The sequence below is a fragment of the Rhamphochromis sp. 'chilingali' genome (assembly GCF_963969265.1).
Source record: "Rhamphochromis sp. 'chilingali' genome assembly, chromosome: 15".
Lineage (NCBI taxonomy): Eukaryota > Metazoa > Chordata > Actinopteri > Cichliformes > Cichlidae > Rhamphochromis > Rhamphochromis sp. 'chilingali'.
The window spans coordinates 8,500,392-8,618,826 of NC_137942.1; the positions used below are offsets into that span (position 1 = coordinate 8,500,392).

The following is a 118,435-nucleotide window of genomic DNA, read 5'->3' on the forward strand; positions in this document are numbered from 1 at the left end:
CATGCAGTATTTTTTTTCTTTTGGCAATTCTGCTATGTGCTTCAAAAGAAAAAGCTGTACTTTTTATCCATCATAGGCACAAGACAAGAACCTCTTAAGACAGATTATTGAAAATGTGGATATGGATACAGGTTCTGAAGAGAACATCCTATATACATCAACAGCATGCATGCCAGGAGTGAATCAGACATCAGTGTACCAGGATCTTCAGAAATGGTATTCAGACAGGAAAAGGGCATGCTAACAGTAGCAAAGAAGTGAAGGTGACAGGGATGGAAGGGGCGGGATTACCAGAAGATAGGTTACCAAATATACAGGACACCTAAAAATACCTGAATATCCCACAGGCCAATGGGAGCCATTATTTAGATGCAAAAAGATCTTTTGCACTATGACCATATTTGTATGTGAAAAGAAGCCAGCTCAGTGCTATGAATAAGACCCCAGCCATCAACACGTACACCTTTCCAGTGAAAAGATATCAGTCTGCATGAATAAGCTTTGTTAATAATCTACACTTTTTCAATTGAAATTTAGCAACAAGCACTGGCCGTTTTCTGATCCTGTGGACTCTGCTGACATCTAGTGGTGGCTCTTTATTTTGGTTCATAAAAGTTAGAATAAAGATAGAGATATTAAAGTACAGAATATGGCTAACAGCTGCTTCTTTGAAAAGTTTCTAGTTTTGTTTAATTTTAGCTGACTGTCCTCAAATGATTTGCTGTTAAAATCATGAATTCATGCTTTTTATTATATGTGTCATGAAATTTGTCATCCTCATGTTAGGCTCACTTAGGACATCACAGAAAGGAGACACAGTGACAATTTACAAGGTCAAGATATATATATATATATATATATATATATATATATATATATATATATATATATATATATATATATTATGTCCTTAACTCAGAAAGTGTGCTAACTTATACCTATGTGTATAGTTACACAACTATAGATGGAAAATAAACTATCATCCTTTCATGAGCAGAGCAGAATCAACTTTTTGGGATTTCCTCACCTGGATGACTGAGCACACATCGAAGCATCAGGAGATAACCACACCTTAAAAGTATATTATTTTTCGGTTGACCTACAAAACAGTCTGCGCCCTCAAAACTGACATATCATATATATTTTATTACTTTCATTGCAAATGGACACAGCATAATTACTGTAGCCTAATTATAAAAGCATAATTTCATATATCTCACTTTCTCTATCTTCAGTATTTATTAATTTATTTAATTGTATCATTTTGGGGGGAATTCTTCTTCTGTACACCGCTACAGTGAATTTGAAATCAAACAATATTGCATTATGCAGCCATTATAATGCCTAATTCCCTTAACTACGAGGTTCAGTACTAATTGGGTAAAATATAGTTTTTAAATAAGGATTGTTTTTTTCAATATTTGATAAAAAATCCTTTACAATTAATGACTGCCTGAAGACCACGATCAATGGTTATCATCAAATGCCGTGTCTTCTTTAACATGTTCTGCCGGGCCTTTGCTGCAGACGCCTCCAGTCAACGTTCAGTTTTGTCTACAGTAACTAAGCATGCTTCACTGGGTTGTGACTTCAAATAATATCCAATTTCTATCAATATCTGTCGGTTTTGCAGGATTTGGAAAACTAATCAGAAAGTAAAGCCCTGTACATTAAACTTATGGACCTACCTGCAGTTGTTCTATAGTCCCTTCTGTACTGTAAATTATTTTAGGCCCAATTTCTACAGGAAAACTTCTACTTGAGTCTGTTGAGTCTTCATATGCAAAATCAAGCCTTTGCGCTATAATAATAGTTTGTTTGTTTATTTGTTTAAATAAAAAGCAATAGAAAAAAATGGGCAGAATGTGGTTAAGTTTTACTGAATTCCATGGAAAATAATGTATCTCTTATCTAGGCATGACACAAACCAGATAAGTGACAATTTAGCAAAAAACCACACAAAGCCACGTTTCCTGCCTCCACCAGATGGCAGAAACGAGCTGATATATAGATTCCCAGCATGTGAAATAATTTCCTTTCAAATAGAGGAAGACACCAGGGTGGATCTAGAGATATTTTCTTAGGGTGGCATGGAAATGAGATGGGGTGGCCAACTCAAAGCCATTTCTTTACACATTGGTGTTACATTCTGTAATATGTATCAAATACGGTTTAAATACAAATGCAGCAAGTATGCACATCATTCATATAGACATAGTCTATAACTTTCTTACTGGCTTTGGCCCAAATAATATTTCAGTTACATAAAAATGCCAAATTTGATTTTATGTACTGTATAGCCTATATAATAAATAAGCATGTAGCCAAATAAGTGTGAAATCCAGAAAGCTACACGTGAGATGGATCAGTAAAAAGTCTTTAGTAATAATCAAATTGTTACACCAAATGTCAGAAATCTGCACTTTCATGAAGAAACGGGTGTATTTTTCCAACAGAAATTTAAACCTCATTTTTCATGATTTACTGGGTTACGTAAGACTCACCTTCATAGCATTTCCAGTGTAACAATCAACCACCTGTGTTGAAATCTCAAATGTTATTGATTCAAATTGTGCTCAGGGACAATTAGAGGTGTCAGTTGCTGCTAAAAGCAAGAAAATAAAGCAATTTTGGTTGCTATGCAAATTATATTATGCAACATATTCAGTTTTAGTATCTATAAGTCAACGTTAATTGCAGCTAGGCTCAAAGTATTAATTCTAGCTTATTTTAATAACCAGTATTGTCATATGCAAAACTATGGTGGCACTGGGGATGGGACATTCTAGGCCTGCCCCAGATCAGGGGTGATCTGACTTTTGACAAATGGTCTATTATTTTTCCAATAAGCTTTCCGTTTCTATACTATTTAGAGTTGATCATTCAAAATAACTGAATGTGAATCTCATGTTTTTAATTGTATTTATCGTTGGCCCAATGCCACGTATTTTTTCATTGTGCAATATGAAAAGCATTTTGAATTCTCCATGCTCCAGTTTGCAAGCCTGTTAACACCGTTGGAAAACAGCTTAACATCATTCAAAAGCTTCACAGGCAGTGTGGGTGAATTATAATTTATGGTAGGAAACAACTGCCTGGCGGAGAAACGTGTAAAACTTTAAATCACAGTGGTATGCTTCGTGCAATAGTCAATATATTCATGCAAATAGCTAGGCATGTACTTTTAAAGTACAGTTTTTTAGTCGTTTAATTCAATGTCAAGAATCAAGATTCTTTGGCGATGACTTCAGCTCACATTCTTAATCTGGCATAAATTACTTTGATTTGTTTTCTCCATATGGAAGGCCTCATCGAATATCGATTAGTCCATCACTTTGATATCATGTTGTACTGCATATTATTACATATTACTTGTTTTACTCTGTATATTTGCACATACAAAACATATTTAGCACAAGACATTTAAAATTCAAAGTATTCCTACAGATTGAATTCAAATTATTTATAAAACTTTATTTCCTTCTTTTCAACCCAACAGCTTTTTCGCTTGGAAAACTTCCAAGTCATAAACCCAAACCACAAACAGGGTACGTACATAAAACAGCACACAGCGCCATCTATATCGTTAAAAAATACACAGACTACAGTGAAACAAAGCTCAGAAGTGATGATAATGAGAGACATAGCACAAGACTGTCCATGTAGCTTGAGATTTCTAAAACAGGAAAGAAAGTGAGGCAAAAGAAAAAGTTTTGTTTTTTTTAAAAAAAGGAAAAGAAATATTTCAAATACTGTTGTGTTTACTGGACAAACACAGAACTACACCTTTAATTTCCAGTTGCCGTGCATCCTTTTTCAGTTGCTACTTATGGTCAACGGGGGACTTCTTATCTGACGGAGAGAGTATTGTACGGTCATGCAAAAGGTTACATTCAATTTGGGAGTGCCAGTGAAACAACAATAATAATAATAATAATAAAATACAATTAAGATAGAGAAAATAAATTCATATATTTCGTATACATAGATCTCTTCTTTTTGGCTTATACATCAGTTAAGCAAAGTGATTCATTCCTGAGATGCAAGACAATTATTTTTTATGTGTGTGTGGACGGGTGGGGGAAATCAAAAGTCAGGTAAAGAAACAGACTGACACAGTTCAACATCCTAGAATCCTAAACATGACCCAGCAGCTTGTGAGTATGTGCAAGCATTCGAAGTCTGCACTCGTTCATAGATGCAAAGAAAAAAAATTATATATATATATATATATATATGCACTGAAAGGCAGAAAAGTCACAAGGGAGCAGAACAGCCTCAAATATTCAGGCATTAACAATCAGACGTGACACTTCATGATTCCGGTGTTTTCCAGGTGAGCAGTTTCAAGCATAAAAACAGCCAACAGAGTTAGCCTGTGCAGCAAGGGATCGTCTTCACAAAAAATAATGCAGATTAAAAGAAGAAAAACTTCTGACCGTACCTACTGGTGAGAATGTGGTGCAGAAAACAACAAGAGAATCATTAACAGAGACTGTCAGTGGAATAATGCGAGGTAGCACTGATGAGGGGCACAGAGGGACCTGAGAGGACAAGCAGGCAGCACTGGGTAGATGCTCAGATTTGCATTTCAGGTACAAACAGAAGAAAAAGTAGCCCTGTGAGAGCAAGGGAGGTACATAATTCTCCCCTCCTTTCAGCTGGTGAACAAATCAGAAACAAATACACCTTAAATTTGTGCATGTGTATCTTTGAAGCGTGTGTGCTGTCAGTGAGCAAAGAGTCACTCTGCCTTTAGGTTAGTGTATATGGGTTTGAAAAAAAAACTCTCCAGAGCAGTGACTCGGATTATGTTGTTGGGAGCAAAATCAAAACTTTTCATCAAAGTTTCTCTTTTTTCTTTCTTTTTTTTGTCAAAGGGCAAGTTCAATGTCACTAATAAAATACTAATAACCCATTTACAAAGAAGAAAATATAAAATAAAAACATTCAACTTCTAAAATAACTTCATACAGTAGCATATTTAAAAAAAAAAATCAGTTTAAAATTAATTGAAAATGCATGCACTATGTGAGTGACCATTACTTCTTTTTCATAACATTGTAACATTAGAGGTTTTGCATTATACTTTCTTTTACAAACACTGATTACACAAATAAAAACAATATGAAGTCACTGGCATGCATGTTTTCATGCTGGAAAGCAAAAAAAAAAAAAAAAAAAAAATCGCAACCATTATGAACATTTCACATTATAGCAATCTGAAAAAAAATGAGAGAGACCAATGGAATTAAACCATGTCGATGTGAGTAGGGCAAGTTGCTGGGCAGGGCTCATTTGGTTTTGTTGCGAGTTAAACGGTCAAAGGTCACGACTGCTGGCCACTCCACTGGCTCTCTACAGGCCGCCGGAGAAGCTCTTCTACATGCCTCGCTACGTCCATGGTGTCATCTAGGTCAAAGTCTCCATCTGCATCCAACATAGAGTCAGCCCTGCCACAGGAAATAGATAGAGGCCACTCACACAAGCTTTCGGCATAACGGCAATCAAACAGCAGGAGATACAAGAAACTCCTTGCACGCACAAAATTGGGACACGGAAAAATGTTGTAAACTCACATAGCTGGATATATGCCATAGGCGTGAGGGTGACTGACAGGTGCTGGAGAGGCACCTTGATCCATGTAAGTTGGATTCCCACTTGCTGGGTCTGGATTGGCTGTGGCAAACCTGAAAACAACCAAAACACCACATTTTGGTAATGAACAAAGTACATATACATCTCTGAATGTATCTACACATAGACACAAGGAAAAAAAAGAAGAAAAGAAAACAACAACCCCCCATGAGCCTGTGTTCAGTAGTTGCCTAAGCAACGATCCTCAGCATGATTTTCAGGCCTTCTTGTATCATTATGGCCGTTTTCCATATCTGCAGGTGAACCAACTGTGGAGAAAGGCAGGGAGCGTGCCTTGCTAACTAACAAGCCTAACTCTTATGATCAGCGGAAGACGAGCTCGCGCAGGAACCCAGGCCGCGCTTAATTGGCCTCCTCCAACTGTAACAGCTAGCTAATAGCTGATCTGAATTCATGGCCCAGTATTTTGTGATTAACTCTAAATTGTGCTTTACAGAATAAAATGCTGGGTGGATGACAACGAGAAAAGAATGGAGAGGAAACGGTGATGGAAGGACACGAGAAAAAGAGAGAACAGGAAGCCGGACACTTACTCAGGCACAACTTGTTTGATCTGTGGTTTCACGTAACCGTCAACTGCTTTAGCTTTGAAACAGACAAGCACAGGCAGACAGAATAAGTAATGGCTCGATGTGATCATCATTCAGTAATGAAGGCTTCGCAGCTGTGAGATTCAAATTTGAAAGTAACAGTGTGCTCAGAAGGACGCTTACAGAGAGGCGGAGTGTAGTATTTGGAGAAAACCTCATCCTTGGGTCTGTCAGGGTAGAGGAATAGAAGGTGGTTGAGATCACTAATGCGGTCAGCCAGAGAGCGAATGGTAAAGTCTTTGGTTGTGTAGGGCATAAGGTTCCAAACCATTCTTTCACCTGCGAAAAAAAACAGCAACAAAAGAAAAACTGAATGGGATTCCTTTATTTCTCTGTGGCTTCTGTGCTTGTTAGAAAGAGGCCCGTCTGATGAACGGTGTGGTTTAAAAAACAAAAATGGAGAAATTTTGTGTTTTGCATGCTTTACCTGCTTTGTTAGGATTTTCTGCCACCCAGGCAATTGTAATTCCTCCAATTTCAGAATCACTAAAGCGCAGGAGGAAGGTACCGTTGGGTTTAGACATGAGCATATCCTGAGCTTGCTGCTTGTTCACAAAGCCCAGGATGGCTCTAAAAATAGAGGAAGAGAGACATTAATAAAAAAAAAATTAAAAAAATAAAATAAAAATTGTGCCTCGTTCTTGTCCCTCCTCATTTTGAATCTTTTGAAACTGAACAAAAACCCTCAGCAGTTTCCTTACCCATCATTCCAGTGTGGTTTCAGATGCTTTTTTGTGAGTTCCATCACACCATCAAACCACTGCCAAAATGTGAAGTTCCTCCCTGGCAAGCTTTCCTGTAAAGGGGCATAGTTTGGGGAAATTTTTTTTTAAAAACACATGAAAAACAAACAAACAAAAAAAAAACCCCAGACTGAACTGACAACTGTTAAAATGTTTTTAGATGACCCAATTCAGTCTATAATAATGAAAATCTCCTCAACCGCTGACAGTAATCACAGTTCTCTTTATGATTTTAAAATTTGTGCAGCTGTACACGTCTCTGGGTAAAGTTCTGCATATTTCTATAACCTATACTTACATCTCTGGAGTGATTAAAACTTAATGTTCCTGTAATCTAATAAGACCCGTGGCCTGTGGTGAATCTGAGTGCATTTTCTGAATCACAAGCTACTTAGAAGCAGAAAATGAGGCTTTCAGCATTTTTTTTTCCTGTGCGGATAAACAAGCCCATTAAACCGACCTACACTTAGGTGGGTAAGTATTTGGACAATGACACAATTTTTGTCATATTACCACTGTGCACCAGCACAGTAGGTTTTAGATAAAACAATCAAGATTTGACTGAAGTCTTTCATGTTGAATTAAAGGAGTTTAACAAAACATATTGCATTAACTAATTAGGAAGTACAGCAATTTTGATATATAGTTGCTCATTTTCAGAGGTTCAGTTATATCAGAGATAAATTTATTAAACCCCTTGAACTGCTGCAAATGGAGCAAGAAATATTTCTATATATGAATAACAGCGCAATAGTAAATCCTTTCATGAAGAACAAGTATGTGGTTCAAATGACTAACTGAACTTTGCCTGCAGGCGTTTTAAAAATGCATGAAGTGCAGCACGACAGAAATCTATACTTTCAAGCTAAAACAGATATATGGAATACTCTTCATAAAAGCTGTGTGCATGTATAGAGACGAACAGGATCATGAGTAAGAAAGAGGCCGTTTCTAACCCTGTTAAACTGTGACCAGGTCATAGTCATGCTCCGGTAGTCATCAGGGTTGTTGCTGGAGCTGCTGAAGGCTTTTTGAGCCAGAAATACCAAGTTCTCCTCCGACAGACCTCGATTACTTTGCACCTCTGCCTTGTACTTCATGTTGATGACCTCACACAGCTGAGGCCAAAGCACCTTATCTGGCACGAGGAAAGGCACCCGGCCCTGCAACACACGAAGAAAACAGCAAAGAATTTTCACTCACATCACACAGACACAAAACATAAGTGACACACACGTTATGCCTTTGCATAAACATTTTTTTTTTTAAAGAAAAAAAAATTTAATATTTAATAATTGCATTAAAAACCTAAATTTAAAACAGATTTAAACATGCATTTGTGTTTCAGTTCCGGGCTGCACGTGTTACATTACATCTAAAGAACTATCAATTATTTTGTAAGAGCTAAACTATTTAAACATGTGCACACTTCAGAAATATTTGATTCAAGGCCTTTCCCAGTTAACGCAGTACTTCTGCATTAGGATACAAAAATATCACTAAGCTGAATAATTATTTAATGCTTGTTCCAGGAAGGTTTGCATTGCATGCAATATCTCTGAAACATTTACGTACCGGCTCTGCAAAAGCGTTGTCCCACAATACAGTTGCAGTGGCATTATTGTCTTGGCTACCATGAACAATCACCACTACAGGAAGTGATAATGTCTGTTCAGAGAAAGAAAGGAGGAAATTGCAAAAGTAAATAATGCACTTACAGCACAATAAAACATTTCTTGCATTTCATACATTTTTTTTTAAACATGATAAAAACAACAGGGAAAAAGACAGAAGGAACAAGTGGGAGTACTCGAGCCAGATTCTTACTTGCAGCATGTGCATGCACGCACACACATGCATATATATATATATATATATATATATATATATATATATATATATATATATATATATATAGATATAGATAGATAGATAGATAGATAGATATATAGATAGATATAGTTCTTTTTTTTAAGTGTGATTTAAAGTATAGTGTTTTTTATTCATTAATTTGCCTACATCCTCTTACCTTCACTTGAAAGACAAGCTCATTGCTTCCAACACTAAACTGGGACTCAAACAGAATGGTGAATTTCTCTTCTGTGACAGATTCTGCTCCTCGTCTGTCCGATCGCTTGATCCTCTTTAAAGACTGCATGATAAATGATGTGCAAGAACAAATGGTATGTATTAACTACGCAGTTAGGCTTATAAGCGTCACACACAGTCAGTACATGCATGCAGATTATCGGGATCATATGTGAATAATCCTTGGAGGGCTCTGGAGATTGTTGCTAACAACATTAGTGACGAAGAGAACTTCACTGAAGCTGCAGGCCGATCCTCCAAAGGACTACTGTTCACAATTTTAATCCAAGGGAAAAAATGCTATATGGGACATAATGATTGGCAATTACTTCCCTTATATAAGCGGCTGAGCAACTCTCCTGTATAGACCCAAGACAATCACATATTTACCTGTTTCGGGTATAGTGCAGCAAAAGAAGGCAAATAGCAAGGCGCTATTATTTTAGATTAAATGTTAAGAGACTTTTTGTATAGAAGGAACAATGGCAATACTACTTCAGCTTTATGGGTTTTTTTTATTTTTATTTTTTACATGGAAATAATAATCTTCACTAATAGCTCATACTTACCATGTTCCTGAAGTGGGCGCTCAGAGTGCCCGTAGTCTGGTGGTACTCCATCACACAGTTATTGTTAAGAATTTCACCACTGCTATCACTGAAACACAGAGACAATAAAGTTAGATGTTATCTACAAATGCATGTTTACACAGCAGGAGCTTTTTGTTTTGTATGGAGGGAGTGGTTGGTAGGTGTGTGTGTGTAGGGGGGGTATTGCGTGCATAATTGGCAGGTTTAACTACCACCATTAGTCTTCTCTAAACACTAAACACAAGTATGGCAGGTTCAGGGCTGTTTTCTTGTTGTCTTTCCTTGTAGCCTGCATGTTTTTATTTCTTCCTGGAAATTAGTGGGTGGAGACAACCTGGATAGAAACCACACCTGAGCAAGTTGGGCTCAGGAGACTATTAAGCTGCCTAGCAAGACCATCTTGCTCACTTTCTATCTCTTCGATTTCCTCACTAACCGGCGGAGCTATGTCGTGCTTTTTGGTTTTACATTCATTCACTACTCACTTCCTCAGACACTGCCTACATACTAAATTACTGACATGCGCACACTGCTGGTTTGTTGAATTGGTTTGTTAAATGCAGTTACGGTACAAAACGCTTAGCATTACTAGACTACACTTCATGTGGCGTCCCTCTTTAGTCACATGCTTTTGAGCGAGACGTTGTGGCAGAAGTCTCTCGACAAGTGGTTTAGATGAGACGCAGCAGATGTATGTAGATTTGCTCTGTAGATTTTGCTAAGATGTAGCCGCTCAGCCACTTTCCCACTAGCTGCCTGGCAGACCTACAGTCTTGTAAGGTTTCTATTAGTTAGGAGGAATGTGGAACGAGGCTGTGGAACAGGCTAAATGCGGATTCTGTGTCCACACCATAGATTCCTCTTAGACATTGTTCAAGTTCCAGCCATGTTTCTGTGGTGAGGTCTCGGAACACACTAGGCCAGAGTTCACCATGGGATCTCGTAATCTCGGAAGAAAACCAAACCGCTTATCTTAATTGCGCTATGGTAACTTATTGCAGTGTTATCTCTCTCTCTGTCAAGGAAGATGGAATGCGAAAAGTTGAGCGTTTAAAAAAAAAGGGGATGTATGTATATGCTGTATGAATGGGTGAATGAAGCATGTTGTATAAAGCTCTTTGAGTGACCAGCAGAAAAGCACTAGTCCATTTGCACCAATGCACCAAACTTACTTTCTTGTGTTTTCATTTTTCAAGAGGGCCTTGGCTTGCTGTTCACTGATGATGGTAGCTTTGACTTGTGGGGGATTCATGTGTACGTTCAGCTTGCCTCCCACTAGAAGGCGCACTGTAGCGGCAAACTTAGTTTGGGTTTTAAGGACCTGTGGAGGTTGTTTCTCAATGATGAATGTGCTGTGGATAGAAGAGTGACAGTTAGAGTGTGACATATGTCTTTATCATCAGATACCTACTGCCACTATATGCACATCTTAAAGCGACATCCAACCACCCGTCCATTTAATTAACGGGTTGTCAAATAACAGCTCTGGTAGTATGTATCAGTGTCACATGAACAACCAACAGTGTACGTGAGGAAATCTTGGGGTTTGCAAATATGTCAGTGTCAAATTCCATCTGTTCCAAGCAAAAGCAAAATAGATCAGTATCATTGTTGTTTAGTGAACTTTAGTACAGCTGCACAGGTTATTGCAGATTATAAGCTCTACTTCGGTCTTAAATTGTTGCTGAGTATTTGCAGCTTCAACTGAAACAATTGTTTAGGAAACAGTTAACTTTCCATTCCAGTTGTGCAGGTTATGTACACAATTTTCAACTGTGGATTTTTTTAAGCTTTTTGCTTTCGTTCTGTAGAAAGAAGACTGACAACTTTGAGAATGTGCACTAAAAAGTCACTTGTCCTATAACTAAGCTTATAGTCTACTCACTGAAACTGTTTCAATAAAAGATAAAACAGGCTTAAAGCATAAAAAAAGACAGCATGAATGATTTATGATGTAAAACATGTTAAAAGTATTTGGTGTTGAATGTTGCAAACTCTGTCCTAAAAATGAAACTTCACAAGGTGAAAATGACCTTATTTGTAACTGTTCCCACTAATAGAGGTCAACAACAGGTCTCTTATGAAATTATTCTTTTGCTTTTACTGTCTGTTGTGTGATTGGCCCAATAACACAACCTAATGATTACTTTGAGCTGAGAAGCAACTTAAAAGCAAACGCACCCTACTTAAGCTGCATGACCATGAACTTGTAATATGTTTTTAATAGCCAAGACAGCGTATTTTGACACATGCGAGGAAGTAGTGTAGGCCTTGGAAAGGTTGCCAGTCCATCACAGGGTTAACAGAGAGACCGGTAAGCATTAAGAGTCACATCCACACCTGCTGCCAGTTAACCTACAAGCATAGGGCTGTTCGATATAACGATATATATCGGATGATGATATAAAAACATCTATCGTTTCATTTTACGCTATCGTTTGTTTCGTGGTGTCGCAAAATAAACTGTTTACGGCAATATTTTTTCATCGTTCTGATGGTCACTGCAGTGGTTATATTAATTTCTTAAAGTTCTCTCTTTCTCTTATATGTAAATAACCACACTACTGACGGACAAGCGCCTGTTTTATGCGTTGTCGTTAGCAACAACGACGGGAACACCTTCGCGTGTCCGCTTGTTTATGTTCCACGTAAACCTTTCACAATAAAGCTCAAGATCCTGTTGAGACTTTTCAAAATAAACTGAATCACGTGAAAGAGCAGATTATTTATGGATGAGAAGTAAAGAAGAGCCGCCAGGTGCTAAAAAATAAACCTTAGACTCAAACGTTAGAACAGGCAACCCGCAGCACGCCGTGTAATAAATACAAAGAAAACAGCATTACAACTTATGTCTAAAAATGTATAGTTTCGTGCATCGGTTAAAACACTTGACTCCGGGTAAAGGACGTGCAGCTGGAAACACTTCACGCAAGTCGAGCTGCCCGAGATTCACAGAATTTACAGAAAATGTTAAATATTATTTTTTTGTGATTTATATCGTTATTATCGTTTATATCGGACGATAGAATTCTTATATCGGGATATGAGATTTTGGTCATATCGCACAGCCCTATACAAGCATATCTTTAGACTGTGGGAAACTGTGAGAAACACTTAAGCATGCAGAGAAAAGAAGGGACGAAGAACATGCGAACTATGCAAACGAGTCAATGATCTAAAGCTAGAAAGACTGGTATCGCTGTAGTTTAGTGAACTTTAGTGAAAGGCAGAGTTGAACAAATATTAGGAGATCAGTAACCTCACTGCAGCAGAACCTGTTATGTATGTGCACTCTACGGCATTAATTGTTTAAGGAAAAAGTTTTAAGCATATAAAGCATGGAGCATGTTTTATGATAGGGTAATGATGGGGTAATGTTCAGCGAACTGTTTTGTTTTGTTAATAAAAACTCCAAACTCTTTATGCTCTAATGACCTGCAGGCTTGAGAACATTAACCTTTCAAAATGACCTTTATTGCTGCCTTGCGCACTATTTGAAGGTCATGTAAGTAATCGCTTTCAAGTTAACCGACAGGGTTAACAATTACTTTCTTCTTAAAGAGTTGGTGCTTCTTTTGTATGGCGGTGTAGCCGTTTTCTGATTTCCACATTAACATTAAAGAGACCAAGAAGTGAGATAACAGCAGAATCAGCGTAATGATTAATCCTGCAGGCTCAGAGGAAGCTTGAAAGCAAACAAATACTGCTGAACTAAGTGGTTATGAGAAGACCGCACTTTGCAATTGCCAGTGTGAAACCTCCCGGGGCTCCTAGGGAGTAAAGATAGGAGGAAACATAATCTGCATTTATATTGTGCTTGATAGCTGTGCATTACTGTCTTGTTTCAGACTTGTCTGTGGCCAGTCAAAAATCGTTGTGACAATGACATGACTTCTTAGTGGGTTATGGGTCCCTGCAGGGAATCTACTAGGAAAGCGAGAGAGGACACTGTCACAAACTTCAGAATACTTCTTGTTCAGAGATGCTGGATGACTAAAAGATACTGGCATATGTGCATTTGGGGCTTAAACTAATGGACTAAAACAAGTTCCCTGTGCACTTCCTTCCCTTTAAGCTCTCGAACACTGTATGCTTTTTGTTTCTGCATATCTGTATAGTTGCATTCTTTGTCTCTGGGTTCGTACGTATTTCATGAAATCTAAAACGCAAATGCTCAGTGCATTGCTTTCACACTCATTATTCTGTATTACATAAAGTCAAATCCTAAATTTAATCTAACTTTTAAGGTATAATCCCCATAGGTTACAGTAACTGAAACCCCACTTTTTGACTTTTGTTTATGCAGTTTAATACAGTGTACAGTGTACTTGTCTATGTGGGAGTGTGGGAGTCATTATTGGGGGCAGTTAGCCAAAGTCCATAATGGAAAATTCCCTTTACCACCCAGACTCTAGCACTATGGATCGAGGTTATTGTAATATCTGATATTGGTAACAGCTATGCAGCTTAAATTGTGCAAGGGCTACCCTGAGAAAAGAGGTATTGATGGTGGATTATTGATGTCTACAGTTACCAGTGCTATGTGTATTAATGTACCTCCACACTATCGCATTATCGGATACCATAGAACAGTCCATCCACCTATTCACTTTTCACTATTTAACTGGTTGCAGTAATCTAATCTAAGCAGAGATGCTGAGACACCCCTCCCTTCAGCCACCGCCTCCTCCTCTTCAGAGACATTTATGTTCCAGCTCTCTACAGCATGTTTTGTGTTTGCCCTGGGATCCCCTCCTAGTGGGGCATGCCCAAAATACCTCAAAAAGAGGGTATCTAGAAGACATGTCTGACGTATCTAAGGGCAGCCCAAACACCCCTTGAAGGAAGGTTATGTGTGTCACTACCAATAGCTTGTGGCCATAGGTCAGGGAAGGAAAGCAGACTGTCCAGCAAAGCTTTGCCTTCTGCTCAGCTCTCTTTACCACAACAGGCTGCGGCAGCATCAGGATTATAGCTTAAGTACAAGGTAAAGAGCTCTCATGTTTCCTTTAACACTCACACAATAAGTGTAAGAGAGAGACAAGAAAACCCAAACTTTAACAAAATTTTTGCATGTGGATTGAATTACATTATTTGATGGATAATTTTGAATGTGGGAGTAATTTCATTTTACAAATAGATGACATCTCTCACTCCATTGACCACAATACCAGTTGCACAAGTAGACCTGCCCTTTCATTGCCCTTTTTGCACTCAGTAACCTGAGTGCATAAAAGGCAATTCCTCAATGTGCAAAAAAGATCCACCCACCGCCTACACTGGCCTACACTGGCCTACACTCACAAAATAAATTAAAGTTGTAGATAAGATTAATGTGCCATTTATGACCCCTCATTGATGTTCCCTCAGTGTTCGTATTTGAGTATGCAGAGTGGAGATTTATGGGTATTCAACAAATGCAGACGTGATTGCATAAAGTCCAAAAAATATCACATAGCCTGAGTGTAAACATGCCGTGTAGTCGTTTAATGCTGCCTGGTTAAAAATCCGACTTGAGCAGACAGAGATCATATGTATGGTTTTTAACACTTCAGAGCTCTGTAATGGCTACTGTCTTCTTCACGGCTGGAGTTAAGGACCAACAGCAAGACAAACACGAACAAGAGCTGCGCACATTAGTGGTTCCACATATTTCTAACATATTCCGCCCCAACCCCCCGACTCCTAGTGAGCTGCACAGCTCTACATAAAACCTGCAGACAACACATAAGCATGCCAGGTGCTGCAGCCTTTGATGTGTAGAAAAACTTGAAACACACAAACACACCTGGTGACCAGTGTTGAAATGATATCTGTGATAGTACTGTTGAGTTCGTTGAGGAGCTCTTCAATAGGTCCAGGGATAGGCAGCTGCTGTCTGAGATGCTCGGCCCTCCGAATCTGTTGCCTGTTTTGCCAAATCGTTTCCGCGAGCTTCTCACACCTGGCACCAATCCAGCCACGCATCCACAAGAAAGACACACAAGTAAGAATAACACTTGAAGATCAACACGACCAGTGCCAGAAATATTATATTTCACCATTACTTATTTTAATTTGAGCTCCTGAAAGCTGAGCTCAGCTATATTAGACAGAATTTAAGTAGCTGACACTACTAAAACTTTCAGATCTGGCTGAATAAGTGAGGCCTTTAAAAATGTAAAGGGCTCACAGCCAGGGATCCCTGACGGTGGGTTAAAGCAAAAAATAGAAAATATGTAAGACAGCCTATGCCTGCCAATAACCTTTGAAAAACCCCCACACAGGACCACTCCAAAGCAAGCTTTTAAACCTGTGACCTTTTGCCTTGTGAGAGAGTCTAGTTACTGTGATCTTGGTGGGAGGTAGAGCGAAAAAAAAGCAACTCACCAGGACTGAAGGATGTCCAGGCCTCCCTCCGGCGGTCCCCCATTGCCTGCCAGTTGTTGCCGTCTCTTCCACTGGATCAGCTCGTCATCCAGAATGATGGTCTGCTGCTTCCTCAACAGCTGCAGTGTTTTCTGGTGCTTCTCTGCCAGGTCCTGCACACAAGCAAGCAAGACACATGTACTTCACCAGAACCAAGTTTTGGTCAAATGTTTCTGTGAATCTGTGTGTGGGCTACAAATTTGTGCGTCATTGAAGTAAACCGTGGTTATGGAGAGACTCTTTTCCTCATTTGGTGACCTCTACCTCACTCTTACTTTTGCCACCTCAGTATATATGTCAATAAAAATGTGGTTTGACGACTATTAAAAGAGTTTCTAAGTTTTTCCAAGTATACCTGCATATGCAGAGACCATGCTCACTTAATTCTGATGCAAACTGAGTCATTTTATGCTATAAACAGGCCCGAAATATGAGAGAAATGGCTCAGTTCAGAAAAAAGCATCAAGGGTTACTCCTATTACGCTTTTAAAAGGGGTAAAGACTTAACTTAGGGAGTGTAATGTTTGCAACTACCACAAAAGCTGCAGAGAACAGTTGCTCATTCTGCATGTCCGTCTGGATGTGACTGCCTCGAAACAAGGTGGGGTCACAAAACTTTACAGGGTTGTAACTAAAATCAAAGTGATGGCCGATTTCACTGCGGGTGTAGTGTTACCTACATATACCATACTTTATTTACTTAAAGTCAAAAAGCAAACGCGGGACCAGCTTTGTGTGTGTATGTGTGTGACAGTCATCATGATAAAATGTCTGGGAGACAACAGCTGTAGCAGCAACTACCACAAAGTTGGCTTCAACCTCTTTGCCAGGTGTTTATATGTCTGTCTGTGGAGAGATTTTATCAGGTGTCCAAGATTTTCTGTACAGTTTAAAATCAAAACCAAGGCCCAGTTCAAGGATGGGTGTAATCTGGCAACTGCACTGGCACTGCAGTGATATGATCTCATTCCACAATGTGGTCTAGTTAATTTTATCTTTATGGAGTGTAATTTACACATTGATACACACACACACACACACACACACACACACACACACACACACACACACACACACACACACACATGAACGAAATAAGTAAGTGCAAGTATGTCTCACCAGTCTGTATTTCTGTAGTGTGTTGGCCTCTCTCGTCAGCCATGCCTCCACAGTGTTTTTCTTGCTCAGAAGGGCAGGCTCTCGTAGCTGGCGGTCAGCAGGGGGCAGTGTGGCCAGGCTGGCCAGTTGAGCTGAAGATGGGAGACAAGTTAAAGACAGAGGGAGTAGAAGAGAAGCAGTAACAATTTCTAACCTGTGCACATGCAATATTCATGTCCCATCCGAGGAATAATGATTTACTCAGGAAAACCCCCTCCTCCCCCTCCTGCATAGCTCAGATATTAAAAAAGATCGATGCTTTCTGTCTGACACATGGAGCACTCGTGAAAAATCTGTAGTGTTACAGAAGCTGTCAGTTTCCCGCTGTTAATCTACATGTCTCAACACAAAATTCAGATAGCTGTATGAAGAATTATCTTTTATATTTAATTTGAACAGTGACATGTGGCACACAACAGACTAAGTGAGACTGATTAACCAAAAAGGGAGCAGCATAATTGGAAAAAAAAAAAAGATCTATTTTAAGCAAGTTGCTCACCAAACAAACAGAGTAGATAAACTAGAGTTTGTTTCTTGATTCAACAAGGAATTAAAATGGTACAGCAGCAAATCTAAATGACTAACAACAGTTAGAAACATTAATTATATGTTTTTTGGTATTTGCAGTAGGTATAAGTTAAGTTTGTGAAAACTGCATTAGTACAAACACTGATTCTGTCATTATGGTCGTGCAGCGCTAAGGAGATGCAAGCCCTCTGGTCTCACCCTGAATGCGCATGCTTTCTTGGTACTGGATGATGAAGTACTCCTGGTTGTGCTGGAGCTTGCGGAGATCGTTCTCAGTGTCTTGGGTCAGCAGGCGAAGCTCCTCAAAAGCCTGGTTGATCTGTTGGTATTTCTGAGACATGCTGTCCATCATTCCACCCACTGGAGAGTTTGACTGTCAATTACAAAATATGAGATTGAGAGACCAGCAAACAGAGACAGACAGCTACTGAACCAAAACTAACATGATGCACTGACTGATGGCTAGACCCCAGCACCTGCACTATTTAACTGTAAAAATTCTCTGGGAACACAAGGATAGTGTCAACGGTGCAGGTTGATAAGGAAAAAATGTATTTGCATCCTCAGGAAGAGTGCAAGGTCACCACAATTTGAAAAAGTGCATTACTGTACCTAAAGGTTCAGACTGAACGGGCCAAAATTAACTCCACTAACAGAAAAAGCATGTTGTGACTGAAAATCAATTCACCACAGGAGTTCAAGGAAGATGTCTTACGCACGGCTGGCTTTATGGTTTTATAACTCACTGCAAGTTATAAAAGTGAGAAATATCTGACTTTCCTGTATATTGCATTGTTAAAGTAGGAAAATAGAAATGGTTTGGTTTTACAAGGCCATTTTAAAGCATGACTGTATTGGCTGTGGTACGATATCACATTTATAATGTTCGAATACAATGAACTCAGGAGATCCTCTAGGATAAACAAATACAGGAAACAGAATAGTTATCCACTTTCCGAATCAGCCACCATTATGTAGTTTGTGTTTTGCGGGCTATGAAGCCACAGGTGTGTTTGTGTGTCTGCTGTTCTGATTTCTTTGGTTTTTCCATACTTTTCACACTTACATATTTCAGATCATTAAACAAATTTTAATATTAGTCAAAGACAACCTGAGTAAATTAAAAAACACATCCCTTTGAAAGAATTCTGGACCACTCATCTTTGCAGAATTGTTTTAATTCAGCCACATTAGAGGGTTTTAAAGCATGAATGGTTTGCTCGCTTTGAACTGAAGCCTTTAAGCATAAATCTAAATGGATTTAAGTCAGCAAAGCTTCCCTAGACCATCACACTACCACCACCATGTTTTACTGTCGGTATGACGGTTCAACTTTTGTCTCGTCAGTCCCAAAAGTCTTGAGGATCATCAAAGTGTGTTTTGGCAAATGTGAGATGAGCCTTTGTGTTCTTTCTGGTCAACAGTAATTTTTCTCTTTCTAACTCTCCCATGGATGCCACTTTTGCACAGTCTCTTTCTTATTGTTGAATCATGAACGCTGACCCTGAGGCAAGCGAGGCCTGCAGCTCTTTAGTTGTTGTACTTGGTTCTTTTGTGAGCTCCTGGCCCTATATGAACCCTATGGATGAGTCCCAAAGCGCTCTTCGAGTAACTTTGTTAGGTCGGCCTTTCCCATGAAGGTTCACCACTGTTCCAATTTTTCTCCATTTGTGGATAATGGGTCTCACTGTGGTTCGCTGGAATCCCAAAGCCTCAGAAATGGCTTTGCGACCCTTTCCAGGCTGATAGATTTCAATGACTTTGTTTCTCAGCTGTTCTCATGTTTCTTGAGATTGTGGCAAGATGTGTCAGCTTTCCAAAGAAAAAAAAGCAGTTAATCACAGTTAAATCGTGATTTTACAAGCTGGGGGTGGGGTTATTTTGCCATAGGGTCACGAAGAGTTTGGTTAACTCCCTTGATAAATAAAATCTTCATTTAAAAAACTGGATTTTGTATTTTTCTTTGTCTAATATTAAAATAGGCTTGACGATCTGAAAATATAAGTGTAACAAACTGGAATGTGGCAAATACTTTTTCACATATACACTCAGAAATTATTTATTTTTATACATGTTCGATGCACAAACACGAATCCCACTTACATTTGTAGCCTCTCGGACGAGCCTCTGCTCTGTGTAAAGGATGTGTTTGATACATCGGACCAGCTCCAGAGGACAGCGGTCATACGTGCTCTGAAAGACAAGGAGCACATGAGCTGTGTTAAGGCCTGTTAGCTCTTGACGAGTAGAGCGGCTTCTGCACACAGGGCTCGCCAATTTAGTAGAATCAAAGGTTCTGGAGCTAACACTGCAGACACACCAAAACCTATTAAGTTAATGAGCACACTTCATATAGGTCCATGACTCATTAGTATACGCCTAGTTAAGTGGTTTGTCTGTTACAGTGTAACAAAATCTTGTTTCAGTTTAAAACTGCGGGTGATACTCTTGTTGTTTCCTGTTTTAAGTGAAGGAATTAAGTTTCAAGTTGAATTGCTTTCACTTCATACCGCACAGAAAGAGAGAAATCATTCACAGTAGCTATATATCTGCATTTTTTTGACTTTTGCAGGAAAGAGAGGAACCCAAGTGACACATTTAACATGTCACTCTCAACTACACGAATACACGTGTGGTCAGCGCCATAAACTGGGAAACAGTGTGGTAGGAATTCAGGACTGCAGTGTGATGTGCGCAGCCTGCCCCATTCTCCCTGTTTTTCCTCGTGGTCTCAGGGAGGGGAGAAAACAAACAGAAGAACAGATCTGTGAAGAGGGAGTTCGATCATAAATAGCAGAGCTGGCTAGCTACTGAGGCCCTCGCTCGAGCCGTCCTGTTGTTTTCCTCTCAGTGGATACAACCTGTTCTTAAAACATTTTGTGCAACATGTGCTCTTTCTGAGAACTACAGTAAGGGAGGCAGTTAAGCTGAACAGCTGTGACTTCTAATCACATCATTTTGTGACATTGTAAACAATTTTATGCTCTTCTTAAAACAGTGCTACAGTCTGGGTAGGTGTAATACTGAGATTTAGTACGTTTTGTTTTTATTATTCATTCAGAGTTGCTTTTGAATGCCTTGTTTTTGACATTTCCAGTACTTGGAGTACCAGTACTTTCCATTCCTTATTTCTGTAGCCACAGATGATCAAATCAGGGTCTGACAAACAAGCCACAGCTGATACACATGTACCCGCTGCAAATCAAAGCCAAGCAACTCTAAATAAAACACAACAGCTATTGCTTAATAGCTATTGCCAGCTAACCAAGCACTAAATGGGAACTATATTAAGAATGCAGCGGCGTTCGAATAAAAGCCTCACCTTGAGCTGGTTGGCATAGTGTCCCAGTTTGATTTTAAGAAGGAAACCATCCTCCCCAACCTGGTGCTCAGCCTTGTTCTGCAACTCTTGTATAAGACTGTCCAGTAAGCGTTTGGCCTTAAACTCCTCCTGTGGGTTCTCCAGGTCTATGGCATCCCTAACACACACGCACACACACACAAACACACACAATAAATTGTAAGATGTTGAACAGAACAAATCAAAATGTTACAAAAATAGGATTAGGATTTTTTTTTTAACATCCTTTACATTCTCTGGTCACACGTGCATCAAATAAACTCACCAGAGCTGGCTCTCTATCCACTGGGACAGATAATGTCGCACCTCAATTGGAAAGTGCTGACCGTACAGAGATTGCATCTGGTGGAGGGCATCTCCTTGCAGTTGTTGGGCCTGGATCCACACCGCCATCTTCAACACCCTTAAGCTGAAAAAGGGGAGAATTCTTAATTAGAGTGCAGGGAACATATGTTACACATAAACTGAAAACAGTAACTAAAGGGATGTAAAGTGGTGAGAAAAAGATCATTTCAGGTCACTTCGGATCAACTTATGAAACTTTCGCTTTCATTTTACTATTTGCCAAGTGTCTCACCTTTACAAAGACTGCAGAAATCAGCACAACAACCATAGCTTGTCAAGAATATGAAGGGTGGTGAGTTTTGGGGGTTTTTTTGTTTTTGTTTTGTTTTTAAAAAAGGAAGAAAAAAAACCAGCTAAAGTATGAGGAATGATACAAACAACATGTTTATTTGGCATAAACCTAAAAACCTTTCATTAACTAGCATGACACAATTAAAAGGAATAAAAGCCACTTTATGAAGCCATTTAAAGTATAGTGTAATATTACACAGATAGAAAGTTACAAACATTTATGGCAAAAATTCATCTTTCAATTCAGGTGTTTAATCCCAGCTGGTAATGTTCTGCAAAAGCACAGAAGACATCCCAGACACCACATGTAAAATAACTTGTTATAACTTAATATTTATAATTTTTTCCACCGAGTGGTAATTGGATTCAGCTGCAGTAGTAATTAGTCCAGGCTATTTTACATGGATTTTACTCTGCACATCTTTTCCCATCTTCTGCCACACACATGAAAACACGCCACAAACACTTGTAACCTGCTGTAAAATTGTGCACGAGAAGAATGCCTCCAGAAGTGTTGTTCTGATCATTTTAATCCTTGAGAAAGATATTTTTTAATATCGGGGATACAAGCTGCGTTTGTCGGACGTAAGCTGGGATACAATGTGGGTTTAGCAGCTTTACAAAGGTTTTAAATGTACTGGGGAAAGAACATCACTTAAGTGAAGTATTTAACATTTTCCCAAAAGAGTCAGTCATACAGATAAAAATAGTTTTAATGGTAAATAAATGACTAAAACACTTCTATCTTCTTATACCTTGATTAAGTCCGCTTTACGAAGTGACTAATACACATGTCTCTGTTTTCCTTCTATGACTGAAGATCCAGGTCACTTGCCCGGCCCGCTTGGGTCGCTTTCTCCTTCACTGAACATGTTGAGGACTTAAACATGCTCCTCTGTGGAGCCAACAACTCCACACTGAGGGTTATGGCTTGGTTGAGAGGGCTTTGTATTGGGTCACTGCTGCTTGTTTCCAGTCAGCACACCCACTCACCCTTCTCAAAACTGGCACAGTCACTGTCAGTAAAAGACTGAGAGATATGAGTACGCGGGAAGTTTGTGGTGTATGTGTGTGAGTGTTTGCGTGTGCATGTGTGTATTTGTAGGTGCCTGTGGTGTCAGTGGTTCTGCTTGACAGTACATGTATAGTTTTTATATCCACGTACATGTAATTGATACTACACATTGCATCAAAAAACAAAAAAACAAAAACAAAAGGAAAAAATGTTCATCCTCTTCTTTGTCATTGCTCTTTTTTGTTCCATTGTAGCTTATGTCTCTGTCACATATCTTGTCCACGTTATACCGATTGAAGAGCTTTTTTTTTTACCTTGTTAGTCTGCACTCCCTCATAAAGAACATGTGAAAACATGCGTTTTGCTACAGATAAAGCATAATAACGGTAGCCATTTCCCTGCACAAAAATATCCCATGACTTCCACAAGTGACCTCTTGTCATCTGTACAAGAAAACATGTGTCAATTAGACAATGAATTAACTTGATTAAAAAACAAAACAAAACAAAAACCCGACTCAAAAGCCTTTTCCTGTGCATGTGGATGTCATAAATGCCTAATAGCTGGGCTCACATGCATGCTTGCTAACTGACTATATGTCTTTGTAGACCAAGGTGAAATAGGGTCAAAAAGGTAATTCCACTCAATCTGTCGACACAATCTGGCGACACAAAGCCTATTCTACTGTTCCTGTGCTCTTATGGTTCTCATTGTGTCCTAGAGTTCACCTGCTGACCTTTACAGCTATATTTTCAAAATAAGCAAAATTTATAAAAAAATAAATAAAATAAAAGCATTATAAGCATTTTTTGCATGTTAAATGTCAAGAAACTATTCTCCGATTGCCTGTGTGAAAGAAAACTACAAGCACACAAAAGGCATAAAGACTGATTTTTGAAAAGACAGTCAAGTGCTTTTTAAATGAATAACCTACACATGTTATCTGTAAAGGAATCAGCAGAGAGCATCAGCCCAAAACTGCAAATCAGCTGATTGGAGGAGGAGCCGACAGGAAGAGCACAAAACTTTTCTACCACCTCTTTCTGTGACACCCATCGTGGGTGTAGGACTTTCTTTCTACACCAACCTGTATTTCACAAACATATAAATAGACCAATGCTGAACATAATGGGAGCTGCAGCTTAAAAGAGTGTTTGCTGTGCTGTCAGAAGACAGTGGGACAAACTGGTGTTTTAGTGTGTTCAACAGATCTTTAAAGACATGGCTGCAAACAGGGTTTGACAACCAGTAGCACCTCAGTTCTCATCTCCAAGAAAAAGTGAAATGCTCCCAAGCAACAGCTTTACTTTGACCTCAATATACAAACATCCTGGCGTGAACCTTAAATATACTGTAAAAGCAAGTCAGCCGTTCTGCCTTTGCCATTTTCTTCCATGTACAGGAAGCTCACTGTAACATGTCACTGCTATTTCATCACCAACCTCACTTTGGCTTCAAGTAATTAAATAAATAAAATCCACCTTACCTTCAGCTCTGTGTTACCATGTAAGAGCAGGAAACTCTAAAAAGGAGCACCACAAACCTGAGACAGACAGAAAGAGAGAGAGAGACAGAGAATGAAAGAAAGAAAGAGACAGAGACCAAAAGGAGGAAGTGAGTCAAACTTGGGCGCTTCTGAGGAAGCTCTCTTTTTTTCACAAGGACAAGAGCTTTAACAAAAAGCATGAAAAAGGGAAAGTCCACTGAACAGATTTGACTTTATTCCAGATGAACTGGACATGTCAACATAATAGCATAATTTTTGAACATTCTTCCCAAGCCTGAAAGGTTCTTTCACTATGTGGGGATTTTGAAGCTGATGCATTTAAAAAGACAAAAAACAACAGTGTTGCCAGAAATCAGATTTAGAGAGAATTAAGAGAGGTTCAATTCCCTAAATGATTACTACAAAAAAAGAAGAAGAAGAAGAAAACTAGAGTTCATTGCAACTTTATAACCACAGCAGTACATAAAGGCGCTAAAAAATACTACGTTTGTAAAACACGACAAAATGCAGAGCATAAATTAGCATCACCTGCTAACAGAAGAGCGTCATTCAACGGGTGCTGCGTGTAAACAACAACACAGCTTGTTTGGCACGGTTGTCACTACAGGGATACGGCTGAATCCAGTCTACTTGAATATCTGAAAGATTTTGGTGAGCAAAACACATTTGGCTCACATTCTAAAACAAATTGTCAGAATATGAACCACATCCTTAATGAATTTGAAAAATTATATACAGTATAATTTACTAAAACATCCAGTCTGCAAGTTATTGATAACAATAATTAACAATAATAGTTACCACAGAGTAAAACCACAGTCGAAACAGCTCTTTTAAAGTAAGATTTTGAGTAGTCATGCTTCAAACCTGAACCAATGGGAGGCTCTATAAATGTTCACTCAGGTTTCATTTAAATGGCTGAAAAATGTCAGTTGCTTTATCTAAACTACCACCTAAAGGCCATGCCTTTCATCCATTAATATGTAAAAACACATCAAATCATGACGACTGAGACAACTACCACTGGTTGTACCCTGAAGAAGCAAAACATCAGGACGCCACATGTTGGCTCTAGACAAAAATGTGACATCTTTATTTTACAGTCTGGATAAGTCTTCTTCTTAGCTCCTCTGCACTCCTGCCTTTCTTTCTTCAAGCTCACTGCCATTAATGCCTTAAAAAGTTGCTTCCACTTGAGGCGTGTGGCTTGACGTCATAAATTACCCACAGCCATAACGGACAAAAATCACTATGCAGCAAGAGAGACTAAAGTCCTGTTTATACCACCAGGGAGGTTTACTGAAGCAGTTACTGCAGATTATTATCGTAGCTCAAAATGATCCTTATACTTAATGTCCTCTAATGTGTTTCTCTTCCCATAACAGAAACTATGAAGCACTTTTGGCTTGGTTTTCTGGAAACAGTAGTACTAATTGAGAGAAAAAGCCTTTGGAATTGATACAAAAGGATAATATCTCAGTTGGATGACTCACACGTTTTTATATCGTTTCAGAAAACAAGGAAGGGCAAAATATAATCCAGATAAATAGGAAAAAAGTTCTGACAAACACAGCATTTGCAAAATAAAATGTTTTAGTTCCTTGTGCCTGTTGGCTGGTCTAAAACTTAATTTGCAGTTTTTATTTGAACTGCAAAAGTGTTCCTGCTGCTTATCTGTAGTCTTTGTTTATGAGAATAAAGAAGCAAACGCACAAATGCACTTGACTTTTGCCTTCGCTCATCCATCAAAGATTATCAGTTGCCAGTCTCTTTTATTTGTACTGTCATTCTTTTGGAAAAGAAGGATAACCTTTGCTCCATCTTCAAAGCCATTCTCACAGTCACTCAAGCTTTTTGCTGTCCAATATAAATTTACTGCAAACTGTACTGCCAGTAAATTTTTTCCTGTGCTTCTCTCATATTCGCTCTCTGACGCACACGCAAAACGGAAAAAAAAGAAAAGCAGTTCGACTAATTCAATCCAACGCCACACCAACACCAGCCTCTCATTTCACTGATTAATTGGAAATTAAATACATTAGTTATTTCCGACATCCACGGTTTGCTTCTGCTCTCTAAGATACCAAACAAAATGCAACTGGACGGCAAGTTAAGTAAAAACCCCCCCAACTATATTCACACATTACTGGCAAACACACAATGAACAACTTCACCCGCTGTGCAGATTCAATGCAAATTTATGAGCTCAGAACGCCTGGATACAAATCCAAGCGAAGAGGTTCCAGCTAGCATTGCACAACGGCTAAAAACAAATAAATCAAATCCCTTTCTTAAACCAGCTGCACAAGGTTCTCGATAATGCCCCACAAAGGGCAAAAACAACATAATGAGGAGGACTGCTTTATTCCCACTTCTTCTGATTACAGGTGAATTGAAACAGCCACTGAACATTTGTTGTCTTAAAAGCAAATTAGCAGGCTCTGTCCAGCCAATATATGTCACAGATATTAATGCCAGTCACACAAAGTGCTAAAGTGGACTGCTAAATCCTTGGAGGAGACTGACTTCTAAGCAGGGGGAAGCTTCAAAGTATCCCTACCACTCAACGAGCTCTTAAAAAAGTCTCGATTATAGGACAAATCAACAAAAAAGAAATACAGCTAAACCCTCACAGAGTGTTCTCCCAGGGATATGCAGCGCCCAGAAAGCTCTGAGCTTCAAAATAGAGAAAAGCTCTGCGTGTACTCTCTGCGTATGTGTGAAAAGAGACCAAACAATCCAAATAACAGACATCCTTCTCTGCTGACACGGTCCGATTAATTTCGCTTGTGAGCCAAGGTGCACTAGATTCCAGCTTTCAGGGAACATAAACAACACTACAACTCCCGCTTGCACTGGCCCTGAAACATCATCTGTGTGTTTGATGTCCTCTTTCAGCCCGTCACAGTCACACCAGGGTTTTACAGAGTTACAAACGGGTGGGTTTAAAGCTCTGCTCAGAGGTTTTGGGGTCTCGAAATAAACTGGCACGTTAATTCAATGAACTCGTGTCACCCACTCTTTCCTCTGAGGAAAAATTACCATTCATTAACGTCAGCACTTCCTGTAAGGAAACCGAAGTGCCACCCACCATTCAGAGCAGTCTTACCTTGAGAATACAAAACAGAAAGGAAACACGGCAACAACATGTCATGTAACACTGCGAGTACTTTGAATGTCTTTTGGGGGACACGAGTGTTAATCCGGCATGAATACTGCTAACCGCTATTTGACAAAATATGCAGAGGCTTTTCTCATTGATAGATGCATTTCTTATAAGCAGAAGCAGCTCCTATTCACTTAACGCAGTGTAAAATGATGAAAACAACCTGTTTGAAGACAAGTTATAGATTCAAATCCAGCACTTTTTGCATTACCAAAATATTCCACATAGTTTATATATTATTTAAATGATAATAAATAGCTGTTAGAACACGAGGAAAGGCTGATTTGTCTCATCACTAAAGAAAAATATCCAAGCTGCCTTTAAATATGGCTTTAAAAGTGTAAACACTGTTTGTGAAGGTCGTGAATGCTCAGAATAAAATACTCTTTAAGGATTAAGGAACAAAGAAATCTGTCAAAAGCATTTGCTCGCACTTTCTGCGTGTTTACCCAGCATTCCTTCTGCACGTCTTATTTATTTATTTATTTATCTATCGTTTCACTGCATCTCCTTTATTTTTTTTAACTTTATGCTAAATTAAAAGCTTTTGTAGTTCACAGTACAGACTTTACAGACATGTGTGAAGCACTATCACTGACTGGTTCAACCGACCAGCTGCCTCGTGATAACCTTTCTAATGCGATTATCAACAATACTCACATGATGTTTATTTACTTATTTTTCATTTTACACATGCTAATTTCATAAAGTGAGTTATGAGATCAATGCTTCTTGAAAGCTGGTATTCAGATCTTAATCTTAGTGGTAAAACTGGTCGCTAAGGTCTGGATGAACTTTCAGAAAGAATTAGCAATTATTCAACAAACAAACCATGATCTGAACTGAATATCTGTTTGTACTAAAGCATGACTGCTGGGCCGCTTACCAGTTGTTTAATACTTAAACCAGATCATATTTATTAGTTTCAACTGAGTTCATGAGTCTGAACCAGCTGCTGTTGACAGTCAGGAGATTAAATATATAGATTTTTCCCTTATTCTCATGCAAACTGTTAGTTTGACGTATATTCTACCCTTCAGGCTTTAAATGCTGTGTTCTACTAGAAAGAGTTCTGGAAAGTATTTAGTATGGCAGTAACATGGCACTCTCCTTTAAAACATCTATTGGCACAAAAGGTATATATATATTTTAAGTCTTGAACCATCCCTCATTTCTTAATATTTTACTTTCAAGGAGCAAAAGTAATTATTACTTTCTTGTAATTATTTAAAGTGGTGCTGAACAAAAAAGTTATCCAGCATTTTTGAAGGTCTTTCAAAGGTTTCCTTAAGACACTGGCTGCTTTATTTTCATTTTTCATACTTGCCCTTGTACTTGACCATTTTCAGAGGAATTTTTTTTTCTTGTTGTTGTTTGTTAAGCCACTAGCCTGTGAATCAAGCATACAAAAAAGCACCTGATTCAAGGGATGAATCAGTGTTGTGTCCACACATGACAGACAACTGGGCAAAGAACCAACTTTGATTTTTTTTTTTAAATTGGATCTTTAGGCTATTAACATAGTTTAAATGTTTTAGTTGAATCTATAAAAAAAAGCATCAAAGACAACACAGTTTGACAGGCATAAAATAGTATTTTTGGACAAACAAGGTGGTAGCCAAAGGGTTATTAGCTACAAACCTGGCATATCTTGGCATGGTATGAATGTGTCCTTAAAAATTTAAGGAAACAAGTGGAGGCTAAAAAAAAAGGCCTGGCATGCCTATAAAAACACTATCTGCAGCAGATGAGAAATATCTAAAAGTCATATCCTTAAGAAACGGAAAAAGAAAGAGCTGACACAAGACCTGAGAGATTCATCTGGCCCTTCAGTTAATCTGTCTACTGTTTACTAAGTCTCATCAAAAATGGTATCAGTGGAAGGCTGGACGTCATCCTTAAGGAAGGGAAACAGTAGAAAAGGCTGAGTTAAGCCAAATTACACAGAAACTGCATTGGAAATCACTGGCAACAAGTCTTACGGAGATTTGAAATTTTTGGGTCAAATTATTGTCAGTGTGTACAGAGAATGGTGGAGAGAGGAAAAGCTGAGTTCCTAGAGCCAAATGTAAAACATGGTGGAGGCTCTGTCATGGTTTAGTACTGCGTTTCAGTCAGTGGCGCTGGGGATCTTTTCAAAACTGATGGAAATATGACCACAAAAAATTACTGTCAGGATGTGATCAATCATGCATTATTATCTGGAGAACATTTGATTGACAGTGTCGATGCAATGCAGGAAAATAGGTGTAAATACCTGCACATATTCCCCATTTTCCTGCAATATCATAACGATAAAGAAAGAAGAGGTGGGTTAAGACTCTTGCACAGAACTGTAGATGTACAAATTTGTGATGTCTAAAATTAATACATAGCACAAATGCAGTCACAGTTGTGAAGAAGAAAAAAATAGTTTACAGCTCAGTTTAAAAATAATGATTTAACCCTCGGAGGCTTTAAGTCAAAAAAGGGTCCCTTTTTTGACTTAAAGCCTCCGAGGGTTAAAAATCATTTCTATCCTCGCTGGAACTGTTTTGTAGTTTTTAAGTTGTCAATTGTGCTGCTGAAACTGTCAAAAGTCAAAGTCTGAAGCATACCTGTTAAATACCTGTTCATAGAGGAGTACTTTTATTCTTTTACTTAGAAATTCTTTTTTAAATGCAGTTTTCAAAGAAACACGAAACAGAATAAAGACACACTTGATTCTAGAGGCTGCCCAAGGAGGAGAGCTATACAACAGCACTGCATACACATAACTTTATTTGTCAGGGTAAATAATAGAGGCCCCAAATAAACAACCAGCTTTAATGTTTGCTCTCTCCACCGTCTCTCGGCTATGCTTCCCATCCTCCATCCTTCTCCCTCCTTCTCCCCCACAGTCCAGCTGCTCCATCATAGAGACTCTGCGTTATAACACCCACTCTTAGCCAGCGGTTATAAATAACACGTCACAGTAAAACCGCATTGCCCATAACTGCGATCCAGTATTACATCCAGAAACACACGGCGGTATACATTTCCACAACTACTGTGGCCCAATATAAGAACTAAATCACCTTAACCAAACACGTCACCTGCAATAAAAAAGACAACAACAAAAAAGATCCTTCATGTCATCAGAGCAATGCTTTTGTGAAGCGGGGCAGGGCAAGAAGCAGGGCAGAAACATGGATCTATAAAGCAGCAAAAACTTGAAATGTGGCAGAGTGTAGAGCAGGAGTCAAGATGAAATCCATTATCTCAGCCAGACCAAACATCCTTATTACATTATTATCATGGATCTTGCCAGTTGTTCTCCTCCACGCAAACCCTTTAAGCCAGCCAAAGTACAGCTCATCGGCATTTTCAGCTGACACACGACACGAATGCAGTCAAAGCTGTGAAGCACTTACAAGTCTCAAACATGTGACCACTTGAATTAATTCATAGGTAGTTTTTTAAAAACTGCAAATATTAATGCAGTGACCAGAAAGTGTGACCCATGTTATTATTTATTTTGATAGCTAGAATTTACATCAAATGCAAGCAATGAAAGTTTCTGTTTTGAAAAGAGGACAACACACACGTGTGTAGACACACACACAAACAGACATAGCCATATAGTGTAACGATTGCCTTAAAAATTGGTTTGGGGGTTGGGTCTGGGACCAATTTGTGGATGTGTAAAACATTTATCAAACACTTAAAAGGGACTTTGCTGAGAGTAAAACAAATCTTTCTACTAATTCACAATGAAGACACAAAGTCAAAGAATAGAAAAGAAGACATGGGAAACTTATTGTCACAGAGAAGCGCATGACAAACAAATGTGCCAGCGGCTCACAGAGAGGGAATGGCGACTACAAGAGGATCCTTGTGCCGTCCAACCTGCCCTGAGGTACTGTTGCTATGCTCCAACCCACATCTCATCACGCTGTCAGCATAAGGGAGATCATTTATTAGCTCAGTCACGTGTTTTAGTTTGCAAGCGCTTGGATACTTTTGTCGGCTGATGACAGGACTCACGTTTGAATGCGGATAACTCTAATTAAATGCACCTCACATGACTCAATTAACCCTAAAAAAAGGATCACATTTGATGGCTAAATCACATTAGAAACTGAACATTTCTGCCCTGCAGGCCTTTCCATCAACCACTACGTCAGAAGATCTTGTTGTTACTTCTTCGTGCGACAAGACCAGAGCTGAGCGTGTCTGCCACCCTCACTGGCATGAAGGCCAAAATAACCTAACGCCCTGCTAGCAACTATTCAAAACGTCCAGCAGAATAAGCTCATAAGAGTTCATCTGTGTGTATTTGTAAGCTTGTAAAGTCTCTAAGCTAATTAAGTTATCATGGTCTTGATTTTCTCCACTCTTAGCCAATAATCTGTTGTCACTCCTTCGCAGAAGCAACACAAAAACAAAGTTGTCAGGAACTGCTTTGGAACACACAGCACTACCTCGGAATTCACACAGACACTGAATGGTCTCAAATTTAAGAATTATAAGAGGTTAATTGAGAGAATTTTAGAATTTAAGTAAAACATTTTAATGGCACAGAATTGACTAATCAGACAAAGAAAACTGTGGTCCACTGACCGTTTCACAGTCATGTAGAAAAGATAATCTGAAAGCATGTATATTGAAGATTAGCACAAACATCAACTACTCGGGGCAAGTTAGAAGATGATGTGTACAAGTCTGCACAGCAGATGGACAGAAAAACCAAGAGAAATAAAGGATGCTGTGGTTTGGAAAAATGATAATATAGAAAATAAAAAATGTGCATTTAAAGAGCCACAACAGCTGTCTGCAGCTGCAGCATAATCTTTGGACTATATTAAAATATTGATAAAGAAGGAATTCAGGCTACATGCAGCATACCCTAATTATAATGCTCAGAATTTGAAACATAAAAAAATCCCACTAGTAACATTGCAAATGCCAAAACACAAACTAAAATTTGCACTGAAGCTCTACACAAAACCCGATCATCAACAATTTTTACGGATTTGTTGACTGTGAAGCGTCAGTCTCATGACGCAAATCTTAAAATACACACTTTCGTACTGAGCGGAAATATTTTCTTTTCTATTACAATCTAAAGAACACAGACACGCCCAGACATATTTTAATCTATGAGATCAAACGTAATTGCGTAGAGATAAAAGAGAAGCTTGCAAAAGCCCCCAGGTAGCAAGTTGCCCGTGGTGCTGAACTGGAGGCCTCGGGATGCCGCTGTGATGATGAGCCGCTACAACGAAAAAGAGAAGATAATCTCTGACAGGCATCATATAGCCATTTCACACAGGTGATCAATGCCCTACAGGGTGTATTGTGTAGATGTTGTCAACACTCTGCAAACAGGATCAAGCAACCAGAAATCATTTGCTTCTTCAAAGTCTGGCAGTTTGAGCCCACCTCAGCCCTGCTTTATGAGGCCTTTGTTCTTTGACATTTTGGCAAACTGGGAAAAAAAACATTAAAACTATGCTGAAAATCACTAGATTATACTTGTATTTACTCCTATTGACTACTTACAATGCGATTTTTTTTTCATGGCTTACAGTTCAAACATCTCAGTTCTAAGTAATAAGGGATGAAACACATTTCTCCACATACATGACTGCACATGACTACAATTTTCAAAGCTTTAGGAAAATCCCCCCAATGATGCTCGTCCTTAAAGCAGACAAGGGCTCACTATTTTAAGTAACTAGAAGGTCATCTGCTGAGGCAGAAATGAAAAGTGAAAACTGTCATTCCCCCCACCCCCATATGGGGAGACCCACAGGGAGTCAGATCAAAGAAAACATGCTGGTGGTCTGAGATAACAACGTGCCCCAGAACTTTGAAGATGTTATCTTGTTTGAAGATAAACTTTCAATAGTTGACCTTTGTTAAGGATGGGCTGCCTTGGGACAGACATGATACATGGAAATAATGACATAGATTTTCAGAAATCCTCTCCAGTAAGAAAAAGATTTTTAATCCAATCCTAAAGCTATAATGGGATTTTCTGTTGCATAGTATATATCTTGCTCAAAAGCAAAGCAATAATGCTTTACAACTAGATATAAGACCGCATGTCTTGGTATGATGAAGAGGCTTGCAGTAGAGGTTTGCTCTTATGAAAAGTGCTACAGACATGTTTTTAGAAAGACTGCTTGTTAGAAAGAGGAGTACAATGGTTTGCTTGTCTGCAGACAGCTGGCATTGTGGGATTCAGAAAGGTAGAGATAAGGTACAGACAAGTTTGATGTCTGCATCGATCACCTTCCTGTTTTTGTCTAGGAATTTTCTCATTCTGTAGCGACACAGAAATTCCCTCAGAGAATTCTCTGTTCTTGTTCAGTGCATGAATGTGCATTTGAAAGAAAAGAAATCTAAAATAAAACAGCCATTAGTAAAGGATAATGGTGTGATGCTAAAGGTGCTGAGAAAATCATAGTGCATTTACTGAAACGTGATTAATGGCAGAAGTCAACTTTCCAGTAGGAAATCTTGCTAAAACACATGAAATTTCTGCTTGTTTGCCTGTAACCACGGTCAAGTTGAGCACCAAAACAGCCACATAGGTACATCTAAAGGTCTGAAAGATCTTGTCAATATCAGATATTATGACATCAGCATGTTGCCTAACAACTGCCAACCAAAGCATTAACATGACCTATTTGTAGCATTTATTAACCTATAGCAGCTTAGAAAAGCAGTGTAACACTTTAATTTTGCTGCAATAACATGTCATTTAAATCCAAACCTTTTTTTAGCCACGATAAATTATGACTTTATCACGTTGCTTAGCAACCACCTAACAATGGACCAAAATCCCAGACCAAACAATACTGTAGCATGAGCATGTATAAATAAAGAGTATACGTAATAAAAAGACGCCTCAGTGCTATAACCAAATAATGATTAGTGACAACTACTTTCAACCGCTGCCTTATTCACAAGGGGTCACTGCAGCACAGAGCTCCACATGTTTGATTTGGTTTTGTCGATTTTTATACCAGATGAACCAGGGAGGATCGAACCAGGGCAATCTGTAAACCACTACAATATAGAGCCACTAAAATAAAATTTAACTGTGAAAATATTATTTTTTGGTGATGTATTACATGAATTATCTTAATATATGTGAACGCTGTGGTACAGCTATTTCCTGTCCCCCATTTTAGCATGTTTATTTCTTTATCAGCAAAAAATGATCCTTATAGGGACAATATTTATCACCAAACAAACATAGGGAAAAATCTGGTCTACATAAGGGGATCGGAAAATAACTGGCATGGGAGTGAAGGTGCTTGCTCAGCTTAAACTGGAAAATGGCACAGCATATATATTTCCAATGGTCTCAGTTACAGGAGACCCACTGCAGCGTCTGTGCTTGGTACCTACCTTTCTTTTCTGATTAAAATCCAGACCTTAGCAATCTGTTACTTCTGCATTACTGACATAAGCTGTGCAGCCTGCAGTCTGATTGATGAAGCAATAGTCAGTGTGAAGTGAAATGAATCGGGGAGACATAGTACACCACAGCCAACCGATCCTGCTGGACTGCGCTGTCATGCCTCTAAAATAACGCTGTGTGTCATTGACCTGCCCCAAACTAACAAGCAAATGGTACTTAGGGTTTGGGAACAGACTCTACTAGATTTAGCAAGTCAAAGATACTTTCTTTATGGAGCTTTTCGCAGACGCGTCTCTTGTGAGCCGTGTTTCGACAGCAGAGAAGGCTTACTTTACATGCAGCCTTTGAGGCCTTTTGCTACCTTGCAAAAGCAAGAGACTATTTAATGTAAATGACCTGCTACAGAAGCTGCAATATCTTTTCAAGTTATTTTGATCATTAGTTCAAACAAAGCAGCTTTTCGAGCACACAGCAAGTACACTTTACCTCAAAATATGTTTATAATTTACAAAGGTATATATAAAGAAATCATCAAGGAAATATGTTGACACTTATTAGCGGCTGAGTAATTTTAGAATTAATCTGAAAAACAAAATTGCAACAAAACATACACAGCGTCATCCAGCACTTCAGTGGGAGACGATGAATGCTCCTTGCAAAAAATTTGCAGCTGTAAGTGCTGATTCCCTAGCAGCGCGACCTCACCGTGCTTTGCCCTAAAATCCTTCCAGAGTTTGACCAGCTAACGTTCTACTTTGTTCTGCAGCCTCACACTTTCCAACCATGTGAAAAGGCATCTAAGATCAAGTCCAGGTATCTGAGGTGACAAGGTTGAAACCTGTGTGAAAAGGAAATAGCTTTGTAATAGCTTCAAGTGAGAGACTGAATCTCTCTTTTGTTCGAGTGCAAGATAAGCTTCATCTTGTCAATTGGGTGCAAAGCTGAGCTCTGACAGAATAAAGTGTCACAAAGCACAAAAATATTCACAATGAAAGCTGGTCACGTGGAATACTCCCTTTCATAACAAGAATGAATGCAGTTCCGGTCTCTCTACATCAACTCAGTATAGGATTTGTTGGAGCATTTGCTTTTTTCCTTTGTGTATATAACCGCTCAGCATGCACATGTGAAACAACGGTATGTGCTTGTTTGTGTGCATTTTATTTTACGATGTAGGAAAAGATACAGGAAATATTTAAACAGATGGGGTAGCTTCCAATCCTTTCTGCACAGAATTCAGCACAGCCAACACAAAACCCTGTCAAGACAGTAGATAACAATGTTACATTTACATATTTTCATTAGTAAATACAAATGTCTTGTACTGAAAACAACAGTTGTATGTTCTTCAAAGAACTGTAAGAGTTTAGGCAACTTCCACACTTGCTAAAAATGACTACAGACACACTAATTCTTCCCTTTCAGTGGCGGTTTTGAACATCAGCTGTCAGTGCTCTGCTCACATAACTTGACAGTTATGTTGTTGCTTGCATATGCTATGAGCGTTTTAAAAGCCCCACCTCCATCCTTGCAGACACTGTCACTGATCCCCACCCGCTGCTGAGCTGAGGCCAATGTTTCCTTATGGGCAGTGACAAAGTGGGAGCTTAGAGATAAGACATAATTCATATTCTATGTGAACATAAGATAAATTGACAGTAATATACCTATGCATCTAGTGAGAAAACAACAAGTTACAAATCTTGTTGTTATCCAAGTATTTCAAAGTGTGAAAAGCAAATAACAGAACAATGCAATGCATAGAATAAAATAGAGAAGTGACTTCTTTAGTTTATTAAAAGCTGTTACTTCTGTATTTGTCTTATCTGTCACTACTTTGCCCACTACAGTGACGATCCAATTTTTCCTCTTCTGAATGATGAATGTGGCCTATGCTACATGTCAATATTCACACAGAGTGAATGTGGGTGTTTATGTCAGCACATATGGGTGCACTGATGCATTTGGGTCTCAGCTACAAAGCACCAGTGGATTACATTATATAATATCAAGCCCAGAGGGAGAGTTAAATGTGGACACAGCCTCACACTTTTGCAAGGGGAAGTAGGAATGCCAGTTTGTTGGAGTGGAGCCACTTTTGGTGCAGTACCAAGCAGCAGAAAATCACTGAGCAGAGCCACACAGCAGGGGCAACCAGCTAGTCAGTTGTCACTGTCCAGCAGCCTGCTGTAACGAGACATCAGAGCAGGGTAGTGGCAGTTGACTTAGAAAAACAGACACCGGTCATAGACTCAAACTGTCGCCCTTTACATTCAGAGCCAATCAGCAGCCACAACCCATGCCTAGATGTAGGGGGTGTTGGGATGAACTATAGTGACTGAATGAGACCTGATTACAGAAACACCACACAACTTTATGCAAGCCTGTGATTTTAGCCATATTATCTAAAAAAGGTTTGAGAAATAAGAAGTCCAAAATGGAAAAATAAAATATCTAATATTAATCATTAAGATAATCATTGTAGTAGGAATAAAAGAGTGCATTTCTAGCATCCATTGCATTACAGAAATAATTGGTAATGTCACATTTTTCAGTGTAATGAGTGTTTATAATAGTAACAGTAGCAAAATGGGTCCATTTTAATAAACTCACTGAGGAATTTTCTTCTAGGTTTAAGACTAACTATACAATAATAACCTACTTAGGTATTGTTATTACTCTCTTCTCCCAACCACATACCAAATAAGTAAATGAATTAAATAAAATGGAAAGGAATGAAAGAATCACATGTTTAGAATAAAAATGACAAAAATGATAAGTGTCCAAGTGTCCAAGATGAAAACATCATGTTTTTCTAAAAAAGAAAAAATAAACATCTGTTTACAATTAAGTAGATCACAAAGCAGCAAATTCTCAAGTATGAGACCTGAGACCAAGGTCTAACTAAAGTATTTTAAAATCTCTCTCCAGAGTTTTTAAATCACAAAAGAGACAGAAAACAAAACATGATTACGATCTAGACTATGACAGACTACGTCTTGGGTTCGCAAACATACAAACTACCATGATTCTCTTCCGATAAGCAACACTTATCAGCAGGATGCATTAGCTTTGCTAAGCCAGCCCACAAATTGTATTTTGCTCACTCTGGTCTGGCAGGTAAAATTGGCAGGTAAAAAACAACGGAGAGCACGTCGGGGATGACGAGAAAGTGACTGGATAAAATCCGTCGCGGTCAACCACCCAAACATCAATAACGGCAACCTTATACAGCGCTTCCCTATACCCGTCGAACTCCCGCAGGCACAAAGAAATTACGGAGGCTATTACTTATCACCTGACCAAAGATATGGCTCCCATCAACACTGTGCAAAATGTGAGACATTTGTTATTTTTATGTTTATTTATTGTTTTTATGTTCAGTCTCAACTGTTACGAAGTTGATGTGCAGTTAATAAGTGCAATAAATATTTATACTGGAAAAGAAAATCGTGAGAGAATCGTGATCTCAATTCTAAGCAAAAAAAATCGTGATTCTCATTTTATGCAAAATCGTGCAGCCCTACTGGTCCGTATGTTAGCTGAGGGCATTTAGGGTATTTGTCATAATGTCCCATCCCTTCGAGTTCTTTATCAAGCACATTCAGTGGGAACTTTAATCTGCTTTTGGCAACATGGTGGTTTTTAAATCTCAGCTGCTGTGTCATTGCCATTGCATGAATTGACAATAAAGTGCATTCTGTCTCATAGACATGTCGCAATTAATCTTGCGGTCTATACATTTTCCAAGATAACACTTTTATTAAAGATTTTATCTTTGTTTTTTACTTCTGACAGTTGTTCCAGATAGTTATTTGCCCAAGACAAAACAGAATTCCTGAAAATTAATACTGTTCAACTGTAAATCTCTAATTAGACTCCAATTATTTATTTCAGCTAGTGTAGCAGAGCGGCACATTGGCACTGAAACTATTCTTCGTATGGAGGACCTGTCAGGGGAGGCCTTGTCACGACTCATTTTCCAGATCTGCTAACAGGGACACTGGAGAGAAACCTAAGCCAAATTGGTACCTGGCCATACATAGAGAAATGCTTAAAATTCAGTTCAGCTGACGTCTACAAAAATACAGTAAAAATAAATGAATTTGAAAGGCAAATAAAGAATATATCAATAAAAAATAATGATAGGTTAAAAAAATGTCATTGACAAAGGATAACATTATAGTTACACTGGTTAGTCACGCAGGGTAGTCCAAATGAGTTTTTTACAAAAAGCTTCCATTTGTCGTAAAACGGTAATATACTCATCATTTAAAATCATGTTTGTCATCAGCAGCACAGATATAGATGCCATATAGAAAACATGCTTTAAAAAAATGCAGAAAAACTTCTGGTGCTTCTTTTGCTTTCCTACATAACAGGGTACAAATATCTCCCACACTTTGATCCTGCTTATCAGGCTTCCCCTGTGCACCCATCAGCCAACTGACCCCCTCTGGCACCATTCTTATTGTCTTCCCACATAGCATGTTAAATAAAACTGACAAGTGGACAAACATCGTAAAGGCCTACTATGTCTCTAAATAGGACCGGGTGGTGCAGATTCCCCACAAAAAGGGCTGTTTGGCCCCTGAATAGCTGCAATAAGACCTCAGATGACTGTATCTGTAAACCCTCCAGACTTACCAGAGGATGAGAATAGATGTTCAGAAGCTATTTGATTGTAAGAGAGCAAAGGAAATGAAACCTAGTGAGTTAAATCTCACAAAATAGAAAACTCTATTTTATCGTTATTGGATAAACTGACAGTATTCATCTCAAATGGCTGAACTGAGGATTTCTAATGTAAATACCCACTTATATACTTACATATGCATACATACATGAACATACATACATTCATCTTGTTTACTTCTTAGCTTGTTTGTTGTGAAACTGACATTCCCGTTTCTCAGTTTGAGTTAAGAACGATGCTCTCATTCGCATCCTTGTGGTGACAGTTTTCTAAGTGAATTAACATTTTTCACAGGTATTATGTTATGTGTTGGTTATACTGTGAGCTCTCCTTCAAAACAAAGATAAATAGTTTACATGAATCCTCTTATCAAGATTGAATGCATATACACATATGCAATGATTTGTGTACTACTGTCTAGTTTTCTCTTTATTTTCATGAATTGCAGACTACCCCATAAAAGCAGCACATTTTGTAGTAGTTTTATGAGAAAACAGGAGTGGGTCAGTAGAGACGGGGGATAAAAGTAGGAGCCAGAGCGGATTTCAGCGCTAGGCATATCCTGCCCTTTGGTGGAGGTAATAAAACACAACCAAAAAAAAAAAAAAGAAAATTAAAAAAACAAAACAAAACACATCACAGCTCAAAAGAAACTGCAAACATAAGCTATGCACTCTGCCATTGCTATCTGTAAAGATGAAATATAGAACCTTATTGATCTGACATTTGACCAAACACAACACTGCATTTCCAATGACACTGATGTTTCCATTGTTTGCCTGTCCATTCTTTCCTATGTTGATAAGGCAGCTCCTTCCTAATTTCATTCATGCAGTTTATCATGCAGGCTATTTCTGTTCCGTCTAATTGAATAAATAACACTTCTCTCTAGCCCAGCCTGACTGACTATGAGTAACCAAGTAATTTCCCTGTAGAAAGACGTATGGTGGGGGGCCTTGCTTCATAACCCTCATTGGCATGAACATAGGCTTCCTGTTGTGTGGGGAGCTGTTAGGAGTCGACTATGCACTGCATGAGTTTGCATCCATGAGGAAAATGATCAGATTAAGGTTGTTCAATCAATGCTTTTCATCAGCAAGAAAAAAACAAATAAAAAATAGGCAGCTAAATTGGTTTAATACAGTCTATCACGGGGAAGTAATCACATTAGTTAGCCTCTATAACTATAACAAAATTACCTGAGAAATTCAAATCACACCAAATTCATCTGTATTTAAACATCCTAACTCTACAGCATTTGTCTTTTATTTTTAAACACAAGAGTTTCTGTTCTTGTTCATTTCCTGCTTCATCCACGTTTATGAAGTAATTCAAATGAAATCAAATCACTCAAGAATCACTCAAGATACACTAGGAAAAAACAGGTATAATAAGGGACTTTGTGACCACGCAATCTCAGAGGCACATCATGTTGCAAGACTCAAGCAGAGGGTTTGTGTGCATACACGCTGTATTTGTGTGTGGCAGGGGGAGGGTGGTAGGCAAATATGGGTTATGTATTGTTGCAACATCTTCGAACTAGTCCAACGACAATCCAGCCAGCATCTATGAAAACATCCTTGAGAATTCATTTCTCAGAATAGGGTTTTTACTGAATTCCTTATTTAGATTTCACTGTTGCTCTATATCCAGAACAGCTTTACTGGTGCTCGAAGGTAAATCCTCCTCTCTTTCACTCTCGTTTTCCTCTATATCAGTGCATCTGTAAACACCAATGCACGTAACTTTAAAGAGCTCTACCTTTGATCTTTCCAGCTCCTCATGTGTCAGAGGTCAGATAGCTGCACTTTCTCACACACAGTATCTTAACTCACTCACCAGACCTCTGCCCGGCCCTGACCCCACACACACCCCCACACACAGTTGCTTCCCTTACCGTGTCTCCCCTCCCTTGATGGCAAGCTCATTGCTTTCAGTAAAGGTCAACTCCACCTTTACCCCACAGAGAGCTCTGCCCCCACAGAAACAACAGCACTAGCACCATTTTATGAAAGAGAACAGATTTTGAAACCTAAAAAGGTGCAATCTACAGTGCAGGATTTTGAATTTAAAACGTTTAAACTCTCTGATTGGCAAACACTGGCAAACTGCTCTCTGAATGGTCGTGAAAATTTAAAAATGCAAACTTTCAAAATTGTGACGCAAACCAGAAACGGAGAACATTTCCCATCAAAGTGAAGTTGTGATTCAGTGCTTCAGTCAATACATTTCAATGGTGCAACTTTTGCTCTGTGGTGCCCACACAAGTAGCAGCTTTTCCAGTAGCTCTGAATGTTTCATATATTTTCTTACTTTTTAAAAAAAAGCTTTTATTTGATACTCTCTAGCTACAACTTTGATATACATTTCTTGCTATCGATATAACAACTTTGAATCAGTAGCAATATTACTGTTTATACCAAAGACGAGCTGCTCACTGAAAACAATGGGACATACCACAAGCTCTTTAATCCATACCACAGGAATTAAGAGACTCTTTTAAGGCAGCAGAGCTCAAGGCTATGATACTGCTGAGCAGTGGAGATAGCAGCTTCCATTCATTCAGATGTCATGAGGAATGTAAACTCATTAGTTAATAAACCTGACAAGCTGGCAGCCCAAGTGAGGAATCCAAAGAGCTACAGTGTAGCTTAATGGGCTTCACCAAAATTCAGCTAATGCTGATCTGTTGGGAGAGAAAACAGAAACCCAAAGCTAAGTGAAAAGTGCAAAGGCAGGGTTCTCGCACGTTTTTTTATCAACAACAGGTGGTGCAACCCAGGGTATGTGACTGTAAACAAGATCTGCTATCAAACTGTTGCTTGTAAGTCTCTGACCATATGTCATGTTGATGGAGATCTTGCACGCTATTGTTATTGGTGTTGGCGTTTACATTCCTTCATGGGCGTTTGCAGAGACTGTGTGAGACAATACTCAGCCTGGTTTGCCTTTTACCCACCTGTGAATAGCCCCACCAGGAACAACAGAACAAGACATCTCTTGTATGCTAATGTGATGAATGAAAACAGAATCACTCCCTGGCCCCACTAGGAAAATCAGTTCAAAACCTGGTCTTTCTACACCTCAGGTTAAAGCCACCAGTGCAGAGGCAACCCACTACCACACCTTAGAAAACAGTCTTCCGAGCAAAGAAGGCTCTAGGGAACTGCTTTGAATCTACTGATTAGCGTATGCTAAAGTACTGAGGACAAAGGAGGTTTCAAATTATACCAGTGATTACATCCACTTCTGTATGGATGTTTTAGTTTTCAATAAAACTGCTGCTTTTTAAATAACAAGGCTTGTTTCCCGTGTCAAGGAGCTCCTCGTTAGTAAAAAGAGACCACACAAAGCCGATACACGGACAGGTGGACCTAAGGCTGAGAGAGACAAAGGAATCATACAGAAGAAAAATGAAACAGAATTTGAAGGAGAACAATGTGAAGGAGGTCTGGAAAAGATGAAAATCATCACAGAACAGCCACGGTGCTGCAAACCAGTTTAGCCACTTTTGTTTTGTTTTGTTTTTTAAACAGGCTTGCCCTGTCCATGCCACCTGGCCTGTTATCACCCCCACAACTCCGCCAACCATCTGGAGAAACACAAACAGTTCTCACCAACTAACCTCCCCCACCAGACATAGAAGCACACCCAGGACCTCAAAATTCTTCTTTCTTCTATTATTACCTCAGATCAGGACAAAAGAGGAATGAGAAGACTGCATCAAGAAGTCTACTAGCCCAGACAGAGCGTGTTCAAGAACGCTTAGGGCACATGCAGTCAAACTGGGGGAGATTTCAACATACATTCAACACAAACCTGAGACCGGGTAAAGTCCTGACCTATGCAAAGACTCCATGCTTTATACAAGCCCAGAAGAAGTCACATGCCAGTGATATGAATGATTTCAGGCTGATTCAGAATCAGAATCAGAAAGGGTTTTATTGCCAAATGTTGAGCAGGTTTACAACATTAGGAAATTGCTGCGGTGCTTAGTGCAAACATACTGTCATAAACAACGCTTAAATAGACATGAGAAAAAAAAATAAGAATAAGAATTAAAAGTGCTAAGTAGATAGATATATACATGAGTGCAGGTGGTGATCAGTGCCAAACATGGAATGATGCAGTGAACACAGCGTGGGTCATGTGTTAGTGGTGGAAACAGTCATACGGTTATTGTTCATGTGTCCAACAGCAGAGGGGAAGAAACTGTTCTTATGGCGAGAGGTTCTGGTGCGAATGGACCGGAGCCTCCTGCCTGAGGGGAGCAGGTCAAACAGACTGTGTCCAGGGTGAGAAGGGTCAGCTGAGATCCGAGCTGCACGCCCCAGTGTCCTGGAGGTGTACAGGTCCTCCAGAGATGGGAGTCTGCAGCCAATCACCTTCTCAGCAGAGCGCACAACACGCTGCAGTCTCTGTTTGTCCCTGATAGTGGCTCCAGCGTACCACACGGTGATGGAGGAGGTGAGGATGGACTCGATGATTGCAGTGTAGAATTGCATCATCGTCCGTGTTGGCAGGTTGAATTTCTTCAGCTGCCTCAGGAAGTACATCTTCTGCTGGGCTTTCTTTATGACGGAGGTAATGGTGGGCTCCCACTTCAGGTCCTGGGTGATTATACTAACATTTGACATCATGAACCCTGTAAAGGCTACAGCCACATTTTCAAAACCCTCAGGTCCATCATTCAGTAGACCCACATCAATTTGCTTACCAAATGAAGGTGTGTGTAGAAGATGCTATTCTTTATCTGCTGTAGGGACTACTCTCATCTGGTTTAGGATAGTGGTACTGTCAGAATCACATTCTCTGATTTCTCTTATACTGTCCAACTATCCAACCCTTCATTCAGAGGTAAACTGACTGAGATGACTTAATATCCTGGATAATGGACTATCTTACTGGGAGACCACGGTTTGTCAGGGAGTACTCATTGAAGACAATGGTCAGCAGCTATTTTTATCTTCAAATAGCATTCTTTTTACCCATCCTTGTTACAATACTGCTGCCAGAAGATGGTGATAATCTGGCTGTAAGCCAACCACAAAATAAACAACAAAAAAGTGGGAAGATCATTTCTATTGAGTTCAGTTTCATTTAATTTATATGGTGCAAAAATAGCGGTCTCAAGGCACTTTGTGCCGTGAGGTCAAGACCCTACAGTATTACAGAGAAAACCCCAACATTCAAATGATTTCCTAAGAGCAAGCACTTGACAGCTGTGGGAAGGGTAAAAAAAACAAAAACAAAAAGACACTTTTAGTGTGAAAAGACAGAACTAAGATAAGGGAGAGGCAGCCATCCACCAGGACTGGTTGGAAAGTCACCAAACAGCCTGGTCTTATACAAGGAATGGTTCAGGGTCACGTGCTCTAGTACTAACTGTAAGGTAAAATGGAAATTTAAGAACTAGTTTTTCTTAAACTGGTAAGAGTTCTACACATGAGGGATTTAAAAACTCCACTTCCCATTCTACTTTTGAAAACTGCCTTCCCTTAAAGAAAGGCTTTAAATTCAGTTTAGAAACCACATTTCTCAGATTTAGACAGTCAAGCACACTAAGCTCTGTTTACCCATATTTAGACGTAGAAAATTACAGCTAATCCAGATTTTTATATCTTAGAGACATACCTGTACTTTAATAAAGTGATTGGTGACATCTGGTCTCAGGTAGATATAGCCAGAGATCATCTGTATAGCAAATGTAGTGCATGAAGTTTGTTTTAATAATACTGCCTAAGGAAAGTATGAATAGCATGAGAAGTATTGGTCCCAGTGCAACCTTGTGTTTGGGATAGAGATGGACCGACGCTGACGCTGGTAACTGTGCAGGGGCGGATCTAGCAAAGTTTAGCCAGGGGGGCCGATAGGGCATTAACAGGGAAAAGGGGGCACAAAGACATACTTTTCTTTCTTATTCTCATTTAAAATGTCTAGCTTTTAATAAATAATTATCTGACACCCAAAGTTTTAATTTGATGTAAAATGAATAGAAGTCAATTACTGTATATAGTAACTATTAAGTCTAATATATACACCCTAGTAAGCTATAGTAGTTTTTCCTTTGGGAAGGTACCATCTGTGCAGTCTGCAATTTTGTTGAAGAAAGATGTTGAATCTATTTAATATTTCTTGAAAAATAATTGATTTCTGTGCATTTTTTTTTTCACACTGCATCAAATTAAGGTTGATTACGTCGATTAAGCATCATGAGGTGGAGCGTGAGGGGTGGTTCCCTATTTTTTATTTATTTATTTTTGTTGTTGCTGGGAGTTGGAACCCTATTAGTTAGGTTGCTTAATATTTATGCTAAGTACTCTTTAAAATACCAGAATAGGGAGGATGGTGTAGGTTTAAGTTTATTAGATTGATCAGTATTGCTGAACTATGAAAATTTTTTTTTTGCATACAGGTATAACAGAATAGCTTTAGTGTAGTTGTTGTTTTAAACTTGAGTATGAACTTATACAAAATGCAGCAAGATATTTAAAAAACAGTTTTGTTGATTAAAAAACACTATATCGGATTCATATCGGTATCCAAATTTATGATATCGGTATCGGTATCGGACATAAAAAAGTGGTATCGTGCCATCTCTAGTTTGGGAACTCCTGCAGGTTTGTTGTGCAATGCATTACACAATTTACTAAATTATATTGCGCCAGTGACACTGCAAGCAATTAGGCAGCACGTTGGCACTGTGGCTAGCACAGCAAGAAGATCCTGATTTCAACTCCACTATCTTGCCAGGACCTTTCTGTGCGGAGTTAGTGTGTTCTCCTGGAATTTGCATGAGTCCTCTCCAGGTACTTCCTGGATAAGAGGAAGGATGGATGGATGGACAATGATAATTAAATGTTCTTGAATCTTAAATTCAAACATAACCAAAAATCACAAATACATAAGTATTTTTGTATAAGTAGTATAAAATGTTGCTTCTTGATTAAGCTTATCAAAAAGCACGACACACTCAATAGAGGGAGTGTTTGTTTGTTGTCAGCGAGAGAAAAGAGTGTATGAGCCATAATGTTTTCCCAGAGGAAATCCATCCTTTTCTTGTGAATATATAACTATATTTTGATAGTATTTTTTGGACATATGGGGATTTACCATCACAATGGCCTGCTGCTATATGTGGCAGAGCTGCTCTTGATAGAAATACCATCCTTTAGAAACAGAAAAACAGGATGGAGCTCTCACCTCTGCCATATTAAAATAGAAAAACAAAGGCATCAACCTTACGATCCTGTATACATGGTAGCTGTCTGAGTGATTACGGTAGTGGCAGATGGATTATCTGGATAAGCTAAACATGGACACAGAGGTTATACAGAGTACCACAGCTATATCCTCCCACTCGGTCACACTTTTCTGAATTCAGTGTGAATTCTATACATTTGCATTGTGTTTGATAATGCATAATTAAAATACTCCTTGACATACCTCATCTATACAACAACTAATCTCATATTAAGTTTCATTGCACGTCTTTGGTTCCTTCTATGGCATCCTTCCTGATTATATTCATGGTCACCTAATACTAACGAGAATACAACTGTAGTGTCCAGCCTGCAGAAGCATCACAGCAGTAAATGCTAGATGATTAATCCTGTTACGCTGGGCAAAATAATTCCTTCATTCCCCATTATTGCACTTGACCATCAGACTTTAGTCAACTTTGTTGAATGAAGATAGTTTTCAGTATAAGCTACACTGAAAAGAACAGTATAGAAAAATGTGATCTGCAATCTGTGATCACTAAATGAAACACCGAATAAAAACATGTAGAATGACAAAGGTGTCCTGCATTACAAATTCAGCATAGTCCTGCATGCCCGTTCAGTGAATGTAGAGGACATTTCTATAGGTAGGTTGCCTTTCAAATTTTGAAGAGAATATCAGCAGTTACATTCCCTGTAACTAAGGGAATATTTGTCAATATATAATTCATAGCTTTAAAGTTTATACACATACTGCCTCATGCTTTTCTCTGTGTAAAGCAAAGAAAAAGGATAACAGATCATGTGAGAATGACGAAAAAAAAAAGTGTTAAATGTGATTTGATGGTATTGCCACACATCATTAGCCATAGTGCAATATCTTCCCCTAACCCATGTGACTAACTCAGGTGGTCAAAAGCGGACAGAAACATTGATTAATTATCAACTATATCGAACAGACTACAAGCTCGTATGTTTTTCTGTTAATACTCGCCAAATATTCAATTGAAACATTACACAAGCCTGGGAAAAGGTATGAATGTAATCTTAAATAGATGTAGTTACACTCTTTGACCTAAATACCAACAGTTTGTTTTGTGGAAACTAAACTAACACGCTAAACATTTGCTTTAAGTCACAGATATTACAGGCACGAGCGCCCAAAAATAAAAGAAAAGAGGAAGTGAATCTTTGTTGTGCTAACATCCAGCAATTACGAGAATGCAATGTGCTACATCACAACCTTTCTTTGAATAAAACGCCGAAAGTACCTATGTAATGATGATTTGTTTTGCTGTAGGAGTGGTGGAGTTAGCTGGAGATGTCATGCAGGGCTCATCCATAAGGCTTGTTAGGGATATTCTGCTGTGGTCATGGATGAATCCACAGGATCAATACAGGATAACAGCTCTACAAATCTAGACCGACTTTGCATTATACTGTGCCAGTGACTCAACAAGCAAGAAAAGAGACAGAGAACATTTACTTCTCCCTCTTGTTGGTGTATGCATGTTACATTACATAGTTTAAACATGCTAAAACATCAGAGAAGGCAGCGAAATTCATATACACTGTTAAATAATAGAGAGATCTGGTCTTTGTAAAAATCGGTATGTAACATTCAACCTAGTTTTACTCTAATCCAACACACTTTAATCCACTATATAATCAAATATAAATGAAACATAAGCCTCAATTTTTTTTTCTTTTTTTATCATTGTAATCACTTTTTAATCAAATGCTCCTTACAGTAATCTTGTGCAGATGTTAGCCCTTTCCCCAGACACTAGAAAGCATCCATGACCTCAATCTAGTTGGACAAAGCACACACACATGCACACTTAGACACAGAAAAGCATTCAAACGGGGCTCATGAATAATGATAACTGATTTAATTGCTTATGTTGTGTCTCCCATGTGCATACACAAGCTATCTGTGTGTTGCCACTGTAGAAGCAATTGCTAAGATAATTTCATCTACTAGCAGAAATTTTTTTTCTGCTTCGAGTATATTGTCCTGTTTGTCTCCAACATTTTCTTCCTTCCCAACAAACTTTATCTGTGAGCTACCAGTTGGGTTTCCAATATGTCTCGTTTGCTGCAAGCCTGTAATAGGCTTGAACACAGCAGTGATGGCAGCAGCAGTTAGGTATCATCCAGTGCTATCTAACTGTATGCCAATATAAGCCATTCAATATAATTGATTGCTGCAGTGTACCTAGTTTGCCTAATTATCCTTGCCATTGTCACTTCAACGCTGATCTATGTGATCTGTCTTAACCGTAGCTGCGAGTGGAGTGGAGTTTACTTTTAGGTCTTGAACTGCTACAGAATTCGGGCAATGACATGCTTAACAGCAGCTCTCAAGATGTTGTAAACGTTGTAAAAAACAAAAAAAAACACAACAACAACAACAACAACAACAAAAACGTGACTGTAAGAGGCAAAAAAAGGCATGAAAAATGATGTTTAACAGCATGCCGAGACCTGGCACTTTCTTTCCTGTCTGCTGTCTGCTTCCTCTGTGGTAAGAGATGCGGTCACCTGGCCTCAGGTTACAATGCATTTCAGGGTAGACACCTAATTAAAGTGATATGTGCTGGGATGTTAAAAAGGGCAGCCCTAGCATGAGCTGAGGAGGATTGTGTCTTTGCCAAGTTTAATACTAGAACAATAACAGATCTAATAATAATAGTTTTAATAACAGATCACACCAGAGAAAGGAGTCTACAATAATGTTATGCTACGTAATACTGATATAAACAATTGAATTCTTACTGCAAGACTTTATATTGACACAGAGGAAGTTTCTTTTCTTTGTTGGTTTGGGGGTTTTTTTTTTTACATTACCTGAGACTTTGCTGCATTAAAATGCACTATCTGGTCCCATTAGAGATTTCCAATACAGTTACCGTCTTTTTCCTTTGCACCAGTACTGATGTAGACATTCAACCAGCTGATACATACAAATATGTTTTCAGTGGTCCTCTGGGTGATGATCTATACTCCTCTTAGAAGTAGGCCAGCAGGTCGCCTGTATCAGGTCACGACCCACAACAGAAATAGCATTGCTGCCAAAAATAAACAGTTAAGACTGCAAACGGAGATTTAATAAAAACTTTTTAGAATATGAAAAGGTCTGGTGTATAATTCTGTGTCTGTTGTACATCATTTGTCAGGACAAAGTATACTGAAAACTTGATCAGTTTTATTATGTGCGCTTGTTAATTTGCTCGTTTGCTCATATTGGTTATGTTCATACCTTTGCACTTCTTACCAATTCAAACGACAGAAGATTGCACTACTTATCACAAATATTGACAATTTTTAGTGCACATTTTTGATAATTAAACAAAGCATCTATTCCTCTCTCCGCGTTCAAGACTTCATATGATACAATGTCCTTTAGGGCACAACTAAAGTTATTCATCCACATAATTCATGCATGAGAAATGAAGCATGACTCAGAGCCCAAGGCATACATAAAACATAAAAAGAAGCTGTGCAGTGTGGGAGATCAATACCAAGTGACAACATTGCAATAAGCTTTCACATGTTTAAACAACTACACTAACACGGCAGCAGCAAAATGAGAAGGGTTCGCATTTTTCTATATGTTATTCCTGCGGTTTTTGCCACAAACACAATTTTCTCCAAGTTAAGAATCCATTTACAAGAGCTCACTGATGTCAAAGTCTTTTTTACTCACTCGGATTCCTAAGCTGCCAACCCTCAGCTGTGTATGTCTCCCTACTGAAAAAGTAACAGTCTGGATATGTCTGCTGAACACTTGCAACATTTGCTAACTCTAATAAATTTACTTTGGGGGGAGTTGGAATATATTTGTCAGCACTTGTAACATATACTATCACGAGACATAAAACTAATTGGATACTTAGAATCTTATGTGCCAGACGTGCCTTTTGCTCCTGTGTGTTTAGCCTCCAAATGAGTATTGTGTAAACATGAGAAAATGATTAATCCAGACCATTAATCTGTTAGGTGTATTCTGGATTGAATTCTGTTCGAAATCGTCCTACGTAATGTAAAATAAAAACAAAAAATTGGAAGTATGCTCAGATTACACTGCATGCTTGCATTCACTGGAATTCAAACAATGCATGTACCTTGCTATTACGACTTGTCAGTGCCTTTTTTGGCACAGTGCAAACTTACGAGTAGTCATTCTATTCTTGATGTGTCACTGAGATAATAACCCAGAGCCTTATCGTGTTTCTTCGTGCATACAAGGTTTGACCATCATCTCCCCCCCCCCCACCTATTCAAAGGACTGAAGAAAAGACAAGTCATTTTAAGTTAGGCAAAATGAAAGACAAAAGAATAACTGATAATGGGAGGGCAATTGTTGTGAAACTGCTGATAAAATCCTGCAGAAGTAATTAGCTGATGGAAATCAAATGAGTCTTGTGTGAGGCAGGCAGGGATCATAGCGTACATGCTGTGGATGCCAACAAACAGCAATGCCATTCGACAGATGGATCAGAGCACTCCTGACCTAAACTGGGCTAAAAGCTCATGGTCACGTGACTAATGGATTAGTGTTAGCCCAGCTGAAGGAGGAGGTGGTTAGCAAGCATGTCACCACATGCTTCCTGATCACTTCCCTTTGAATGTGTTTCCCCTTTCTCTTTCACACTAAATCTCCCCTCATCCCTGTTTGTCTGTAACTGTTATTACTACATTACTAAATGGCTGGGGTCACGTTCATTGACACACAGTTGGATCACAAGCAAATGAACTTCTTACCCTCTTTCCATTCACGTAATTCTTCGGCGCACTTTCTTCCTCTGTTCATAGTGACAAGAAGCTCCACGCTTATCACAATCATTAGTGTATAATTGACATCTTTGACACCTCAGCTCTGACTCACCAACTCAAATCAAAACCACTGCCCTATTATTCTCATTTCCAGCCACTCATGAGGTCAATGCTTAGAACAAATCCTTTGTGATATCCTTCCTAACTAACCTCACTACTTACGTTAATGTTTTTTCTATACTTGTATGAAAGTGGGGATGGAAAAAGGGAGAGGCAAAGACAAGCTTAATGATGCTTTGACCACACAGCACAGTTGGCTTACAGGACAAAACACTGAGTTTTCCTGTCTCCCCTGCTGCCATCCCTCTTGCATCAGGGGTTCCTGTCAGGGACGGCGTGTACCAGCCAACTCATGCCTGGCCAACATGCCATATTTCCATGTCAACTGAATGTCTTCCTTTCCAAAGAAACTTAGGAAAAACTTCCATTCCTATGCACAATGCACAGGAGCAATGTAGGGAGCAGGCAGCATAGCACAGTTCTTGCCAACAGGGTTAAAGGCTAAAAATACTGACCACTATTTCCTGCAGACTGATTGAATTTTTTTCCATGACTGAAAGAGCAGAAATGGAAAAATGGCTAAAAATATTACAATTAATAGAAATAATAATAATAATAATAATAATAAAACTAAAAATGACAAGGAAAATAGTCTTGAGTCATACACTGAGAGGTGTAAACATCAACAACATATGAAATACCAAAACACCCACAAATTATAAACATAAACAATTCATATCTCCACTTCCCTGCCTTTAGGGTTATGTTTTGAAATTGTTCTTTCCCAAATGCAAAGGAGCTAAAACGAGCTAAACAATTATGACAACAGCTGCTCTTTCACCAACTGATTCTAAAAAAATCACCTCGAGCCAATTTCTAAATTAAAATGAGGCACAAGCTACCAACTCCTGCTGCTGTATTGAGATGAGAGAAGTCAAAGAGAAGTCAAAGAGTAGTCATAGCGTCTTCCAGAAGACATTATCACAGAAGGATGGTGGCATTATCACAAGGCTCAATTACTCCGAGCCACAAGAAGCAAAGGCAATGTCATCCCAGTTGTCAAGAAAAAAAATGTTACAGGTTTATCGAAGGCAAATATTATGAGGTCTTACTGGAGCAACAAAGTGACAAAAGATAAGGGGATGGTATAATCTTTGCAGCTAAGCTCATCTGCAGTTCTTGAAAATGACACAAATACAACAAAGAAACAGTGATATTTTAATGTTGTTTGTAAGACGCACAAACTGTAGACTTGGTACAGAAGGCATTCCTTTAGCAGCTTTGTTTTGACCTTTAAGCACTATCCTTTCATGCTTTTGGGAAATTAAATATCAACAGGAAAAGCAAACAGTGACAAAATGTTCTGTTTGACAGCAACAATTGGGAGAGCTGAAATGAATTATGGAGGCACGCTCAAAATGTCCTTGCACCTTTTAAATTTGTAACTCAATTTTTATGTGAATATGGCAGTTAGTACAAAGCTGGCATAGAGCACTTATGTTACGGAGCAGCTCTTTCACCTATTTTCAATCTAGTCCTTGCATCTGACCATTTTCAAAGTAATGTGTTGTTGTTTTTTAAGCCACTTAACACTGACCTATTAATCATTCAAGCATAAAAAGGCACCTAACTCAAGGGATGAACCAGTGTTGCATCTACACATAACAAACAACTTAGTTAAATTATACCTTTGGGTACTTTGTTACTAGCAAAGTGCCTAAAGTTTAATCCCACTTTTTTCTTTCTTCAACACCAACAAGTTGATTCCCAAAGAGCTATTAGCTATAAACTTGGTATATCTCTATGTGGTGTGCAGTGTGTCTTAAAAAAATTTGAGGAAAACAGATAAGTGCAAGATAAAAGGCATGACAGGCGTAAAAAAAATTACTGAAAGCAGATGATGTGTGAAGTGTCCACAGACATCAGGAAAGCACGGTGGAGGATAAGTCGTGGTTTGGCACTGCATTTAAACCAGTGGTGCTGGGGATCTTGTCAAAATTAATGGGAATTATGTCATCATCAGATTTTGATCCACTATGCAATACCATCTGGATTGCATCTGACTGGAAAATGCTTCATTTTTGAACATGACAATGATCCCAAATACACTGCCAATGCAGTAAAAGCATACCTGAATAGAAAACACACACACACACACACACACACACACACACACACACAGTGGAACACTATCAGTCATGGATTGGAATCCCGAGATCGTGGACATCAACATTATTTACGCAGTGTGGGATCATCTTCTAAGAGAATGGAACAAAAAGGCAGCCAACATTCAAAGAAAAGCTTTGGAATAGTCTTCGAGAAGCTTGGAGAATTACTCCTCAATACTATGTAAAGAAATAAAAAGAAAGCTGCTTAAGAGAGTTCAGGCTGTGTTGACGAATAAAGATGATCATACCAAATATTGACTTTCAAACTCAGAACTGTTTTTGCTGGGGGGGTTTTGTTTTCTTTTTGCCTTATGTCTTATGCACTGTGATTCCATTTATGTTTGCACGTTTCAGGAAATTGCTTCACCCATTTCCTTAAAAAAACAAACAAAAAAAAAACAACAACTTAAAGAAATGAGGGGTAGCTCAAGACTTTTTTTTTTTGCTCAGTAATATATGCGAGGCTGGAAGGGATAGTTGACCATAGACAAAACTTAAAGCTAACCATGACCGCGCGTCAAAGCCTGCCATTACAGCAGCGAAGATGAAATGGTTGCTTGCCATAAATAGAGCTTTACACCTTTAACAATATACAGGCATCAAAAAGAAAGGGGGGGGGGGGCAGAGATAATATGCTGAGTAGTAGGTCAAGATGACAGCAAACTCACTGGCTCGACAGAGACGCTGTCAGCCCGAATTTAGAAATATTACTGGGAATGTTCGCGCGCGCAGGGGGACCTGCCTGTTGATTCATCCGCGTTAATAAAGCCCCAAAAATTAAAAAAAATAAATAAAATGTGGAAAAGTAGCCTACTCCAGCACAATTCATATCACTGCCATCCAAATTGATTCACAACGTCTGCAGACGGAGAAGCGCTGCCGCACTCGCAGTTTGTTTACAAAGCGCTGTCACAATATTCTTTCGCAACGGGCACCTTCAGTGGGACAAGGCGAGGACATTCACCTCTTCGGGGGGAGAAAAAGAAGCACATTCAAGCGAATTAAACTGTCACACTCACCTCTGTGGATCGACTGAAGTTGCTGTCCTTTTTCATAAAATGTGGGGTGAGGCTGCAGAGACGTGTGCAACCTACAACATGGACCTCTCCGTCAGTCAGTTCCCAACAGTTCGCTTCACAGTTCACTGCGCGCTCTCTCTCTCTTTCTATCTCTCCCTCTGTGTGTGTGTGTGTGTGTGTGCGTATTTCTCGCTCGCTGACAAACCACCCACTTCCGGCGGTTCTTGCACGTCTGTCAAGAGTAACAGTTTCTACTGATTTCTGCCCTGATGACGGATTTCGGGAGGTTCTGAAAGCGTTTTGACATTTAGTAAATACACACATAAAATAAATCAGTTACAGCTGTGTTCTCCATGTTGAAACTTCAGATTTGTTATTTTATGTGCATGTTTCATCGAGTCCGATTTTATAGCTAGGGTACTCAACACGGCGTTTAATTTCAACTTTGGAACAATGCTTTGGGTCACGGTACATATTGGATGTAAAGATCGCCTGCCTAAGAACCAAAAATACCAAAGGAAATAACAATAATAATCAGAGCTCTTCTCTGCTGCACATTATACGTGCAGATCCGTTGGTTAGATTTTGCTTAATCTCCCACACGATAATAAGTCTCCCACAAATTGAAGAATGGCGACACCTGCTGGTGAGAATTTAGCATAACGTTCTAAAAACAGCAACAACAAAGCGAAAGAAACTTAAAAAAAAAAACCCGTATATATTGTTTGCATCATTCATAGCTGTCTGTATTTTTAGTATAAGGGCTTAAATGAATATTTAAATGTACTTTTCTGAAACTAAACTGCCCCGTACTTGACTAAATGTTTCTTTATTATCAATTTAACAGGCTGTGGTCTGAGAGGCTGAGACAAACAGGAGGTGGCAGAGACCAAAGATAAACCTGCCACAAATAATTAGAGGACAGTGTGGCCTCGGGGAGCCATCTAACAGAGAGCCACACATTATTGTGTGACACTAAATAAAGAATACGGTAACATCAAGTGAACAGTTGCTCGTCACTGAAGAACAAACACTTGTTCATTTTAAGTGTATCATAGCTACTTTATTTATCTCATAGATAAATAAGAAGTACCAAAATCCATATATTCATAGGTTACTGCATGTGAAATACTGTCTTTCAACTACTGGTCTGAAAATGCTGTGAAAATAATGTAGAAAAACCTTTAACATTTAAGTCATTCAGTTCTTTCCGTGTTTTTAATTCAAACAAAAAAAATAAAAGAAGAAGAAGGAGGAACTATCAGATAGTCTATCAGCTATACATTGATGAATACTTCCTTCTTAAACATGATTTTTTTTTTTAATCCAGTACATTAATTGTAAAGATGTATTCTTTACCTATGACTTAATTTGAAAAATTCCAGAGTTTGCTTTTCAGTTGTAGCTGAATATAATCTGAGAAATCCCCTGTGATGCTGTAGAAATTAATGGCTTCATTTTTTCACCTGCTTGTCAGAGTGTCATCATTTTTAGCACTCTCTCTCTCTCAGACACACACAGACACACACAGCAGCCACCACACATACAGCTTCATTGATTCTCCAGATTGACTGGCTGCGGTCCAGAATTGAAGGGTGACAGTTGCTTCCTGAGACAGCTGAGTCAGCAGCTGCTGTCGGTAATAGCTCTACATCGTAACACCCCCTCATCTCCTCAAACCAGCCTGTGTTCATTTCCTATCCTCAAGGCTAACCAAATATACACAAGACAGAAAGTAACCGAGTGTGACAGCATGGCAGAGACTTAGTGATCTAGAATATACCTCCTTCCTTTGTTTGTTTTGCCGTCTCTCTCTGTTGTCATGTATTTGCAATTGGGCCCTTGGGAATCCAGGCGGCGGCAGGGCTGTTGTTCACATTGGTATTGTTACACTTGAAGATGCAAACAAAACAATGTGGGGTTTCCAGGCAGGGAAATCCAGCAATCATGTGCCGAGAGATCGTTCATCAAAGACAGAGTGAAAAACTCTCATATTGAAAATGGGAAGTAAAATAACAGCTCATCTCTCATGAATTCACAGAAGTCTTTTTTTATGGCTGTATAAATGTACAATAGGTTGCTGTTTGTCACAACTGTTAAAACCTACCTTGGCACAGTTTCATTAAAATATGTTCAGCCCTTTTTAGAATGGTTGCCTAAGTTTGTCTTATTTATTCATAGTGCCAAGCAAATAAATACATCTAAAAGAAGGAAAGAAACATAAGTTTAAATATTTTGTACAGCCTAATGGTTGTTTCGGATTTATTCATGTACACTAACCTACTTACACTCAATAAAAGAGTTCATCAAATGCACTTCGTTGTGTTTTTTTTCTTCATCAGAAGAGGGTTCAGCTGTTTCGTGGAAATTTAAAACACTTATTTATTGTCTTTTTTTATCTGGAGTTTGTCTTTGTTTCCTATGTTATTCTTGGTTTTCCTTTAATACTGGTACACTTTGAGTATATTTTCTGCAATGACGTCTCACTTGTTTGTGGGCCTGAAGCAGTTCCTGGAATTTTAAAGCCAAACTTATTGGACATTGAAATTGACTCGTAAACATGTTTTACACGTTTCCACTGTGTTGGGTGAGTTTTCTCTCTTTATCTGTAGTAGCTGGACTCATCAACTTTGGCTTGTGACTGTTTGAGTTGAGTTGAACACCATTAATCTAAACCATTGATAAATAATGTTTATATCAGAGTCTGTCCCTACCATGTGAAAGTTTCAGCAGTAAACAAGACTCATCAGGCCAATCTTCTGTTGCCCGAATTGTAGCCATGCTTCCCTGTTTTTCATGGGCAGGAGTGGCACTCAGTCTAGTCTTCTACTGTTGTGGCCCATCTGCCTCCAAGTTTGATGTGTTATGTGTTACGCATCGCTTGATTTGGTGATCACTTGAGTTGCCATCGCCTTCCTATTAGCTCAATGTATTGAGGGTATTCTCCCGTGACGTCTGGTATCAACAAGATATTTTTGCCCACAGAACTGCTGCTCAGTGGATATTTTCTCTTTTTCAGACCGCTCTGTCTAAACTCTCGAGATGAGTGTGTGTGAAAAATCCCAGTAGATCAGCAGTTTCTGAAATACTCACATCAGCATCTCCTGCAGCAGCAACCAAGAAACATTCAAATTTACTTCCTTCCCCAATCTTACGCTTGATTAACTAACTTAACTTTAGTAGGTCATCTTGATCATGTATATCTGCCTAAATAGACTAAGTTGCTACCATCTGATGAGCTGATTAGATACTTGCATTAACGAGCAGCTGAACAGGTGTACATAACAAGGTGGCCAGTGAGTGTGTACAGCAATAAGAAAACTAAAAACAATACACAATTCTATAATGAAGGGTCTCTTTCATTTTCACAGCAGAAATATGCTTACCAAGGTAGAGAGAAATCATATTTGTTAGTAATTATAATAAGATTGAACTCTGTTCTCTTGAAATGTCCCAAGTTAGAAAACTCTGACCTACAACCAATACACACAATAGTAGTACAGTGAAACACACACAATTCAGTGGAAGTCAGCAGTTACTAACGCCTGCTTTTTTATTACACACATCTGTGTGTACTCCACATTCCTTCAGTCCTTCAAGATTGCTTTTATAGCTTACCCAGTCGATGCAGCATATACGTCTTTGTAAGTGCCCCAGTAAACTTATTACAAGCAGTTTAGTTCATGATTAAAAAACCTAAAGTTTAATTACAGAACAAACCTTTACAAAACACTAAACTATCAGTATTTCTGAATCTGTCATGGTCATGGGTCTGTGACCCAGTGTTTATGTGTTTTTTGGTTTAATTCATATTCTTTGATTTAGTGTTATTCGTGGTTCTGTTTCCTCGCTCTTCCTAGTTTAGTCATTTGCATTTCTAGTTTTTAGGTTCTTGCTCATTGAGTCTGTTCCCTTTTGTGCTCTGGTTGTCCCGTCTGTGTTCTCCCCAGCCCGTCATGTCTCTTGCCCTTTCTGTCTCTTCAGTCTGTCTTGTACCCATGCCTGTTTCTCCCTCGGTCCCAGTGTCAAGCCCTTGTCTCTTACTCTGTAATTCAGTGTGTTTCCTGTTTTATTTTGACAGTCTCTCATCCTGTGTTCAGTGAGTTCAGTTTCGCTTCCTCCCTCGCTCATTGTGTCTGATTACTTCCAGCTGTGTCCCCTCCTGTTTTCCATTCTTTCCTTATCCTCTGCGTAATTATGTCCTCCGCCTTGCTCTGCTTGTTGTCGTGTTGCTCACGTTGCTGTGTGTCTCCATATCTATCTACATATATATATAAATAACTCGCTTATGCACCCTCGGGGGCGTCTCCCATTTCGACTTCGGGACTTCCAGGCCATACTCGGCACAGATATTTTTGTATACTATGACAGCCACATTGTTTTGGGGTTCCATGTATGCCCCGCCTGCTAGCATCTTGCACCCTGCTTTTATGTGCTGGACTGTCTCAGGAGCATCTTTACACAGCCTGTCTTGAGGCGCCGGTATATATTAGGTTATTTAGCAACAGATAAGTAAGCTTTGAAAAGAGCATCATAGAAAGGCAGAATGCCTCAGAAGCAAAGACGGGAAGAGGTGTACAAATCTGCAGAAAAGAGCGTCAAACAATTTTTGAAATTGTCAATTTCAGAATAATTTTCCTGGATGTGAAATTGTGAATACTTTTAATATCTTCATAAGATTGCAAGAATCTGGATAAATTTGCATACCAGATTCAGTTTTGGATCCCTCTGATCTTCAGGCCCTCAGGCAGTACTGCAATAAAAACAGACAAAATTCTGTGTTGTAATCACTGGAATAAGTCCAGAAATCATTGTCTGTGAACACAGTTCACCACAACATCCATCTTTTTGGAACGAAGTCTCATTTAAAATAGACTGAGACAAAGTGGAAAATTGCTCTGTGGTCAGATAAATCAAAATCTGGAATTGTTTTTGGAAAAGAACGTCATATACTTGAGGAGAAGGATCATCTAGTTTTTTATCAGCGCTCAGTCCAAAAGGATACAGTTTTGATGGTAGCGGAGTAAAAGGTATAGACGGGTTTTAAAGCAACATACGTTCCCATCCAGACACTGGTTTTTAGAGAAAGCCTTACATATTTCTAGGTGTTTGTAGGTGCTGAAATGGCCTGTGTCCAGATGTTTCACCAAGTGAAAAAAGTGATGTTTTATATATTCTACTGTGAATAAAATGACTTTAAAAGATTGAATTGTTACTTACAATTTACACAGCAACCCAATGTTTTTGGAATTGGAGTTGCAGAACTGATCTGACTTTATTGGACAGATCAAAGTGAAAAGTATCCTTTCAAGTCTATGGTTATATTACTTGACTGTTTTTAGCGCCAACCTTTCTTTATGATCTTTTTTAGAAAACCTCTGATGTTTCAGCAAGGACAAAGTGCCAAGTGCTTCATTTTTGGCACAATAACTGTGTGGACTTCTCAAGTGTAAGTGTTATTTTAGTTCAGGCAGGTGTGTGATGTGTAAAAAGGAGTTGGTGAAGGTTAAGCATAAAAATATCAGCTACAGAGATACCTGCAGAACTTCTCCAGGATATTAAACACCTGTCTGAAGCATTGTTCACACGCAATATAAAACATAAATAAAAGTAAAAATAGGGTAATGACACCATCCATTGTTACTGGCTTCCTCAATTAGTCTTATGCAATTAAGATGGTGCTTTAATGAAATGAAGGAGCTTTCCATGAACTATAAAGCAACTGTGGACAACTTACACTCATTTATAGATCAGCGTAGGCTGTTTTACTGGCATTCCTCCTTCAAACACAAACAACACTACTGGCTGAGGAGTAATTCATTAAAATGGTTTATTTACATTTTGAGCACAACGCCGTTTTCTAGTTCTGTAACTCTTGCTGATAAAACTGCCAAACTGACAGCAGATTTACACTGTGGCAATAACAGGTGCAGTTTTGAGTTGTCTATTCCACTAAAAATACCACGCCAAATACTGAATGACCCCACCACGCATTGCACCCTGTGGTCTGACACCAAAATATCACAGTTACACAAAGCAAAATCATGTTGTGAAGGTCTACAGAGGGATTGCTGCTTGTGCTAGTCTTTCTGGCACCATTAATAGGAGCCTTCACTACAAGACAAAGAAACATGTGGCTTAAATTGTACAATATTAAAACGAAACATTTCAAACCGTGAGCTGACAAAAACTGCATTTCATAACTTCTCACAATGCTAAAGGAGAAAAAAAAACTTTACATGAAAATAATTTCACAATTGTCAGAAATTTCTTGTCTCTTTACACACCTCGATTGGCTGAAACAAATACAAGAAATATTCCAATTTGTGTAAAAAGCATAATGAAAGAGAAACCGTTTTATACAATCAAGATAGGGTGAAACAACGACACCATGCTGCGTTTGGCAGGGACACTGAAAAAGCCTAGCTTATACAACAATTACTCTCATTACATTTTGTCATTCAAATAAAAGAAGACATTATTCATAATTTTTCTAAAAGTAAACAACCTATAACTCGTGCTTAAATGTTTAATGTACTTGAAAAAAAAAAAGAAAAAAGATCTATTAATTATAAGGAGAACCATTAAAAAAAAGAGTAAGTGCCAATTCTGTTTCAAAAGAAAACCTTCCAAGACCAACTGCCTTCCCTATTGTGTGAAAGTGAGAATTTTTTTTACATAGAAAAAGAAACAAACTGTACAGGCACACTATGTGTGGAGAGAAAAATGAATCAAGAAATTCTCTAACATAATATGAAACCCAACAAAGAAGGAAGTGGCTGAAGTACTCAATGACTCTTTTCACATAGGCGATGCTACATCCATTTCCAAAGTGAGTGAATCTGCAGATTAAATAAATAAACAAGAATAAAGCAATTAATATTTCAGCCGAATGAAGTACATTTATGCTTAACGATTAGGTCTTATAGTAAGAACATCTTTTGAACATAAAGACATTTTGGCAAGTCCTTTCAAAGGGTCTGACACATGGTTGTAAAGATAAATAAGTGTTTGGGGGAGGAGGTAAAGCCCTGGAAATGTACAAATACAAATGTGTGTGTTTGTAGTACATGTAAGTAGACTCACCCATATGCCCTGGAGTAGCTTCTGCTTCGTTGTGCATCAGGGAGTCAAGGGTCCGGGGTGACATGGGGAACAGGTCACTGGTGTTTCCAGAGTTTGTGCTGTGAAAAACAAACAGAGTAAAGAGCATAATATTAAGTACTATGCCTGGCGATGGCTACACAAATCAAATATGAAATACTATCTGTGGTAAGAAAAGTGATGAGGAAATGTGATGCAGCTATCAGAAGTTAAAAAAAGGAGCTGTGATTCTGCTTTGATAAACAAAAGATTGGTTATTGAGTAAATAAGTCACTCCTGTCTCATCTCACTCTGGCAGATGATTTAGCATTGCCTGTGCACACAATCACTGCAAAAGAGCAGGGCAAGGGATTTTGTTTTTAAATGTATATAAACAGCATAGGTCATTAAATGCATTTTTTTTTTTGCTTTAAATCAGGCAGTACTGTGCTCAACTGAACAGAAGGCAAACTGAACGGATGTTAATGACAACTAAGGATCAAGTGGATCGAACAGGCCAGAGTCTTTTGTTAAGGCTTCACAAAAAACAAAGTCCCCTTTTTGTCTTTTTTCTCCCACCAAACTCACTTCAGCCTTGTCCATTTTATCATGGAACTGATTTTGAATGTTTTACCTTTTTATATTATTTGAATCACTTGTCACTCAAACTATTATGACATCTAATTCGGACCGTTTAAGCCCCACAAAATAATGTGGATGAGGAATGATAAAGAAATGCCTGCAGGAAACAAGAGTATGGGGTGAAATAAGTGAAAGACTAATGAAAGGCAGGGAGCTACTTTTGTATTAGAACTAGGAACAATGTCTGTATGTTGGACTCAAAAATAGGAATTATGTAGGTGAAATTACTACCCATCAAACACACAAAGTGACAAAATGCACACACAGCCCTACATGCCAACTCCCCCCGAGTGGCCTACCCTGGGAATCCGTTCCCAAGCAGTTCACTGTCCGGCAAGTCCATGAAGACGGAGGGACACCTACGGAGACAGGTCAGGATCTCACTGAGCAAACCTCACCATCAAACCTACTAATACAAGGCGGATGACCCGTTTCTACATTCCCCTCGTGTCAGTCAACCTCACTCTATAAAACTCACCTGCAGCTAACGTCCAACTCCTCTGCCTTTCTCATTTGTGCTCATCTCAGACATTCAGGAAAGATTTGATGATCGTCAATAAATATTAATCGTGAATACCAAAAATTCTAAAATGGGAATTCCATTCATGTTGTTTCCCTGCTAACTGGTAGAATTACAAATTTAGAAGTTTAAAATGCTTCTTTGTGCTTCCTTTCGTTCATCCTTAAGACTTTAATGTATATTTTGAGGTCTAAATATGGTCTAATAAACAGCAACATCAGTTGTGATTAGGGATGGGTATTGTTTAGATTTTGCCCCACTGTTATCAGTACAGTGAACACCTCTTTGAAGCGAATGCTCTAAACCCTAACCATTTGAGATTAATATTAATAAACAAATCTACGATTACACAGTTAGCTGGGTTGTGGTTCCTTTTTACAACTTCTCCATTATTCTATACTGAGTTATAATGAACTCTATATGTGAGCTCTTTGCTGCTGATGTATTGGCATATCTGCTTTCTTGTACTTACGGTAATGAGCACTTTCCATATCATTTCTAGTGAAAACGAATGCTTACATTTCCCACCCCCATCACTAATACTCTATCTGTGGGTGTGTGTGCACAGTTCTGGGGCTTCCCCTGCCCTTCATTTATAGATTCCAAGGAAGAGAGCTCTCTTCTCGCTTGGGACTACAACACATGATAATCTCTCCAGAGAGAAGAACTGACAACATTACAGGTTGTTGATACTTTACGCTCAGCACTGGTGCCCATTTAATACCATATTTTGGTACCCATCCCTATATATGATAAGAGAAAAATCCATACTAAATATTTGGAAATGGCCAGTGAGTCAGATGATGGCGTACAGAAAGTGTGAGACATGGCTATTCGCATGTCGAAAATGAAAATAAATTACTTTCACATGTGCTCAGTGAATACACAGCCAGATGGCCCATGTACAAAGTCAGTCTAAGCCAGTTCCCTACAGAATCTAATACCTGGGTTCACAACCCTTTTCCTGAACATTATGATTCCTCCTTCCTCCTTCTCACACTGAGAGTTAAAACCTCTATGTTGTTTTTTTTTCCTGAACATTTGATTAACATTTGCCACATGAAACAGTCTGAATCTGTGTCTTAATCAGGAACACTCAGTCTTCACAAAAGAAAACATCAACAGGAAGTACAAAGAACTAATATAAGCGTTGGCCACTGTTTGGCATGCGACCATCCTGTAAATATTATCATTCTGAGATACGGAAGAAGGGAGTGGAAGATACTTACGGGGTAACGCAGATGAACTTTGTCTTCAAATAAGGCTGAATAGCTGTTAGGGAAAAAAATTGGAGAAAATAATGAGTACTATTAAAAACAAAACAAATAAAAAAAAACCTAAAAAACACTTGCAATGCTGTTATAAACATACTGAGCAATATGTTTGAGTTTCTTTTTAACTAAATAAAGACTATGAAGAACAAGGCAGTAACTTACTGCTCGTTGAGTCTCCTCCCATCTCGGCTTCAGGAGCTGCTTCTGGCCTGCAGTATTTCCCAAAGGCTTCCTCTTTGGGAATCTCAGGATATAGGTAGACAAGAGGTGAAACCAGGATATTGGTGGCATCCATAATCTTGTAGCCCATGATGATGTCAGCAAACGACATGCTGTTGAGCTGCTGCTTGGTGTAAGGCTCCACTGACTGGATCTGGGTCTTTCCTATATAAACACAAAAAAAGTTCAACATCACAACAAAAAGAGCACATGAAAAAAAAAAGATCATCAAAACAGCATGAAGTTCTGAAATACTCACCACTGATGTCTTTCTCTACCCATGTAAAGGTGATGCCCCCCTCCTTGCTGCTCTCGCTGAAGCGCAGCAGAAAGGTACCGGGAGGTTTTGGACTCAGAATAGCTCTCTCTCTCTCCTTACTGATAAAACCCATGATATACCTGTAGACATATGAAGAAATGAAAATACTCTTAACCCTGTAACACCAAGTTTGTAATATTTAAAACATGAGTTTTTCAGATTTCTTTTTGTCAGAAAAACCTAAATAAATTGCACAAAAACACCAGCTATATTAAAAAAAGATACCAATTAAAACATGTATGCACTAATTTATAATTAATATTTTTGTTTAAATGTGTCATAAGGTTAAATGATACACTCCAGTATCAAACATTTTGAATTTTCTGGCAATTATTTCATGGTTCAGGCTTTACGGCTAAAAGAAAGTCTCTTCCATGTCAAGAAATTTTCTAATATGAAAGGAAGGTAAAAGGCTTGACTGTAAACAAAGCATGACCTCTCACCCTTCATTCCACAGTGCAAGAATGTACTTTTTCACCAGGTCAATAATGTTGTCAAGCCACACCCAGAAGGAGAAGCCTTTGCCTGCCATGTTTTCCTGTGAAGTGGAAGAAAGAAAAAAAAACTCATACAAAACAATAAAATATCACTAACAATAACGCTGAACAATTTAGTGCCATTTGTTGTAGTACCTTGCAGAACTTGGCCCAGGTGATTTGGCATCCAGAGTAGTTGACACATGGTCCTATATAGATAATTAAAGAATTAAATCAGATTCATAAAGAATCGTGAAAAACTAAAAAGACTTTGATATTTTAGGGCTTGTCATCAAACCTAGTAATTTCTCAGCCAATGTGGTGAGCTGTTCAATGGTCAGGCCTCTCTTGGTGGTGGAAGAGAACTGCCAGCTCAACACCTCAGCCACCTGGTCCCATGTCCCCACTGGAGGTTTGGTGAAGAAGTTCACGTTCTGTGCAAAGAACCACCAAGGCAAAATGTTATGAAAACATACACATTTCCTACTTTCTACTCAAACAGATCTTCAACTCCATTGAGTTAAGATCCACCTCATGCAGAGTTTAGTCCCTTTCCACCAGAGGGTGCTGTCTTACCTTTGGGTGGTTAGTGAGCATGTTGTACCACAGGATTGAAGCCCAGGCATTTGGCATCTGGCAGATGTTTGATATAACTACCACAGGCAGGGAATGGGTCTGCAAAAACATGGTGTGTGTAACAAAAAAAAACAACATCCATCATCCAAATGTTATTTATACATGATATTGTTTGTCATATATTTTATTAGCTATTAAAAAAAAAAATAGACTTAAAAGTTAATTTAATTTTAAATTAGGATTAACGCATTACTAAAGGAGCTGCAAATTCAAATATTATGATTCTCTAACAAATCACCATTTGCATCAGCGTAAATCTTCAGTGCCAGTGACCCTGCCATTAACTGTGGGCAGGTCAAAAAAAGGGCAAACAGAAGAAATTTTGTGTTTTCAGAATCAGTCCCTGTAGAAGCAGTGTTGATGAAGGTGACTGGAGGCGGACGACTTCATAAATGACTAACTTGTCTGGTGACTAACTTTGTATTGGGTGTCATATAACGAAACTGCATTGTGCTTCGGGAGTGTTTCGAATTTTGCGGATTATTAGTGTTGCTTGGGTTAATAACGAAAGCAGAAATATGCTCCATTTCATGACACACAGTGGCAGTACTCACCTCCAGATCTATCTTCAGGCCCTGGTGATAGACCTCTGTTTCAAACGTGATAAGATGCAGTTCCTCAGTGACAATCAGAGAGGCCTAGAAAACAAAAAACAACCTACTTAAATCTCTTTATAAAACTATATGTATACGAGATAAAGAGGCCTGTTAATTACAGGTTAAAGCAGAATTTTTCACATGCTAAATACAGTTAAGATTCTGTAACGAGCGGTTTGTTCACTACATTACACAAGTCCAACAAGAAATAGGACTTACGTCGCTATTGGTCCGTCCACCATTACCACACCTTTGTTCTCGCAGGGTCTGCAACAAACAGGAAGTCAGTGCTCCGCAGAAGGCCTTTATCAGATTACTTCATAGCTTTCAACCGGGAAAACGTTTGACTCACCAAGTGTTTAAACTCTGCTGACAGGCTACCATTGTTGGACTCCTCCATGTTCATAACTTTTGTGTTAGTACCGAGGATGTTAAACTTTCGTGATCTAGTAAAATCATAGTAGAGCACAAAGTAAGAACCTTTTCTAAAATACTACACATTAAAAGCTCTGAGGTTTGAAAGTTTGTTTTTAAAGTCTTACCCTCGAATTGCAGCCACATCACCAGATTCCCTGAAAAATAGAGATGCAATGAGTAAAGCAGTACATTTGCTTTGTCTTTCTATCCAAGTGATCAAAACTTAACAGAAATGTTGGATGATAAAAATATATAAATAAACTCACTTATCAATGCAAACTTTAATTTTCAGCTGGTAATTGAGCTCAGGAAACTTTACCAGTAACCTTTAAAATTTTGAGAAAAGAGACAAGACAGAACAAATTCATCCACTCATTAAAATGACTGTTCCACTTCCCATTATACAGGACACAAAAAATGTTGCAATAAAATGTATAATCCCAAGTATAAAAATGTACAATCCGGTGTTATAATCCTGATTCTCACCTGACTTTATTTGTGAACTGCACGCCTGTTTTGATAACCAGAGGTCTGTCCGGATGCATGGGCATGCAAGGCTGTCTTTCAACCACAAAAGCACTATGACACAAAAGCATCACATCAATACATGATGAGCAGTGTTAAAGGTATAAGTTCCCTAAGTAGTAATTTTAAATGTTTCTGAAATTTCACATTTACAATATAAAAACTGTGAGAGACTATGGGAAGCCTTAAACAAGTCAATAACTTAAATCCATGCAGATCAAGTTAAGACAAAAATCTAAGTAGATAAACATCAAATGTACCTCTTCATTAGGTTTCTGAACAAGTCCACAATTTTCTCCTCAAGTGCGGGCCGGTGCTGAATGATGGGGTCTCCTTTGTAGGACACCTTCTGTTGGAGCTCTTCCAGCTTCTTGATTTGCTGACGAATTTGGAGCTGGGACTCAGCCAAGGATGTAATCCTGATTAAAGTAATAATACAAATTGCAAATCAGACACTTGTCTATATGAAGGGAGTAAGAAGAGCAGAGACCAAAGTCCACAGTCACTTGGCCAGAATCATTAATTTATGATGTGAAACCTACTGTGAACATATCTAATAATAGACAGTCAATGATTAATCTCTGCACCAGTTTCCAAGTTTACCAAGTTTCAAGGCGATCGAGACAGATGTTTGGAGGGCCTCCAATACAAGCAATCTGCTGTCTCCTCTTCCAGTCAGCCAGTTCTTCATCTGTCAGGTTCTTCTGTACATAGTCCATGGCAGTCAACAAGCCTCCCATCTCCGTAACAATTTGCTATAACAAAGCAAACACAGCACACATTAAACATTGGCATAAAGAGTTATAATCCATCTGTGGTCCAAACTTTGTACCACTGTTAAAGATTCAAACAATGGCTGTGTTAATATTCAGGTTTAAGACCAAGATTATTCTTTACTATCATTCAGCTAAACATTTAGATGTTTCCAACTATTTATTTATAAGTGACTTATGTATGTATGTATGTATATATATGTATATATTGTACTATTCTTAGTTAGCGTATTGTCTGTCTTGTCTTAATGTTGGTTTAAAATGGAGCACTGTAACAAAAAATAATTTCCCCCAGGGATCAATAAAGTATTCTGATTCTGATTCTGATTTATCAATCTTGCATTTATAATTTTTAGCCAAATTTCTATTTTCACCATTGATGAATGTAACTAGCAGTAGTTGCTTGTTCAGTACACTGCTGTCTGGCAAAATTTAATGGTCAACATATGTGCAGCATGCACAACTAAGGGACATTTGGTTTCACAGATGCAATGCCACATCTATTGCTTTTTGTGCTAGCCAGCAAACTTAAACTGGGTGTGCCAGCTTAAGTCCAGAGGTGTTGTTTCATTTCGATCTAATTACTTCCTAAAATGCCTCTTTATACATTTTTGCATGCCCTGAAATGTACAAATACAAAGGTTTCCCTTTATAAGGCATTATAATGTGTTTCGAATATCCTTGTTTTATAGATGTTACCTAAAGCACTTGACATAACACATGCTTAAAATCAATAAAGTTTAAAAACCCACCCTCCTGAGCTGATCCAGGGCGCTCAGCATCTGCTCGAGCTGGGCCATCTTCTGCCTCGTTGCAGCTGCCTGGCTATTTCCATTTAGATCCTGGGACAACTCTGGGAAGAAGGTGAACAGGTCACCGTTAAATTAACTTTTAGCTGTTAATACAGGCAACACAGCTAAGAAAATTACATCAAAAACATAATAAGGTAATTATACCTCCTTGGCTTTTTAGGGTCTTGTAATTGAAATCAAAGTCATCTTGCAAGTTTTCAAGCATTTTCATCTTCTGTTCCATATCCTGTGGAGAAATGGGTGATAATGTACATACATTTATGCCAAGAAAGACCAATTACGTAAATATGCAGTAAGTGACTCTTTAATGAGAACTAACCTGGACCCGCTTCCTGATGTCTTGAAGATTGTGCTCCAGTATCTGCTGCTTCTCTGTCACTACTGTTCCAGTGGGATGGGCTGCCTGGCCATCCTGCAAGAGAATAAAAGATATACTACGTAGAGCCATTGTACTAACTATATACACCATAAAGTCTGAAGCTAGGTCAATATTGCTGTATGAACCTGTGTAGCAGAGGTGGCAGTCTGCAGCAGCCTCTGTTCTTCCCACAAACAGCGGGCAACAATGCGAGCAATATCCATCGGTTTCTCCAAGTACTTGCTCTGCAGATGCTGTTTAATCCTGCGGAGGTTATGCTGGTAGAGCACGTTGTTCTCCTGCAGGAAACGGCTGTACTGCTGATCTATTTCTCCCAAGAGGTTGTGGAACACCAGTGTAGCATGTGACTCCTTATTGGCAGCGTAAGCCCTTGTAAACGACAGGTAAAGTGATCAGTATGTGCTCATTTCTAATTTTTCCTCATACATTAAGGTCAAACTCATCCCCATTTGCCACAAGAATGAGTACTCGGGTTAACAAGCATACTGACACATTATATCAGAGTGCCCCGATTCCTGTGGTGGTGTTATAAGGAAAGAAGAGGGTGATAATGAATAAATAAAAACATTTTTAAAGCCAAAAAACATTTTGGAAATCATAATGAGTGGCCATCTCCCAATCCAAAGGGAGAGAAAATTACATGAATTAAAATGTAATTTCACAACAGAGCCTAGAAATGTAATTTTTATTTATTTATTAACCTTTATTTAACCAGGAAGATCCCATTGAGATTAAAAACCTCTTTTTCAAGGGAGACCTGGCCAAGATAGGCAGCAGCAGATGTCTCACAGTTACAGAAATTACTCAAACACAGGCAGCAACAACACACATGCAACAATAAGTGAAAGAATACAATTATTTCTTACCAGTCCTGACTCTCAATCCAAGGCGCAAGAAACTGTCGCAACTCCATGGGGAAGCTGTCACTGTACAAGTGGTAGAGTTGCTCCAGGTACCTGGTCTCCAGCTGCTGTAACTGGTTCCACTGGGCCATCTTGACACTCACCTCCTTTGGCCTACATAAAAAATATGAGTGAGACAACATAAATTCTCCAAAAATTCTATGAAAATACAAACTGATAATACATACTGCCACAGTTCCTGATAGAATCAGGAAAAATTAACTGTAGGGAAATAGCTAAATATCAAGTTTTCTCTGAAAACGATGTCAGGCCCATACAAGCTTCCTATTCAGTACAGTCACTTCCTGTTCACCGAAACACTACGCCTCCACCAAGAAATTTAGGCCAACATGAACAGCTGTCAACTCCCCGAGCAGACAGGAGTTAATGATCTTTGGTGGTAATTTTGTCTCGAAGGTATGTCACTGCGCTTTCTGTACTTTGCAATTTGAGTAATAGTGTTTCATTCATTTTCAATCAATCACCTGATATCAGATAACTCTTATCTAGGTTATGTAACTATAACTTTTCCATCAGATCCACTTGAGCGGTTCTCCTAGCCTTCTCACATTTTCAGCTAAAGGTTACACCATTCCCTGAAGAATTTTCTACTGTACACTAACAATAACCAGACATTCAATAAATCAAAAAGGAAGCCATTTCCTTTGTTTAATCCTTACATAACATGTTGGATAGTGTTGCAGTAACATCATTCCACTGAATGTGTGTACTGTGTTCTCTAATACACCTAAAGTTCGACTTTAAATATAGGCAGAGACGTTTAACAAAGCTTTCATGCTTGGTAGCTGCTGACACAGAAATGTACTTGACAAAAAACAAAACTTCACTTTCTGTTTCCAAATGTAAAGATTTTCTCCTGCTGACAAAGCATAGCACCGAAATAATGCTGTTCATGTCTGAACAGGTTAAAACATGGACCTGAATTTCCATCTGTCAAGGTATTAGCATTATTCAAATCAACACTACATAGGTTCCATATTCATACACATGGAGGTGAGTGCCTTCTCAAAAGCGTCATTTTAAAACACCAACAGAAAGTGGATTTCCCAACATTCACTGAAATTAGTGTTCAAGGAAAGCCACTAGTTTCGGTAAAACCCCCCAAAAAACAAAATCACTAATATGCTCACTAACGCTCACTAATATTGTGTTGCTATTTTAAGCAGTGAAGGCGCATAATTAACTGTCCCACAAATGTTGCATTTTTCATATGACCAATGTTCCTCTTCCCACATCATATGAAAAAGATGCATTCATCCATGGTGTAGATTTCTGGGCATGTAAAAACCCTGAGAGAATCAAACCAAAGAATAGGCAAGTCTTTATCAGCTCAATAAACAACAACAACAACAATAAAACAGTATTTCAAGTTAACCATGACCCTTAGGCACAGTTGTAAGTTTATTGTGTAACCTACTTATCCTGTTTCTCCTGAAATGGCTGGACTATTTTGACATTTACTAAGCCCTTCTGTGAGATCTCTGCAGAATTATACGTGTGCAGTTACAGAAATAGTTGTGTTTTATTTTTAATCAAGAGTAACTTTAGACAAGCAGCTTGTTTATGTCAGATGAAAGGAATCCATAAAGTCTAAACAACTCATCTGTTGGTTGCATAACTTAGACATTTTGCTTAGGTCTCACACATTTTGTGTTCCTTTTCTTTTCACACCTCTATCAATGTCTGAGCTTTAAAACTAAATCTAAAGCTCTCAAATTAAAATCCACAACTCAGAATTAGTTATCATAAATAAACCTGTCTACCCAGCTTGTCCACTGCCCTATGCTCGGAAGTAAGTGGCACAAACAGTGCCAAGCAAAGTGCCATTCATTAAAACTCATACCTATGATATTCCAGGAAGCACTTCCTTGAGACAACAACGAGAAACAGTAAGCATGTCAACCTTCACTGGCAGTGGATGAAAACAATAGTACAACTACATGTGTTATTAGGCAAAAATAAATAAAAAAAAATACTGATTGATTATGATGTGCGTCCATATTCAAAACTCGTCAAAAGTTAATAATCTGCTAACTCACTGTCCCCAATTAAAGCCTAATTTATTGAATGCAAGCCTTGAATCATAAGGCTAGGTAGTGGGTGTGCTGTCCAACTGATGGCATGGTGATGGGCGTGACAGCTTAAAGAAAACAGAAAGAACTGAACTGAATTTTCCTCGGTCCAAAGGGGCATCCCGTTAAAGCCCACCTTCCCTTTTTAAAGCATATCAGATGTACTCCCATTATTAAACGAGGCGTTAGAGAGTAGACGAGAAAAACAGAGCACACAAACACAAAAACTCTTAAATATTACGTCTGTAATATACATTTTACAAGAAACGAGCAGAACTGTAACACACTTAAAAACGTTATTACCACTTTAATAAATTATATATCACTGTGAGCAGAGGGGGTTTCTCCAACGTGAATAACTAAGAACCTATAAAGTACTGCAAGTCTACCCCAGCAGCGTTATCGATATTAGAAGTAGACGTGCATTAACATTACGTTAAAAATATAAAATTTACACCAAAAGCAGAAGTCGATTTATATTTGCTTACCTGGCTCGATGCCACTTATTTAGAAAGTTTCTCCGCCAAAACAGTAACCCTTCTCATAAAACACACTGACGATAACGGTCAGTGGCAACTTTCGTAAAGATTTTACCCACAAAAACGAGGGAAAGAGCTCGAAAAAACCCCCGTAAGTCTTTATATTCTCTTCCCAACACGAGAAACGCTTCTTCGTCGCGAGTACGGATCTTTCAGTCAACCCATCCCCTACATTGCAGACTTTCCAGCCAGCCAAACTCCTTAAACTATTTTACTGACATTTCCAGCCGCCAATAGTGGTCTTCAACTCTGCTGTCACCAATCACAATGCAGCTTATAAGCAAAGGAGGCGGGACACTAGCTTGAGGTTGGTTGAGGAGGTCCGCTGTATCGCTGTCGCAACTGAGCTGTTCTTCTGTGAACACCCTCCCCCGGGTAAGCCATAGAGTAGACGTTTACGCTGGGTAGCACCGGAGGGAGCACAAACATTTTCACGGAACAGCCAGCCTAGAAGTCATCTGAATTACCGGCAGTGCCGACGTCATCGAGAGTTTAATAACACAAGAGCGCTTCATTATTTACCTTTAGTTATAATTCAACCCTCTGGTCACGGTAGGTGAAGGAACACAAATAAACTTATAAACTGACAAACAAGACAACATTATCAGCCAGGTTCGTAAGAATGATGCCAGGCACTAAATATTATTTAGTAAGGCGTTTATTTATATTGAATTTGTTAGGCATAAAAAGCCTTAAACACAACATAATCAGTCAAGCGTCATTATTTGAATATAAATCAGTAACACCAAGCGTAATATTATGTCACATAAGGTTGCAGTAATGTTGAAGCTCATTTTCTGAATAACCAGCAGCTTAAAACAAGACAAAATAAACAGGGTGACAAAAACACACATTTCTTCTAAAGGAACCAGCGAGTATTATGGATAAAGCACAGGTTGTCTTTGCCAATAAAATAAAATAAAATACAAAAAAATAAAAAGTAAAATAAACAAAAGGCTAATGCTATGAAAATAACATGCCCATGTGAATTCACAGGCCAACGGCTGATTTCTTTATTGTTTTTTGTGATTTCAGCTTCATGCTTGAGTACGTGACATGCACATACTTGTCACCATTTAGTAGTCTCTCCCTTCCTTACATAGACCCCCCCCCCCTTTGTCTTTCCCAATGTTCTCTGGTTTGTGCAGTGCTCTGACCAAGCACTCTCCTTAATTGTATTTCCCCGCCCATTGATTACTTTAATGGTGGTCGATGCTACACAGTAGGCCTCTGCGTGTGTGTCTGCACCACATCAAGGTCATTCAAGTCTCCAGGGAGGCAAAATGGAAGACATACATTCACCTTGTTGTTGTCTGGAGAGCGATATGCTCGGCCTTACAAAATCAGAAGACTGACTGTGCATTGCCATACCAGTTTACATTCATTACTGCTTGGTTGTTTTCTCCATCTTATGCCAACCAAATTGTATAATTTACGACCAGATTTTCGTAGTTTTTTGCTTTGGATGTTCCTGTAATAGTTCAGCTTCTCCATATTACATACAGCGGTCATTAAACTGTCATCTCGCGTCTCTCTAGACCATCTTTTTTTCTGTCTGTAATTACTTTGAGAAATTTTAATAGTGTGATGAGCTGTGACCATGGTGATACAGTCTTTTTCATCTCCCCTTTGCGCAGCAGTGCAATATGCGCAGCTTAGTGAGAACGTGTTCAGATACACCAAACGCCGTATCCTCATTAAACACTGTTTTTACTATTGCAAAAGTGACATTCCGAATCTTATTAATATTTTCATTCAGTTATTCATTTTTCAATATTAATGAAAGCTGAAAATTCAGCTGAAAAATTTACCACCCCACATATACAACAGTATATTTTGCTTTTTAGTGTGGTGTTATGCATTTAAACATTGTAATAGTTGAATTTGTCACAGGTTCATGGTTCCTAGTATATATTAATAGAAACTGCACATCTATTTCCAGCCATTCACACTTAAGTGCTTAACAATGAGAAACACTGTATTGTAACATTTGGGAAAATGTTTGTAATCTTACGAAATATGGAATACAGTTTAGTTAAACGCCTTAGTTTAAGTCCAGTGCAACAGATCTTTTCTTCACCTGTTAATTCTTCTGTAGAAGAATCCGTCTACAACTTTTACATTTATTTTTCTTTACACATTCACATCACTTCACCCGTCCATTACAACACAAACATTGCCAAGAACTTCATTTTTCCATATTTGTTAAGGCAAATGCCACACTAAATATTGTCTCTTAATCACAACAATTTTTTTGTTTTTCTTTTAGCCACACAACTAATCAAACCAACAACAAACAACAAATAGTCTAATTTCTAAGTGTAGCATATCCAGTCAGCCTGTAACATAACTCCTGTTTTTGTCTTTCTTTCTATTATTTGAGTGCTAAATATGAACAAATATGAAAGTTATCCCTGTTGGGAACAATACAAAGAGAACAGAAAACAAATAAGATGTCATAGATTGTAATCATCTATAAAGTCCCTACTGTGTCTTTGTGATTATATTCATTTATCAGTATTCTGTTTCCTTCTTCATCTTAATATAATTTCTTTCACAGCCCCGTGGAGCTACGAGACTCTATTCACTTTGGGCTTTCTTTAGGTGGTCTGTATCCACCCTGACCAGGTCAGAGTCTTCAGTCACCTCCAACAGAGTATCTATTTCGGGGCTGTCTACACTGACAAGCTCCCCTTCCTCCACCTCCACGTGCACACCCATCCCGTTCTCCTCTCCCCCTGGCTGAACCTCGGCTTCGCTCACTTCTACCATCTCCGTGTTCTGCACCACCTCCTCCTCCCCTTCCCGGATCTTCTTAACATGGAAGGTAAAAGGGGGAACGCGGTACACGGAGGTCTTGGAACGAGCATACATCTTGTGGTCAGGGGTGAGTGACTTCTTCATCTTCTCTTTGGAACTCTTTATCTTTGCCCTGCGCTCCTGGTTGGGAGTCATGCGGGTCCCGAGCTTGCCCATCTTCTTCTCAAGACTGTGCTTAGTTTTCTCCAGGTTGTCACGGGTTCTCTGTCTTGTCTTCTCCAAGTTTTCACGGGTTCTCTGCTTGGTCTTCTCCAAGTTTTCCTTGGTTTTTAGTTTGGTCTTCTCAATTTTCTCTTTGGAGAAGGCTTTCTTTATGTTATCGACTTGCTCTTTTGTGGTGCGTTGGAGGCGCTTTGTACGAGTCTCTATGAGCTCCTCTTCAATCACCACCTCTTCATCTGAATTAAGATTGTCTGGGAGTCCCTCCTGTCCCTCTTCAGGGATTTGCTCAAGGCCCTCCGCTGTTTTACTTTCTACCGCCTCTGCTGTCTTGGATTTGGATGCCTTTGGTGGCTTCACTTGGTCCTAAGGGACAAAATAGAAAAGAAAGAAAGAGAGAAGAGCATTAAGCCACTGTAGCAGAGTGAGCGAGACTGAGTTAAACACGCTTTACAACAATTTTTACAAACATTTCAATGGACATGATGTTTCATTAATTGTATTATATGAATAATGTAAAAATAGCATATGTTTCAATATGTTTTCAAATGTACCACCTATACAAAATTAAGATAATGGGCAACGGAATTGCAAATATCACCCTGAAACTCTGCAGAGTCATGCCTCATCAAGTAGTCAGTGTAAACATGTCACTGTGTGCAGCTGGTGCGGAGTGCCATCTAGTGGTGTCACTTATATGCTGAAAATTGTGCAAACAAAATGGTTTTAAATTTTTAGTTATGAAAGATAAAAGAATGTAGCCTGGCATATTTATAGGTATTATATGGCATGTCTTTAAAACACTAGTAAAACCTGAAAGGAATCCTATATTATCTGCAACTTTAGTCATAATGAAACTGAAGCTCACAATTTGTTCATCTAACCACAGGTTTATTTCCTGCCACTTACATATCATTTCTGTATAAAAGTCTGAAGACCTAATCTTCAGTTAAATCTCTCAGTAGACAATTTCAGCTTGTGTTTGGTCAGCAAAAGTGTTGATAATAAAATGCAGAATAAAGACTGGTGGTTAAATTTCACTGGAAATACTTAGTGGTTAGAATAGTTTCGGTTTAGCACATAATGCAAAGTGCAGCAGTTTCAGAGATGACCAGAAATTGCTGCATACATAAGCCCAGAAGCAGGACCATAGTATTTGTTCTATGCAAAGCTACACGGGAAGGTATCACCCTGTCAAACCACTTGGATGTGCATCTATTTGAATACCCCCCTACAAGTTACAATAAAACTAAAACAAAACCTTAAATCAAAGCACTTAAATTTTTTCATTTTACATCTGTCAACAAAGTAGACCACATTTCCATGTTGTTTGGCAGGACAGTGTCATTCCAGATATCCACAAAGGGAGGAGCAGTACTATGATAGAAATGTGATTCCCCCAACTGTCAGTTACTGATAGAGGGATCAGTCGACCCACCCTGCTGAACCACACCTCAGTACACCATCACTATAGTCACTGACTTTGTAGATACACATGAAAAAAATCAGTAATTCATGAGACCAACCTAGATATTTAGGAATATTTAGGATGTTCACAGTCTGACATCTAGGTTCAAATACCAATGAGTGTTTACATCTGAAGTTAATTTAAGAGGCATAAAAGGCCTCATATCTATTTTGTCTAATATCAGTCCGCTAAAGAGCCACAATCAGACAAATAATTATCCTGCAGAACACGGACTCAGATGAAACAGACACAGCGCTGCTCGCATGTAGCAAAGGTTTGTTTATCATCTCCACTATGAGGGACGACACATCTTTATTTGAAAATTGTAAAAAGAAACATTTCAATAAGGTGGGAATAATTTGTCAGCCACTGTTATTATAAGCTGCTATAATTACAATGCATACACCTAAATGCGAATACTGCCTAGGCAGTAGTCACCCTTTCACACTTTAAATGACAATTTAGGTAACTTGATGGTGGAGTAAATAGCATTTCAGTCATTTCACAGCAAGAATACTCATTGTTCTTTCTTGCCTTTTGCATGTTCTCCCTGTACCTGTGTGGGTTTCCTAAGTTAACTTGTGATTCTAAACTGACTGCTGATGTGATGTAGATAAAGTGCTTCAAGTACATAGGACAAATGCTGCATAAATGTGACATCTAAAGCAGCGGTCCCCAACCTTTTTTGCACCATGGACCGGTTTATGCCCGACAATATTTTCACGGACCGGCCTTTAAGGTGCCTTTAAGGCGCCTTTAAGGCGGATAAATACAACAAAATAAAACTAGTACCGGTACTGAAAAAAAGAAGATTTATTCATAACACACGTGAAAAGACCCAGGAAAACCGAGTTAACGATAAAAACGATAACAAAATAACGCTGAAAACCGATAAAAACCCTGAAAACCATACATTTCACACCTGAACCTCAACTCTCGCGGCCCGGTACCAAACGACTCACGGACTGGTACCGGTCTGAGGCCCCGGGGTTGGGGACCGCTGATCTAAAGTACATTGAGGGGTCAGTAAGACTTTAAAAGCTGAATTACACTGCATCAGCATTAGCTACCAGCATAAACCGCCATTCTGAAACAACACATTACAAACACAGGGGCTTTTTTTCTTGTGTGGCCCTAAATTGTGTTTTGGTTCCTTTACTTGTCACATGGTCATCAAAATTTTAAGAATCCCTGCTCTAAGTTGGCTTAAGGTTTGAAAGTTATAGTTTTTTGATAATTAATAGTTTCCTACTGTAATATAACAACTGTAATATCACTAGTATAACACTAAATATTACGTGACCTGTATTATCAGCTCTTATTCCTAACTTGTAAAAGACAAACAGCTGTCAGATCACATCAGTAGCACATATCTCTGCACCATTCAAATACTGCCACGCGATCCTATCATAAAATGGACATTGCAACCATATTCAGCACTGTATATAGTATAAACCTGCTCGACCCACTCTGTGTGGGTTTATTTTAGGCTGGCCTTTCCCGCTCTCTGGATTCCATGTACTGTTCTCTGGCTGCTGACTACTGCACCACTAAGAAGCTCCCTCCCTTCCCCTCCCACACAGCAACGGATAAACACAACGCTCTATCACCATAGCAACCACCCCCTCATGCTGTCTCTGGTGGGTAGTGAGGTGAAGTTTAGCTGGACAAACAACTGACATGTCTACAACAATATATTGGCACATGTTCGGCAGTTGCTGAGCATATTCCTCTTAAACTAAAATATATACTGCAAATGTTTTGCAGGTTAGCTCAGTGAGCACAGTAGGGCTGAGTAATGAGATGATAATTAAATATATTTTTGAATGCATAAACACATAATACTGCAACAGATTCCCATTTGCTGTTGTAAAATGTGACCTCATATATAAGACAACTTCTATATACACACTTCATGATAGCCACACACAGAATTAAATGTGTTCATTTAATTAAATTCATTTAATTTATTTAGGTGACCTTAGAAAGTATACACCAGCTCCTCCTCCCCTTCTCAGATTTTCCTGCAGAATTTTTATGTGCAAATATATACATTATATTATTTGTGTCTTGTGCTTTTGACATAACACAAAGAAAAGGCATGAAAATGGCGTAACTGAGAGCAAGTATGAGCAATGTAAGCCGACAGAAACAGAGACACTGTTATTCGCAGTTTTTCCCATGAAGCTATACTGAGCGCTTGAAAAGAAAGTGTGGAGCCAATGGAAAACAGCAGTGCCTGGCAGGAAACAGGTGAAATCATACATAACATTGTTATACTGCACCTCACTAGAGCTATGTAATGCAAATCAAATCATTGGCCGAAATACTTTTGTGAGAAAAATGACAAACGTTTTACTTAAAACTGATGAAGAAAAAAAGCATTGCTCCTTCAGCATTTTCTATTCTCTTTTATTCATTTTTGTCTCGTTCTGTCCTAAATATTTACCGTAAAAGCTGCTTTTTTTAAAACTAGAAAGTGTATCTCGACCAGTTCCATTTTGGCCAACACTGCAATCCATGATTGTCTGTTTTAAGATAGTTCCTAAACATAAATATATGACAAACAAAGAAAAAAACCCTTTATATGGATGCCTCTTTTTTGCGATATAGCCTATAAGTCTAGTTGCAACATGTTAGAGTGTAGAGATCAACATTTCAGTATTTAAGGCTATTCCTCAAACCTAGTCTACGACTTAAACACATGCTATATACAAATCTATTTGTCACAAGCTTACGTGAGCTCTAAGAATAACTCTGTTAGAAATTATAATGATGAATCTGAGTACTGCGTCGCACTTCACATTTATAAAATTTTCAATTAGCCTTTCTAGGCTCATGGGAAAGTTTCACTGTTTACATTCTGAAAACCTGATACAGCCCACTCTATGGAAACTGTGATAAACCCTGTCTGGGTTTAAGAGCGAGATTACAAGTTGAGAGATTAACACTGATTTACATAAAAAGCGAATCACTCAACACGAAACACTCCACTGCAGCAAAGTTTTTGTACAGGACTTTGAGTGATTTCCTTAACAGTTGCAGCATTGCCGTTTGTCTCTTCCTGTGTGCACGCCCCTTAAGAGCTTGAGGACAAATATAGTAATTCCATTTGCGTCCCTGTGTTACCTTCCTTACTCCTTCCACTTTAATCGCTGTGGAAAAGTGAGCACTGTATTTCTGTGTGCGTTTGCTAACAAGCTCCAGGGGAAAAGTGACGGAGTAAGTGCGCTCTACTCAACGAATGGCGTGAATCCTAGAAAAAGAAAAAGGTGGAAAACAGCTAAATCAATTATGGAAAAACAGTTGAACCAGAAAAGTGAAGCAGGAAAAGATTAAAACACTGAGAATCATTACACCTGTGGGAGATCAAACCCTCTGGCTTTGAGGAAATTGGTTTTTAATGAAAAATTCAACAACAATTTAATTAAAACTCTTTACAGCAGCACCTTTTAATTGTCAGAGGCTTAATGTTACTAGTCTGACTCATACAGTCTGTTACCAAGGACAACAGAGGAAACAGTGTCCTCAATTAGCACTATACTGAGACAACAGACGTTCTGACTAAAGCTGCTGGCATGTCGCTGTCTCTCTATCTGCTAAAAGACCCTTACTAACCCACTGTGTTGAACATTCTTGCATACTTATTGTGTCGCTGACAAGATTTTAGCATCATTTTGTCAAGCCAAGATGATTAAAAGTCAGAAGTGTTGCACATGCACAACACAGTGACTGTGTTCTCTGCTCAGCACGTGTCTAGAAGGTGGTTGCGCAGCTTTCAGTTTGTGGTATGTGTAATCATAATGTAAAGGTGTTTGTGGCTTTGTTCTGCTTTGATTAACTGCAAACATTTGGTTTTTTTTAATTCCCTACTTGCACCTATGATAAATGTCAGATTTAAAAAACCAACGCAGTTCATTAATTACTGATGTTGCCTTTGGTACGTAGCAAGCCGGACTATTGTTAGATAATCAACCCGTGCCAATAAAACAGACAACCCTGATCCACCTACTCAAGTGAAAAACAGACACACACCAATCCTTTTGAGGCAGTGTGATGAAAGGCCTCTCCAGTGAGTCACAGGAGCAGCTGTCTGATCCTTAGCAGTCCTTGCAGCTGTGCACTTAGCTTTCACAATGAGTGATCTCATTGACCCGTATGCCCCCCCCCGAGAACTGAAAAAGGCTAAATGAAAGATTGACAAGAAGCAGAGTAGAAGGTTTGTGTGTTAGAGCGTTGCAATGGCCTGAATCACGATGCTTTGATCCCCAACGAGTGTGTGGAGGTTAAAATAAGGACATTAATGTACTCTGGTCATTAATATTGAGGCCTCCCACGCTTTCCCAAATAAGGCTCAAGCAATGCACAGATGACTAGATTAGCTGCGTTCTACTTCAGGCAGTTTGGGGTTTGCGACTAAGAATACAATGTTTCATGAAGCTCCCCTATTCGTTTTACACAAATTGCCCTGACGGCATCTTGTTAAAGTGTCCTGTGGGTTATGGGGCAAAAACAGCCACTTCAGCTGTCTGTAGTCACATTCATTGCAAAAAAGAGGACTTCTTTATACCACGCAGTCAATACGGCAATGCCATGTTATATTTTATACCACAGGAAGGGAGTTTCTTGTTTTTTTTCTCTTGCAGTAATTTGTTATTTTATAAATGGGGAAGCCCTTTTCCCCAGCCCAGCCTTCCCACATCCATTACTGTGAAACCACTGGAATCCCAGCTGGGTTAGTTTCATGCAAAGATGGAAAATTTACTTTTCCATTTACGTCCCTGTCCGAGCTAAAAGCCAGAGTGCTGGAAACGTATTATATAACATGGTATTATATCCAAATGTATTATATCCAAGGTAAGAATAGGATGTAGTTTTAGAAATGATCAAATCTCACATTTTAAAATGTTCAGTGTGTGTATGCATGCATTTGCATAATCTACTATGAACATGTCTTCTTTAAGGGACAGTGTTATTATTGTAACCTTATTCTTTTCTGCAAAAAAAAAATGCCAATTACTGCTTTATAATATTATGTAATGTTATAATCAAGTAAGTGCATTTTACTCATGTTAACGCAACACTCAACCAAATCAGTAACTGACTCTAGTATTAATTCACAGCAAATTAATGATGATGATGACATATTAAAAATGGGATTGCCGTCAATTCAGTAACTCATCAATGTTATTGTACACTTAGTCTTAATTATGTACTTATATGTGAGCTTACAAGCACATTTCACCTTCAAAGTTCGCCTCTTACACTGTTAACATAATTTAAGTACTATTTCCATTATTTATAGATTAATCATCCAAAACATCCATGTGCATGCAAAATCTAATGCCAAGGGTACACAAAACCCACGGTGTCCTGGCACACGCTGAGTGACAGCCTATAATTCACATGCCAGTGACAAGAAGAGCAAGCCGTCACAGCAGCAGCGAAACATACCACTGGGAAACCTGACTGTAGCACTTTAGACTGTCGGCTTGCACAGTCCAGGTCTTACTTTCACATGCACTCATGTTAAATTACAAGAATAACATTTGGTCATATTAATAGTAAACATATCTATATGTCTTTAAGAGACACCTATATATGCAGGGAGTCGTGAAGTGTCCACTTACAGTAAAGATGTGTGAATGATATTCAACAGGAAAGCTTTCGATTGAACAAATCTTATATACAATTGACAGCATATACACAATTACAAGAAATACAAAGAGAAACATCCACATTTGCCATTTGTAATTCAATTTATCAATCAAATGGTACTCCACATTGTTAAACTCACACCCACTCAATGAAATAGGACACTATGGCATTTCGTTGCATTGCTACTGGTGTATTTATAGCAACAGGCAACATAACAGTTTCCTTAAATATACCAAGTCATATCATTTGGCCAACTTTATTTTTTTTTGGCTGTGCTCTTGTAGATGAAGGGTGTGCCTACTGCCTACAAATCTTGGAATAAACAGCCCAGAGAGTATCAGAAGCTTCCACCAAGTTGTGATGTGGTATGAGGACACATGTCTGTTAGCTGGCCAAGAAGCTGGATGACAACTACAAATGACAAAATTGAGGGGTGGCCCGATCAGTGCCCCAGCTGGTAAATCATGTCTGCTGCTGTGGGATGGGGATGTTTGGTGAGATGGGAAGGCAGCTGTGGCTTGAATTCAGGACACATGAAATATGGTTATTTTAAAATACGCACCACAGAATGATCTCTTGCAGAGCAAGGCAAACAGCTCACACGAAAACATTAGATATAAAGATAATGCTGATACATACGCACACTGATGTCGCAGGTAATGGTGAGGGTTTTTTGGTTTTCATGCGTAACACAACACTAGCCCCATTTCCTTTAAACAACATCTCTATGCACTATGTCAAAATCTCCCTAGTGCACTACATCCTGTCAATCACATATTCTCTGTAAGTGCTGTGTAAGACTGAGCTGACACAGTGGCTAACTTAAGCAATCACAGGCAAAATTATCAGCCATATTTAATATATTAATTCAAAAATATATATACACATGTACACTGTTTTCACGTGTTGAAGTAGCAAGGGGTCCTCTTTCTGCTGTATAAACTGTATACTTTAGCGTGAGAAGCACAGGAAGGGATAGAGTAACACTCTCAGCAAATCCAACCTCAGCTTCTGGTGAAACCACACCGTGCTGTACACTTGATCTGAAAAAGTAGATCAGAGAGGAAATGTCCTGTATGCTTGTTTGTCAAACATTTATCCAATTATCCTACCCAACCTCTGGTCCTTAGCCAGTCTTAACTGTTCTAAATAACTGTCTTTTTCAACACAATCTTGTATATTTATGTTGTTTCCTGCAAAATAAACCAAAGCAAAGAAAACAGAAAGACAACCCGAACAATAGCAGAGGACGGCAGCTGATACACAGATGACAAAGCAGTATTTTTGCCGCAAAAGGATAATGGCTTAGGACGCTCAAAAATAAAAAGGAGTTCCAAACAGAATGAAAAAGGGCTACTGTTACTCATTGGGTTGAGCTCAGTTGTTCCCTGTTGTCAACGAAATATGTGAGAGAAGGAAAGAGAGAGTGATTAGAGGAGTACATCCAAATTTGGCAAAGAAAAGCTTAAAGCAAGAGCATTTTGACTCCATGAAGTCACAAAAGGGAAACTACCAACATGAGCATTTTGAATACCGTATCCACACAGAGTTCATCTTTGTAGCTAAGTTGTAACACTTAAACGTAGAGTCGGCAGGATCTTTCAGGGTAGAGGAGTACAGAAAGACCAACCGAAGAGAGGCTGAGAGGAGTGAATGACGTTTAAATGTGGATTAGAAGTCTGAGTGGGAGTAAAAAGGGCTAATGCAGAGTTGATGGGGAGTGATAAGGGAGAGAAACTGAGGAGGGAGGAGAACAAGTGAGTATGCTGGCAGGAGGGGCAGAGAGATGCCAGCAGGATGAATCACAACACTAACTTTGTGCTGCCGGTTGAGTGCTTTTTGGTAGAGTTTGTTGCTATTGCCTGCAAGAGTCTGCTAAGTACTTCACAACAACCCTGTATTTAATGAGCCTGAGACCCACTTTCTACCTAGAAACAAAGATTTATTGAGCTGAAAGAGCAAAAGAGCTTTGGTTGAATCGCTATGTTTGGAATAAATTGAACTGGGTTATTAAACAGTCTGGGCACGGTGAAAAGCTATAAGAGAAAAGTAGGCTTATGCTGGTGGTGAGGCTTGTTGGCTGCGATTTGAGCTCTGGAAGGTCTGTGGGGCTAGTGTGGAATAAGCAGCCTGTAACCGAGAAGCTTACATCTCCCTGATAGAGTTGACCACATGGATATCACTGTCCTTGAGCTGCAGCCAAACACACCCTAATTCCAGACACACTGCAGTACTGTCTCACACTCTGACTGACATACCCATATCATATTTCATAAACTAGATTAATCCACATAATTACATAGATAATGAGCATTACAAAACACAGAGAGATCTGATTGGTTGAATTACAGCAATTTAAAATTCATGGTTACTTTTCACATTTAAAGTAAAACTTTGCAAAATGTTGGATACCTACTAGTACATGTCATGTTTTCCTGGGTCAATCTTTGGGAGTGACCATGCACATATGCATGATCGGTCCATTCCATTAACATTAAACTGTATGTACTTGATAGATGCCAGAGCGCTCATTAATAATGATTGGTTTGCTGTGCATGTAGATATGCTAATTATTCTTTTCCCTCAAATGACACTAAATCCACTGAAGTTGACACAGCAGGACCCCGTCTTTGATACTTGTCCTCTAGTATTGCCTAGGCAGACCATATAGGATATAGTGTAGGGCTAAGTCAGTGGTAGGACCTTTTAAGGGTTTTGAAAAGCAACTGTTTAAGCCAGGAGTGGGCAATTTCCCAAGGGCCCCAAACTTAGTAGAACTAAGTTCAGTTTAAGTTCTTATGTGGTCCCTTGGTAAAATAAACTACACACCCTTGACTAAGCTAACTAAAGGCCTATAAAACTGACATAGCTGTGCCTGCTCTGTTTGGTTATGACCAATCTTTTATAATTGTCATAGAGCTGGGAAAAAAGCAGGAAGCTAAGAAAGCTCTTTGTTAGTAATCATGCTTGGGAAAGGCTAATTTCTTTTTGTGTTTCAAAAAGTAAAACTCCATCATTACTGGAATCCACCAAAAAATCCACCAAAAAATTGAGAATATTTACAGCTCTAACATTACAGCTACCATAAAGCTTTAATTAAGAAGCTGCAGTCTAGATTTATCAAATTATCTCTTGGCTCTGGGTTTATTTCCTCTGACAGCTACTGCAATCAGCAAACAAAAAACAGGAAGTATGCCTTGGTTGGAAGCACTAAAATAGTCAAATGCCTGCTGCATGAGATTAATGGGGATGAGGAAATAAACCTGGGCTCACAGTTGCTCCTCTTGATATGACATGCGATCCACAAATGGCAGCAATACCGAACGCAACAGTCAGAAAGGGTGTTAAAGACAGAGGCTCATTGAAAACACTGGTCATCTGAAGCCTACAGATTAACCAGGCGTGTCTTGTGCTGAGAGAAAAGGAAGACCCTCACAGACATGGATCTAAAACAACCTCAGAATTGTGCATAAGTTGTCCATGGGATATAGTTTAAATTGTAAACTAAAAAAAAGAAAGTGCTGTTTTTTAATTAGAGCAATTCTGGAGTTAATGAGGACTTTTTGTGATTTATTTGCTCAGGTGTGTTGTTACAAGAAACTTCATCAACAGAAATATATTTAGGCCTAAATACTTTATTATTATATTTATTATTAAATATTTGTGATATGCAATATTGTACCTTTATAACTTTGGGCTCGGTATCATGCACAAGGATACTTGGGCATGCAGACTTGAGCAGCCAGAGATCAAACCACCAACCTTTTAATTAGTAGATGACCAGCTCTACTCCTTAACAACAGCCAACCCAAGCAGGAAGCACTGAGCTCTTTAATCAAGTAAAGAGCTGAATGCTTCCCCACCCCTCTGGTTTCACCGTCACGCCCTTCTGTTACCAGGGTATCCTGAAAGCTATCGCCTTTGCAGGTTTAATTTTAAAGCATCCCTGTCAAAGCCTTTTGGGCTAAGAACTCCTAGACTATGTGGCTATTCGCATAACAAACAGCAAAAACAGACACAAGAAAAATAACCTGTAGTTAATGCAAGTAAGTAAAGTACAAAATCCTACATTGAAAAAGTTTCATTTATCTCATTCACGTTCTGCCTTCACTGACAGTGTTGAAAGCCAACATTAGCGAGGATATTGGCACAGACGCACACACACCAACACTTACACACACTCACCCGCTGGTACACTACCTGACACTAATTCCACAGATACCTAACTTAACCTCTACATAGTTTACAGTAATCCTTACCTTATCCTTAACCTAGTTCTAATCTTAAACTTTTCCCACTCTAACACATTAACACACATGGAGATGGTGGAAAGTGGTGAAACTTGACTGTGAGCCAGCTTTAAATTTGCACTGCTGCCAATATCTGTCAGTCAATTAAACTGGACACAGTGCAACCATTCACTGGCAATAAATAGACTGCGTGAGCCCAAAACAGCTACTGCAACATGGGATCACCAGCTCCTACAACTGCTTTGAAAATATCACAACGATCAAGTGCAGCCAGCGATAAGTGCGTCACAGGTGAGAAAATAGCAAGAGGTGATTCATGCTCTGTCTGCAATCATAAGTAAACAAAAATAAATTACTTAAATCTGATTTGAAAAGTTTAGTAGCTTCTTAAAAGAAAACTGCACATTTACAAACATATTTAAATAAAGAACCTGCAACATAGACAACCAAATTTACACACTGGCTTGCAGTACAACATGTAGTGTCAAAAACAGCAGGAGGCACCTGCTTTGCAGTGTAATTTAAAGGTCTAGGATCTATGATTGGATTTCTGCAAGATGCCAGTAGTGTAACCTGCTCCCACAGTGGACATCCCGGGAGGCTGATGTGAAAACGTTGTGCCTGCCAATATAGAGCCTGAAGTAAGCTCTACTCACCCGAGGCTTGCAGCCCTCAGATTCACTATTACTAATGTTTTTTAAGCAGATGCTCTGATGTTGTGTGCATAAAGTGACTGCTGCTGAATCAATTTTCTTATGCTGTCATGAGATTTATTCCAGCACAAGAGCACAAGAAAATGCCTTGCTAAAAAAGAGTTGGTCAGTGTCACATGTCATATTTTCTGACACTTGCCACGTGAAATAAAACTGAGCCTGGCCCAGTGCTCACACTCAACCACTTATGTGGTCAAGTGTGAACTTGTACAGCGTGAATGCATGAATGTTAAGTGTGCTGCTCTTCTGGGAAATCTTCACAATAAAAACGACATCTTCATCTTACATGGGAGCAGCCTGCCAACTATGTCTGCTGGGCACTTAGGGGTGGGGCGTTGGTTCTGTCTCAAGTAGCCCTTCATGCCATATTTCATGGGCATTATATTTTTATTTACACCCACTCATCTTTATATGGTTTCACTGGATAATCGCATGGAGTGGGAGAGGTCACTACCTGTCTTTATTTTCCATGGCAGCTACTGGCTTTCCCTTCACTTGTGGAAGGACAAATGCACCTCTGACTACTCAACGGCTTCTAAGTAGTGGAAAGCAAAGCTGATGAATAGTTGGTAAACATCACAGCCTGATTTAGGGTTTAGGAAAAAGTGATTCAGACATTTATGTCATGGAAACCACAGAGCGAGCCATCCTGCATCCCCCAAAAAAACTGTTAGTCCGCTTTTCATTTTCCCAACAAGGGTCAACTCATGCTGCAGTGTGAGTCTCTCTCCCTCTGGTGAGATGAGGTCTAAAGGTAGTTCTGAGAGCCTTTCAAGTGAATTTCACACTTCTTCCCAACCTTTGTTTGTGATGTGGGAAATGCAACACATCTCTAACAAGTACATATTTATATTTATAACAGCCAGATCTAATAGATTAATCATTTAATTTTCATTACTTTATGACCTACACACATAGATGCCATTTCACCTGATAGATGAGGACTTTGAAGTTGCGTCTCTTGAGCAGCTCAGACTCGTTGCTCTCCAGCTTCTTGATCTGGCCCGCCTGCTTCTCGAGGTTGCTGCGTACTGTCTTGACGTTGATGCTGACCTTGCGTACCTTCTCCAGCATTTTGTTGACAGTGTTGGCGGTGTCGATGTGATTCTTGGACAACTTAGACAGCTCCCCTTGGATGGTTGACACTGACTTCTCCATGCCTTCTTGCCGGGCCTCCAGCCCATTCTGGGTCTGCTGGATCTGGTCTACCACCCCGATAATCTTGTCGAGCAGAGACAGAATCATGACCCCATTCATCTGCGCTTCACTCTTCCCCCCCGAGCCAGTTGCCAGCACCGGATCGGTCGCCTCAGCTGGATCATCGTCATCTACTGCCGGCTCTGTGGCGGCACCCACCAGAGCGACCTCTTCATCATCGTAAGACACTTCTGCAAGGGCTCCATGCTCCTTCTTGACACCTGTATCAGCCATTGCTCTCAATTCCAAATACAAACTGCTTGCACGCTCACTACAGATAAAAATACCCTGGTGAAAAGTAATCTAGAGGAGCCACGCTGAACTCAACTTAGTCCCTTATTCTCTTTCCTACCGCTTAGACAACTTTCTTTACCACTTGTTTCCCTCTTTGTAGTTTGCTTTACAGTTAAAATTCTCTTCACCCTCAGTCTTTTGCATTCAACTTTCTCTGTCTCTCTCTGCCTCTGCTCCGGGATGCCAGCCAGCCAAGGGGAGTAGGGCCTCTCACAGCTCAAGCATGTGTACCCTGAGTCAAATGCCTCTGCTCCCTGTGAAAGCACCCAGTCACAGATTTCCCTTCTCACACCCAGCCTCCACCCATAGCTCCCCCTGCTGCTGCGGCTCCACCCTATTCTGTCCCCAAGTACAAGGCAGAACTTCCAGACTCCACCTCTTGCAGTGACATAACAGTGCTCTCAGGGAAAAAGGAAAGGTGAGTGCCACTAGGTGTGATATCACAAAAAAGGAAACATTTGGTCAACACGGGGAAATGTGACACAGTTGAAAGAGTTTTAAATCACAGCTACACCGAACAGAGTAAGTAAGTAAAGCTTATATAGAATTTTTTCAAGAACAGAAGTGCTTCAAAAACAAAAATGCAATTTAGGAAAAACTTAAGATACAACTATTTAAATGGTATAAACAGATAAAACTAAATGTAAACAAGCCTGCACACTCTCATTATTAACTTAGACTACTTCACTCCCAGTAAGTTCCATAGATTGCAAGCCACAGTCCCATAAGCGGTCTCTTTTTGTCCTTAGGGCAGACTTAGATATCCCCAACAAGCACTGATCAGCTGTTCTAAGAGATCGATGGCTCTTGTAGTTCACTAATAGAAAGCGGTATAAATTGAAACCTAAACTTTATAGGGAGCCAATGTAAGGAGGACAGAGAAGCCTCGAAATTAGAGGACTTTTTTTTTTTGACAGTTTTGGCGACTTAAACTTGGTCCTAAACGTTATATTTAATCAAAAAACACAAATACTATTAACTTAACTATTAAGATAATCATTTACTAACGTGGTTCACTTTCACTTCCCTCCAGTGGTCTCCGGGAGGAACAACAGTTGTACGCTACTGTTGTCATTTCACGTGCAATAGCGCAGTAGTACTTCCGGTTGGTTTGTTCAAAGTAAGAGCTGAGATTTAGAGTCTCTTTGACCACCAGAGGTCAGGATGAAGTTCATGCAAATGAACCTTTCCCCTTTCATTTTCTGCTTGTGTTATATATCGCTGAATATATTTTGTACACATATAAATGTATATATTGCAAAAGGTACTTAAACTCTTCCACCTTCACTACCTTTACCCATTGTAGGTTCATCATTAGACCTGCCTTCCTCTCATTCACACACATGTATTCTATATTACTATTCTATTCTATAATGACTTAAATTCTTCTTGTCTCCAGAGTATGGCTCCACCTCTCCAGGCTGTCTTCCGATTGATCTCTACTATCACTAAAGATCACAATGTCTAAAATCTATACAATTTGAATCCATCTGCCACTCCTACCACACAGCTCACCACATCAATATAGACTTCCCCATGCAACACCGCAGTTCCTCTCTTGGTACCCCATCAGATACTTTCTCTCTGTTCACAAAGGCGGGTGCAACTTCTTCTGAACCTCTTTAAAATCATCAATTACAACAATTTTGGTCTTGTTTAGGCAGCGAAATTAAATTACATTCTTAGAACTTCATTTACTGTAACTTTTTTTTTTATGATAAATGGAAAATATATCTTTAAAAAACAATAATATGTATTGATAAAAAATGAAAAAATGTCTCTCCTAAGAAGCTCTTTTAGAACAGATGTAGTTGTGATGGAGGCCTTACTAAACAACAATGTATTAAAACAGACAACAGCAGATTGATACTTCTGCAAGGCATGAATGCCAAAATTACTTCTTTACAGGGGTTCTGATGTCTGTTCATCCATCCATCTCTTACTCGGTTAACTTGGTTAAGGACATTGACTGAAAAACAATTAGGTCTTTGCCACAAGAAAAAACAAAGCAAAACAAACAAACAAACAAAACCATTCCAAACAAACTCAATGGGGTTTATTTGAAGAACTTATAGATTTTATCCTGGAAAACAACAACAACAAACAAACAAAGAAAAAACTGTGAGTACCTAGTGTGGGTTTACAGCTTCTTCACACAGTACAAAAACATGCATGTTATGTTAATAGGTGATTCTAAATTGCCCATGAATGAGAGGTAGATAAAGTGCTTATAGCATATAGAATATAGTGCTGCAAGAATGGATAGTTACAGTGTGACTTAAAAACAATGTGAGCAGTCAGTAAGAAGAGAAAAATGATGTGTACATAATGTGTATAAATGTGAGTACATTATGTGGCTATCTACAAGCACAAATGCCCGGAATATAAAAAAATAATGCAACAATAAAACAGAATCAATTTATCCATTTAATTCATTTAGAATTTAGATTAAAAGAGAGCTCAAAAGAAGGGTTGGGACAGGGGTGGGGGTGGGGGCCACTGGCTTTTCAGAGTGTGGAAAACAGAGCTGACACATGCAAGAATTCTTGTCATTGCTTTGAATGTATATACTAGTTTGGAATGAGTGTTGATTGATCCTGAAATAGATAATTATACAAAAATGGGGACAGTGTTTAACAGTTTTAATGGTTATTCATGGTTATATATACATATACATATTCTAAATAGGTCTACAGTTCAAAATTCTGTAGAAATATTATGGAGAAATCCACCATAGTGTGATGAATAAAATCTGAGTGGGTTTAAGGATTATGTCATAATTTCTATGTCATTTGATGTCTCTGTTACACGTTTGTAAAGTAAGTCTGTCTTTTGGTTTTCTTGATGTGCAGGCTATCATTTTTTTGTATTATAATTGTGTACTCTCAATTCATATATTTTGGAATTTGTCAAAAAAAGTCAATACTTCCGGCGAGGGCATTCAAAATAAAAGTTTCAAAAAGATTTAAGAACGAAGTCCTGGTGGTTGTATAGTGATCACGTGGTTATGGTTCGTCGGCGTCGTCGATCGTCATAGGTTTCCGGGACACTTCCGCTTCGAAAGTCGAGGAGTAACCCTGTCAAACGGCCGAGCAGTCCACAACAAACAGCAAAGAGGCAACTGTAAGATAAAAAGGAAGAGACGATCTCCACGTAAACAGTAAGGACAACTATTTGTAAGGTTATAAGCAATTTTGTTAATATTACGCTAACACTAATGTATTAATTTGTGGGCTAAGTAAGTGAAGCTAATTGCTGAACAACAGGTGTGCCAAATTAGCGTTAGCTCGGCTGCTCATTCGGCTAATTGTTATCCAAGTTAAGACAGCCCGATTTCAGTAGATAATAGTAAAATAGCATGTCGTTGCACTAATGTTAAAGTTCGCCTCTAACCAGTAACGCTGGCTACTCTAAGCACTGCTGTCAGCTCGTGTTTGCATTGCTCCACCATCGCTAATTGGCTCTTCTGTTATGGTAGTGTTGCTGGATCAATACCTTGTAAAAATGACAAAGGTTTTGTTTATTCTAAGCAGCTACTTGTAGGCTTTCTGACTTGTTTGGCTGTAATGGGTGAAGCCTCTGTAGTCAGGTGATTGTACCACCTGTCTGACGTGTTTGAGCGCCTCTGCTGTTAATTATTGAGCTAAATGCAAGGCGTTTAAAAGGTGTAGTTGCTTATGCTTCCAAACCTGCTTTAGTTACATGTACACTCAGTGGTGATACTGGTGTCAAGCCAGCCTCCAGTTTGTTTTACGTTCCCTGTGTATTCAAAGTATTACGGGAATGGATGTGGAAACCGGATTTCAAAATAAAAGCCAACTTCGAGTGAATTAACAGATATGTTAAGAACATAATAACATATAATTTAGGCTTTTTTTTTTTTTTTTACAAACTCTAATGTTAGATCTATATGACACAGCCTTGTACCCTAATTGTGCCCTGTCACTATCAAGGCCATCTTATTTTGGATTTCAAAGTAAAAGCCCTGTGAATCTTCATTTTTGAACTACTCTTTCAATGACTTAATAATGCTCTTAAAAGCAAAAGTCGTATTTCCAAATACTATTTGAACTTTATATCAACACTTTCCAACCACAGTCTTTTTACAGTGATACCATATTAATATCAAGTCATTCTGATTATGCCTTCCAAAATAAAAGACTTTTCAAATTGCCAAGATACGACCTACTCTTTTAAAGATTTCAAAATGCTCTAAAAGTGAAAATTGCTGTTTCCACAGGATAATTTCACTTTAGGTCAACAGTATACAACCTCACGATGTTACCATATCAATTTCAAGTAATTCTGATTATGCCTTCCAAAATAATGGCCTGTTGAAAATGCCCATAATTTACCTAACTTTCAGTGATTTCAGAATGCTCTAAAAAGGAAGATTTCAGTTTCCACAGGGTAATTCCACTTTAGATCAACAGTATACAACCTCACGATGTTACCATGTCAATTTCAAGTCAGTCTGATTTTGCTTTTCAAAATAAAAGCTTTTTCAATTTGCCCATATATGACTTACTCTTGGAGCGAATTCAAAATGCTCTAAGATGGAAAATTGCTGTTTCCACAGCATAATTCCACTTTAGATCAATAGTATCCAACCCCACAGTGATACCATATCAATATCAAATCAGTCTGATGTTGCCTTCCAAAATAAAAGACTTTTCAAATTGCCGATATACGACCTACTCTTTTAAAGAATTCAGAACGCTCTAAAAATGAAACTTGCTCTTTCCACAGGATGAATCCATGTTAGATCAAAAGTGTACATCCACACCATGGTACTACTTCAATTTCAAGTCATTCTGATTTTGCCTTCCAAAATAATGGCCTGTTGAAAATGCCAATAACTTACCTAACTTTCAGTGATTTTGGAATGCTCTAAAAAGGAAATTTTCTGTTTCCACAGAATAATTTCACTTTAAATCAACAGTATACAACCCCACAGAGATACGATGTTAAGATCAAGTCACTCTGATTTTGCCTTCCAAAATAAAAGTATTTTCAAATTGCCCGTAGACGACCTACTCGTTTAACGATTTCAAAATGCTCTCAAATTGAAAGATGCTGTTTCCACAGGATAATTCCACTTTAGATCAACAGTATCCAACCCGACAGTAAAACCATGTAAATTTCATGTTGGTCTGATTTCGCCTTTCAAATTAATGGCCCGTCGAATTTGTCCATATGTGATATACTCTTTCAATTATTTCAGAATGTTTTAAAAATGAAAATTGCTGTTTCAACACATATTGGGTTTTCATTTTGAAAAGCAAAATCAGACTCAATTGATTATGACAGAATTGAATCATAAAGATGATGTAAAAGGAAGCTGAAATTGCCACTAGGTTGTAATTGATAGTACGTTTATATTTTAAGTCTGTGGAAAGATGTCATGGTTGGTTTGCAAGCTGTTTTGTAATTTCTTTATTTAGAATGACATCTTTTATTTTGGAAGGCAACATCAGACTGATTTGATATTAATATGGTATCACTGTGGGGCTGTATACTGTTGATCTGGAGTGGAATTATCCTGTGGAAACACGAAATTTCCATTTTAGAGCATTTTGAAATCACTGAAAGTTAGGTCAATTGTGGACAATTTGAAAAGGCTTTTACTTTGGAAGGCAAAATCAGAATGACTTGATATTAATATGGTATCACTGTGGGGCTGTATACTGTTGATCTAAGGTGGAATTACCCTGTGGAAACAGGAATTTTCCATTTTAGAGCATTTTGAAATTGTTCCAGGATCAAGTCAGATATGGGCATTTTGAAAATGCTTTTATTTTTGAAAGCAAAATCAGAATGACTTGATATTGATGTGGTAACATCGTGAGGTTGTATACTGTTGACCTAAAGTGAAATTATCCTGTGGAAATAGCAATTTTCACTTTTAGAGCATTTTGAAATCTTTAAAAGAGTAGGTCGTATATATGCTCAATTTGAAAAGTCTTTTATTTTGGAAGGCATCATCAGAATGACTTGATATTGATATGGTAACATCGTGAGGTTGTATACTGTTGACCTAAAGTGAAATTATCCTGTGGAAACAGCAAAATTCTTTTTAAGAACATTTTGAAATCGTTAAAAAAGTAGGTCGTATATATGCTCAATTTGAAAGGGCATTTATTTTGGAAGGCATAATCAGAATGACTTGATATTGATATGGTATCACTGTGGGGCTGTATACTGTTGATCTAAGGTGGAATTACCCTGTGGAAACAGGAAATTTCCATTTTAGAGCATTTTGAAATTGTTCCAGGATCAAGTCAGATATGGGCAGTTTGAAAATGCTTTTATTTTTGAAAGCAAAATCAGAATGACTTGATATTGATATGGTAACATCGTGAGGTTGTATACTGTTGATCTAAAGTGGAATTACCCTGTGGAAACAGGAATTTTCCTTTTTAGAGCATTTTGAAATCACTGAAAGTTAGGTCAATTATGGACAATTTGAAAAGGCTTTTATTTTTGAGAGCAAAATCAGAATGACTTGATATTGATATGGTATCACTGTGGGGCTGTATACTGTTGATCTAAGGTGGAATTACCCTGTGGAAACAAGAATTTTTCATTTTAGAGCATTTTGAATCGTTAGAAGATTAAGTCAATTATGGACAATTTCAAAGGGCCATTACTATGAAAGGCAAAATCAGACTGACTTGATATTGATATGGTATCACTGTAAAAAGACTGTGGTTGGAAAGTGTTGATATAAAGTTCAAATAGTATTTGGAAATACGACTTTTGCTTTTAAGAGCATTATTAAGTCATTGAAAGAGTAGTTCAAAAATGAAGATTCACAGGGCTTTTACTTTGAAATCCAAAATAAGATGGCCTTGATAGTGACAGGGCACAATTAGGGTACAAGGCTGTGTCATATAGATCTAACATTAGAGTTTGTAAAAAAAAAAAAAAAAAAAAAAAAGCCTAAATTATGTTATTATGTTCTTAACATATCTGTTAATTCACTCGAAGTTGGCTTTTATTTTGAAATCCGGTTTCCACATCCATTCCCGTAATACTTTGAATACACAGGGAACGTAAAACAAACTGGAGGCTGGCTTGACTGCAAGTCTCGAATTGGAGGCTGGCTTGACACAAGTGTGGTGATGGAGGTCTTGTAGTCGGTGAAGCTTACTACAGCTACAGGTCACATGCTCCCCTTTAATCCAAACATAAGCCTTGTGTGGTAGTTTTTTACAGCAGGGGGTTATTATACTGCTTAGCTGCAAAGCATAAAATCTATACCTTTTAGTTTTAGCTAAACGCTCTTTAAGAGGTGCTTTCTCATGGCCTTGGCTCTTAACCTGTGTTTTATATTTACAGCAGAAATGAGGTCCTCTTATTGTGTTGCAGTAGCCCAGATCAAACTCTTTGACCATAAGTGCATTCTTGCACTGATCATGAGATCAGCATGAGGCCTGGCTTTTTTATTTCTTCTTTCTTAAAAAAAAAAAAAAAAACTTGGTACACTGGTGTTAAACTAACACCTCACTGTTAAAGGCTTCCTCATTAGTGACAGAGAAAAGTGCAGAATGTAGAACTGTTAAGGTCCACTACATATTTTTTTTTTTTTTTTGCTTTAGCGTTCTCTAATCTTTTATATTTGTTGAGGTGATTTGTGGATTCACGGGTGCTGAGTGCTCACATCTTGAAGCAACATGGGAGAGCTCTTCAGAAGTGAAGAGATGACGCTGGCTCAGCTCTTCCTCCAGTCGGAAGCTGCCTACTGTTGTGTCAGTGAACTGGGAGAGATTGGGATGGTCCAGTTTCGTGACGTAAGTCTGTTTTTTTTAATCAAACTTCTAAAGCATTACTTTTTATTATCTTCTACTATCTGAAAGTTGCATTAATTAATTATTACGGTCATGCATGTGGTGACGTAAACAACATCATTAGTGGCACTATTGAGAGAGTGGATGCCTTCTGCATCATGTGCTCACAGCTGACCCTCATACGTGCATGAGAAAAGCCATTCCTGACAAGTCCTGAGGGAAGCTTTGTTCTTGAGCGTAAGATGGACAGTAACACAGAAGCTCTGTGCATCAGCATGTCTTGTATCATCAAATTGTTTCCATTAGTTTAAGAAACTATACCCATTACAGAGTTTAGACTTAACAGAATATATTAAGTCTAAATAGTGTTTACAAAAACCTGCATTATGGCAGCTATTGGTTATATTCTTTTAATTGAATTGTTTATATTCGTTGAACCTTGTGTGTTTTTCCTTTGCAGCTGAATCCTGATGTGAATGTGTTCCAGAGAAAGTTTGTCAATGAAGTACGACGATGTGAGGAGATGGATCGTAAACTCAGTGAGCGCTCTTAAATGTTCATTTTTCTATACCAAACTGCATTAGTTAAGTTTCCACCCCTTAAAGTATTAAAATACAGTTATATGAAGATGGTAGTTCATTATCCAAGCTTTACCATTCACTTGTATGCCTTTTTTTAAACACCTTCTGAAAACCTTCTTTTACATTTCTCTCATAGGGTTTGTGGAAAAAGAAATTAAGAAGGCTAACATCCCAATACTCGATACAGGAGAGAACCCAGAAGTTCCTTTTCCAAGGGACATGATTGACTTGGAGGTGATTTTTGTTTCTTAAAGATAAGTGTAAGTGCTGTCATCTGCTACTTCAGTCAGCTCATAATCCCTCTCATTGTTTCTCCATAGGCCACATTTGAGAAACTGGAGAATGAACTGAAGGAAATAAACACCAACCAAGAAGCGCTAAAGAAGAACTTCCTGGAACTGACCGAGCTCAAGCACATTCTGCGTCGCACACAACAATTTTTTGATGAGGTCAGCTTAACTGCACACAGGCCTATAAAACAGCAGCACTCCAGCCTGTCGGTATAACACTGCCATAGCCAGAAAGGGAATTGTGACTTTTACATTTACAATCTCCAACTGTAAATCAAAAAGAAGCAAATATTTAACTAGTAACATCGGAAGAAGCAAATTGTTAAATGGCTTTTGTTTTGTATCCAAGAACAGGCTATAGTGAAAACAATACTTAACTTTTAGAAATGTATTTATTGTGGCAATTGGGAAGTCATTGATGGCTTACAGTCTGCTGATAGGCTGCCTGGTATGGTCTTTGTTTCATACAGACGGAAGCACTTATTGCTGTTATTGACGCTTTGGTAAAGCAGTGTTTGCACTCATGTCTTTTTATGGCTGTTCACATGCTGACCCATTTACACAGGTTATTCACAGTAGTTCCTGTACATTAAACGCCCTGCTGTTTAGTACTTGACACTGATTTCATTCCAGGCACTTTGTTCATTTGCCAGACTTAATCCTTGCTTTTTCACCTTTGGCCAGCACCTATTTCACTTCACTGCCTTTGAAAGCAAACCTGGCTGTTGACTTACCACGTTAGGTCATCTTTTACAAGTTATTATGAGGTTTGATGAAGGTGAATCATTAAGCCAGATAAAAAGATGTTCAGCCATTAACTGGAGTGAGAAACTTTTTTTTTTTTTATTAAGCTCCCATCTGAATGTCAACGTTGCTGTAAATAAAAGCAGTTTGAGACATTTCATGGCAGTTTTCGTGTGTCTGTGTGTGTGTACACTGTAGAGAAATGATTATGTTGCTATTGTTACTAATGATTTGTTGTCTGTCCTGTAGATGGAGGATCCCAGTTTACTTGAAGAGTCATCCATTCTCCTGGACCCAAATGAGCCCGTTAGAGTGGCTCCTCTCAGGCTAGGGTGAGTCTGTTTTGAAGTACTGCACAATTTAAATACCTCCCACAGATGAGCTCTGATTGCCCCTCTTAGTCAGGCATCCAAGGTCACCTAAAGCAGAAATCCATGCAAAATCTATCTGCAGTTCAGAATTCCTTCAGTCCACACCCAAAAGTGATTGTTTTAGCTTTCTTGTCTTTGAAGTTAATCAGAGGGTGTTTATATTCCTTTATTTATCTTTCTAACATATTCTATAGATTTGTTGCTGGAGTCATTGGCAGGGAGCGGATTCCCAACTTTGAGAGGATGCTATGGAGAGTTTGCAGAGGTAATGTGTTCCTGAGACAGGCAGATATTGAAGATCCTTTGGAAGACCCAACTACGGTAAGTGCTGCTCACAAATGAAACAATTGTGAAAGTAGTTGAGATGTTTGTGTTTTCTAACTTAACTTGGTGATGTTTCCACAGGGTGATCAAGTCCACAAATCTGTCTTCATCATATTTTTCCAAGGAGACCAGCTGAAGAATCGAGTGAAGAAAATCTGTGAGGGGTAGGTGAATTTGCATTTCTACTGTTAATGAAGTGTCGTTGACCAATAGATTTTTTTTTTGCTTACTTATTAATGTGTTTCTAGATTCAGAGCGACACTGTACCCATGTCCAGAAACCTCACAGGAGAGGAAAGAGATGCTTGCTGGGGTGAATGCTCGCATTGATGACCTGCAAATGGTAAATACACATACTCAGAACTGTCTTACTAACACTGAAAAGCAAGCTTCATTTGGTTGTTTCTTTTTTTTTTTTTTTTTTTTGCTCTGTCAGCAAGACATTTTTTCTTTGTCATGAAGACGTTACCACATTTCCTCCTCTTGCTCATGAGGATGTGAGTTATTTTCTGTGCAGAGACATGTCCTTTAACAGGAAACCACGTTTTTGTTTTTCTTGTGCGAGTAGTGCAGTGTGTTTCCTAACTCCTCATAGCAGTTGTCTACTCCCAAAGTGGCTCAAGGGAATCCCTCCTTCCTTTTGCTTTGCACATGACACTCCTCTTGGTTTTTGACCATGTAATGTTACAGCAGGTAAAAGAAGTGTTGAACACAAATCAGTTTTCATTTTCTAAGTAAATGTATATCTAAAGGGGTTATTGACATGAAATTCTCACCAGATGTCAGTAACAACCTATCCATTTTATACATAAAAAGAAATGAAACCATAGATGTCCATAAAGTGTAATAATGAGAAATGAAACAGTAGAAAAGGTTTTGAGTACATGAAGGAAGAAAGGTATAAAAAAAAAAAAAAAAAAAAGCATGGAAACTTATCTTAGAGTTGGAAAACAATCCTGCCACTTAGTTCAAATTAATGTTAGCTAGTTCAATCCCAGCTGATGACCTAAAAGACGTTGTCTCATTACCAAGATGCCAACATGTCATGATGGGTAAATCCAGTGTGCTCTCTCAAAACCTTTGCAGCCTTATTGTTGCAAAACATACTGACGCCATTGATTACAGAAGAATTTCTAAACTAGTGAAGGTTGCAGTGAGCACTGTTGGGGCCATAAAGTAAAAAGCATAATTAGAAGAGTTGTCCAAGAGCCAAGGACCACTTGTGGAGAGCTATACAAAGACCTGGAATCAGCAGGTACAATTGTTTCAAAGAAAACGATAAATAATGCACTTGACTATCGTGGCCTGTATGCATGCTCACCACAGAAGACTACATTGCTAAAGAAAATAAGCCTGTGAAATACTGACAGAATGCAGTCTGGCCAGATGAGACCAAAGCTGAACTCTTTGGATGCCATAATACACACCATGTTTGGAGGTCAAAAGGCACCGCTTACCATCCCAAAAACACCATACTAACAGCGAAATTTATATTATTAAAGGAAGGATTAATGGGAAAATGTACAGAGACTTTTTTGATAAAATCCTACCTGAGCAATTCATGTGACCAGTTTCTCGATATGAAATATTCAACAAATCTCAGTTCAAGCATGTTCAATACTTTTATTTTTCCCTGTGTTATTTTTTTAATTATTACACTATTTTATGTTTATTTTTAATACTTATTTTACCCACTGTACATGCAGTGCTATGGGGATTTTACATCATGTTACACAGACTCGGGTATCACTGAGGTCCCACATGCTACTTCACTCTGTCAACCTGATGTGTCAGCACAGTTCAAGTGTCATGTACTCAGATATTGATGAAACAATGACAGTTTAAACCACAGGAAGTTAAAAAAAAAAAAAAAAACTTGCACAAGACAGTTGCTTGATACTCAACATGCCCTGTGCATGACAAATCAATGGATACTTCTTTGCTCCTCTGCATGCTGGGGGAATGTGAATCTCTGTGTTTGTGGATTATGCTTGTTGCTACTTGGGCATGAGATCCACGTAACAGAACGGCATGTCAGTGTTGTCTCAATAGCAGGCAAGAATTTGGGTGTGGGAGACAACAGAGATAGATATGAGCCTTCTCTTTGCTAGTCATGGGCTGGGCTTTTAATCTCAGTCATAGAGCAACATACCTGTGAATATTCTGTCTCCCTTATGGGAATCCCTTAATGGATTAGACACCCTGTTGCTCTTTAGCATGACCTTTTTTGCTCACCATTTATGCCAGTAAAAGGAACGTCTGATTCATTTATACTATTTTTGTTTTCTTTCGATTCTGTTTAATATTACACAGCCCTAATGTTAGATTTTTACCTTCAAGGTCATCAAAAAAAATTATAGTAATATTGTGATAGATATAGAAACTTGAAAAAAATTATTAAAATGAATCAGTAGTTTCATTAACCGTGTCCTTGGTTTTAGTAAAATGATTGCATTCGAACTTGAAACTAAATGAAAATAAATGTGTATTGAGGTGCAGAGATGTGTGTAACCTTTACTGTACAAAACCATACGCACATTTACACTGTCTAGTTGCAAGGTATTATATTTCACACACCTGTTATTGTATTTTTATGAATGGTAAATGTCAGTGAAGAACATGACAGTTTCTAACAATTATATTCAGAAGTTTTAATAATGGGTCTGATTTGGAGAAAGGCACCACCATTACACTGATGCAGTTTCTGCTGAAACATGATGGCAGGAATGGCTGTTGGCTTTCTGTGTGACTTGTTTTTAGAGAGTCTCATTGACATTCATAGATTTATTTATTTATGTGGCCAAAAGAATTCTTCATGATCTCACTGATCATGTCAAAAAAAATGTATTGCTACTGTGGCCATCACTGCTCTTGTTTGTCATTAAAGGTGCTTAACCAGACTGAGGACCACAGGCAGAGGGTCCTGCAGGCTGCAGCCAAGACAATAAGAGTTTGGTTTATCAAGGTGAGGAAGATGAAGGCCATCTACCACACCCTCAACCTGTGCAACATCGATGTCACTCAGAAGTGTCTGATTGCTGAGGTGTGGTGTCCCATCTCAGACCTGGACTCCATTCAGTTTGCCCTGCGTAGGGGGACGGTGAGTAACAGAGGAGCAGTTTATATTTGGTGTAAACTAGCCAGTCAGGTTTTTACAAGGAAGATGATTTCATGTTTGAAAAAAATCAGTTTCTACTAACTGTGGGCGATCGTGGGCGATCGTGGCTCAAGAGTTGGGAGTTCGCCTTGTAATCGGAAGGTTGCCGGTTCGAGCCCCGGCTTGGACAGTCTTGGTCGTTGTGTCCTTGGGCAAGACACTTCACCCGTTGCCTACTGGTGGTGGTCAGAGGGCCCGGTGGCGCCAGTGTCCGGCAGCCTCGCCTCTGTCAGTGCGCCCCAGGGTGGCTGTGGCTACAATGTAGCTTACCATCACCAGTGTGTGAATGGGTGGATGACAGGTTGTGTAAAGCGCTTTGGGGTCCTTAGGGACTAGAAAAGCGCTATACAAATACAGGCCATTTACCATTTACCATTTAAATGTTTTGGGTTTTTTTTTTTTTGTTTGTTTTATGGTTGAGTCCTTTTTGCTATATTGTCTAGTTCTACATGTGGTGTAACAATAACAAGAACTCGTTATGGCTCTCAGCACATGATCCGATTCTTGGAATAGCTAGTTTTGCATTGTTCCAGGCTTGATGATCTAAAGTTAGGACTTTTGTTGCATGACATTCATATTTTTTTTATTTTATTTTTTGGTTTTAGGAGAAGAGCGGCTCTACTGTGCCTTCAATCCTCAATAGAATGCAGACCAAACAGACCCCTCCAACCTACAACAAGACAAACAAGTTCACCTCAGGCTTCCAAAACATTGTGGACGCTTATGGAATTGGCAGCTACCGTGAGATTAACCCAGGTAAGCAAACTATGAATTCTGTGTGTTAATGCCCAGCTGGTTTGTGTGGACCTTTTTGTATAATGTGGCAGTAGGTTTCTATAATCTGTTTACTCAGCTGCCTTAAGTATTGAGTTACAGACAATTAAAAGGCTTTTACTTCAGCTCCCTCATCAACCATTATCACCATGTTGGAACATTGTGCATGTTTCATTCATTTATTTCTTTCTTTATTGACATACTACACCACCCTCCACCCTTGTATGATGCCTGCCTCCTTGTCTCCAGCACCATACACCATCATTACGTTCCCCTTCCTATTTGCGGTTATGTTTGGTGATCTGGGCCATGGGACACTCATGACCTGTGCTGCTCTATACCTTGTGTTAAGAGAAAGCAGACTGATGGCACAGAAGAATGATAATGAGGTATGGATCCCATCATTACCATCTCATTAGTCCTAAACCATCCCTTGTCGATGACACACAAGCACCGATTCCACAGGACATCGTGCATTTTATTTTCACAGTTTCCTTATGAAAGTTCAATATCTTTTTGTGACAGATATTCAACATGATGTTTGGGGGGCGCTACATAATTCTGCTGATGGGAGTCTTCTCAATGTACACTGGCATTATTTACAATGACTGCTTCTCAAAGTCCCTAAATGTGTTTGGGTCTGGATGGAGTGTCAGACCAATGTTCAATTCCAGAGCTGGAGGCAACTGGACGTAAGTGTCACTGGTAATAATTGACAAGAGCTTTAACACAGGGACTTCTTTTTTTGTTCAGTATGTAAGCTCAAAAATCTGATCTCTGTCCTCATTCTGTTCAGGGATGGTACACTTAATAGCAGTACAGTTTTGCAGTTGGACCCAGCAGTTGATGGAGTCTTCAATGGGCCGTACCCCATTGGCATTGATCCAGTAAATCATTTTGTTTTTAATCTTTTGGAGCTCCATATTTATACATCTATGTCAGCTATTTTGTCTGTCAGTTACAAAAAAAATCCACAAAAGTCAGCAGTCATTGGCAGACATAAACTAACCTGAATACTCGCATAGTTTATAATTCGTAATTGCATTATGTCTCAGATATGGAGCATTTCTGTCAACAAGCTGTCATTCCTCAACTCCTTCAAGATGAAGATGTCTGTTATCCTGGGGGTAATTCACATGCTGTTTGGAGTCACGCTAAGTCTCTTCAACCACCTGTGAGATTTCCATACCTATGTATAATTATGCATTGATTCTTATGTTTTTCTTTTTGAATTTGTGGACTTCTAATATTCTTTTTGTGGTTTTCCTCAGGTATTTCAACAAGCCCCTGAATATTTACTTGGGTTTCATTCCAGAGATTATCTTCATGGCCAGCCTGTTTGGCTACCTAGTCATTCTGATCTTTTATAAGTGGGTCTCCTATGGTGCACGCACTTCCAGGGATGCTCCCAGTCTCCTTATTGCCTTTATTAACATGTTCCTGTTCAATTACAATGACCCCAATAATAAACTATTCTACAGAGGACAGGTGAGATCAGCATACTTGCAACTTTCTTTTTGTCATGAATGAAGAGATCCATCTAACTGTCCTTATTTTTTTTCTCTTGTACTTACTTTCCACCTTTTTTTTTTGTAGATGGCCATACAATCCCTTTTGGTGGTAATCGCCTTGGCATGTGTCCCCTGTATGTTAATAGTAAAAACTCTGGTTATGCGAAGACAGTATTTGTGGCGGAAGCATCTGGTAAGATAAAACAGTCCGCGCTCACAGTCACTCAATATACTTTTATAATAGATTTAAATAGATTACCTCATTACGTTTCACTGTGTTACAGGGTACACAGAACTTTGGAGGAATCAGGGTGGGCAATGGGCCCACTGAGGATGAGGCTGAAATCATCCAGCATGACCAGCTCGCACAGCAATCTGAGGATGAACCTGAGGTAAAAGATGTGTTCCCACAATAACACTGAAGTCAAACATCAAAAGTTAATGTCTTTTTGTATTACAATAATTGCATACAGAGCATAAGTAACAACAGGACAGCAGCTTGCTGGAGTAACTCGGGAGAAGCACAAGTTAAAGGATCTTTTCACATCTTTGAATAATTTAGTCTTTCAACCTTAGTTGGAGACAGAAACTTGATGCCTTGTTTTTCCATTTCCACCCTTACTGTCAACATCAATAATGAATACAGACATTATGGATCCATTTTCTTGTAATTCCTGCACAGATTTAACACAACCATGAACAGATGGCGAGTAGTGAGTTATTTTACCTGGACTTCATAATTTTACTTATGTAATCTGATTACTCGTTTTATTTTAAGATGATCTGAAAGCACAGTGTGCTCATTCGCTAATGTTGGTTTCACTCGATTCTCCTTTTAAATAATTAACTGGTTTCTCTTGTTACTTTCCTGTTTATTGACGTTTGCCTGTCCGTGTGTGTGATGTCAATAACCAAGCGTTGCCTTTTGTCACCTGCTTTCAAGGCCTGTGAGGAGGAAGAGGTAGGACAGGAGCTCATGCTGCACATCCACCTGCACCCTATCCCCTCATGTTAATATACATGTCTTCAAAGTCTTTCCTTTACTGCCCCTGCTTTGTTGTCAACCATTGCCTGCTGCTACTAGTTGCGTCTGAATGTTTGTCATTGTATGGTCCGGTCAGGGACTTCTAAATGTATTCTATTGAAAATGGGCAGGGATTCGTCATGTGGCGGGTGCCAGTAGGCCAGTGCTTCCCTATGGTCTTGGTGATGTGCATGAGGCATCAGGAGGGCAGCTGACTCTTTGGGTTCACAGGTTCTTATGATGATGATACCTCTTTTTATTTTCGGGGTTGATGATCTACAACAAAAAATGGCTTTTCTGTCAATTCCCTCAATCATTGGTGACACATTAAAGCTGACTTCTCCTCTGTGGACCTCAGGACCTGTTGTAGAGATGTTGTTTTCTACTTTTTTTTAAATTTTTTTTTTATGCTGAGTAAATGAAACCACTAACTTTTACCCACAGTTTAACTTTGCGGATGTAGCAGTGCATCAGGCCATTCACACCATAGAGTATTGCCTGGGTTGTATCTCCAACACTGCTTCCTATCTGAGGCTTTGGGCCCTCAGTCTGGCTCATGCACGTAAGTCACTTCACCTGCAGTATTCAGTTATTTAGTAAGAGAAATGGCTCACTGTATTAACACCTAAATGCTTTGACTCTCAAAGGAATCAGAATAGTAAAGTTGGTGTGTGTGTGCTTTCTTATTCACAGAGCTGTCAGAGGTGCTGTGGTCCATGGTGATGCGCATAGGCCTTTATTCTCGCAGCCTTGGAGGCTTCATCCTTCTGGCCATAGTATTTTACGTCTTCGCTGTTCTCACAGTTGTTATTCTTCTCATTATGGAAGGGCTGTCAGCGTTTCTGCACGCATTGCGACTGCATTGGTAAGTTTAGTTTTAATGTTGTTTTTTAGGATTTGTATATGTATTTGCTTGGGTTTGATATTAAACATACACTAATACCTTTGTGAAAACTTGTTAGTGTTGAAGGATAGGACTCCTTAAGGCAAATTACTGTCATTGCTACAAAAGCAAAGCTCTAGCTCCACCTGCAGGCTACAATTAATGTCTCAGTGACCATCCCAAGTGCTCAAGTTAACAAACTGGTTTTCCAATCATCTCTCCTGGCCTCTGTCCTGGAATAAGTCTGCTCTTGTCAGTGTGGTGCTGTTCATTTATGCTCTGTGTGGCATGCATAACAGTCTGTGGCTCGGCACCGATGAGCCTTTGTTGCCTCCTCATAAATGTCTTTGTCTGGCTTTGCTGAATGTCACGCTGGTTTTATAGTTCACCGGCACATTCACAGAGCACGTCTGTGTTGCAGCCGGCCTTCACAAAATTGTCCTTTCCACAGGAATGCTGGCTGAGCGTGCTTTCACAAATTGTCTTCATGGACAGTCTGTTTACATTTTAAGCGAGGGAAACTAAACGACCCCTCCCCCAATCAAAATATTTTTATTTCCAGTGATATCTGGAAACCATGTAATTACTGAACATCAAACTGACAAAACTGATACGCACAATGTGCAATATGTAATACTACATATTTCTTCTTGCCACACCAGACGGGCTTTGGAATGAATGCTATCCATGGCAGCTCAGCTAAAAGGTCATCTAGCCATCACTTAGCATTGGCCTTTTTTAAAAATAGACCCTGATCATTTTCCTGAAGGGAAGAGGCTTAGGTGTCTGTCCCAGGATGTAGACATGAGCTTATGCAGGTGTGTGCAGACTGTGGAATGAAGAGCAGGGGGCATCAGCCGCTACTGCTCTGCTCAGCATTAACCAAGCTGCCAACTATCGTCACTGTATGCACGACAAGGTTATTGTATGAAAGTATATATGTCTTTTTTTTCAGACTGATTTTTATTGATTTCTTTAATCGTAGGGTGGAGTTCCAAAACAAGTTTTACTCAGGCAACGGCTTTAAGTTCCTACCTTTCAACTTTGAAAGCATCCTGGACGGCAGAGCTGAAGACTGAACAAATCCTCTTCCTCTGTTCATGCCTCTAATCTGTTGAATTTGTGTGGTGGTGAATAGTGATATTTTTTTGTGTGATGCAGTTTCCACCTACTTGTTACCATAGCTACATAACTACTACATACTATTTACTTAGTCACTCGTCATCGTGTCTTGTGTTTTAAACTTCCCACTAGAATTGGTACCTGGAATATGTATTCAAACATAATTATTTATTCATTCCTTAATAGCCTTGATTCTAATCTGTTGTCTTCTTTTAGTCGGGCCTTTTTATTTTATGTTTTATTTAGTTAAATGTTATTTATGCATTTGGGTTTTTTTCTCCCTTTATTGCACTGCAACTTATGTACCATATACAACATGTTTAAAGTTCATATCTGCTGCTGATGGATTTAGGGGATGACAGACTTGTTTTCTGATTTTCTTGTATGTCTTCGTATTGTTATATTCTAATTTTCTTTGCTTTTCAGAATCATTTCTCAGTCAAAACCTTGTGCACTGCACAGCTCATCTATTTGGTTTAATAAGAAAGAAAATGCATACTAACCTCACACAGAGCTCTATAGCTCTGAAGGGAATGTTAACCAGTTCTTTGCAAATGAAAAGACTTTTTCATCCATTTGAGCCATTGATATGTTTTGTCTCTGTTCTCTCTGACGATCTACGTGACAACAGGGGAATCTATAGGTGTCCTAGTAGGTGGATTTTCTGTAGAAATGTTGCACTGAAATCATTGCACATTATCAGTCTCACTTTAGATTTTGGGTCCTGTATTATGTTTTCATTTATGCTCAGTTGTTTTTGATTTGACACAGTTAGAAAGCAGTAAGAACCACATACAGCAGACATGATCTTGTCAGAAAGGATTAAGCATCACACGAACAATAAAGTGGGAAAGGCTTTAAAATGTGGTGTTTGGCTTGATTTTTGCTTATCTTACTTTCTGCTGCAGCAGTAGAGCAAAAACAAAAAGGTAGCACTTTATTAAGTTTGTTAGTAAGTGCTTAGGTCATCATTTATATATCATTACTCATCCTTAATATGCTATTTATGTATGTTTATCCATCTGTTACTGTTACACGATATACAGCTATAGCTATCACTGCTGCTACATCACTGCTAGTATAATCATATCAGTCATAATACATCTTAATGAATGGCATAACAAGAGGGAATAATGCTATATAAATGACGAATTAACCATTTGCTAATACCGTAATAATGCCCTAATAGAGTGAAATTATTATAAAGTGCTACATACAAAAGTTACCTTTTTTAAATGTGTATTTAGAAATACATTTTGACTTTTTTTTTTTTCTCAATCATGCCAAACTTAATGTATGGACTTTAAAGTTTTTAGAAACACTTTACATAAAATCTCAAACTATATGTATAATGATTTGTTTTACTTTAAACCTCCTCTAGGTGGCACTATTGGGTAGTATATGCAGCTGAGATGGTTCATAAAAAAGGAGAATTGATTTGATCACTCTAGAGCTAATAAAGACCCCTAAAGTTGCTTTTGACTAAATATTTGGACAGCTGGTTTTATTATAGTACTTTCTGACCAATGATGCTACCTGTCATAAGGAAATGTATCTGCTAGTGCACTGATGAACTGAAAACATATGTTTTAACTGGCCCCTTCTTAAACACAACCATGATGATTTAAAGGATGTTATTCTATAATGAGTCCAAAAAGAAGTATCCACTTGTGTCCTGACCCATTTTGAAAGATTTTGTTTAACTTTATCTGGAGCAAATATCTGTGATATGTAGAAGTCATCCTTTTTAAAATCGTACTCAAAGTAAAAAAGTATTGACATCAAAATAACGAGTACTTTATGTAAAATAGCCTGTTAATCATATAGTTACTGAGTGCACTTGTGAATTTTTTGAGGTAAAGGTGGTATAATTTTGTTGATCTTTTTGTAGAATATCTTGGAAATCCAAGTCTTAATGTATAATAATGACTTTTGATTATGCTTTCTGTTAATTGTGGCAACTGGCTGCAGTGTGGTGGAAGTATGAAGTTCTATTTAAACCACATTTTTTATTTTATTTTAGTGGTTGATAAATGTACTTAGTTACTTTTGGCCAATTTAGTTTGACTTGCCAAGACAAAGTCTAAGACATCCTTTTGGCAACGTGAGCAGCCTGACTACAAACATCGTCCACCACTCTGAGTTGAGGAACATAATGTTCTCTATTCACATGCTTTCGTTGTATAAAGGGGGAGCAGGGGGCTTCAACAGCCCAGGGTAATAATAGAACTCTTTATTTGTCTTTGTCTCTTTTTTTCTTCTTCTTAGAAAAACTCATTTAATTTGATTTTTCCCAGTGTGTCCTGTATAACCAGGGGTGAAAGTGAACTTGCATAAGAGCCCCAGATATCTTGCTGTGTTTACACATCCAGTGAATTTAACTCTGCTGTTTCAAAGCTAGAATCGCAGTGAGACTGAGCTTATGACTTTGCTCCTTTATCTAAAGCAAACGTGAACAAATAAGTGTACTTTAGTTTGGCAGGAAACAAGTATTCAGGAATTTTGTGTTTCTTCTCGAGCTGTAGTAGAGTTTTCTTGAGGATACCGGAGATGCTTTTTCAGCTGTTCTAGGACTTGGTGTCCTCTGGATGCAGGCAGAGAAAAACAGGTTGATGATATTGTCAGGAAAAGACAGCTACAACAACAGCAACTAAAGATCTTACAGCACAAAATCAGTTTTCTGTACTGCAAAGGCCTAGCTACACTTTAGTATTTTTTTTAATTACTGGGCAGATTCTCTGCAGACTGAACAAGTCCAAACTACATAATATTGCACATTTGCTGTATGACTGTTCTCGCAGGAATGGCTCTCAGCACCTTCGGCGTCTTTATGGGGTGACTCACTGTACCTATTTGGTACACTGCAGCTGCAATAATATTGATACTGTCATTTGGTCTTCTGTTTTCCAACCACACAAGTTCATGCATTGTGTTAGAATTCCAGATAATTAATAAAAGTCAAACCTCTCATATAGTTTACTATTGTATTCTTAAAAACACAAAGATCCAAGTTCATTCAGACAAAGGAACACAATTTTATTACTCTTAGGCTGCTGTTACACATTTCCATCACTTACAACGATTAAATTAGCGAGTTATTTATTGCTACCCTAATACTGCTTACTAAACCCTATCCCTAGTCATGGCTTTTGTACTAAAATATGATTTAAAGGAACTTAAGTAAACACTGAGAAAATTATCCACTTAGCTAAATATCATTATCATGAAGATGTTGTCTTTAACACCATAAAGACTTAGATGGCTGTGATAAAAAGTACTGTGTATTTTATTTGAGGATATCAGCACAAAACATGCTATTAGCACTCAGCAGCTTCTCCACTTTTAGAACTGTTCATAAACCATAGGACAGGGATAGAAAAATGGTCAATATTATTACTATAGTCAGAGGTTCTCATCAAACCACCAGGGGGCTTAACTGTCGTGCAGACAGTCAGTGTAATGACTTAAAGAAATTAATTTTATGCAATTTTTCCTTAATTTAGATGCAGCAGAGGCGGCAAATTAGAAAGTAGAACAGACTGGGGCTGACAGTCTGACACATGGCACCGGTACAGGAGCCAGACCAGGGACTCAGTTAGTAAAAATACCAACCAAGAATAAGTTCTGTGCTCTAAGCATTCAGTCATTGAATGTCCTTCACCAGTCATAAATGATGGACTAAGAAGACTGACACTCCTGCACAGATAACATGGCAAATGTAAAGACTTTCAAACTTAGTTTCTTTGCACCTGATCCTTCTGAAGGGCTGAAACAATCTGTTCTACCATGTAAGTGTAGGTTTTGTTCTGTCTTGACAGGACTACAAATAGGTCCATGAGGTCAGTAGGAGGCCTAGGTGAGTCTGGGAACCTGTTTTTGCTTTTGTGCACTACTGGGACTTTATTACCAGCTCTCCAGATCACATTGTTCTCTAAGCAGTTTTCCATGGCCTGTCTGGCCTCCACCTATTGTTTCCAGGCACTTTTTTTATACACTGATTTGGCCGGAAGCTTTATACAATAAAAAAACGAAACGCATAAATGACAATGTTGAGCACAAGGGCAACTTACAAATACGCTCCATACCTTTGTGCAAAAGAGTTGCGTAACACAAAAAGCCAGAAGAGATGGAAAACGAGAGGGGGATAGAACGTGTCGGTTGCATAAAAAGATATGACAGCTGACTTTTTGACTAATTGATTGCTGTGGAAACCCTGAAAATATTCCTGGAGGCGGTAAGTTCAACTAAAATGTCACCAAGTTCCAGAAGAGGACACATTTTCTTCTCTTTTACCCTCAAACTCTTTTGCAACACCCACAGAACTCATAAAAGTTACCAGTCATAAAGAAAGCCGAACCAAAACAAACAAAATTAGCCTTAAAATGCCAGTGGCTGCTCCCAAAGTCTTTAATATGAATGAAAAAATGTCTCCAGTTTGAAAAGCTTGATCATAGCCAGAATCTCTAACCTATTGTCTGTGTGATAGTATATGTTTATGGTGATTTTTTTGGTACTGAAAGAAAAGACAACTTTTTTTTTACTTTTTTGATAATATTTGAGAAATGTCTTAGCTTTATGCATGATGGCTGGAAGTATCACTAAAGTCTTGCTTGAAAGAGAGCCATGTTTGACATGAAATATAACCAAACAATTTGTATGTATTGTATTTGTGTGCTGAATGTACAGTACCTTGCTGATCAAGGACCATAGTAAATGCAGAGAGTGCTGTTGGTTGAAAATCAAAAGCTCAAAAAGATCCAGACCACCAGAATCTGTTCCCGGACAGTTTGAAATCTGGACTTCCTCCCAACTCGTAGTGAGTCAGAGGACAGAGTTCATTGTGGGTACTCTCGTGAGTGCGTGTGTGTGTGTATAACTACAGTCTAAGTACATGTGAGTGGGCATTCATGCGCACCGGGCCCTGCAAATCCAAACAACAGAATTGGCAATGTTTTTGTTTCTTTCCAAGCGCTTACCCACACTGAAACTGAGCCTGAAGGATCAACTTAGCAGTGTTTCTTCTCCAGCTTTACAGTTGAAAAGTTCTCTTTGAGTTGAACGTGCCTATTGTGTGGCTTTTTGAGTATGATGTGTGCCAGTAGTGCCCCCATTTCGTAGAAGGACAGTCACCGCAGACGGGAGGAAAACAGGCAGCAGCATCAGGTCGTGCTACTCTTTGTTGAGAATACTTTTGTTGTTCTTCAGCTGTTTCCAGGGACAGAATAAATAGCTCCGCTTAACCAAAGGCATTTGCCTCCCTTGCTGCTATGAATGCATCACCATGAGAAACATATTACCAGCGGTTACGAGTGTTTTGCCTCTTTTGGAAATTTTTCTGTTTCTTTTTTCGTTTGGAAGCACCTCCGGGACACGTGAAAGAAATGTTCTCTATGTTTGTCCTGGTCAACATCTAGAATGGGAACATTTAGGCTTTCATTTTTCATGGCTGCCTTTATGTCTGGGAAGTGCTGCATGATTCTGGGGTTAAGACTAACTTTGTTCGGTGACTGTCAGCTACTTTCATTCATCAACTTCAACTGACTGTATGAGTCAGGGAGTCAAGAGCTATGGGTCAACATAGAAATTAGAAATAGAAAACAGTTGTAGTCAAAGGTTTACATTCACTCATCATGGGCATGAATGTCATGCTAATTTAATGTCTCTTAGTAGATTGGACATTGACCAGACACTTTTGTTTATTTGACCACTCATCTTGGCAGAATCAGTAGAGTTCATTGGTTTGTTTTCCTGGCAAAGTCCCGGCTTTAAAGAATAGTTCACAAATTTTCAGTACGGTTGAGATGGGGGCTTGGGGAAGGACATCCCAGAAGCTCAAAAACAGTATTCGTGTGTTTTCATGTTGGAACAGTTAACTGTGTCCAAGTTTCAACCATCTGCCTGTTGATTAAGGAGAAGTTGAAGATTTTACTATTCATTGCACTAACCATTTGTGCAAAACAGCCCCAGGGGATGATGCTACCACCACCACGCTTGACAGCTGTTACAGTGTTCTTAGGTTTGAAAGGTTCACCTTTACTCCTCCAAACACATCCCTTGTCATAGTGGCCAAAACACTGAATCCTTTTCTTGTCTGACCATGATGTTTGAATTTGCTATTGTTCAAAAATGAATCTATAATTCTTTCTTGGATTTTTCCACCGTTTTGAGTATCGGTCAGTCCAACGAAAATCAAACAAATCCTTTTTTATGCTGGCAAAGAGAAACTACCAGTTGCAGTGATCATGATCACTAACAAGTTAACAAGCCTTGTCCTTGTCAGGGTAAAAGACATTGTAGTATTATATTTAAATAAATGTATGTATAATAATTGAGCCTGTATATATACTTTGATTATGCTCAAACACATACACACCGCCACACTAGCCTACCTATGTTTTGTGTTTTTTTGACAGTGTTGAACTTTCTATAATAACAGAGTAATCGGGAACATAAGCATAAAGGAATTTCCCCCTTATGTAAGGTGGTAGGATAACGTGTTCTGAGAAAATGGTTCACTGAAAGAGATCTAGAGATAGTGAGACGGAGTGAGACAGTGAGAGAGAAAGCATGGCATTTCCAGGGGACATAAAGAGACAACCAGAGAAGGACTTCAGGGGGATTGAGAGAGTTTAATGCCTCATGAGGTGCAGGGGACGCTCCTCTTCTTGTGATGGAAACGTACACCTAAGGGGCTGGCCAAGAAAATTAGCTTTCAATGGAAATCTGTTGGTAAAACCAAGAAGAGCGAATGCTTTGCGAAAACGCAGCTCTAGGCAACAAAGTCCTGCACTGTACTGTGGTTGTAGTCTTTGCAGTATGACATCTAAATATATATAAATACTGGTCGCTGTAATCTCTGTAATTAGTCAGGACAAATGGACTTGTGTACCAAACAGGCTTTGTAATAAAAGACAGACAATGTCAGTTCAAAACTTGTTGGTTCTGTTGCACATTTACAGCATATTTAAGGAAATTGCATGATGGATAATGTGCACACTCAGAATACCCATATTAGTGGTGCAAGCAAGACTCAGAGAGTCAGAAAAAAATGCCGCAACATTAAAACCACACACTTCTGTGTGACCTGCATGGACAGATATGGACAGTGGGGCTCTGTGGTGTTTTCAACTCTAACGTTGTACGTGGATTCTTTAAGAGGAGTATGGAGACTGGATCAACACCTTGTGTTCCTGGTTGCGTTCGTAAAGCCATCCTCAGTATTTGTGGTTTGGTGTTTTGCAGTATGTATCCTGCTATAGGAGTGCTTGGCCTGTAATAATGTTTACTGCATATGCCAAAGTAACATCCACATGACTTCCAAGAGACAAACTTTCCCAACAAAATATTGAGCATTTCAACAAGATCAGAAATGTCGTTCACAACCGCACATCTTTCACTGGTTGTTGTGGCTCGTTGTTGTGTAGCTCAGTCCTGCAAAAAATCCCCCATTTGTAGTTCTCTGCAGTGCTGTTGTTTTACTTTTCTGCTATTCTGTGTCTATTTTTAGTACCTGGCTCTGTGCGCAAGTATGGAAATTAACAGCACTCCTTTAAAAGTTAGCAAATTGTCTCTTGTTTTAGATAAGCTATTTTAGGATATTCCTCAGCATGCTGCCATCATCCATCCAGATAACTTAAAATATTTGACTATGTCAGAGAAAAATGTTTTACATAAACAAATAGTGATTCTAAATTGGCTGCAGGTGTGGATGTGGGCGTCTATGTTAGCCCTGTAATGGACTGGTGATCAGTCCAGGGGGTACCCGCCTCTCACCCTATGACAGCTGGGATGGGCTCCAGCGCCTCCACCTCCCTGCTCCACCTCCCAAATGCCAGTTTTGTAATGTGTTCCTAAGCTGTCAGTTGCAGATGGATGGGAATGCCACAGTCAAAATACCATGCTGTCAACAATTCTTTCTCATATAACTGATTATTGGGACCGTTACAGTAGAATGCAACATTTTCAGCTTTCCATTTACGTTTTGCAAATCCCAGTCTTGGATTTTTGCAGACCTCAAGGGAAAAATATGACAGTGGGTGGCACTGACAGACATGTCTTAAGGATATGCAGCTGGTTACCATTAAATCAAACCCCTGCTTAATGGCAACAAAATCATGTGTAGTCAAAGTTTGTATAATGCAAGCAAAAACAGTATTTGTTATTTTAATGTTATCTTTTTTGGCTGGTTGACTTAAGATAGATAAATGAATTTTGCTTAGACTCGGTGTTTCAAAGCAACATTTGCTGCCTGATATCATTTAAAACCATTAAGCAAGACCGTGACAGTCCACAGAGACTGCTGAAAGCAGGTTATCTGGATTCCATAGTAAGCTTTGGTCAGCTTTTCATATTTGTTTGGATTTGTAGGAACTAAGTTCTTGTTTGCCACACGGTCAGATTTTGGAGTGCACTCAAAGTTAGAAGACAGTACAAACTGTCTCCACATCTGCCTTAAATCATCTCCTAATGGTCACCGCAAATATCAAAGTCACATGAACTGAACCTGATTTTTTTCTGGGAAACAGCCACTTAATCAGTGACTTCTAGTAAGTGCGTGTGTTTATGTGTGTGCGCTGTGGTATGGAAACAAATTCATAAGGAAGATGAAAGGGAAGAGATGCATAAAAGACAGTTTTGGAAGGACAATGTTGAAAGCAGGCCAGTTAGACATTTCTGGCATTCCTCAGCTCCATGTAGAAGAAGGATTTTCTTTAAGGGAAACAGCAGATGCAGCCAAGAGCCACCAGACCAGGACCATGGAGATGAACTGGCTCAATGCCAACAACAAGAGGAAGAAGACATTAAAGCAAGAATTCGGGATATTGGCAGGCACGGATATTGTTTGAACTGACACAAGTAAACAATCACAGGGGTGAGAAAAAAAAGGGAAAGAAGCTATATTACACTGGAACGGATTGCTCTCTGTTCCTCTTTACATAATCCTGGCATTTCCTGTTCACAGCGGCTGCAGGATATTTAAGGAAGACTAGCCTGAGGGGGCTTCTTTTTTTGTAAATTTATGATGCTGCATGCAGAAAGACATATTGAGAAGAAAAACAGATGCTTTCAGAGGAAATCTGCTCTTAGCTAATGTAATTGTGTTGGTATGCTTTTCTAAGGACACACAGGTGAACTACTGACAGCAGCTCAACAGAAAGCATGAAACGGGCTGTTGTTCAGCAGCAGCATGCAAAATACGAAATGGGATGATAACAAAGTATGATAGCCTCACAAAGACTGAGCGCTGTTCCCAAACTGGGAATCAAGAAGAAAATATACCTTATTTTTTAATCACAAATGTTAAAGGCTGGTCACTGCTGTTCTACGTAGGATTGTTTTGTATGCATTGTTAGATACAAGTGATTGTAACTAAGCAACAACAGTGCAAACAAGCAGAGAGATCCATAGGACGTGCTAATAGTGTCTATATCAGGGGTGTCCAACTCCAGGCCTCAAGGGCGGGTATCCTGCAGGTTTTAGATCTCACCCTGGGTCAACACACCTGAATCAAATGATTAGTTCATTACCAGGCCTGTGGAGAACTTCAAGACATGAGGTCATTTAGCCATTTAAATCAGCTGTGCTGGATCAAGGACACATCTAAAACCTGCAGGACACCGGCCCTCGAGGCCTGGAGTTGGACACCCCTGGTGTAGATAGTCATGAAATATTTGATATTTAAACTTTTTCACAAATATATCATATCTATGTTTAGATATGTAGCTCTGTATCATAATAAATCCAAGTGATTCATGTCAAGACAAAAAAAAAAAAAAACTAGCAATTTAAATTCTATTGACTGACAAAAACAGCTTTAGTGGACCTTCCTTTTGCTTAAGTTCTTTAATTTCAGTTTGGAAAGCATTGATTTCCCTCACCACCCAACCCAGTTTTATTTGAAAGCTGGAATGAAGAAAAGAAACGGCCATTAAACTACAATCAGGCACCGTGCCAGTACCTGTATGTAACATGCTGACGTCATACTGTGACGTTCTTATTTTAGTTCAGTGTGTTAGCATCCTAACATTTGTAGAATAGCGGAAAAAGAAAAAACAAGCAACAGATCAAAGCATCACTCATTTTACTAAGATACTGGAAAAATGTAAAAACTTTGACGTCATGATGATGGTTCTAAGAGGAAAAGATAGATTTATAAAGATCGATTGTCTGGAATTCATGAATGTTTATTTTTAGTCAGCCTTCTCGGAAGAGCTCATGCCCACTAACTGGATCTCATTGAATTACATCATAAACATGTTATTACATTTTTTAGTTTTTCCAGAAAGCATATTCTCTTATTGCTGCTACGATA

General features: G+C 38.8%; 4 protein-coding genes across 8 annotated transcripts; 1 reads left to right on the forward strand and 3 right to left on the reverse strand.

Moving 5' to 3' along the window:
• Nucleotides 1-3,453: 3,453 nt before the first annotated feature.
• stat5a (signal transducer and activator of transcription 5a) lies at nucleotides 3,454-54,949 on the reverse strand. Of its 3 annotated transcripts, none has more exons than XM_080906416.1 (20): nucleotides 54,790-54,948; nucleotides 24,262-24,318; nucleotides 21,390-21,533; nucleotides 21,086-21,242; nucleotides 19,867-19,956; nucleotides 17,962-18,136; nucleotides 17,197-17,327; nucleotides 16,039-16,190; nucleotides 15,458-15,613; nucleotides 10,842-11,021; nucleotides 9,649-9,736; nucleotides 9,021-9,143; nucleotides 8,567-8,659; nucleotides 7,948-8,154; nucleotides 6,950-7,044; nucleotides 6,676-6,818; nucleotides 6,372-6,527; nucleotides 6,192-6,243; nucleotides 5,580-5,690; nucleotides 3,454-5,453 (listed from the first exon to the last, which is right to left on the reverse strand). In XM_080906416.1, exons 3-20 carry the CDS (start codon nucleotides 21,515-21,517, stop codon nucleotides 5,330-5,332), a joined length of 2,361 nt encoding a protein of 786 aa, XP_080762542.1. In that variant the 5' UTR covers nucleotides 21,518-21,533; nucleotides 24,262-24,318; nucleotides 54,790-54,948; the 3' UTR covers nucleotides 3,454-5,329. The 3 variants fall into 3 exon arrangements, with proteins under 3 accessions (XP_080762542.1, XP_080762543.1, XP_080762541.1); XM_080906417.1 differs by lacking the exon at nucleotides 54,790-54,948 and adding an exon at nucleotides 24,811-24,829; XM_080906415.1 differs by lacking the exon at nucleotides 24,262-24,318 and having other exon boundaries at nucleotides 54,790-54,949.
• A 5,655-nt stretch (nucleotides 54,950-60,604) lies between these two features.
• Nucleotides 60,605-73,183, reverse strand: stat3 (signal transducer and activator of transcription 3 (acute-phase response factor)). 2 transcript variants are annotated; one of them, XM_080904359.1, is made up of 24 exons: nucleotides 72,944-73,182; nucleotides 70,327-70,476; nucleotides 69,586-69,829; nucleotides 69,401-69,493; nucleotides 69,226-69,307; nucleotides 69,022-69,122; nucleotides 68,100-68,251; nucleotides 67,757-67,915; nucleotides 67,458-67,550; nucleotides 67,238-67,297; nucleotides 67,097-67,126; nucleotides 66,907-67,000; nucleotides 66,774-66,821; nucleotides 66,513-66,596; nucleotides 65,899-65,997; nucleotides 65,621-65,756; nucleotides 65,479-65,531; nucleotides 65,290-65,384; nucleotides 64,787-64,926; nucleotides 64,471-64,692; nucleotides 64,264-64,306; nucleotides 62,814-62,873; nucleotides 61,876-61,973; nucleotides 60,605-61,631 (listed from the first exon to the last, which is right to left on the reverse strand). In XM_080904359.1, exons 2-24 carry the CDS (start codon nucleotides 70,452-70,454, stop codon nucleotides 61,591-61,593), a joined length of 2,355 nt encoding a protein of 784 aa, XP_080760485.1. In that variant the 5' UTR covers nucleotides 70,455-70,476; nucleotides 72,944-73,182; the 3' UTR covers nucleotides 60,605-61,590. The 2 variants fall into 2 exon arrangements, with proteins under 2 accessions (XP_080760485.1, XP_080760486.1); XM_080904360.1 differs by lacking the exon at nucleotides 62,814-62,873 and having other exon boundaries at nucleotides 72,944-73,183.
• A 470-nt stretch (nucleotides 73,184-73,653) lies between these two features.
• On the reverse strand, nucleotides 73,654-89,957 carry cavin1a (caveolae associated protein 1a). The gene is made up of 2 exons (XM_080905717.1): nucleotides 88,993-89,957; nucleotides 73,654-76,339 (listed from the first exon to the last, which is right to left on the reverse strand). Exons 1-2 carry the CDS (start codon nucleotides 89,491-89,493, stop codon nucleotides 75,575-75,577), a joined length of 1,266 nt encoding a protein of 421 aa, XP_080761843.1. The 5' UTR covers nucleotides 89,494-89,957; the 3' UTR covers nucleotides 73,654-75,574.
• Nucleotides 89,958-92,575: 2,618 nt separating this feature from the next.
• On the forward strand, nucleotides 92,576-108,986 carry atp6v0a1a (ATPase H+ transporting V0 subunit a1a). Of its 2 annotated transcripts, XM_080905715.1 has the most exons (22): nucleotides 92,576-92,713; nucleotides 97,183-97,346; nucleotides 97,804-97,882; nucleotides 98,061-98,158; nucleotides 98,245-98,373; nucleotides 99,208-99,290; nucleotides 99,524-99,650; nucleotides 99,735-99,817; nucleotides 99,902-99,995; nucleotides 102,540-102,752; nucleotides 103,415-103,565; nucleotides 103,833-103,972; nucleotides 104,109-104,275; nucleotides 104,380-104,470; nucleotides 104,639-104,757; nucleotides 104,855-105,071; nucleotides 105,180-105,287; nucleotides 105,379-105,486; nucleotides 106,011-106,055; nucleotides 106,563-106,680; nucleotides 106,812-106,983; nucleotides 107,987-108,986. In XM_080905715.1, the coding sequence occupies exons 2-22, from the start codon at nucleotides 97,230-97,232 to the stop codon at nucleotides 108,078-108,080; spliced, it is 2,553 nt and encodes an 850-aa protein (XP_080761841.1). In that variant the 5' UTR covers nucleotides 92,576-92,713; nucleotides 97,183-97,229; the 3' UTR covers nucleotides 108,081-108,986. The 2 variants fall into 2 exon arrangements, with proteins under 2 accessions (XP_080761841.1, XP_080761842.1); XM_080905716.1 differs by lacking the exon at nucleotides 106,011-106,055.
• Nucleotides 108,987-118,435: the final 9,449 nt, after the last annotated feature.

What these genes read in the sequence shown, in the direction of transcription:
- stat5a (XM_080906415.1), bottom strand. Translation starts at nt 21,517, where the DNA reads ATGGCGGTGTGGATCCAGGCCCAACAACTGCAAGGAGATGCCCTCCAC. An exon ending in CTGGACATCCTTCAGTCCTG is followed by an intron (nt 15,614 to 16,038) that starts GTGAGTTGCTTT and finishes GATTGGTGCCAG; the next exon opens with GTGTGAGAAGCTCGCGGAAA. An exon ending in ACAACGCTTTTGCAGAGCCG is followed by an intron (nt 8,155 to 8,566) that starts GTACGTAAATGT and finishes CGTGTGTTGCAG; the next exon opens with GGCCGGGTGCCTTTCCTCGT.
- stat3 (XM_080904359.1), bottom strand. Translation starts at nt 70,454, where the DNA reads ATGGCCCAGTGGAACCAGTTACAGCAGCTGGAGACCAGGTACCTGGAG. An exon ending in CAGCAGAGTTTAAACACTTG is followed by an intron (nt 66,822 to 66,906) that starts GTGAGTCAAACG and finishes TGTTTGTTGCAG; the next exon opens with ACCCTGCGAGAACAAAGGTG. An exon ending in GGTAGAGAAAGACATCAGTG is followed by an intron (nt 64,693 to 64,786) that starts GTGAGTATTTCA and finishes GTGTTTATATAG; the next exon opens with GAAAGACCCAGATCCAGTCA.
- cavin1a (XM_080905717.1), bottom strand. Translation starts at nt 89,493, where the DNA reads ATGGCTGATACAGGTGTCAAGAAGGAGCATGGAGCCCTTGCAGAAGTG. An exon ending in TCAAAGTCCTCATCTATCAG is followed by an intron (nt 76,340 to 88,992) that starts GTGAAATGGCAT and finishes TTTGTCCCTTAG; the next exon opens with GACCAAGTGAAGCCACCAAA.
- atp6v0a1a (XM_080905715.1), top strand. Translation starts at nt 97,230, where the DNA reads ATGGGAGAGCTCTTCAGAAGTGAAGAGATGACGCTGGCTCAGCTCTTC. An exon ending in CACAACAATTTTTTGATGAG is followed by an intron (nt 98,374 to 99,207) that starts GTCAGCTTAACT and finishes TCTGTCCTGTAG; the next exon opens with ATGGAGGATCCCAGTTTACT. An exon ending in CTACCGTGAGATTAACCCAG is followed by an intron (nt 103,566 to 103,832) that starts GTAAGCAAACTA and finishes CCTTGTCTCCAG; the next exon opens with CACCATACACCATCATTACG.